This window comes from Poecilia formosa, unplaced genomic scaffold (genome assembly GCF_000485575.1).
Source record: "Poecilia formosa unplaced genomic scaffold, Poecilia_formosa-5.1.2 Scaffold355, whole genome shotgun sequence".
Lineage (NCBI taxonomy): Eukaryota > Metazoa > Chordata > Actinopteri > Cyprinodontiformes > Poeciliidae > Poecilia > Poecilia formosa.
The window spans coordinates 1-103,165 of record NW_006800294.1 but is presented as its reverse complement, the minus strand read 5'-3'; the positions used below and the strand labels follow the sequence as shown (position 1 = coordinate 103,165).

The window sequence follows — 103,165 nt, the reverse complement described above, 5'->3', positions numbered from 1 at the left end:
TAAAGGGCGGAGCTGCTCTTATTTTCACAAATAAACATTTTAAATGGAAAAACTGTTTTCTGGAAATGTTAACCCAAGATAGACGTTATAAAAAAATGCTTCAATTGTTTTAAAAGGAAATTTACAAAAACGCTTCCAGAGAACCACAGAAGAAAAAAAACAAACAGAAGAGCAGGGTTGCCAGATTGGGAAAATTTATCCTGCTTCTAAAAACATCTGATGGATTTTTAGAAAGTATTCAATCCAAAAACACCAAATTTCACCAAGTGTTGTTGGTCTAGTTACTACTGCAAATATCTTCATTTTATCTTATTTAAGTTATAAGTAACTTTTCAGGAGATAATAGGATCTTGATTAAAGTAAATAATTCCTTAAAATTGATTTAAAAAGTTCTAGTTCTGGCAGATTATTTGCTTTATAACATGGTAAATTGTCTTGCTATAGTGGAATTAGGATTGTTTTAAATCAACATTAAGGATTTAATATTAAACTTTATTTTTATGGGTTTTTATGAGTTAAAGTTTGCAGTAAAAAGTGGAAGAAGTGAAGGTGAATCTTTGCGCTGCAGTTAGGAATGATTTTAAGTAAAAGCTGACATATGAGGTCAGTTTGACCCATCAGGACCACCGTAGCTGCTGCTCTGTTGTTCCAGAGGCTGGATGTGTTGACAGAAACAGGTTGGGGGGGGGGAGGTCTTCGCTCAGTCAAAGGCCGCCTTTCAGCCTCCATGAAGCATTTATGAACCGGCATCTCCCTCCTCTGCTCTTTATTCTGTTCACAACCTCTTCCTCCCCCATCCCTCTTCTTCTGTGGTGCACACCCTCTGCCCTTCTTCCTCTTGTCCTCTCAGCTCGTCTTCCTGTTGTTCTCTCTCTCTCACACACACACACACACACACACACACACGCAGCAGCCTGTAATAGATTTACCCTCTCCTGGAGTTTGTGCGCTCGTCTCTGGTGTGTATTTTTTGAGAGTCCCTCTTCAACAACTCAAGCAGAGCGGATCTCGGCGCTCTGAGCCCCTCTGCCTCAGAGTAAATGTTTGTGCTGCGAGAAAAGACTCACAAAAACCGCCGGAAGAAGCATTTATGCCAGTCGGCTGCACATTTTTAGCACTTTTAAAGTGTGTTTGTGTAAATGCGACGCGTTGCTGTAGACAGACTTCTCAGATAAGCGTGTCACTCTGTGGCTCACTGCAGGGTTTTTTTTCTGCGAGCGAGTGTGCTGACTGTTAAACAGGTGGAAGTGACACGCCCGGGTGTGTAAATGTGTGTGTGTGAGGTCCGCTCCTCTGCTCTTTGATCCCCGTCCTGACAGCCCACCACCTGGGACGATCCGCCACATGCTGCATGGCTCCGAGGCGCGGCGACGGCTCGGGAATCTCAACGCGCGGCGGCGGCGGCGCTCTCCATATAGCATGCAGGGGGCATGCTATATGCTGCCAGAATCGCTAATGCTAACACCAAAAGCTAACCCTCACATGTCCAGCTCTGCAGGAAACGCCACTGGAATCGTAATTTGTGGCTAGCACCTAACACTGTTTATTGGAATTGCAAATGGCCCATCGGGGGCCAAAAACGTGAACACCGGTGCAATTGGAATGATAATGGTAGTAATGCTGCGGGCCGAGGCTACGCTAACGGTTCCCTGCTGGATAACATCCACTTTGCACCGAGCTGGAGGAAAACCGCTAAAAGCTAATGTGGCTCCAAGGCTACAGTCTGATTAACTTTAAACCAAACACCTTGGTGAGCTTACAGTCCAGGCTTTGACTGGGCCAATATTTAACCTTCATTTCATAATTTTTTGAGCCATACAGACATAAACATGATGGAGCAGCTTTAGCCTGCTTCGTGTTGTCAGTCAGGTCCTGTTTTTATTGTTTTTAATGATTTATTTATTCCAGTTTGTCTGTGGAGGTGAACTCAGCCGTGTTATGAAGCTCGGTGGCCAAACCTTCAACTGCTGCTGTGTCGTTACTCAACAAGTTGTTGCTAGGGAACCAAAATTGGTGGAACTTACCCATCAGGTTGTTGCTAGGCAACCAAAATTGGTGGAACTTACCCATCAGGTTGTTGCTAGGGAACCAAAATTGGTGGAACTTACCCATCAGGTTGTTGCTAGGCAACCAAAGAGAGAGGAAGTTGGTTGATTCCACCAACCTAATGTCTCACTCTGGATCAGTCAGAGAATATTCTATCAGCTGTATTATCTATTGATCTCGTCTGTCGTGATATTTATTATTGATTTATTATCCAGCTTTATGTTAGATTGACTTATTTCCTTCTCCACACATCCAGTTCATGTCAGCTGTCCGTAAATGTCAACGACAGTTTGGAGAAAACACCAATCAGTTGGTTGTTCAACAATAATTGAACAATTTTCTGTTGAGTCTTTCTCATCCAATAGATGTAGACATAATCACAATACAGTACTTTAGCCTTAAAATTAACCAAAGTATGAACAAACCTAAAGAATATTAAAAATAATAAAAACACTCTAAAAACTAACTAAAGCTGACGAGTTGTGTTTTCTGTCTTATTTGAGCCTTGGTGATTATTAGAAAATATTTCTGCCTCTTGTGGTTTTTTGGTTTTTGCTTTGTTCTTATTGACTGATGGTTTTCAGCAACAGGTGGGGGAGGAGGAGCTTGTTGTGTGTGATGCTTTTTATACATTTCTAAGTCTCCATCTTGCTGATTGTCCCATTAGAAGGCGACAGGAAGTGACACGCGGTGGACTGTGTGTTAGTGGAGGTGAAGCAGACACTAAGCCCGGTGTTATCCGTGCAGTGCAGCGGCGGGCGCAGCGCGGCGCAGCACAACGCGGTGCAGCGGCATCCAGCTCAAGTCGGCGGTGCCAGGCGATGGGCCAGCTCGTCCCGCAGGACGCTGCAGGAATCCAGATCCATTTCGCTCCCAGCCTCATCACTGGGACTCTGGGACGGCAGGCGAAACCCGCTCCAGATGCTCGCTGCTGGACCGCAGGCCAGGCGTCACCGGCCATCAGAACCAGCAGCGGCTCCGTCTCGGTCCGGCTGATTTGATTTGTGTCAGAGCACAACGGGAAAACAACAAAGCAGATGTAAACAAAAGCGCTTTCTGCTCACCGCTGGACAAATAAGCACAGAAATTAACAGATGGCAAAAACTGGAGCCTCCAGAATGACGATCCGGCACCGGCTCACCTGTGGCTGCTGCGTGATGATGGGATATTTACCTCTCTAATAAAGCCAGCTCGTGTTTGATGCAACACAATCTCAGACCCACAGTGTGTAATGTTTTCTGCGCCGCATCCTCAGTCTGGATTGAAAGGAACTCCTGAGATCTTTGTATTAATTGATTCAGACAGAAGGATCTTCAGATTTTCTGGCCCAGATCAACAGACAGCCGATGTTTGCAGAAGAGCCACGCCTCTTTGTCTGGCCTAAATGTTTTCTTCCTGGGTTTTTTTGCATGAATGTGCAGATTTCTGCAGCTCTGCTCTTCCTCTCTGCAGGGACTCAGAAACCTGCTGCACTTTGCATCTTTCTGTTGGCTTTACAGGCAGAAATGATATCTAATGTTTGGGATTAAATACAATCCATCAGGTGGAGTATGGAAGGCAAACAGAGCATAAAGTGAATTAATAAATGCCCTACAGATAATATTCTATAATTAAATGTTAGATTCTTCTCAGGACATTTGTAGGTAAAAAACGGAGTACATAATTTAATCTTCAAATAAAATATGGAATAATAATTCAAAAAAATTATATTGTTAATAAAATAACTAATTATTATTAGAAATGTTATTAAAACATTTTTATTATAAATAATTTATAGTAGTAGCTAAAGTCATTATAGACATACATATAAAATATATTTATAATAAGTAATTGATAATAATAATAATTGGAATATTGGTAATAATGGTAGTATTATATATTTTTTTCCATTAAGCCATTTTTACAGCTTTTTTTCCCAGAATTTTAAGTAATTTGACCGTTTTGTGAAATTTGTCCATTTTCTGTTTTTCTTTAATTTTTACAAACATTTTGAATCTCAGTTCACAAACTGTAATATAATTGGTCCATATTTAATGTCAGAAGATAAATGCAACAGATTTCAGCCTCCTGCAGAGCGAAATGATCATTTATTTTAAGATTTGAGGCACAAACAGGCCGTAGAATCTGGAGAAGCTCTTCCTGGCTTGACCTTCATGTCTGTAATTAAATCAGGTCAGCGAAAGCATCGCTTCCTTCTGCAGCGTTCCTCTGATTGCTGCAGGATTAATGAGCAGAAAGCCGCTGCTCCAGCGTTTCTGCCTTTTATTTTGTGTTTGTGTTCCTGCGTCTCCCCGTGTGCCACTTCCTCTCGACTCGACTCATCAGGCTTTGAAACCGATCCAGAAGCCTTCTCGTCATCTCAGGCTGGATGTTTGTGTTGTTAACATTCACTCAGCGTCTGCAGGTGTCGACAGGTGATGCCAAGCAGATGAATATAGAAGCTGCTCTTTGTTGCTGATCCCTCTGCTCTCTGTGTTTCCTCTGTCTCTCCAGGCTGCTGTTTTGTCACGTTTTACACAAGGAAAGCTGCCCTTGAAGCCCAGAATGCACTGCATAACATAAAGACCTTAACAGGGGTGAGTATTTGTGTCTTGGCTTCTCCTCTTCCCACCTTTCGCTCTAATCACACACTCCCAGCAGCGCCCTGAGGCGCGATCGCCCCCGGCCTGCGTGTGTCGGGGAGATTACCTCCATGCTGCCATGCCGCATTTAGCAGCGGTGAGTGACCGGCCGCGCGCAGGTGAGCAGCCGCCTGTCGCAGGGAGTTTGTGTGAGAAGCCTGGCCGTTGATAAGCAGGGAAGCAGATGCTGAAGGCAGCCGCCGCTGGGAGTTTGTTGGAAACAAACACTCCTGTTTGGAAGCATTGTTCCTCCAGAGGAACACGCTGCGAATGGCGTGGAGCTGGGAGCCGAGCTGAAGGTGTCTCCCAGCTGGATAATAACATTAGAAAGAGCTGGATTTGTTTTGGTGGAGCTGCAGGAGTCAGAGATGTAATGTGGTCTCTTTACTGGGCCTGCAGAGATGCAAATTAAACTTTGTAGCCCCGTTTCAACATCCAGAGGTTCCTCCAGGACTGCTGGTCCTTCCTCTAAAATCTTCTCATTCTCTACTATAGAAAACCTGATTATTTGAAGTAGTTTCTTTTATTTACTCAGGTTTCTCCTGTTCAGATCACACAACAAGAGATCCGCAGGACATCTCTATAAAACAAGCTTACAGAGGCTGCATGCAGCAGGTCGTTATAATGAATGTGTGTCAGTTTGTCACTCAGTATGGAAAAACATTCCTGACAGATTACAGCATCTTAAAAAGTCATAAAGGGACTTCCTCTGTCTCCGTCCTCTCACTAAGCTGCTTCTAAACGACACGCATCCTGTTTTACTGTTACACTTTTCTCATTTAGGCAAAAAATAATTTGGGTTTTAATGAGATATAAAAGTCGTTAAACCAAGAAAAGACACACTGCTCTCGTACTTATTTCCCAGCTCTGGCAGTTAAGCTCTTCTGTCCAGAGTTACTGGACTCAGTGGGTAAGACGTGGGCAATACGACTCTCTGCTCAGGGCGTCTCTGTCTGGGGTAACCGCTACAAACATCTAGAGAAACAAAGAAAAGACAATAATGTGACATCATCAGAGATATATTTATGTCTTAGGGCTAATTCCCAAAGACATAAATATATGTCTATATGTTGGACTAGTCCAACTCCAGTCTGTTTGTCTTGAAAGTCCGGTTCGTTTGGTGAGTGTGAACGCTTAACCAAACTAAAACGGCAAACTCTGGTCCGTCTACAAACCTTCAACTTGCTCCATCGGATCGGCCTCCCGGGCGGTTCAGGAGGGAATCCCTCATATCCCTGTATGGAGCCAGAATCCTGCCCCTTTCTCTGCGCAGAGGAAGCGTGTTAATTGCGAGCGGAATAAGCGGGTTAAAGTCAGCCTGTTGATCCGTCCGGTGATCCGCAGCTGGAGGAGAGAAGCAGCCTGAGGACAGAGGCAGCAGCAGGTTTAGGATTACAGGACATGAAATCGCCTCGGTAACGCCGTCCTATCCGCTCCGGTCAGCCGTCCTCTGCAGGTAAACCTGCAGCCTGCTGAGGAAATGTTCATCCTGATGCAGCTAAACTGGACCTTCAGATCCTTTCTCTGCACTCGCGCCAACATGACAGGAATCCGTTTCTGTAACTGTGAACATTTAGATTACTGGACAGTTTTATTCATTTACTTTAAATTCAAATTTAAAGACAATTAGAATTTTCTTCAATATGTAAAGCATAATATTTCTCAGGTCACAAATATTTCTGCAGAAACACGTTATTGGCTGGTATAAATTTTCTTCTATCCTATTTCAACATCAAATCAGAAATAGGTAAGGGATTCGTATCAAACTCATGCCACGGGGGCCAAAACTAGCTCGCTTTAACATCTTATGTGGCCCTCATAAAGAGAACATTCAAGATAACCGCTAAAATATCATTTTATCATCAAATCAAAGCAGTTTTTATCTCTGCCAAGTCAGGGCTTGAACAGCAGCGCTAGCTCCTTTTAGCACAACCTGAACACAGTGATGGTCTTCTCCAGCGTCCAATCAGATCGCTTTTTAGAAGCAGAAGTTAACCTGTTGTTCACAGGTTGTCATTCACACGAGGACCCAAATTTGGGTCCTCGTGTGAATGACAGGTTAAAACTGGATGTCGTTTGTGCGTCAGATTTACAGGTGTACCAGAAACATGGAAATACAAAGGTTCCCGACCAAACAAAAATTTTATTAATTGCATTAAAATTTGTTTTATGTTGATATTTATGGAATTACATCATGAAAATCAATGCAACAGCAAAAACTGTAAATAACAGCAGGAGTGTAAACACTGATGGAGTTTGTTTCTGCTTGAAGGAAGGATCTGTGATGATGCCAATTTGTTCACCTGGGATGCAGCAGTTTCATACACGAGGTGCAAAATTAGTCTAGATTATAGGTCCATTAATCCTAATCTACAGAACCTGTAATCTGTATCTAATCCCCCTAATCTTCCATTTTATAACTGAGAATCAGCAGAGAAAAACTCAGGAATCGTTGATGTAATCCAGCTTATTTTCAACGGAACCTTTGTACTCAGAGGCTCTGCAGCTTTTACATGTTGGCTGCGAGGCGGTTTCACTTTAAAAGGCTAATGGAGCGGACAGAGAGTTTTATTGCATGGAAGACAAACTTCAGGGCAACACGACCCACACGCCTCTTCCTTCTGCTTGTAAAATTTTCCACAAAGCATCAAACACAGATATCAGCATTTAAACCAGGAATGAAAGGCTTTTAATCCCAGTTTGGAGGATTTTGGTCTCATTTTGCTCCGTGCCGCTGAACCTTGAGGGAGCCGTCCTCTGAGGACCAGATGACACTGATCAACAGCTCAATATGTCCGTAATTAAAGCTGCAGCGCATTCATCATGTCGGAGACGCACAGCAATGACTCGCGGATGTCAGATCGTCCCGTATTGACTGAGAGATATGCTTTTAAATTGAATAAACCGCAGCGCGAGGATCAGCAGCAGCTCTCCAACATGTACCTGCAGCAGACACAATCAATAGCAACATAATAACGCAGAATTGATGCGGTTTTGTTTCTGATTTCGTCTTTTCATAAAAGCTTCTGATTCGACGATGCTGAAAAGGTTATGGGCGGGGCTAAAAGCCAGCGCTTGATGAGGAGTCGGGATTAATTGCTCATGGAGACGTGAAAACAAAAGGAGAGCAGGCAGAGCGGGGCGAGAGGCGAGCCAGAGATTAGTGGAGCTGATGTACGGACGGACGGGGAAAAGGTGGAGTGGAGCGCTGCCGCTCGCCCGAGGCCAAAGCAATAAACGGGCCGCCGTTAAAAACCAATACCTGCTTATTAACTCCCCCACTCTGTGAGCTTGTAAAAGCCAGTGGAACAATGTTTGAGTTGGCACTCTTCCCTTCCCTCGCTCTATCGCTCTTTCCAACCCAAGACCTTAACAGGGAGAGATGCAGTCAGAGTGGAAAGCTGGACGGGGCCCAAACTGCAGAAAGGATTCTGGTGCCGCCAGCGGCAGCCATGTTGGTTTGGGGCAGGAACACGCTTCTTGTTACCAGTCGCTGCACTTAAATGTGTCCAGGTATGATTTTCATGTTTGCAGACCTGAGATATTAATTCATATTTAGTCACTTCTCCACTTCCTGAGTGAATTTACTACAACCTGCAGAATCTTTTCCTTTTTTTGTGCCTATTTTGATGGGTTTTTTTTTTTTTTTTTTTTTTAATTTAGACCAATAAAGTCTTATTGTTGCAGCTTTAGGACCAACTTGAAAAAAACCTTAAAATAAGGATCCAGCCTGCAGACATTTCTTCCATCATGAAATTATAATCACACATCATGATTTATTCAGTTTGTTCAGTGGATACTTTGTGAACCAGCTGCCATGCATGGTGGTGGTGGTGGCATCATGCTGTGGGCCTGCTCACAAATTTACATTTCTAAATTGGTCTTTACAAGCCTGCATCTTAAATGCTGTTTAAACTTTCTGGAATATCTTTAAAAATCAGTTTTTTCCCTGAAAACCAGTTTTAAATCATTTTACCAATTTAATTAAACAGATAATCAAATATTCAGTTAGAACGACGGCAGGAAATTATTAATGGCTGCAAAAAGCATGTTGAGGTAAAAAAAAAAAAGGAAAGGAAAAATTAAACTTTCCATTTCTACACCTTTTCTTATTCTTTGTCACCCTCCTCCTCCTCTTCTTCTGTGCTTTGATTCCACATCATGTCCCATGCTGCGTTCATGGGCCTGTGGATAAATAGAAATATCTGCAATCTCTCGATGAATACATGCACTGTTGTGATTACTTAATAGACTTCACAGGGTTTTTGGCAGGAATGTAACGCCATACTGGTCCAACATCAGTGTCTGACCTCACACATGCATTTCCTTAAAAATCCCAAAATATGAGGCAAGCATCAAACAAATGAATGCTTGAATCTTTTCTCTTCAGTTTGTTTTTGTGATGAGAAGGAGAAGAAAAGAAAAATGAACAAACTTTCCTTTTCTGTACCTTTATTTCTTCTTCGTCATCCTCCTCTTCTTCTGTTTTGTATCTTCATCACGTCCCACATGCTGTGTTCATGGCCCCACAAATAAACAGAAATGACCCAATCAGAGCTACTCAGTCAGGAATGGGACTCCTTACTTCCTCAACATTAGTGTCTGACTTCACATATGCATTTCTGGAAGAATGGTTAAAAAAAAAAATCCCAAAATATGAGGCAACCATTAAACAAATGAATAGTTAAATATTTTCTGTTTCTATTGAGTATTAATGTCTTTTTACAAGCCATTATTAGCAGATAATAAAGCCGTTTTCTAGTCATCTGTCTGCTTTGGGTTGGACTATCCTCTCTTCGTTAATGCGCCGTCATGATGCAGCGCGGTACAAAAAATAAAAAAATAAAACGCAGAACAATAATGAGTGTTTCTGTGAAGACAAACAGAGCCGACTGTTTTCCAGCTTTCCCTGAACTTCTCCTAATGACCCGCTAATGAAGGTCGAGGGGGGTGGAGACAGAGTGTTGCCTGGAGAGCCATGTGTTCATCCCCACACACACACACACACACACACACACACGCTACCCCTTCCATAACCCATCTATCGTTGGGAAACATGCGCCGCCCCCCGGAGCGATTTAAAGCCATAAGACCCGACCCCTGCTGCACGGCCTGCCTGCCTCTAACACTCACATCCTCGCTTTCATCTGCAGAGAAAATATGCCTCAGCAGTTACTTTCACCTTTTTATTAATTTATTTTTCTAATTTCCCCCTCCTGATCCACTCCAACACACACACACACACACACACACACACACACTCACACTCACGGCAAGTTAAAAGCTGTCAGCCTGCCCGTCAGACAAGGTTGTTTTAGATTTTCCACTAAATTGAACTCTTTCATTAGCGGCTGACAGATGTCTAAATGCCCCGTGTCCCCTGATAACCACCCACCCGGCTCCAGACGCCCATAGAGAGGGCCCCGGGGCCGCTTGTTCCCCATCTGAAGCGGGGTCGGAGGGAACACGGAGGGCCGGATGGGAGGGGGAGCTAATCTAGGAAGTGTCCTCTGGAGCGCCCTCCAGCTTGGAGCGTTTCAGCCTTTTATCCTTGTTTTCTTCTCCATCTTCTTGGATCTCTGCCTCCATCTTTTTGTCCTCGGCACAAAAAAAGAGAGAATCTTTTCAAGGATGTAAAATCCTGACGGAAAGCCGGGGAGGCTTGGTCACGTGTCGGGACGGGATCACGCCGATCCCGTCCTTGACGTGGGCGGATCAGAGCGTGGGCTCATTAAAAGCCGCCGTGGCGCTGAGACCACACACGCTGGTCCCCGCTCGCCTTACCTTTCTGCTGCTGAGATAATTAGCCACTCTTCGGCGGCACGACGCAGGCCTCAAGGTTGTGTGTGTTCCTCCAACCAAAGGCACATCAAAGCCTCCCTTCAAAGCCAGCTGGATCTCAAGCAGGGTTAAGGTTTAAAAGCAGCAATTTACAGTCCAAAGACATAAGTCATTTAATCAGTCGGTTATTATTTCAAGTCAGCGGACGGCGCTGCAAACAGACTGTAAGTGATAATGTGCATTATCGGTTTCAGTGATGTGAGAAATCCTGTCCTTTCATGAGGAGGGCCCGTGGTCGCAGGACCCCCGCTGCGCCGGGCTTTGAAGCCGATGCGAACACTTGCTTTGGAGGCTCTGGCTGCGTTCACGCTGCAGGTCTGAGTGCTTATTAGATCCGTCAGAGGAGATGAAGGCCAAACAAAGTTAGAATGACACATCATTTGTCCAAATGAACAGCTCCTACTGTCACAAACGCCACGCTGACACCAGAGAACTTCAGCAATCAAAGCAAAACTTTTTAAACAGTCTTAATTAAACAGGACAAATAATAAAAGATTCACTTCTCCCGTGTTTGATTGTAGATAAATGGATGGTGAAATTGTGGAAAGCTCAGCTCACGCTGTGGGATTTTAGATATCATACATCATGCCAAACTGTGGAAACAGTTTACAGAGTGAGCCAAGTCACGCTGGAGGATGTGAGATATTGTAGACACTGGAGAAAACGATCAAGCAGGCGCTGATGGAAATGCTCTGATTATTGAAATCAGACCCTGGAGACATTTTTATCAGCTGTTGCCAGAGGATATTTATTTATTTTTCTTTTTAACTCATAATTTTTAAGTCGGTTCCTTGAAATAAATCGTCTAAGTGACACAAAAACTCAAACTGGCTCCTAAGGACAAAAACATATCATAGAAAGCAGTGAAAAACACATTTAATCCAACAAAAACGGACACATTTATTAACCTTAAGGTCTAATTTAGGATGATCCACAATTAAATTCTTTTTTATTACATATTAAAATTTCACACCCTCTACTGATAAGCTAATGCTGAAAGGTAGCATAAGCTAACTGCGCTGCATGAATAAAACCAGCACGAGAGTCAAACCGGACATTTGGAACGAAGGAGAATTATCCAATCAAAGCGGTTTAAAGTTGGCCCCGCCCTGTTCTGCCCCCTGCAGCTGGGAGCAATTAAGTACATCCTGAAAAAACATGCAACGACAAGGCTAACAGAGCAGCCAGAAGTAATTTGACTATGAGGCTGACGGAAAAAGACAGGAGGGCGGCTAAATGCTAGCTGCGCTAAAGGCAAAAGGTAAGATTAACGATACTGATAAACACGCTTCATTCTAAATACGAAATGCTTCGTTCTAAGTACGCAACGCTTCGTTCTAAATACGCAACGCTTCGTTCTAAATACGCAACGCTTCGTTCTAAATACGAAACGCTTCGTTCTAAATACGAAACGCTTCGTTCTAAATACGCAACGCTTCGTTCTAAATACGCAACGTTTCGTTCTAAATACGCAACGCTTCGTTCTAAATACGCAACGCTTCGTTCTAAATACGCAACGCTTCGTTCTAATACGCAACGTTTCGTTCTAAATACGCAACGCTTCGTTCTAAATACGCAACGTTTCGTTCTAAATACGCAATGCTTCGTTCTAAATACGCAATGCTTCGTTCTAAATACGCAACGTTTCGTTCTAAATACGCAATGCTTCTTTCTAAATACGCAACGCTTCGTTCTAAATACGAAACGCTTCGTTCTAACTTCGCGATGCGTTTCTGAAACGTTCACTTCATTTTACTCAGAATGTTTCAGTATAAACACACAACCTTCATTAATGAAGCCATTTAAAGTTTAAATATTTCCATATTGTAGCTAATAGCGTTTGCTCTTGGAGAATATTATTGAGTATGTTTCCTAATATTGGCATGAAGTTGAACGTTTTAGTTTAAACCCTGAATAATCTGACCTACTTTTATTTATGAGCTGTACTATTTTTGCATTGTAAATGTAATATAAAAAGTTGTTTTGTTTTTTTGTTGTTTTTTTTTTGACAAAGATATTAGTTGGGTTTGTATGAAATTGGAATACAAAAGAGAGAAATCTAGAAAACACTGTTGATTTGATGAAATATTGTAAAATGGACAGAAATAGATATTATCTTACAAATTTGAGTCCAGCTTGCGTTTTTTATTCTTCCTATATAAGCTGCACATGTTTTTAAAACTGGATAATAATGAATGTTGTGTTCACGAAACCATCAGCTCTTCCAGATTATATTTTTCTAATTGAAAACAAGAAAAGGAAATGTATATAAACTATATAAACTGTTTCCATTCTGATCTCTCACTCCAGAAAACGACTCAGGACTTAGAAAAGCTTTGGTTATTCTGTATTTTGTCATTTTCATTTCCTTCTATTAATAGTCCTGCACCAACGTTTTTTTATTTATTTATATTTTTGTCGGTCGTTTTCACGCTTCAGCAACTCCAGCTTTTTGGCAATTCTGTTACTAATCTAAAAAGTATCTCTAAATTATTCATGAAGCATTTAAATAAACACTTTTATTTTGATATATTTCTCAAGGTTCTTGTTTTAAAGTGTTTAAAGAACCGTTTTTGTTGGTTAGGAGCCCATTTCATCTCTCGCTTCATGGGATAGATGTGCTGTCTTAGAGGAGAGAATCCCAAGTGGTCAGTCATGCAGACAAGCTGTAAACAAGCCCCCTGTTTTACCAAACACATTTGAAAGGCAAATAAATTTAATGCCCAATCTGCCTGCTTTAAATATTTATTGGTCCCACTCGCTCTCCACTTTCCCCAGCCGGCTTTTCCATCTGATGACTTTCCGAAGGAGAGATTTAAATGAGGGAAATAGAGCAGGATGCAGCTTCAGACTCCCAGAAACCTGCATCTGTATCTAAAGGGAAGACAAAGCGGTGGAGCCACCGGCTGAGTCTGAAATTTTTAGTGTTTTTCTTTCACCTTCATCTCGTCTCTGAATTGCCTCGAGGTGCAGACTTGTGCAATCATCCTGTTGCTGTTTCGGGTTCGCCACAACTGAAACCCGTCGAAGAAAATTAAAGACGAAGGTGAAAGCAAAGATATTTCCATTACGCTGAGTCTTCATATGAATACACCGCGCAGGGTTTTCATGTAAAGTGTAACATTGTGTGACCCAATAGGAGTGTGGTGGTGTAAACAGCTCTGTTCCTTTAACGCTCATCCTGTTTGTGTCTGAGGTCCCAGGTTTCAAAAAGCTTCACACAGTAAAGACCAAACTTTAGCCGTCCTGCAGCAGAGATGCTTTCAGGCGCAGTGGGAAACTGAAGGGCTTTAAATTTACAGGCAACTGAGCGATAAATAAAACATTTCTGTTGAAATTTTGACAAAATCCTTGTAAGAGGTTTTTAAATGATTTGTCTGATATTAAACTTAGTTTGATCTGAATGATTTGGACCAATTAAAAACAGAATCGACTTTTTGCCGAGATGACTGGTTTCCATCAGCTGTCGTTGGTTGGAATTGGATTTACTGTCGGAGAAGCTAACGGTTGTAGTCAGAGGGAGCCGGAGAGCCGTTGGCTGTTTGTTCGGACACTTGGAGTCCGATGCAGAGCGTAAGCGGCGAGTTGGTGGTTGGTCCACAACGATGAAACCACAGCAGCAAAGGATATTAAATGCACCGTGTAGAGAGCTGTACGCCATCAAACATTCATGTGTTATAGCCTGGAGGATATTATGCAACAGGCTGAAGGGCTTGGAGCTCGGACAAATGGTTTCTAGGAAGGCTGACCGGTCGGCAGCGAGCGTGTGTGTGTGTGTGTGTGTGTGTGTGTGTGTGTGTGTGTCCTCATCTGTAAATGCTGTCCGCCTCTTTACAAATCATTTAGGTCCATAAAAAAACAGCAGCGGCTCATTCATCACACACACACATTCCCACAGCGGTGTCATTACAGAGGCTCATTATCGAAATCAATTCAATTAAAGGCTGTAATTGGCGTAGTAAAACCCAAACGCTACGGCAAACAGAGCCGAAGGAAGGCAAACCTCCGCCACGTCACGCGCGTCCGCTCCTCTTTAACTACAGAAATATTAATAGTCTTCTTTAAATTAACTTCCCATCCTCGTGTTGGTGGCGCCGTTTAAGGGTATTGATTAGCAGGAGGAAGAGGACGGAGGAGACTGTAACTGGAGGCTAACTGTGTTCAACACTTAGCGGATCAGGGTGGAGGAGCCGCGTCAAAGCTAATACCAGATCCTTCAATCAGGCCCTCACAGTCATGTTGGGTTAATTGTTTACTGAGCTAAATGAAGTGGGGATAATTAAGAGTAACTGTGCTGCTGCGGAGAGGCCGATCGTTCAGAACGCCTCCATTCGGTTTGCTGAAAACGCTCTTCATCTGGGACTGGTTCTGGTCCAGCTCCTCCACCTTTACTGGCCTGCTGGAAAAACTCTGTGAGCATGTTCCTCTTCTAGTGCAGCTACACTATCCCACTGTGAGTTTAGAAAGTTTTAGAAAGCTCCAGCCTCTGGGACAGCAGGCGAATGCGACCCTGCAGTCTAAACGGGCCGATTCTGATGTTTTCACCCAGAAAGATCAGATCTGAGTCCATGTGTGGGATTAACCTGATGGCTTTCACAATGTCTGCAGTCTGAAAATCACCCCGCGTTTATCCAACATTTACGCCATCGTCATAATTTTGCACCAGAATAGTCCAGCCGTGGTAAATCTGGATGTAAATACCCAGTTTGCTGGTGGATTGTGGGTAATGGTTGTCATGGAGACGCGGTGACCCACCAGTCGCCTCTTTTTCGGCTCTTTAAAAGAGATTTAAACGGAAGATGAACTATTTAAATATGTTTCTGACTGCAGATGTGGGGAGTTTAGGTCAGGAGATGTTTTCTGGTCTTTCCTGTTTTGAGTAGTGAAACAAATCAGCTTCATATTTCAGCTCCAACGAAGCAGGAAGTTCTTTCCACTGAGTATTTTTACTCTTTTTTAACTTATCAATCAATTAGGATCAACAACATTTCACTTTTATGACATAAACAATTACCAAGAAAAACCTTTAATATGAAAGTGAAAATAATGACCATTAAATAAAAATATTTAATAAAAGGTTTCATGAATATTTAGTATTTCCACATGGATTTGTCTCAATCATCCTGCAGTTTTCCTCCATTCATCCTGATAAACTCTGTCAGGTTGGTGTAGATCAGCTGTGAACAGGTCTGGGCTTTGACTAGGCCAATCCAATCTCCACCTTGTTTTTTTTTTTTTCTAATCATTTCTTTGTTGCTTTAGCTCACTGCTTCGGGTCGCCGCCCTGCTGGAAAATAAATACTTTTTATTGGCACCGTAAGGAATTTAAAAAAAAGTCGTTTTAATTGTATTCCCAGTTGAGAATAAATGAACTGAAATCAGATAAAATATTGTATAATTTCCAGTGAAGTCATCGAGCGTTAAACCAGTTTCTCTCTCTACGTTTAGGACTTTCTGTCATGTCTGACTCTGTATCGTAAGAAGCTGAAAGCATTCGGTTTAAAAGCGTCAGGAAGAGTAAAAAAGGGCTGAAGGTGTTGAGAGCAAGTGGAAGCAGCAGGATTTGTTTTAACTTCCAGATCCATAATCTCCAAAGCAAACTGCGCCGGCAGCCAGCAGGCCACTGGAACGCCGAGCAGACCTGAGTCGATCCAACAGGATTCGCTCTGACATCAACATCTGGGTCTCTTTGAAGCTTTGATCAGCTCACATGACAGGCGCACACTTTAATCCGAGCAGACACACGTTCGCTGGATATTTTTAATCTAATTTGCAATTCCTGTGAATCAGAAAGCGCTGATTCCTCCTCATGGAGCAGCAGCCGGGTGAAGCTCACGTGTCCAGAGAGGAACATGCAGAACAACAAGCAGAAAAGATGGATTACAAACGAGCGACACAAAACATCTCATCATTTCTGGGCTGAGAATCCGTCCACCGGTTCCTCCAACCTGTAAACTGACAGTTTATTTTCTGAGTTAAGATAATAAAACATTCCTGTCATCTGCTGCTCTCCAAGTTGGAAAAATGTATCTGAAAATCCAACATAGCCGCTCCCCCCGTTACTTTAGATTAAGACTGCAGTGAATCAGCAGATCGGATGTGAACATTTTAATTGAATTTGGATCTAATGGGTTTACCATCATTATTTACTCCTGTTCCATAAGCTGGAGGTGAAGAGATGAAGGGAATGGGGAAGGCGGTCCAGGTACCACCAGGACCGTTTGTGAATACAGGTCAGAATAAAACTACTCTATTAAATAATTGTCAGAAAGTGAATATTTGTATAAGGAGCAAATCTTTGCAGATATTATTTCCAGTTCAGTGTTGAATCTCCTCCTGCTGGAGATGCTTCTGTTTGGCGAGGTGAACAGGTGCAGCGTGGTGGACGTGTTTGTCCTGAAGGAGACGTGATGAAGCAGTGAGAGTTTCTGAAGCGTCTTGAGCGGTGATGACTGTCTGGAGGTCATTCGTGTGGTTTTCCACGCCTTGCTGGGTGTTTTCCCCTTCCAGCTCCAGCTCCGTGTGCGAGCTCGGACGCTCTCCGCCATCGATGCCGAGCCCCGACTGCGAGGGCCATCTGTCTGACTTTGACCCAGCGGCGCTCCGTCACACCTCCACCGCAGATGGACGACAACGTGTGTGTGTGTGTGTGTGTGTGTGTGTGTGTGTGTGTGTGTGCGCCCTCTGCGCTGGGTGGCGGTGTGTGTTGGAGGAAGTCTGCGTTCATATTCGGTTGCTGCCAGCGGCCGGCGCCCGGCGCACAGATGCTGCAGCTCCTTCAGCTCCTGGACCAAATGACCTTTGACCTTTCCAAGCACCGGCATCGAGCAGGAAGACGTGTGTGAGCATTAGCCCAGAAGCAACGGCTAACATTTAGGAAGTGAGGCGCTTCCAGAACTGCTTAACGGAGACGTTCATCAGCCGGTCCAACAGAAGCAGAACCAGGTTCGTCTGATGCTGAACTGCTTCAGAAGAGCTGGAAACATTTTACTGCCTCACAATTCAATTTTAGGTCCACCATTTGATTCAAAATCGATTTGATCAAAACAATTAATCAGAATAATTTCTGCTGAAAACAAGGATGACAAAAAAGCTGAAAGTGGTGAAATGCAATAATTTTTATGAATAAACCAGAAACGTTTCCTGAAGAATCCCAGATTTCTCACCAGTGCAGATTTTGCTCTTTCAAAGGAAATGTTGAGTCCAAGCAGCACAAATCCAGATAAATGAAGCTATTTATAGCAGCCATTATTCTCAGCCATGTAGTTTTAACCAGTAACAACACGGCGGCTCAGCAGCTCATTATTACCAGTGTGAGCTGGGACCAGGCTGCACATTAATATGGAAATTAAATCCTAATCGATTTTTCCAAGGTATGCATTTAGCGTGTTTTCCTGCAGCGCTGGCCGCCGCGCATGCTGCAGCCTGCAAGGAGATGATTGAAAACAAACGGAGACACTTCAGCTGAAGAGCAGCACAGATGCATGACGAGCCGATAATCAGCTCCTTGAAGCTCACAGAAACTTTAACTTCATTATAATCAAACTTCAGGAAATTACTGCACAGCTGCCGCCCCTTCGCTCCACACTTTCAAATAAATTATGTAAAATTATCTTGCCCTGGCTTTGAACGTATTAGAGCCACTATAGATTAAAAAAAAATAGGAAGAGAAAAATTGTACATTTACTAAAAAAAAAGATTAATCTCAAATTTTTATTTTAAAAAATTTCTGAGATTAATCTCATTTTTTGTTTGTCTTTTGTTTGTTCTTCCAAGCAAATTTTTGATTTAGCAAACTCAGAAATTTCTATGTTCTTTCTAGAAAATTTCTGATTAATCGAAACATTTCTGAGTTTTCTCTTGCAAACTATCAAAGTTTTAGACTAAATCTGTTTTGGATTAAATCTAAAATTGTGTTGAGTTTTTGGCAGAAACTTTTTTATTTTTATCAACAATGATTCTCTGCTATTCAAAGCTGCTGCATTTTTCTAGAAATTTAAAATTTTTTCAAGCAATTTTTCTGCTTTTCAAACTCAGAACATTTTTTGTTTTATCTAGGAATGTTCTGAGCTTTTTGGTGTAAATTTACTTTTTTTCTGTCCATCATCAGTGGCCTTACTCCGCCACTGTAGCTCTGGGGGTTTATAATCATTTCTATTAAGGATTTGTCAGGAAGCCGGTTTGGGTTGCAGCTTTTCGTGGCAGCTGCAGGTAAACAGGAAGTGGATTTCCCCCCTGCCGTAGAGACTCGTCTGTATTTTTCCAGCAGAATGCCAGCGCAGCATCCGGTGCAGTTTGAGGCCCGGCGTTCGCCTGCGCGCAGCGAGAACTTTGGAGGTTCTGCCGCTTCCTGCTGAGCGCATAATGAATGGCAGGCTGCGGCTGCGGGCCTGCCAGGCAGGAAGAAACAGCACTGTGGAATTGTGGGATAGCGGAGGAGAGCCTTGCTTTGTTGGTCTCGGCGGGAGCTCACCGAGATCAAACATGTCGACGGCGGCGCCGCCCGCCGGGCATTCTGGGTAGACAGACCTGAGGAGGAGCCGCCTGAAAGCCAAGCGCCGTTCTCCTTGTTTGTACCTGAGCTGCAGGAGCGCGCCGCTTGCTTGCTTCGGTTCGCGTGGGCGGCGTGTGGCGCGCGGCGGCGCGGCGTTTTTCAGGAGTGAATGACGGCAGCGCCACGGAGCCTGTCATGCCTTTTGTTGTTCTGTTTTTTTGTTTTCTGCCTTCAGAGGACAGACTTTGAAATGGATTAACGAAAACTGACTGGATGCGACTTCCAGGTTCACTTTGACATGACTCTCCTCCGTTTGATGTGGCATCAACCCTCAGCTAGCACACAAAGCCCCATCCACATCCCCGCATCTGTCCTTATGCTACTCATACTGCAGAGCGCGCCGCCTCAGGGGCCGCGCCGCCGCTCTGTCTGTCCAGCTTTTACGACCCTTTGTCACTTTTTCTCTCTTTGATGCAGGAGCTCCATGTCTCTGCTGCTGATGTCTCATTTCTAGCATTCTGCAAAGTACGGAGCTCAGTGAGGGCCGAAAAACAGAGGTTGGAGAAAAAAATTATCAAAAACTTGAAGGCCAAGAAAATTATAAATAAATAAAGTGAAGTAGTTTTTGTAGGTCCAAAACTTAAGAAACATTTTTCACATTTGCATCAAATTTTTTTCTTTTGATTTTTGTCACTTTGCTTCATAACACTTTCTGTGTTTATCTTTGTTTAATAAATTAAATAAAATCTGATTCGGCTGCATCGAAGTCTGGACAGACGTAGTTCTACTTATTATAAACGTCCAGGTTGTAAAATACCTCATGTACCTAATAGTTACCATTGCAAGAAAATGCATCAACAAATTTATGTCATTCTTGAACTGCAGTTGGGGGCCATAAAAAACAGTCCGAAGGCCACAAGCGGCCCCCGGGCCGCACTTTGGACCCCCTCCCTAAACCTGATAACTGGATATTTACTCTGTTATCATTTGTTTATATCTGGAGTTTTTTGCTTTGCAGATTCATTTAAATTCAGAAACAAAGGAAGGTTTCCAGTATAACCATCCTGGTGATGCTGCATCTCAGTCAGACAGAAGCCAAGGTTTTGATTAGGTCATTCGGAGGTGGACTACCTGGAGTTGTTTTGATCATTTTTCTGCTGCAGAATTAAAGTGAGCTTCACTATGTGATGGTCAGACATTCTCCTTTATGCTTACAGCAAGAATCCAGATCCACCCAGATCACCACTCTGCCACCACTGTGTTCTGCTGTAGCAGCCATGTTGTTCTTGTTCTGTGCGATCAGATTTTCCCAGAAGTCCAGAGGATCGTTTTGTGGTAAATGTGAGACGGGTCTTTGTGTTCTTATTGTGTTCTTATTGTTGAATCTTGACCTCTGACCTTTGCTTTCTCCTGGACCTCCTGCATGAATCGATGATGAGCTCTTGCAGTAACTCTGGTGGGTCGGCCTCCTGGGAAGGTTCATATTTATATTTAGTGCATTGCAGTTTTAGATACTTTGGCCTACTTCGTGTCGTCATACAGATCCTATTAAAATAATTTCTTGTTTTATTTGTTGAAGTTTGGGCCTGGATGAAGCTCGTCTCTTCTTGATGGACTGAATGTGTTTGTGTTTTATATAGCTTCAGGACTTGAACACATTCATTTTAATAAAATAATTAGAATTTTTTTAAGCATTTATTCTTTTCTTCATACAAAAGTGTAAAGCTGGAACCTTTGTATTTGTGTGTTTCTGGTACAGCTGTGAAACTGGCGCACATGCTACATCAGCTAACAGTGATGGAGGACGAAGCTGGTTTTCTCATCACACTGGAGGTTCATTTCTGATTGGATACTGGAAACAAATAATGCTGTGAACAAGATGTGCTAAACGGAGTTAGCCTATCAGCCAGACTAATTAAGCCTAAAATAGCATCTCAATGCTAACCATGTTGCTAATGCTAATGTTAGCGTTCAAACAGCTCCATGAATGATCAGGACTTCCCGAATCGCTGATGGTTAAAGAACAGATTTAAAACTATATTATTTATATATAATGCCTTTATTGTTGATGTGTATTTATTCAATAAGTTAGCAGTTAAACATGTTTTTGAGTTGAAAATGTTGCTCATTTTTCTATATATGGTTTGATTAATCTGTGATTAATTAATTGCAGATGCTGTAATTAAGTTGATTTAAATTATCATGAAGTAATACCACTAATTCTAAATGTTGGATTGTTTTTATTGCTTCATGAAACTGCAGTCCACGTTTTTTTTAGTCAATTCATTTAGGTTGTAGCTTATTTTCCTCAAAAGATGCAAACGTTATTTGTCTGATTATTAAAGTTTTATTTGAAACACATTAAAAGGTAAAAACAGGAGAAATCTGTAGGTGGGCAAATACTTTTCCATCTTTGGATTTCTTTGTTCTTTGGTTCATTTGTTTCAGTCTAAATTTTCAGCTGACTGCCCCCTTGAGGCGGTGCGTGGAACTGATCAGTGGATCTAGTGTGTGTGTGTGTTGTGTGTGAAATAGGCCAGTGAGAAGGGGAAAAAAATGTCAGAGTGAGGATGATAAGGAAGAGAGCAAGACGAGGGAGAGTTGGGATAAAGGTGTGTGATAGAATTGGAAGATCAAAGCCCTCTGTCACACCGTGACTGAGCCCAGGGGCGTAATGGGTGAGACGGGGCACACACACACCGCCGCCGACACACACACCTGCACACACACTCCCTCACGGCTGGTATTTGACTCTGAGTGTGATTGATACCGGGCTAGATTTGGAGAATCACTGTCATTCGTCTCTCCGCAGATCAAACAGCCACATAATCTCCCATAAAGGAAAGAGAGATGGAGGGAATAAAAACGGGACATAAGAGGAGAGGGTTCAGCCGGGCGCGCGAGGTGACAAAGCCGTCTCATCGCTTAAAGTGTTTTCTTGTTTTTTCATAAAAGACGAGCCACGAGCTGAAAACACATCTATCATGCGGCTCTATTAAACTGCTCTTTGTGCGCGTCACAGAGATGAATGGGAGTATGGAAGTGTACATTAGACAGTATTTACGCTGCTTACAGAAACGTCTTTATCCTCATCACATCCGGCAGAAACCGCTTCGTTTGAAAGCATATTCACGCTGCTGCTCCGCTTTACCGAACGCTTCACATCTGACTGCAACTGCAGCAGCGCAGGCTTTAGTTATGGGTGTCCAAAGTGTGGCGCATGGGCCATTTGTGGCCCTGGAAATTATTCTGGATGGGCCAAGAATAGTCTAAATTTGTTTTAGATGATGCAGATCTACTTTTAAAAACAATGTTGGGGTCAAATTTTCACATATTTTTGCATTTAATTTAATTTATTAGTAACAGGAAACAGAAACATTCAGACGTTTTTAATACAGTGCAGTCTTAACCACGTCCATTTTATAAAGCAGGAGTGAGTCACTTCCTGTTCTTGTTGCTAAAGACACAAAAAAAATACAGGAAAAAAAAAATATATTTAGCATCCATATACATAGCTACATATATATGTATTTTTTTTTGTTGACAAATCTCCCAGATAAAAAAAAAACTGTTTTAAATCAACAGTAATTTACTCATTTACACGTCTGCAGAAAAATGTCTAAATATTGTGTGCTTAGTTTATTTATTTAGCAGGTAAACAAAAAAACTAAGTGCTTTTGCTGTTGTAATTAAGAAGAAAAATACTGAACATTTTGTGGCTACCAGAGCACTTTCAGCTTGATAAAAAATTTGAACACCGCTGATGTGGCTCACCACCCAGGGCATCATTCAACGAGGGCAGACAAAACTGAAAATAAGTTTGAGTCGCACCAGATAATCTGTCTTGCTTGTTCAGTCAGGAGAGACTTAGATGTTCCTACGATGCTGAGGGAGCGTTCACACCAGTCCTGTTCAGTCCGTTTAATCCAACTCCAGTCTGTTTGCATAGAAGGCCCGGTCTGGTTCGGTTGGTGAGGTGTGAATGCTAAGCTAACTCTGACCTCTGGTCTTCCAAATCTCCGTCTGGGTTCGGTTGAAGTGAACTCTGGTTCAGTTTGAATGTGAACGCCAAGCGGACCAGAGACCGCTCCAAAAGCAGGAAGTGGACTACAGAGCAGGGCATTCTGGGTAAATGTAATCAAAGCTAACGTGCTAGCCTAGCGCTAGCAGCAGAAATGGCTCCTGGTCTTTAGCCTAAAGAGAAATCCTCCAACCGCTAAAATCTGACGCCTCCATCTTGTTTCCATCTGGTGAAGAAGGAAGTTGCTCTCAGTGTCTTCAGAGGTTTTTGTGTCATTTCCTTCAGTGGTTCTTGGCGCAGCGCCCCCACAGGCCAGGAGGGGAACAGGTTGGTGTGACTCAGAGCCACAGCAGCTGGAGGTGGAGCAGATGATGGAGTTCTGATCTGCAGTCTAACAGAGTGTACCAAATTTAAACATTTTGTTCTTGTTCAGGTGAACTCTGTGTTCCTGGGAATAAAATATAAACAATTAACGTTGTATGGATTATTAGTTAAATTGAATAATTGCAGCACCAGCATATTGATGAACTCTGCTCTTTGTAATCACTGAATGAAGTGATTTTCACCTTTTTTATTCACGTTATTGTAACTCTGAGCTTCTGCCTGTTTCCTGATTTTTCTTTTTCTTTTTGCTTCGTCTTTTCGCCCTTTTTCATCTTCTCTTCCTTGACCGTCTTTTTCTTCTTCTGTTTGCTTTTTAGCGTCTCTCTGCTGCTTTCATGACTCCGTTTGATTCCACGCCTCCTGCCCTCCGGACTGAAGTGTTTATGAGAAACCAAAGCGTTTGCTTTCGTTGACATTTGCCTCTGAATGATATTCAGATTTAATTTGCACATGAGGGAGCTGAAGCATTTTGCAGCTCTGTATTTATGCATGTGTCAAGGTGATATTTAATGTTTTTCTTCTGTCTGCCCCTCTTTTGTTTCCACAGATGCATCACCCTATTCAGATGAAACCTGCAGACAGTGAGAAATCTAATGGTGAGTGGCCACAAGGACACACACGCGCGCGCGCGCACACACACACACACACCAGGAGCTGTTTTTGAATTTGCCTGGTAATAGCTGCTTCACTTGACTTGCAGAGAAGACGGGAAGAGAAAAGATTGAAGCAGAGACGCTGAAAAGAGAGATAGAGGAGGAAATGCTGATGTTTCTGTGTCTATATCTTTTTCTCTTATACGTGTCATAAATTATTGAGGTGCTTTGGAGGGAGGTCAGCGCCAGTTGAATCGTTTTAGCCCGGTGATGAACTGGTGTCGCTCCCCGCGGCGGCTGCCTCTCGCCGGCGCTCGCTTCATCCTCACATCCAGACTCGACCCGTTTCTCTGTGCAGAACAAACCCACCTCCGTCAAACCAGACAGCATCCGTTTCCAGGTTGTCCCTCACATTCTCAGCTGTGTACTTTGACTAGGCCATTCTAACCCATTGATCTGCTTTGGTTGTCCAACTGGACAATCTTCAAATATCAATCAAACGTAACACAGAGGTTGGTTTATTTTTGAATATCTGCTAAATAAAACGTCCTGCATGAATCATAAGGTCTAAACTTTAGTTTTACATATTTAAGAGATAATTATAAACTTGTGAATAATCCCACAGACATAATCTTATATTTATTACATTTATAATCAGGTTTTTAAAAATAAAAACAAATAATCAGTAAGACTGAGAAGAAAATAATTACCTTACAAAACTGTTTTATTTGAAAATGACTCATTTTCAAACATTTCATATCTGTTACCGACTCAATCATTATCAGAAACTTGTAACAATCAATAAAATCTAAACCTGTATTTATTAGTTCACCCATCAATAAGCTGTCAATTTAATTTTAATTACCATGGATGAAGAATAAATTCTTTAAATTTCTCCTGAAAACAAACAAAAACACCAATAATAATCTCATATATCTTGCAATAATCAGATGTTTATATGATCATTTGAACAGTTTTATGTTTGGACATTTTCTAACTTCAATATTAAAATTATTCCAGTTTGTCTCAAATTACTGAAACATTTTTCCAGTAGTAAAATTTTAAACTGTGATTCCAACATAACTTGTAAATTGCTAATTAGTTTTGTGGTAATTGTTTATTTTTGGTTTTGTTAAGAATTGGAGCTTTCTGTAGTTTCACTACATCAACTAGCTTTAATGAGTTAGACTTTATAAAACGTTTTAAAGTGTTCTAATACCATATGGATTATTCTTATTGCTTATTTTTAATCCCTGAGGTTCAATTTGGTAATTATTGCCCCAGATTGGTGAACAGAACGTGACCGACTTGACGTTGTTAATTAGGGCGATTTTAATGTCAAGGAGATGATGGATGTGATGTCTGGACAGAATGATCCCCGTTTTATTATCATTTACAGAAAAAACAATACTGTTAATCTGAGATGTATTGTCATCAAACAGAGGCTGAGTTTAACGTTTGGTTTCTGATCTGGTGGATAAATCTGGACGTCGTCTGCATAGAAATGAACAAATCTGTGATGTCAGCGGGTCACTGTGTGAATTTGAGTGAAATAACTGCAGAAAATCTCAGAGAATTTCAGAAAGTTTGAAGAAACTTTTTGAAGGTGAAACAACTTGGAAGGAAGACAAAAAGTTTTCTTGGCATAGATTTAATTAAAAACCTTCAACAGAGGGAGATAAAGACAAACCCACATTTCTGATTATTTCATTTCTACATGTTTGAAATGTTAAGACAAAAAAGCTACAAGTTATAAATTTAGCTGTTTTTTTTTTTCTGAAAAGCCTGAAGGCGACTTTCTTATTTTTAGATTCTCTGAAAGAAGAAAATGTTTCATTTTCATGATTCAAAAGGTAAAAATAAGATTATTAATGACCAACTTCACAGGAAGAGACGGATGATTACTTTGATTGGAGAAACAGCAGACCTCAATTTGGACTTTTATGAACTTATTGGGCAAAAATAATAGATATCATTGGCAGAGATCGGAAATTTTAGCAAATTACAGCTAATGTATCTGCATGGCTGAGCTGAGTGAGCTCCTGTAATTTTGATGAAATGACCCTTAAATCTGAGTAATTGAGCAGAACATAATAGTGAAGCTATAAAACCAGAACCGGAAATAAAGAGGGGCTTTTTAATCGCACAGCAGGACCTTCTGACTTCGAATCTTCTGCAAGGTGACGACTTTTCTGCTCCTACTTTCTGATAAATGAGTGGAAAAATCAGCAGAAGTCCAAATGAAACCATAAAAACAATGTATATTTTTAATGTTTTTATATTTTCCAGCAGATTTGAATCCAGTTTTTCCAAACTTGAGCTAAAAATATGAGCCATCCTGTGGTATTCAGTGCAAAATAAACTATAATATCATCAGCGGAAAATTCAAAATGATCCCAGGAGTCAACTCTGTTTAGGCCAAATGAAGCTGGTTGCTCTAAATTTCTGTTGTTGCTCCTTTAAATGTCCAATAAACCAACATAATCACCATTTTTATGTTTTAACTCCACATTAAAACTTATGTCCCTCTTATTAGTCTGAAACTTGAGCTCCAGGTTTGTTGATGTAAAGTTTTTTTTCTTCTGGTTTGGGACAGAAGGAGCCTGGTCCGATTTTAATGCAGGTTAATTTATCAACACAATACAACAAAGAAACATAAGTTTCTGTTTATTATTCAGAAGCTGCAAACAGAAATGATTTAAAGAAACATTCAGCCAGAGACGCTCCTGTCGTCGCTCAGACTTTACAGAAAATCTGATTTTAATCCTTTAAAAGATTAAAAAAGGAAAAATAATAATTAATTTCACAAGAACAGATGTATGATTACTTTGGTTGGATAAACAGTGGACCTCAAATTAGACTTTTATTAACTTTTTAGGCAAAAATGATAAATATCAGTGACAGATAGAAATTTTGGCAAATTACATCTAATTTATCTGCCTGGCTAAGTGGAGTAAATGTGCGTTTCTGTAATTTTGATGAAATGACCCTTAAAGCTGAGCAATTGAGCAGAACGTGATAATGAAAGCTATAAAACCAGAGCTGGAAATAAAGGGCTTCGACTTGATGCCGCTGCTTTTTGGCGGCACATCAGGAGCCCAAAGTTCTGCCGGCACGACCCAAAAAAAAAGAAGAAGAAAGGAATCCTTAGAAAAGCCATCATCCGCTCCACTGAAATATGGCGAATTGTGACTTTATAAGACATAACTGTCGGGGCGAGGAGGGAGGAACTCAATAAAAAGCTGTGGCTCGCAGCTGGAAGGGTGAAATATGGAGCCTGACGAAGGATACGTATCCAACCGTTTAACAGAAACGACCTTTAATAAACCCGCTGTTAGATCTGCTTTAGCGCTGACGAACGGCGGCGGCGAGTTTTATCAGTTCAGTCAGCGGGAGAGGGGAAAATGGGGAAACCGTAAGGAAAACGGAGGAAGACGGCTCAGGTTTTTCCTCCCCTGAAGGGTCCGCAGGCGGTTCTTGAAGCTTTCTCCCACAATGCAACGCTGACTCCGTCTCCATGAGTGCTTATCGCCTCGCCGCCTGCCGGCGCGCCTCGAACGCCGAGCAGAAACAGTCAATTGTAACGATATCTGCTCTCCTTCCCCTCTATCGACGCAGAGTAAATTAATTACATTGCTGTTAGACTTGTGCTAATCATCCTCTGGAGTGATGCGCACACACACCGACACGCCGCCCGCAGAGCAGCCACGGCTTCTTAAAGCGCCTCTTATCTCGACAGCGAATCCCGTCGGTTTGTTGATTCTTCTTTTTTTTCCTTAAACACACAAACGAGTCAAACAGCAAAATAAACAAGTGTGCTATTGATTTCCCAGAGAGCGAGCGCTTATCTGCCTGGCCTGGTGGAAGGAGCTGACAGTTTCCTCATTAAAAATGAATCGGATTAACCTTACGCTGGATGTGGAGTGAAGGCGTCGCCGCCGTCGGCCCGCAGCATGCCGCCGCCGCTGCTCCTTCCACCAGGTTGAGTCTCGGGGTTGAAGTGATAATCAGACATCGATCACAGCATGATGAAACACACAAAGTCTCTTTTTTCTTTCTTTCTGTCATTTCTTTTAACTTTTCTTCTGTTTCAACCTTTTTCTTTGTTCTGAGTTTTTTAATTATTTACCGTCAGCTTCAGATTCGGTTTAACTTCAACAGATTCCCCAGGAGCGGCTAATTAAAGCGCTTCGTTAACGGATCAGCAGCTCTGAAAGGAGAGGTTATCGGGCCGTTTCTGAACTTCCTGAGGTCGGTCGCTCTGCAGAGAGGAAACGAGTTCTCCTTCCCACAAACGTAACGATTAACGGGACGATCTAAAGAAAACGCTAAAAATGTTCCTGCTGTGTTCAGAGCCATCTGGACGTCAGCAGAGATGGAAATCTTTCAGTTTCTAACGATTCGATTCCGGTTTTTAGTTGGTTTTATTCCACACATTCCCATCAGATATCCTAATTTTAACCTGATTTTAAAAATTGTTTTCAAACCTAAAACTGTTTCTGCTCTTAATCTCAGACAGGATTAAATCCCAAACAAGTTTAGGAACTCAGTTCAAGAGGGAGAACTGAAAATAGTTTCAGTTTGCATGTTGAATTTAAGTGGCCTAGTCAAAGTCCAGACATCAACTTGAAGAGGTGATGCTGTTGGACTTTCAGAGAGAAGAAACTTCAGGAAGAGTTGGACTCAAGCGGTTCTACAGAAACTGTTTCCATGACAGTTTATGTATGTTTGTGTGTTTTTGCTTTGATAATTGGATTGGGTCGTTAACGTTACCGTGTGTAGAACTGGGACAGGGTGTACTTATTTAACCCCAGCACTGATCTGGACCTTTTAAAGAGAAATGATCCAGTAAATGTTTCTTCCCCTGCAGCTGTTGAAGACAGGAAGCTGTTCATCGGCATGGTGTCGAAGAAGTGCAACGAGAACGACATCCGGGTCATGTTCTCCGCGTTCGGCCAGATCGAGGAGTGCCGGATCCTCCGGGGGCCCGACGGGCTCAGCAGAGGTACCCACCACTCTGACTCACCTCCATCCTGCAGCTCCTCATGCTGATGAATCAGCTGACGGGCCTCCAGCTGCTGCCGCTCGCCAAGATGGCCGCCCGCCTCAGAGAAGGAGAACTGCTTCTGGGACAAACTAAAGTTAAATAAGAAACAATAGATTCATATCTGAGGTGATAATCTGGACCAGACTCTGAGCTTTAGACACGTAAATAATCCGCCCACTTCTTTATGAAACTTTTTCACGCTTGCAGGTTAAAGACTAAATAAGGTCTGAAGGGATTTTTATGCTGAACATCATGATAACCACAAAGACGAGCAACCAGACTCATTTCCATTAAAGCATCTCTGAATAACGAAACTTTATTCCACCCATCTCTCTGTTTCCAGCGGTAACACGTTTTCCCAGAAGTTATCGCAATAAACGATAATATTTTTGTTTTCAAACCATTTTCAAGTGACATGATAATAATTAAGGCCTAATAATGCAAGAAAACGTTCTAAAAGATCAATAACTTAAAACTTTAAAGTTATTAATTATTGATGTAGAATCTTCAGCTAATCATGGTTTATCCAAAGTTTCCAAATGTTCAGAATTAAACTCCTCTGGTCATTAGATCTGCAGCCGAGTCGTGATAAGTTTTAGTCTCACCAACCGAGTCAAACTGAAAAGCTTGGAGTCGTTTTATTTTGAAACGTTAGAAATGTTGAGCTGAATGTGTTTCATCATCTGGAGAACGTTGAGTTTGGTTTCCTCTCCAGTAAATTCAGACTTTATGAACTGAGGAGAACATTTCAGCTGGTTTCCAAACCCACTCACCTTTACTGGCTGAGGCCAGGAAGCCGAGCAGACTGTTCACTCACAGCCATCAAATAAAGTTTGTGACAGATCAACAGAAATGTTGACTTTTTTCTTGCAACAAATATCTGAAAAGTGTGGCTTGCTTAGGCAGTAAATCCATTCTCATAATATCCTCTGAATAAAAATCCATGAATTTCATTTAGAAGTCCCATGATTCATCTAAAGCTCTTCTAACGTCCAGTTTTTATAGTTTAAACACTAATCATGCCTTAATACGCTTTAATAAACTCAGTGGAAACTGTTTTAGCGGGAGAAACTAATATTTACTTACTACTTATTTCTGCTGTTGGTGTTTCAACCAATCAGCACCAAGGAAACTGAATGCTGCCTCCGGATTGGCTGCTTTCCAAATGCCAGCCAATAGCAACTAGCTTCTCTCCCAGCTTCTCAATCTGCATTTTGTTTCTAATATTTTAGATATGCTTTATAAAAATAGACATTCTGAACCGTGATTATGTTGGAATCCACTGAAACCAGATTTATTTAAGAACATTAAACTGATTTCTGCAAAAATCAGCTTATTTACATTTCACTTATAAAAACTGTTTTTATCCTCCTCTGTTATCGCTGCTGCCTCCTACTGGTTAGACACAGTCATTGCAGTTTGTCAGAATTGCTCATTATTTTCTGCACATATTTCTAAAGCTGTGACACGGCGGCCATCTTGTCTCAGGTCTTTACCCTGCGGCGGCGGCTGGAGGTTCTTCTCCTCACTGTCAACACTTGCTGCTTCCTTTTCTGGCTGTATATCTCTTTTCCCCACCACTTTCTTTTTTTTCTCTCCTTGCTTTCTCGGCCTCGTCCCCCCCGCTCACCCCTCCCCCCTTCTCCTCCCACTTTCTCACCACCATCCCCATCCTTCCCCTTCCAGTTTAGCCCCACTGGAAACCAGTAGGAAGCTCTTCACTTCCGTCTTGAGACACTTTAAATGTTGCTGTCCAAATCATCCTTCAGTTTCTGATTTGTTTCATGAACATGTCACATAACTTTGTTGTTTATTCAAGGAAAACTGATATTTTTAGTAAAAAATAAAAATCAGAAATGACGTATTTTGGTCCAAATGTAATGTAGTTTTACATTTGAAATGAAAGAAAAACACAAAATTCAGTTGGAGTTTTTTTCCAAAGTTGGCATCCAGACTGTTCAGATCCCAGAAAAACACCCGAGTTACTCTGTTCCTTTAATTGGACCAAAGTGGATTTAAAACCCACCGAGCAGTCGGATCAGCCAGGATCTAAAATACAACAACAGGTTAAAAAAAGAGAATCTTGTGACCAAACTTGAATTTATTGTAGATTTTCTGTAATTCACAAATCTATAAGTAAACCTCCAGATGAAGAGAGAACCTTTTGGTTTGTTCCCAAACCTTTTTGGATCAAAGCTTGGAAAACAGTCCAAGTTTCTACCATGTGGTTCCTGATTGGAGGGAAAGTTGGGGAGACGGTCCAAATTTACCACCAGCAAACTCACACAAGGCCAACAAATGTGCTCTACTCTGCCCCCTAGAGGAGGATATGGGGTAGAAAGTGCTGTCTCTAATGTCTGCCATATTTTGTAGAAATCAGATAAGAAATTAGACAGATTCCTGGATGTGTTGGCAGCTGCAGGTCGCTAGCTTTAGCGGCTAATAGCGATAGCTGCTGCTAGCATCTTGGTGCCAGAGGCCACAGCTGTCCTTCAGCAGGTGGACTGTTGTTGATCTTAGACGGTTGAAACTGGACCAGTTCTGTAAAGTAAACTGGTCAAAGATCCAAAACGAACCGTGTTGATTGGTGAATCTGCTCCTCTGAAGCCAGTGGATTACAGAAAAACCACAACAAATTCAATGTTTCTGGATTGTTAGTTCAGTCTTAAAGAATAATGGTTCAAATCTGGAACAAAGAGTTTGAAATTAGTGACTTTATTGAGTTTTTTCTTTCTGTATCACGACTTCCTGGAGTTAAACATAAACTGATGAAGTTTGTTTGTTTTCCGTTTAATTGGTGCCACATGTGAAGGAAGATGAGTGCAGTATGTGAGCTGAAACCATGAGAAACCTCATGTGATTGGTTGATGGCTTCTCTCACAGTCCCACAGCATCATACCTCCTCCACCAGATCTGGTTTGGTACAAATGGTTTTCCATGGTCGCCCCAACATACTCTGCTGCTCAAACCTGAGATGCATCTTCCCGTCCTGTGGCTCCATTTAAAGGGAAACAACCCGTTTTATCAGCTCAGCTATGACGCCACCCCATCCCACCCTGACCTCTGACCCCTGACCTCAGCCATCCTCCCCTCTGTGGTTTCTGTGTGGTGAGATGGAAATCTCTTCCTGTTTCTCCTCTTCTCGTCCTATGAGCTGTCGCTGTTCCTGTATCTTCTTCTGTGCTCGTTAAACGTTGCGAATATTTTCTTTTATTTTTTCGTCTGAAAGTTGTTTGAGTCCAAACTAAACGGCTCCACCTTTAAATTCACCCCGGCTGTCCCAGATCCACTCCTCAGTCGATTTGTCCTCTTTTCGCTTCCTTCCCTCCCTTTCCTTGTTTCTGTCTTCCATCCCCTTTTCTGCTCCTCTCTTTTGTCCTCATGAATATTTCAAACCTGATGGCCAAATCCTGGTTTCTGTCGAGCCGATGTAAGCCACTTAGCGGCTGACACGAGTCAGAGACGGAGCGCTGGCGGCCCAACTTGGCCGGTCAATAAACACCTCTAATCAGGTTGGAAATAAATCGGTCTTTAAGGATTTCTGAGCTGGCAACTCTCAGCGGCCCGCGGTCCCACCTAGCAGAACTCGCTTTAAACTCACAGTATCAATCAGCCGCGCGCGCCGCTATTAATAAAATATGGATCACACCACCAGTGGATGGCTGGGCCTGGGGAGCTACCCTACTTTCATTAAAGGACTGCGCGGCGCTCCGCTGACGACAGAATGCGGCCCACGAGGTATTTTTAGCGATCCGGCTTCGTCCCCGTCTCTGCACTGTGGAGAAAACAAGACGCGCACCGAGCAGGCGGGAAGTTGCTTTTATTCAGAACCGGATTCAATATTCATGAACCCAGCGTCAGCAGGGGAGAAGTTCCCGTTGGAGAAAACCAGCTCAGATCGGCAGGATTTCAGAAAACAAGAGAAAAATCCAACCAAGCCAACACAGCTGCGTGAAAAATCATCAGAGATGCAGAAATGTTTAAATTCAGACTCTGGGTGGATTTCCTGCTGAGTTTTAGGCTGAAAGTTGAGCAGCAAATCATCCCCAGAGCACCATACTGCCACCACCATGTTTGACTGCTGCTATCGAATCAGTTTACCATGAAAATTTCCTCCATAATAAAGTGTTAACAGTTTCAAATGAAGAAAAACAACAAATTTAACAGCAAAGGTACACAAACAAATTATTTAGAATCTTTAATACAACATTTAACAGCATAGAACATTTCTAACATGAATAATGGAGGATTTGTGCAAAAATGAAAAACTGCAACTTTTAGACAGTTGGAGGCTGTGCCTTAGTTTCTCTGTGGCCTACTTCGTGTTGTCAGACGGGTCCTGTGAAAGTTATTTCTGTGGTTGAGGACTGATCATTTCACTTCGGTTGATTTTTATGGATTAAATCAGGTTTTATCTGACATAAAAATGTAGGACAAAGAAGCAAAAACAGAATAAATCTGCATTTTTTTCCTGTGCGTTTCTGAAAGTTGCAGCGTCTGACAAGTTTTTGACCAGTTTGAACCAGTTTGGACCAGTTTGGAGCCACATCTGCAGCAGTGATCTACTTCTGCAGCATTCTCCTGGAAAAGCAGCCGTTAAATGATGCTCGTCTAAAATAGGCAGGCCTCTGAATCATTTGATGGAGTGACCTGCTTTCAAACAACCTTTCAGCTCAGAAAAAGGACGGCGACTGTTTAGTGGGTCAGAGCTGCAGAATCCAGCGACCTTCAGCGCCTCGCTTGCTGCTTCTGCTGCAGCCCGACGTTTAACGGCTGAAATGTGATCAGCTCTGACAGAGGAAGGGCAGGAAGTGGAGAGAAACATTTCAGGATGCAGTGCGAGATGAAATCCAGAGGGGAAAATATCAGCTTGTTTAACAAAAACAGAGACAAAGGTCGACCGCTACTGACCTTCATTTCACAGACACAAAAACGTCTTTAAAGTCTTAAACCAAACGGTTCTGATCACTCCTTTGAATTATTTGTTTTCTTCTTCTGAGTTCTGACTAAATGTACAGGCCCGCCACACTTTTCAGATTTTTACAATTAAAACATGTTGAAAACCGTGAAATGTTTTCCTCCAGTTTCAGTCAGGCACATAAAATCCCCCAAAATACTTTTACCGTTGTGTGTGTGTGTGTTTGCGTGCGTGCGTGCGTGTGTGTGTTGCCCTCAGGCCTGGCTGCGCTAACTCGGCTCGCTGACTTAGCATACGGTTAGCCTAGCGTGTTGCTGCAGCTCTTCTCACATCGTCTCCGTTCGTCGCTCCCTGACCGGCTGCGCTTCCCGCCTCACCTGCAGAAAACGCGCCGCCATGAAACCGGCCGTGCTGATTGGCTGAAACCGGCGCCGATCACGGAGGAAGATGGCCACGCCTCCTCTTCCTCCTCTCTTCTGATTTAAAACGACCCCCTGTGGTTTTACGGCCGGCGCCCCGCGGCTCCTTCGTCTTTCTTCCCGTCGAACAAAAGAGAAAATTTTAGGCGTCCAGTGAAATAAATTCAAAAGGTTTAATGCAGATTTTCAGAGAGACGCTGAGAATTCAGGTTTGACTAATTCAGAGGTGAGGAAGAGGACGGAGGTGAGGAAGGCCTGCAGCTCTGATGTTTCATGTGGGGGGGGCAGGATGTGATGTCATGATGCTCGTTTTTCCAGCCACTGAAAACGATGTTGTCCACCTGTGACATGTTCTCTGTATCAATCTGTTTTTCTTTTTATAACGACGACGTGTCCAACCCTTTGTCTTGTTTTTGTTCTTTCTTGTCTTCCTCCTCCTCTTCCTCCCCCCTCTCCTCCCTTCCACTGTCCTTCCATCCTTCCCTCCCTCCTCCCTCCTTGCAGGTTGTGCGTTTGTCACGTTTTCCACCAGAGCCATGGCACAGAATGCAATCAAAGCCATGCACCAGTCTCAGACCATGGAGGTACGCCACTCTTCTTCAGCTTCTGTTTCTTCTCAACAACCTGCAGCCGCACGCAGCACGGCATCTCACAACACAGCAAAACGTTCAATAACTGCGTCTGAAATGCGACTCATGTAGAGACAGTTACCACGGCGTGTTACCGATATTTAGATAAAAGCAAGACGGAGGACATTTGTGTACAAAATGTCTGATTAGCCGTATTTTTCAGAATTCTCAAACTCAGTTTTTTCTTGAAAGTTCAGAAAAATAATTTTTTTTTAAACTTTTCAAACTCTGAATTTTTTTTTTGCACATTTTTTACTTTTAAAACCTGAGAATTTTCTAAGTTATTTTCTTGAAAGTTTCTGAGATTAAACTCAAAATTAAACATTTTTTCTAGCAAATTTTCAGAAAAAAATTATCAGTAGCAAATTTATCCGTTAGCAAAAGTCGCCTCCTCTGTTTTCTATTTCCTAGTTTTTTGTGCCAGAATCCCTGCAAACTGATGTTATTTATTCAGTTCATTGACATTGTTGTAAATAAGTCTGTCAGTGTGTCGCAGAGAGAATCTAACATGAAAATTTGGTTTGAAATCGTAGTTTTAAAATAAAATGCTCACAAAAATTATTCAGGGAATTGACTTTTCTGCCCATTTCCTTTCATGCAGCAAACATGAGAAATATTTCAGTTTTTCTCATCGAATCGTTTATTGAACTAATTCTGAACTGACAGGTTTGATGAGTCATTCTTTAAGTGTTTTTCTTATTTATCTTTTTCTCTTTATTACTGAACATTATTCATGTTATTTAAAGCCTGAATGTGAAATTCATGCTGTTAATTATTTATTTCACTTTAAAAAATTAGCTGGTTGTTGAAAAGTAATTAAAACTTGTTTATTAAACAAACTAGTTTCCTGCAGAATGAGAGTCAAAGAGTTTGATGATTCAAACTTAAAACAATAATTCTGCTTAAAAATGAATAAACCAATAATAAACACAGGAATGTCAGGAGAAGAAAAACTGAAGCAACGGTGATAAAAAAAAAAAAGCTCAGAGTGATTGTATTGACAGAAAGTTGAGTGGAAGGAAAAAGTGTGGTAACAGAAAGGGCAATTACAGGCATAACCAAAACAAGTTTAATTTAACTTGTAAAATCAGTTTCTGTTCTTAATTATTTACATTTAATTCATTTTCTGAACACTCGGACTTTAAATCAGATGATCTTTTTAGTATTTTTCCTGCTGGATTCATTTTCAGGCTCCATCAGGATCAAACATCGCCTCCATATTTCTTATTTTTTTCTGGCCAGAGTTTCTCCCCCAGACTCGCGTCACGCTGCGACAACGAGCCGCCGCCATTGTTGTAGCCCTCATCAGGCGACCCCGGCGGGCCGTAATGGCGGCGCTCCTTTGTGCTGTGCGGCGTGTCGGGGTGCCGCCACCGGGCTCGTCAGGTCGGTGACGGGGGCAGCGTGACGGGCGCTATCGGGAGAGAATTACACGTTACAAGACGGGTCTGCAGTGAGTCAGAGCGAAGGAACAAAAAGTGGTAATAACAGGCTGTGTTAAAGGAACAGGAGCGAGTGGCGCTCACCCTGAAGGCCCTCATTACAGCTGATCATGATAATCACGGCTGCTATTGAAGTGTTGTGACCCTGACACGGGGAAAACGCTCTCCGCCTGCGAGGAAAGGCGCCGTTCTCCCGTTTCGCTGTCACACCTCAGATATCAGCGAAGTGTTTGCAGCGGCGGCGCGTCCGTCTTCGTGACGCTGTCCTCCGACGGCGGCGTTAGCGTTAAGCCAGAATTATCCTCGCTCTGAGCAGTCGTCCGCAACAATTGGCCCGGTAAACACCGCCGCTTTTATCATGCACACGAGGGGAAGAGGGAAAAATAAAGCCTCAAACCATAACACGACAATATTGCAGTGGACAATAGCAAAATACCTTCATTTCCATTTGAAAACAAGCTGTCTGGCCTCAGGCGGAGCTAAATTGCCGCATCCGTTTGTTAATGTTCCCCAGTAATTACTTTGGGTCCGAATGAGGGAATGAGGTCTGGTAAATAGAGTTTGGTTATTGTCTTGGCGCTGCTGCAGCCTCGCAGCCCCGACATGGAGCCGCATCGTGATGTTTGCCGGCGAACACGTCCGCGCCGCGTGTCACGAGTCCTGCCGCCGTCGACGGCTCTGTCACGGCCGCATCCGTCCTCATTACCATGCGGCATTCAGGTTCGCCGCGGCGCACGCGCTAAATGTCAGGCGGTAATGAAAGCAGGTAATTCACTGAGGCACATCTAAAGGAACACCGACCCAGAAGAGTTTCTGTTGATCTGCATCGACAACTTCGGCTTTTAACGGTTTGTTGCATGTAAGTGTTTCACATCAAATCAAGCAGAGTCGGCAGAAAACTGAATCAGCTCTTATTAGACGCGTTTCCACTACAAATGTGCACAAAACTTTATCGATATTCACATTACATTGTTTACATTAGATAAGAAAATCACACGTGAATAAGAAATCATTGTCCTACTTCCTGTCGTCGTCTTCGTCATTTCCGTCAGTAGCAACATCTGGTTGTTGATCATGTGACTCGTGATGAAAAAAACAGTTTCCATTTCAGTTCTGTGAAACACTCTCATTTTGAAATCCGTCTCATCCCAACGCAAAAACGTTTTACCAGAAAACTTGAGTTTTCTTTCATTTCCATTAAGCAAATTTATTTAACAAATTTTACGGCCAGTGGAAATGCAGCTAATGAAATGAGTTACATTCAGTAGTAATGCGTTCGTGGGAAGAAATCATTAAAACTTTTCCTGCCAGACAGACAACATGAAGTAGGCGAAAACATCTCAAACATTTGGCTGACTTCCTGGAATTACTCCAAGAGAACGCTGGCCTCCATTTTTAGGCCGATTTTTGTTTCAATTTTTCCTCTTCTGACTATCTTAGCGATGCCCCAATTATCTGAATATTTGCTACATCGTGTTTAATCACCATGTTTGTTTCATCTGAATTCATGTTTGGTCGAGACACATTTTGCGAGATTTTCCGGTTTGAAATCTGCACCTGTTGTAGCTAAGAGTTTTATTCGCTGTGTGGTTTATTATTTTATCTATGTGAACCAGACGTAAATCTCTGCAAGCTTCACTGCAGAGGTCAGAGGTCATGACTCAACAATAAGAAACAGAAGCTGTTTCCCTTCATTTGTAATGCAAATTTTGTGCAAACTTTTAAAATGTCACAACAAAGAAAAGTGAATTAGTTGTGTTGGAGGTTGGATGTGATCTTTCTACCATGTTTCATATTTTCTGTTATTATTTCTATGATCATGAAGGCCACATGATCGCGCCCCATTTCCTTCCCACCGAAACGCAGAAATGTTCAAGTGCACTTAAAGAAGAGCTTAAGTGGAGCGTGAGAGGGAAGACGTTTAAACGGGACTGAGGGATGACAGCAGAGGGAGAACATGGGGTTAGATTAATCAGAGTACGGGAGGATTTCTAACCAATGGAGTCAGAGCCGAGGTAAAAAACACCGAAGGAGATTTACGTGTCACAAGCCAGAGCTGGTGGAAATTACTGCCAACTGACTGTATTTATTATCCGAGTTAAATTAGCAGCTGAGAGGAGCAAACGCACATCCAGACGAACTCTCCAATCATCCTCTGCCAGACTTTATGCTAACCTTTCACACGGCTGGACATTTATAAACTCAGGCTGTTATCTCAACACAAAGCCTTCAAAATGGAGAATTAACATGTTTGCAAATACAAAAGAGTTGTTGCAAGTCTTTAAAGAAAAATGAAATTCACTCACAAGCAGCTAAAGTACATGAACTCTACGACAGAAACGTCTTACCAAGCATTTTCTGTCGAGTTTCTACAGTTCAAATAAATTAGTACACTTGAAATAAGACAAAACTAACAAGTAACTTTTCAATAAATATGAGATTGTTTTAATTTCTTAATATTAATTAAGTTCTAGTGCTGTTAAATTAGTTCACTTATTACAGGACCTTTTACCGTGTTATTAGTGAAATAACTGAAAAGTTACTTGTGTGATGAGATATTTGCACTAGAATCTAGACTAAAAGTATTTGGTAAAGTTTTGTGACTTTGCAGCGTAAAAACACTGATAACCTCCTATTTTAGTGATTCAAACACCAAATATACCTTATTATGCGTTGATGTGGACAGTGGGAGCCGCTGCCACAGATGCTAACATCTCCCTTTTTTCCGCTCTTGGTGGCTCAGGGAATCGGCACAAAGGAAATAAACCAAAGGCTGATGATGCTTCTGTTCAGAAGTATTTGAAACCATGAATTATTTTCCTTCACTTGGCAGCTGTGTGCTGTTTGGTGTTAATCTGTCAGGTAAAAGAGAAGTAAAATGCAGTCGCCATGTTTGTATGTTGGGATCGGTGAGTTCATGTAAACGTCAGGCAGCAGCTGAGACGGTTTGACATTTAGAGGCCGTTTGAGTGGTAAATAAATGAGACGGAAAAAGTTCAGATATTTAATCTCTCGTGAATCGGACAGGAGATTAAACTTCACTGTAAACAGATCCTGACCCAAAACGGGACGTGAAAGACGGGATAATTACCTCCAGATCCACGTGGCGTTTAAATGTTTCATCTTCTGCAGGACAGAAAAGGTCTAAAAAATCATAAAAACTAACAGACACACCAGCATTTATCTAATTATGTATATTCCTAAAGATGCTGCTGTTTTTCCTTCTGCAGTGGAGTCTTGTGCAGCTCATGTTGACTTCATCACCTCCATTTGACCTCTTTCACCTCTCTATAAGAAACGTTTTAACGATCCACCTGCTGATGGGATTATAGTGACAGGACTTTCAGAATAAATTACTGCTTTACCTTTTTAAAGCTCATCTTTTCAGAAGAGTCCAGATAAATGGATCCACAGCTGAAATGCAGCGATTTTGTTTTTACATTTAAACCATTTTGTCCATTTAATGATTTTTCCTGCCATAAGTCATGATCAAGTCCCCAAATACTGAATTCATTGTAGAAGCAGGAAAATTTTAAATAACTTCCTCAAGTTAGCCAAAAAAAGCACTGGCCAGAGGCGGTTTTGGCTTTTCCAGAAAAAGAGTTTAAGTTTTGACGTAGTGACCTTTCACCTCACACCTGATCAGCTGTTTCCTCTGTTAGCATGCGTTAGATTGCGTTTCTTTGCCTGCGTCTCCAGACCACATTCCTGAAACCTCTGAGATTCGTTCCAGTTTGCTACCTTTACTTCCTGTTTACTGCAGCCATTCGTAGCGTCAACATTTGATTTTTTCAAAACCAGAAGAAGGAAATGAATCTAATTCTCTCAAAATTTGCACAACGTTTAGGTGGAAACATAGTTAGAGACTCACTGGTAATCAGATTCTGGTTCTAATACTCACCAACACTCGGAACAAAAAGAACAATATCATCTGCAAACAATGAGATCCTGAGGTTCAGCTCTAAACACTGGAAGTCCTTCAGCCTTTGGATGGATCTCTAGATATCCTTAAAAAGTGAAGGGCTTAGCTCCAGGCTAAAAACAAAGCGATTTAAAGTTTGTGACCTTGCAGAGGGTGTACATCACTGGATCCATGCAGGAGTAACATGAATCTAAATCTGGATGCCACAATCACCCAGGTGCTTATTTCAGTAGGATTTGAAACGACAGGCTGTCGCACCGTTCGCCCACCGCGCCCCGGCTGCCAGTCACCGCCGCGGCGTGCTATTAGCCCATCACACATGAAGCCTGTCAGCTTTCTGTGTTTCAGGGACTTTTAAAAGAAGCCAACACTTAACTTCTGAGATTATTAATACACTGAAAGTTTCCACATCTGCCGTCTGGATGTGCTTCTATTCACTAGAAACATTTCAGGGCGAAATGTTTCTGGAGAATAGAAACATTAGCCGCAGGTTGTTGCAAACTGCAGCTAAATGCGAACAGTGTCACAACTTACTGATGACTGAGAGCTAATAATTATTCTTTTTATCCAGATTATGAAACTATTTGAGAAAATTTGCAAACAAAGAATAAAATTTGAGGGAGTTTTTGTCCAAATTTTCATCCGAAATTCACTGAAGTTGACTTTCTGTGGTTTATAATTCAGAAACTTAATTTCAAATCGATATGGTTCCTTTATTCAGTGTTTAAACCCAGACAGGAAGTTTTCAAAGCTTTACTTGATGTTCTCCTGCTCATGAAAGTTTAATCCTAATATTTTCATGGCCGCCTCCATTACCAGGCAGCAAACCAGCAGCTGGTCCAGTTTTTCAAACAGCTAAAATATGGAACAACCTGCAGCCGTTTCCAGGTTAAACGTAACAATAATTCATGCTTCTTTGAACTTAAATGGGCAATTTACAGTCCTTCTGGCTCATCTAAGAAAAGAGATCAATAAGAACAAAAAATAAATAGAACAAAGCTATTCCTGTCCAAATGCAGCATAAATGCTGTAAGCTGAATGTTTTTAGTGAAAATTGCAGGATAATTTGAAATCAACTTCAGAGAAGTTTGCAAAACTGTTGAAGGGGGTTGAAAACGTTCAGTCATTGCAGCTAAGGAGGGTTAATAAAGCTAAACTGTGAGGTCACAGCGGTTTATGAGCTAAAATTAGCTAGAAAGCTAAAGCTACAGCATGTAGGCTATCACTACATAGCCTGCATGCTACACTAGTGACAGCATTCAAGAATAAAGTCAAGCTGCAAGGATGAATCGTATTTCGATAATAAAATCTTAATAATATGAGAATAAAGTGATAATATTTCAGGAATAGTCAAAATTACAAAAATAATCCTTCTGGATCATTGAAGATTAAAACTGAGAAATCAGATTTTTTTTAATTAGCAGTTTGTGTGAAAACAGTAAAATTAGGATTATTTTTCACACAAATAGTGAACTTTCCTACATTTAAATCAAATAATACAGTCCTTACAGGAGCCTTGATTCTTTCTTTGCGTTAGAAATCAAACCGTAACTTTAAATAAAACGGAATCCGATTGCAGCAGCTAAATGTTGCCAGGTTTCTCTCCAGCATCCTGCCATGTTAATTATCGGTTCCAATGTCGCCACGGGAAGAAAGGTGCCATTTTTTTGGCTGTGAGCGACGGCAGCCTGCAGTTTTGATGTCATGTTGGAAGGTGATGATAGCCAGTGCTGCTTTGTAATTACGCTGCTTTTTTCTTCTTCTTCTTCTTCCTGGTGAGTTTCATGAGCGACTCTTCGTCTGGGAAGACGAGCAATCTTCAGCTTCCACCTCATTAATTAGGACAAAACAGCAGCAACTTCCAGGAAGTCGCTTTAAATTTAGATTGGAGAACCTTTCTGTTTAAATATTTAAATTTTAATGAGCTAATGACAAAATGAAGTGAGAACGGCTCATTCAGAGGACGTTTTTAAGTTTATCACCAGTTTATAGTTCAACCTTTGTGTTGTAAATAATTTATTCACTACTCTATCATTCAGTTTTTATTTAATCTACACTTTTAGATTATTTAAAGTATATATTAAATATACTTAGATTTAGTTCTAGGAACCAACTTTTTTTTTTTACAGCAAAAAAATGTTGGAGAAATTGTGAGATATGTCTGTAAGAATATTTTACTAATATGACTTTATTCTTCAAATATTGTAACTATATTCTCTTGATTCCATTTTGTCATTTTTTATTTTTTATTTGTAAATCCCATGGGATCTCCATGAGTCATGAGCTGAGCTGAACCAAACTTTTTGCCAGCATTAAAATGTCTTCTTGCCTTTGAAGTGTGACCAACACGGCTTTGTTTATTTCCTCTGCTGCCAGTTACAAACTACAGGCAGAGCGTGTCAGGAAAACGGCGCAGAAAATCTGTTTGCTGATTGGCTTGACTGAAATCCACCTGGAGAAATCTAGCTCAATGGGAGAAATCCCAGACAGCGCTCTGACGGGAGATGAGAATTGAGGGAAAAGTCCAAATAACTTTTTAGAAACAGTTGCAAAACTGGAAGGTCGAGAACATTTTGACGGAATAAATACATTTCTGGAAGCTTTAATGAAATCTCAGGCTGACAGCTCTGGTTGTTGTGAGTATTTGCGGCTGCCCTCCTTCGGTCCCAGACACTCGGCGTTCTGCGCTGCTATCTGCAAAGTAGCCGAATCCCTTCCCTCCTTCGCCGAGCGCGGATCCCCGCCTCAAACTAAATGTTTCAATCAAAAGGTTTCCATCCTCCTGTGGCAGATTGCCTTTGTTTTCCGACGGATTTGCCCCTAGTTAGGCTTTGATTGCACTGCGCGAGGAATGGTGTGTTGCAACAGATTATCACTTTGAGCTTTACTGTAACTTTCATCAGAGAACGCGGCGCGTTTCCGTCTCATGTCCGACGCGTCGGTCCCTTTGTGAGCCTGGCTTTGTCTCTGCAACCCGGCAGCAGCAGAAATCCAGACAATTACTCCTGATTGTCCACGTTTCTGAATCTCCCTCTTGCCCTGTCGCCCTCTCCTGATGGTTATCCCAATCACTCTCTCTCTCACACACACACACACACACACATTCGCACATCAAGTCTCTCTTCATAAAAGATGATGAAATAGTTGGAGAAGTCGGGAAATCAGTGTCTGGTGAAACCGTTTTGGACTCAGAGATAACTGAGCCCTTGTGGGGGGAAAGAAGAAGAAAGCCCCGCTGGCTTTAGAGGAGAGTTTCCTGAGCGACTGCGTGCGTGTCCTGTGTCGCTAACACGCTCCTGCTCATCTCAGCCTTTATTAAAGGGGACACATTGTGGAAAATTCACATTTTGTGCATTTCTGTTTGGGTTTTCAAAAACAAAAATAACTCCCAGACAGTTTTTTCAGAGTTTGTGTTTTATGGAAAATGAGCCGTTTCAAAAACCTCCAGAATGTAACATCACCAGTCAGGAGGCACTACCCGTTGCCTAGCAACCCCGGCATAACCCAGCCCCGTTGCCTAGCAACCAGATTGGAGCTGATTTGGTCAGCTTATTTTCCTGCTGTATAGTGGCTGCTGGAAAAGACCAGAGTTTTGCTGGCGACTTACCAACCAGAAGCCACTTGCTGTGTTCCTGTTGGCTGTGCAGGAGGCTCCACTTTTGCTTTTCAGAGATGTACGGCTGTATAATTGTGAATCTGTTTGGAGCCATTTTAGTGTGTAAATGTTAACCTGGGGACATGGCCAGCAGCAGCTTGTTTGGATTTAAAGTGACAGAGGCCCAAAAGCTGAATGGAAAATATCATCATCTCAGAACGACGTGCAAAAAATGTACTGAACATGTTTTGTGTAGGCCGCAGACCTGTCCTCACCTAAAACGTCACCTTTCTTGTTATGCTTTTGTCTGTAATCGTTTTGCAGCAGTAACAGTCTTCCTGTTCTTGCCTCTCTCCTCCTCAGGGCTGCTCGTCTCCCATCGTGGTGAAGTTTGCCGACACGCAGAAGGACAAGGAGCAGCGGCGTCTGCAGCAGCAGCTGGCACAGCAGATGCAGCAGCTCAACAGCGCGACCACCTGGGGGAGCCTGACGGGCCTGGGCGGCCTCACCCCGCAGTACCTGGCTGTAAGAGTCGCCGCCGCGTCGCCTGCCTCCATCATCACCTCCTCCTCCTCCGTCTCACCCTGCAGCCCCGTGGCCAGCGCAGCCACAGTCAGTGCCCCGACCAGAAAGACTCCCGAAATACTCCCTGCCTCCTTTTGTCCTCTGCTTTCCTCTTCCTCCCTGCAGCTGACCCTCACCTTCATCACTCTTCCTCTTTGAATCTGAGCTAAAGCTAAAGCTAACCAGTTAGCCCTGCTGAGGCGAGTTTAAAGGAGAAGCAGGAAAAATGAATCTATAATCAGAAATGAATGTAGAAGTGATGCAACAACCAAAACATTTAGCTTTGATTGATTTAGCTTTAATTCTAGACTAAAATGATTTAATATTTTCACACTTTGTACAGCATGACATCTTTTGGCATTAAATCAGACTAAAATATTTCCTGCTTTAGCTCAGTCAGGTTTATAAACTATATTTTTAGTTGCTAAACACCAGAATATATTTGTTAGTATTTAATAGAAATGATTTGAACTGTTTTAGTTTCCTGGAGCTCAGAAGTGGTTTGTTAGCTTCCTTGGATGGTGGCGTCTTCGTCTCTGCGCCGCTCTTCAGGCCTCGACTCGTCAGCAGATCCTTCAGAACAGCTTTAACTTTTGCTTCTGGGTCGATTTAAACGTTTTCCACCAAACCTCCTTCATCTTTGGGACAGGATGATATCTAGATATTCCTGTTTCTATGCAAACTTTGACGTCTAACATCGTTTTCCTGATTCCTTTAGATTTTTAAATGACTTCATTGAAGAGCTTGAGCTGACCCCTTAAAATGCCACATCTTCATCCTTACCAGCCCAGTTAATTTAAGTAAATAATAATAATAATAATAATAATGTGATTTAAGGTTGAAGCAGATCTACTGCTCAAATCTCAGCATTTGTTGTAAAAGTAAAGCAGTAATGTTAGATTTAAACTCTGGAAACCTCCTCATGTTGAAACATGGATGTCTAAAAAACTGAGCTGAGTGTAAAATCTGCTCCATGTTGCTGTTTGAAGGACCTGGAGACTTCAGATGGTTCCGGTCCGACTCATTATTGGAATTTAACAGATTTATGCATAAAAATATCAAAACCTAAATTTCAGAAAGAAAAATCCCCAAATGCTTAACCTGATCTAATCCAACCGAACCAAATCTTTCAAATGAGAGGATGAGGAGGCAGATGCAGATCTTCATGTGAGTTTAGCTTTTATCCGCTGACAGCTTGTTGCAGGTCGTTCTGAAGCAGAGGGAATGTTTAGGGAGGATTTTACGCTTAAAAACAGTCAAATGTGAGCTGAAAACATGTTTTCTGATCTTGGCTTTAAAGTTTTGAATCCCTTTAGTGGAGCAGATTCATTAGAAAGACATTTCCTCTACAAGGACAAAAACAAACCAAGCCTTGAAGTCGGACGTTTCGTCACCTGCAGCATTTAAAACAAAGTTTTTATCTTTTCCTGCTGCTTTTTCTCACTGAAATGTCTGATGATCAAACGAACATCTGAGGAAAAGGAAGAAGCAGTTTGTGTACAATGTCACTGTGGAGGACTTTCACAGTTGGATCTTTGTCAGATTCAAGCCAGACTTTGACTAGGCCACTACAAACTCATTTAGAGGTTTGTTGAAATCCTCATTTGAAAGCTGCTTTTTATCTGTTGGCTCTGAAAGAGTTAATCTAAAAAAGAGCGATGACTTTTTAAGGATTTTTCTCAAATCAGTTCAGGAAAACGGATCTCAAACGGTTTGAGTCCCTGGAGGTTCGTCTGATTGGGACATTTCTTCTTCTCCCGCAGCTCCTTCTCTTCATCTTTCTCTACTTTTCCCCCCATTTTAGTGAGGCTTGTTTCGATTCTGCTTCAGTTTTTAAATTAACCACAGCCAGTCTCTGGATTAGCTGGGGGGAGTACAGGCGCTCCTTTACTGGATATTGATTTATTTGAGAGATTTTTCTGCTTTGAATCCTCTCTCTCCGCCGTTGTTGAAAAGAAATTCCCACAATAGAAACAAGATGTTAATTTGCTGTTAATTTGAGTCTTCGAAGGCTGAGTTTCTGACGCCGTCAGTATTCCTGATTTGTTTTGGAATCTAATTAGTCAGCCAGATTAACGCTTTCAAGCACAAGTTGTCTGGAGAACTGCAGGAATGCAAACGGCGCTCGCTTTGAGGAGAGATCAGACTATATTAGCAGCTCGTTTGCTCATCGAGCGCTGAGCTGGGAAGCGTAGCCGCTTCCCGGCGTTTCGTTGCTGCGTCCACCCGGCTCACTCTGCGTCTGTCTCCCCTTCAGCTGCTGCAGCAGGCCGCCTCCTCCGGCAACCTGGGAGCCTTCAGCGGGATCCAGCAGATGGCCGGTGAGTCGTCCGTCAACACGCTCACAATCTACCACAGCTCTGCTCTCTTTGTTGTAATATATTTATTTCCACAGACTTCTAAAAGAGGACCAAAGAGCATAATGGATGAACTCGCGTGGCGGAGTAAAGAGAGCTCGTTGCCCTGAAGATTTATTAACCGTTGCTAAGATTTGTCTTGATCTTTTAATGAGGCCAGGCAAAGAGTTGTGCCCAGGGCGTGTAGCGGCAGCGGCGAGGCTTTGTCAGGGATAGATGAATCACAAGAAAGGAGGAAAGAAACGGAGAAAGGGAGCGCAGAAGAATGGTTAAAGGTGGTGTGAGTGCAGCGCTGCAGGCTGGCGCCATCTACTGGAGGACCAGAGCCACTTTCTGCAGGTTCAAAGCAGAGATGAAGGCGTTCGCTGCTGTTTAGGAGGAAATGATTGGCAATTCAAAGCAACAAAGTGTTTTGCAGAGAGAAAGTGGTAAAAGCTGAGGATGGAAAAGTGCACATTGTGATAATCCTCAAGCTTTCCAGAAAGATCAGATCAGAACGATTGAGAAATCAAGTTTTTTAAGCTTTAAGTTGCTTAAGACTTTGAGACGATGGTGGAGACTCGCGCTCTTCATCTCCTCTTTGCTCTTTAGCTTCAAAGCCTCTTTATGTAGATTTTCTGCCGTCTTTCCAGGATTCCTTCGCAGTCGGGATAAGTGGGAGAATATGGATTTGATTTTTCAAGAAAATTATGGAGAAACATTTATGTGTCCAGACTTTACTCCGTTTCCTTCCTTCCTTCTTCTCTCTCTCTCCTCAGTCCTTTCTCTCTTCCTTTTCATTTCTTGTTCTTCATAGATTCCCATCTTTTCCCCAAACTTAACTCTTTCCTTTTCTTCTTATTATTGTATTTTCTATTCCTTCCTTTCTTACAGTTTTTTTCTCCTGCCGTATATAAAAACCTGCCTCTGTAAGCGTGTTTGTATTAAATGAGCTTCTGTCTCTGGAAAGTGGACGTTCTGTGACGTTAGGCTGAATTTCTCCGTCGTCCCGGTGAGGTCTGACCTTCTCTTGGTCGTTTTGAATCCGAAGTTTGATTTGAACCTCCAGTTTTCTGCCTTGCTCTCACAAAGCCGCTCCGCCTCCCAGTTTCCCCGTCTCTCCGTCTCGTATTCCTTAAAATCTCGCTGACAAATCGGCTCTGTGAGGATTTGGAACGAGCGTGGAGAGAAAAGCGTCGGTGCTCCATCTGCGCTGGTGAGGAAGAGCATTAGTGATTGGCAGGAGATGTGAGACAGCTGAATGACATCTGGTCCCAGTCTTTAACACGAGGAGCTGAAGAGCTGAGAGGCTTCAATTACACCAATGAGCTTTCAATTAGACGCAGCCAACGGCGGGCTGGAGCGGCGACGAGCGCTCGCATCCTTCCACACATATGTGCTCACACACAATGGAGCCGCTCACGCACCATCTGCACAGCCCAGATCCTCCGACTCCGATCCGTTTGTCTCCGAGTCGCCTCTCCATTCCTCCCCAACCGGGAGATTTTATTCTCTTCTCCTCATGACTGTCTGGAAAATGTATGTTCAGCGAAGGAGATAGCCTTTGACAAATGCAAGTAAGAGGCGCTGTGGAGAAACAGGGTGAGAAAAGGTTGCATGAAGGGAGAGAAAGATAGAAAGAGAAGAAGAGCTGCTTTGTAGTCGCTGCTGTCATGAATCAAACCGGAGAAAAGGAGAAAACAGTCTGGGAGGGAAAATAAAGATAAAGAGAGGACGAAAATAAACGGTGCAGTAGTCAACAACATACTGCACAATTAAAAGTGGAATTTAAATAAAATGGCTTCACCTTAGAAATCTCAGTTTGAACAACAACAAGCACTTCCAGAAAACCTGCTAAGCTTTTGTGTTAAAAAATGTTAAAAGTTACAAAAATGCAAGTTGGTGCCTCCAGTTCAATTATAAACCTGAGGCCCCGTTTACACGAAAACGATTTCGGGTGAAAACGGAAGAGTTTTGTTGCGTTTGTAGTGCGCATTTACACGAAACCACCGAATGTTTTCTCTGATAACGGCACAGATTGAAAACGGTTCCAGAGTGCGACGTTTCTGAAACGTACCGATGTCCGTTTGTCGTGTAAACAGAGAAAACGGATCTTTTCTTCCAGAGAATCCCCAGCTCATGCATGGTATGACGCAAAACATAGCTGCTTCCTACGTAGATGAACATAGACAACATCAGTAGCCTACAGGCTACCTGTTAACAAGCTTAAGGTTCTGTATTGATATTAGCTAGTCATCTTTTAGCTAACATTACCTTCATCCAGCAGCTTTACTCAACTCAGTCGGTTAGTTTGGGGAAAAAACTGTGCAGTTATTTACATTTTGCTGGTTTGCTGCCGTGATTCTAACACACACCTGCGCAGCAGCAGCAGGTCTCCTTCCCTGCTGCACAGGTGTAAACCCAGCGCGAGCGTCTCAGCGTTAATGTGGCGTTTAAAGGCGGCTCGGAAAAACAGGTTACAGCATGTTAGCAACGGATTAAACTGTTTTAACTGCTGGAAAAGGTGACAGAGGACACGGATATGGGAAGGGCGGGAGCTCCTATTTTATCAAATTTATATAGGAATAACAGACTGTTGGCCATTCCCAGGTAGAAACAATAAACAGCTTCCAGTCCGGGGCCCGCTACGCTACTGACACCGTGAAAGCTCAAACAAGGTGTTTCAGCAAAGTTATCCCACATAGTGTGTTTTCTCCCGGTACCTGATGGGGAAACGCGACTCGTGCCTTCAAGTAGAACTTTTTTTTAACACATGCGCACTTAGTTTCAAAGAACCTAGCGCCTACTAGTGGCGTGGCGAGAGCATTACACGTTTTCGATGTGTGCCGTTACTGTGTAAACACAGATCGTAATTAGAACGTTTTCATGTAAATGATCCAACAAAAACGGAACGAAAATTCAGTTTTTGTTGGATCATTGTCGTGTAAACGCCCCCTTAATTAATCCATCTGCACTGTCACTGGTGAATAAAAAAAATATTTAAAAATAAACAAAACTGTGCTGAGAAAGGCCACTAAATGGGAGGATTTACTGGTATTTGCTGGTATCTGATTGGTAACAGACTGAACTCCCTGCAATCAAAACAACTTTCAGATCTTAATTCAGTCCATTCCTGTTGATCTAGTTTATTATTCAATAACAAGACAATCTGTGGCTCAGCAGGAATCCCTCATCCAGAGCAAGATGTGGCGACAGTGGAGAGGAAAAACTTCCCTTAAACGAGAAGAAACCTCCAGCAGAACCAGAACCGGAAAATATGTTCTGTATTTAAAAAAGTAATGTGGATTAAAAGGGAGTTTGACTGAAAACTGATATTTTCTTAGATCAAACTAATCCAACTGAACATATCCTGACTTTTGGTGTGGAAGGGGTCAGATGGACGAACCGAGCCTGGGATTATAACTTCAGTCTTTGACTTTTTTTGGTAGAAATACAATAAAATCTCATATTTTCAACACATTTTTGTGCTTAACAAGGACAAAAACCAGACTTTGAATCAAAAAGATTTCCAAGGACGATGACTAGAGGGAAAGGACACCAAGATAAATCAAGATATTAGATTTGGGCTGTCGGAGCTAAAAGCAGAAACACTGGACGGACTTTGTGACAATCATTTAAGAAAGTGAGTGAAATAAACTCGTAATTAAAAGTGGAGACCAATAAAAACCATGAAGAAAGGAAAAGGCCATTAGCTAAACGGAAAGGTCAAAGAGAGGAAAACGGCCCAGAAGGTCAATGAAAGAGGAAGGTTGAGGATGGATAAATTAGAGCAAAGACCAGAAGAGAGGGGAAGAAAGAAAGAACCAGATTGGAAAATAAAAGGTTGCAGCAATAAATACAAAGAAAAGAACCTTTAATACTCGTGTTGCATTTTACAAACAAATCAGGTACATGCGCCCGTTCCAAAGCCTGATCGATACCATTCGCTCCGTAAAGTTGCACATCTTCTTGCTCATTTGCTCCATTGTCTGGCTCATACATGTAAGACACGGCCAGAATTAGCACGGCTGTGAACGCGTGTTTTTGTTAGACTTTGATAGAATGAGTGACGGCTGTTTTTATTCCTGCCTCGCCTGAAAATAGAAATCCATTTCAGCTTTGGGTGTATGACAGAAAATTGGAGAAAATCGCCCTGAAAACACAATTGGTTTTGGCTGCGGCGGTGTTCCCGAGCAGCAGAGACGAGTGGAGGAGTCGCACACATCGTTTGTGCAAACACGTCGCATTAGCCGCCCTGAAACTCGGAGCTCTCGCACTCGGCTGCAGCGACTTGGAGTCTGAAAACAAGACGAGGACTCTAAAAGCTGCCAGCCTCTTCCTCTCTTCCTTTCTGTCTCTTTTTAATCCTTTTAATTTACCAATCAGAAGTGTGAATCCAAGTGATGAATCCAGCCATCTGTTGTCATCGTTCAGTTTGGTTGTCTGGGTGAAGGATATCTCTGTCTAACAAGATGTATTTTCCTCGTTGCGTCTCGTTTGTGTGTCTCTCTACATGTGCGTACTCCCATAGGAGTGTATATACACCCAGGCTGTATATACAACACATACACCTCATATGTGCCACCCTTAACTTTAACAAGCTCATGTGTTGGAGACATCCTGTCTGTGGAAAGTTCTGCTTGTCAGAGATGAAGATGTTCACCGAGAGCGGGATGCTGACGTTTTATCGCCCCTTCGGCATCAATCAGCTGTTGGCATGGAGTCGTTAATTATGCTGAGAGAGAGTAGAGCTGTTCCTGCTTTCATTTACACTACGATAAAAGGTTGAAGCAACTTTGTTGTGGTCGAATTTGGAGAACATTTGGTCTCAGTAACGGAGCTGGCACATCCACAATGTGTTTCCAGGTAGTTCCAGAAACATCGGACAGTAAAGGGAACAGCTGTAGATCCACTGGACAGTTTCTTGGATGTTCGGCTTTGTAATGCTGATGAGATAAAATCCCAACGTTCAAGCCAGAGGCAGGTAGACGAAGGGGGCGTCTACTGGGCAGAGCCACACCTGATTGGACCAACAAAATGAAGCACAAAACTACTGGACAACCAAGAGTCTGATTGGTCCAAAATCAGAAGTAGTCGTTTGGACGATTCATGTCATCGCAGGCGTTTCTCAGCAGCCTCACCTGATTGGACATGTGTCAATGTTTTCTTTTTATATATTTGTCTAGCTGATTTATCTGACTCATTGTTACAACTTATTAAGCACTGAGATAAAATAACAACCGGCAAATTCTGCGACGTTGGCGGCTTCAAAAACATTTCAAAATAAGAGCACCAACATAAATCACCGTTTTAATAGAGATTTTTCAGAGATGATTATAATTAGGGAGAACTAAATATTGATATTTATTACATCACTAAACAAAGTTAAGATTGGTTACTGAAATTATGTAAAACTGATAAACAGTTAAAAACAATTAAATAAATAAAAAATAACATTATTTACAAAATGATGTTGCTTAAATGACTTTGGGGCAAAGATGTGCCAGCTCCATTATCTACATCCACACCTGTACAGAGTATGCTTTAGGAACGTTTCCTGATTTTCGCTTAACCTCCTTAAAACAAGATCCAAAACTAAAACTGGCCAAGAAGAAGTTATTTTGCAATAACATATTTTTAAGTATTAGACTTTTTAATGCCTTACTGACTGTCATTTATAATTATAAATCAGATCTATTATTTCTTTAGACTTTAAAGAAGCTTCAGTACCACCTAGTGGCTGATTTGTAGATTGCAACAAAAAGCACCAGCACCATCTGGGCTACCGTAGAACAACATAAACATTAAACTAAAACCTTACAGTCCTCTTTACTAGCTCACCTTAAATTATGTTCATCATCTCGAAAACATTGTAAAACAGATTACTTGGATAAAAATAAAAAAAAAACTAAGGAAGCTGAAATGTTTGTAGCACCATCTAGTGGTGGAATTGAAAATTGCATCCCCAACGAAAGAACCAGTAAATAACTTTTAGATATTTAGGGAATTGAGCCCTCATGAATTTCAAGCAATCTAGATGTAAATAGTTTTTATTAAAAGTTGGTGTAAATAATCAAGTGCTGGCCAGAAATGTTGATGGTTGTGAACGTTACTCAGACGACTGCAACTATGAAGAGTAAATGTTAAAATTATCTCAAAAATCTGATTAATCTGCCTGGAGCTTGATGTGTTTCCGTGTGCCGTGTATTTTAATTGGTTTTAGCTGCAAATATTGGAGCAAAATGACCTCCAGGAGTTGAATTTTTAAAGTGATATAATAGACTACAGAGCTGCAGAACTGTTTTAGAAAAGGTTAGTTTCCTCTCTGAGTTTCTGAGGCCCCTCCGCAGGGTTTTAATCGAGTGCTGTTGAAAGAGATAAACATAAGTTGAACTAAATCACTCTGATTATTTCTGCCTCCAGAGCAGCTCTGCCTGGGAGAAACACACCAGGACTAAACACTACAGCAGCTGCTTTTACTGATTCAGGCCCATTTGGGACTTATTAGTGAATTCAGCTGCTGCAGTGTTTACCTTCACACTCTGAAGCAAAGATTTTGTAGTTTGTTTGAAGAGGAAGCAGAAAGCAGCTTGTTTCCAGGTGTATTTGTAGAGGGAATACGCGCTCTCCGGTGGTCACCTCTGTCCCGGTCCGGCCCAGCGGTCCCCCAGCTTTGACACCACCCTCTCTGGCTCCTCTCTCCAGGTATGAGTGCTCTGCAGTTGCAGAACCTGGCCACTTTAGCAGCAGCGGCGGCGGCGGCCCAAAACTCAGCCAGCCCCTCCACCGCAAACCCCCTGTCCTCCAGCGCCGCCTCCCTGGGAGCGTTGGCCAGCCCAGGTAACGCCGCAGCCGCTCGGCTCGGGCGGGCCGCCCAACGCCGGCCTCCGCTTTCCGCTGTTACCATTTGTCACTTCACGACCCTGGCACGCCGGCCAAACCATCAGCTCCACCCATCGCCATCGCTCCGGTCTTCATCCGTGGTGTGTGTCCACTTCACCCTGACACGGGCGCCGTGTTGATGTCATTGGCCTCCTTGCGTCCTGTCTTCCAGCATCCTGTGGCGTGTCGTCACCCCATCATACAGGCGTTGCAGATGTGTGTGCATGAGCGTTTGCCTAAATGTCTGTCAGGTTCAGGTGTTTCCACCTCCATGTTGTGTTTCCAGGTGTCTCAGGCTGTTGTTCCCCGACAGACGGGGTGCGTGTTGATAACGTCCGCCTCGTAGATGTGGGTTTGAACGCACCAGGTTGTCTCGGGTTAAACACCACCATCTTCAGATTTTCTTCCTCCTCCGTCTCTCCTTGTTGCCCTCATCTTCTGCTCCTGCCCTCTTTTTGACAAGCTCCCTGTTTCTGCTCCATCACCCCACCCTCTCATGTCGGCTCGGCCTCGCTCCAGCAGCACCCTCTCAGCAGAGCATGAATATGAAAAACCAGCCTCCTCCTCCTCCTCTTCCTCCCTCAGCCGCCACTCTTCCTCCTCCTCAACACTCACGCTGCTCCAAATGCCCGTTCTTGTCTCGTCTCTCCTCCTCCTCGTCTCGCTCCTTCTCTCCATACTTTTCGCCTCTTTCTCTCTCTGGTGCCAAATGTCACTCCAACCTTGAATATTACACACTCAGGTTGAGGTACTTGCTGTGAATGAGTGCTGCTATACTGCATGTGTCAATGAAACTGAAACGTCACTCTAGTTTGATAAATATAGACCGTTCTGCATGGAGACAGGCCAGCGTCTTTGTTTTGCAACGTGTGCTGACATAATGCTCCCTCTGCCACACCATCTCCTAATACATTCAGCGGCAATCCTGCTTTGTTGGCAACGCTTTGATGAGATGAAGGGTAAATGAATAGATTCAATCTCTGTTTTGTTTTGTCTGGAAAGGAAGGAGGTCGCGAGCTTTGTGCACCACGTTTCCCTCCATCTCACCCTCCACCGTTGACATATCAGTGTCTCCTCATGTCTTTCTCCTGTGTTGACTTCATTTGTCTTGGTGATTCTTTTTCTTTTCGGATTTTCCAACTTATTTGAATCCAGATATGTGTGAGGAAACATCATGTAAATTATTAAGGAACGAAACGATGAAAAGTGTCTTTGTGGACCCTGTGTTCCTGCCAGTTTGCAGATTCAATAGCAGGAAAATGAAAGTACACCCCTGCTTTCTACAAGGTCAAAAATTATTTGAATCTAATCGCAACTAAGTAAATCCCAATTAATTCACGCCACGCCAGGAAGGAAAGACATCAACAACAGTTGCAGCCCTTCAATATAGAAACTCCAACGATCTCCAGAGAGGAAAGTTATTTGTACTCATTGTCATTCGTCAACCAGGAATTGGGTCGCAGGTTCAGAGGTTTCTGACACCCAAACGTACCCCTTCTCAGTCACCACATCCAACTCCAGTCCAGCCAAAAGACTTGGTCCCTCCTGGACTTCTGCCTGCAGGAACATGCCTGAAATTCATCAGGGGCATCAGGACAAAATGCCACCTCATCTGACTCCTTTCGATAAGGAGAAGCAGCGACTCTTCTCCAAACTCCTCACCCAATCGGCGTCCTGTGGAGGACATTCATTTCGGACTCTTGTATCCAGGATCTCGTTCTTTTGGTCATGACCCAAATTTCGTGACCATATTTGAGGATAGGAATGTAGTCCAACCAATAAATTGGATCTTGCATTACTCCTGATCTCCTGAATGTTGGACTCCGGCAGACCTGTCCTTTATCTCGGGTCCTGTTCACAACTTGGATGGACAGGATTTCTAGACGCAGCCAGAGGAAGTCTGGTTTGGGGATCAGCGGATTTTGTCTCTGCTTTATGTGGATGATATGGTTCTACTGACTTCCTTTGGCCAAGATGAACAGCTTGCACTGGGGGCAGTTCGCAGCTGAGATGGAGATCAGCTACTCAAAGACCGGGACAGAACAGGGTGGCCTACCCTTTCTAGGTTGGAGGGAAGTTCCTCCTTCAAGTGGTGAAGATCAAATTTCTTAGGAAGATTATTCCTGAAATGCCAGTCATCCAAAGCATTGATGGCCCAGCAGATTCAACCCAAAGTCAGAGAAATGATCGCCATGACGATGAACCAGTACGGCTGTTTCAAAGAATTGAAGGACAAAGCTTCTTCTATCTAAAAACAAGATGGCAGCAGGTTAGCAAAGCTGCGTCTGGATGAAGAACAAGATGAGGCCAAAGAGATGTTGGCAAAAACAAGAACTATGAAGCATGGTGGTGGAGGCATGATGGTTTGGGCTCATCCAGTTATTGGATGAACCATGAACCTCTCTACAAAACAAAGTATTTCAGAGTCAAATGTGAGTCCATCTGTCTGGGTTCTGAACAGAACAACAATCCTGAACACATCAGGAGATCGTCTGCGTAAAACGTTACAACAGGAAAGGGGTGTACTTTCTTTTTACAATGGTTGTATGTCTGCTTTATAGAAAGGAGCTTTTATCTTTGTCTAATTCTTCAAATTAGGTTCAAAAGTTGCAGTTAATTCTAAAAAAATGTTACAAAAGGTGTTACTTGTAGCATTTTGTCCATGTTAACTGATCTGCATTATTAGATTGTTTTTAGAACCATGTCAGAACCTAGAGCCTTGGTTCCTGAATGATTCTGCTTCCGATCCACAAGGTAACAACCGCAGCGACTTGTTCAGACGATGCTAATAGTCCAGCAAAACACTTTAACTATTGCCTCATCTCTCAAATTTAAGACCTTTTAAGACCAGTACCATGACAACATTTAAAGAAAGCTGCATGTTTTCTGACGCTCTCTACAGTACCAGGCGTTTTGCACAGAATGCTCCTGGCTTCATTTGGGTTTGCAACAGAAGTGAATCAATGGCGAAGATGAACGTCATTCCATCAACTGCCGATAAATTTCCACTTACCCATGACTGAGCCAAAAAGCAGCTAGCTAGCTAGCTAGCTAGCTATATTAGCCTCTAGTTACCGTTAGCCTCAGCCGAGTCACAGAATGCAATGATGATGTCTGCATGTGACTCAGAAAAATCCTGCAAGAACAAAACCACATAGAAATATAAGACTTTATAACCTTAATTTTAGATACACTCATTTAAGACTTTTTAAGGATTTGTGGACGATTGATTCTGTTTCTGCGGCTTTTTTCCAACATCTGAAGATGAAATGAATAGGAACACATTTTTGCATGGATGCGCCATGATGGCTTTGAAGCATCTCAAAACTTCCAGTTGAATGAACGCGTCACATGGGATGAAAAAGTGCACATTTATACGATAAATCATTATTTTCACATGGTGTAGCATCAGTAGTGCATCACCTAATGTGAGTCTGACGTCAGTAACCCTTCCAATGCTACACGTAGCACCTTAAAACCACCTATCTGTGTTTGTTGAGAGCTGCTGAATGTTGGATATAACACATCCACCTCTCTGTCTCCTGTTCTCCTCTTCCTCTCGCTCTCTCTCCTTCCTGTTGGTCTCCCAGCAGCAGGCACAACGGCCAGCTCCAACGCCGGTGCCATGAACTCTCTGACCTCTCTGGGTACCCTGCAGGGCCTGGCAGGCGCGACTGTTGGCCTGAACAACATTAATGCACTAGCAGGTAGCATCAACAGTGAGTATTCACCCTGCCATCAGCCACTCCACCCCAACCTTCAGCCATCCACACCGACGGCAACGCCACCGCTGAGCAGAGAGACGGGGTTTGACTCATACCTCTACTTAACGAATATCTTATAAACATGACAAATCTGGTTATATTTATGTACAAAATATGCTCAAGAGTTTGAGCTAGCATCATATTCGAACCAAGTAGTTCTTGCATGTGTCCCGCTCTGGTTCTTCCTGCTGTCTCTCTGTGTCTCTGGTTTATTAAAACCTTTTTCCAGCCAAAGCTTCCTCCTTTTAGCCACAGACATCCCACCCATTATCCCATCCACCCATTCCTCCATCGCTCCATCTGCTTCCTGGTTGTGACCCGGGTTGTGCTTGCTGTAAGCGTGCTGAACCAGCTGCTGCTGAGTGGGACAGTCTGCCACAAGGTGGCGCTGTGTCGTTTTGCTGTTGTGTTTGCTGTTATTTCTGGGTTTTAAACAGATTTGCTAATCAGAGCTGCTAATTTTAGCTGTTTTCAGGCTGTAAAAAAAGATTGTTTTTTATGATAAATTTGCATACTTATAATTTTTTTGTGCAGAATATCTAAAAAAGATATTTTTCACGTGTTAATGCATTTCATGGTACATTTGATGTCTGAAATATTAAGATAGGCCGTAATAAGCGTGTCTAGATCGAGCTTCTGGTACTCGTAGTCACTGCATGTCAGTAGTCAGATCTGTTAGCGATTTCACGTCAAAAACCACAAAATAAACTGTAATTCAAAGCATCATGCCAAACTGTTGAAGTAAATATTTTTTCCATTTACCATTCATTCTTCAGTGCGATTTAAAAATGAGTAAATTACCTCAAAAAAAAATCAGCTATTTTGATATTAGTATCAGAAATTTTCTACAAAAACATGGAAATTTCTGAGCTCAAAGTCAAAAATTTGCCAGAAAAAAATCATAAATTTTGAGACTAATTCATAGTTGGAGTATCGTGGCGCAGCATTGACTGCCTGTTTTCTAATGACTCATCATGTGAGCAAAGTTAACCACACATGATTTTAATTTCATTTCTTATTTAATGGAGACACTGCCACCGCAAAGTGGTGGGTTTTTTGACATTTGTGACAAAGTTTTACAAACCTGCAGTGTTGCCTTGATTCTTTCATGCATGCTGTGCAAAACACCTGGGTGGACCTAGCTCCGCCTCCGCCACCCAGCTCCTTCAGACTAGCCAGCAGCAATTAGCAAGCAGCTGGTGAAACTGCTGAGCTCGTTATAGGAGCTCCAGCTCAGAGCAACCCTGGTAAAAACGTAGTTAAAGGGTTAATAGAGGAGCCATGTTGGATGAGCTTCAGAAAGAGCAGGAGTTCTCTTAAAGAGATAGAGGCCCAATTTTAAGGCGTTGAATCAGGAAAATGGCCCCTTTAACAAACCAGGAGTCAGAATGTGAGCCTAAAGTTGTAATGAAGGAAACATCAGAGTAGTGTTTTGCTTTTTGGGTGTTTTCGGGACATCAGATGCAGTTAAATCTGGAGAAGGTAGATGTTTCCCTGCAGGAGTCCGGCGGTGTGTATCGAGCTCTTCGCGGCTCTTCGTGTCTCCTGCCTTCGACCTCTGAGCAGACGCGGCGTCTGGATCTTAATCAGAGCTGTTATGACAGCAGAGATCCCGTACTGCCGGCCTCTTCCACCACATTATTCTCCTCTGACCTTTCCCGCTCCTCGGCTGGAGTAGCTGTATCCGCTCTGTAAATCATACTGCAGCACACACACACACACACGCCTGTCCTTTTAACCGAATGGGTCGCTTCCATTTTGCTTCCCATTTTGTCCCCGCTAACCCAGTCTCTCCTTTCGGTGCCCCTTTCCTCTTCCATCCACCCACCGCCACCAACTGCCCTCATTTAAACACATCTAGACCTTAATTGAATTGCAAAGGTCACCGGTGCAATTATTCCTGAATAAATGAGTGACCTATAATCCGGAGCGCTGCGGCGATAATTTATTTCACTGTGTCTGACGGCGAGGCGACAGGATGCCGGGCCGGTGTCAGACCTCCTCAGACAAGTTGCCCTCCGCCGTGATATTAAGCCGTTACAAGCAGCTAATGAGTGTTACCGCTGCGTTCGCTCACTTTTAAACTCGCGCCGCACTCCCTTCAACCCGCAAGTGAGACGTCACAGGCTGGGAAAGCAGATAATCGTCCCTTCAGCCCCCAGTTTCCTGAGCATCAGCAAACATGGCTGCCGAACAGATGGGGACAGTCTGGCTGTTTGACTTTTAATCAATGTTCAGGACATTTTTTTATTTATAAAGAAAAATAAAAGTATTTAGAAATACAGGATTGCTATGAGTGAACTTTAGTCTTTTTATGGGCATACAATAATTATGAAATGATGACATGGACCTTCTTCCGTACTTTTGGACAGTTTAAAAATAAAGAAATTACATGCAAAAAAAAAACATTTATTTTGAGTAACATTGAAAGCTATTTCAGAGTCAAAGATATTTCTTGGAAAAATTGTTAATTAAATAAGTAAGCCTTAATCTTCTTATGGATGTTTAATGATTAATAAATTACATGATTTCTGTACTTCTGGCCAACATAAAACAAAATTACATGAAAAAATATTTATGTTGAATATTGTTGAACAATATTTTATGTTGTATTAAGTCCACAACATTTATACTAAGATTAAATAGTAAACTTTAGTCTTTTTATGGATACATAATAACACTTAAATGATGACATGAATGTTCTTCTGTACTTTTGGACAGTTTAAAACAAAATTATAAGTAAAAAGCACTGAAAGCTGTTTCAATGTACAGTAAATATTGTAGTATTAGTGATTAGTAATTTAAATTAGATTTTATTCAAAGGTCATTTTATATTTTTAGAAAGAAAAATAAAACTCCCCCTAAAGAATAATCGTTTCAAGCTACAATAAAAAAAAATTAAGTAACAATTTATCATTTAAAAATAAAAATATTTATGTGTTCATTTGTTTATGAATGTTTGTCTTATATGGATGTGTAGAATTAGTTAAGTGTTAGATATTGATATGACCTGTTTCAGATTCTGTAGTTCTGTCAGACATTTTCATCAACGTTTGGTTTTGTGCCGTAGTTTTTTGTGGCGCTGATGTCGCGCCGTGGTTTGCTGCATGCTGCAGCTCTGGCCGTCATCAGCTGCTCTCATCCTTATTCTGCTGTTTGAAACTTAAACTCTGTGCGTCTCGTCTTCGGTGTGTTTGGTATCGATGTGTCTTCACTGTGTGTGTTTTACGGTACCGTTTGTGACTGTCGGTGTGTGTTTGTGTGTGTATGTGTGGATAAAACACAACCTTCAGTGGGAGCGCTAATGAGTAAGTGCATTCTCCTTTCTTTATTGTTGGGTTTTATGTAAAGTTGCTCAAATGCTCTCAGGTATGGCGGCTCTAAACGGAGGCCTGGGCGGCGCAGGGCTCACCAACGGCACAGCAGGCACCATGGACGCGCTGACGCAGGCCTACTCAGGGATCCAGCAGTACGCCGCCGCAGCGCTGCCCACCCTCTACAGCCAGTCCCTGCTGCAGCAGCAGGGGGCCGCCGGCAGCCAGAAGGAGGGTCAGTAGTCTGGGTTTTCCACACTGGAACACAACTTCAGTCTGGGATCCCTGAGAAGTAGATTAAGAATCTTTAATTTGCTTTCTCTGAGTTTAAGATGCTGAATCTAGCCTCTGCTGCAGTATTCTGCCCCTAGTGGTCAGCAAGGTGAACTACCACATGTAAATGATCGTTTATTTGCCTTGACTTGAGCTCAGAGTGCCAGCGTAGCTTACCAAAGGATTGCTTTAAGAGGCTTATATGGAAAGAGAACTACTCATGGGCCCCTTCCATGTTGTTAATATCTGGAAAGTTTGTGCCCAAAGCTGGAGGCCAGAAGACGATTCTCTTCCAGCCGCGGCAGAAACCATGTTGGGATTATTCATTTAGTGCAGCAAATGGAAAATAACACAGAAAAACTGTTGAAGAACAAAAACCCATTTTTTCACTGTGTCGGCTACGCTACACGCAAACCCGTTGCCATAGCAACTGTTGCCATCGATCAGAAAAGCTCCTTTCTGTGTCAGGAGTAAAAACACAAATAAAAACAATAAAAATAGAAAACATTGAGTTTTCTGTGGTAAAAGTAGCTTTAAGCAAAGTACTGATAAACAACCTTCATTCATTTGGTTCATACACTGAAGAAGATAAACAAGATTATTAAATTAATAATGCTACGATCAAGAAAACAATTTATTTTCTGTTTACAACAACAAATGGACACATTTTCATCTAAATCTGGTATCTATCTGTTTTTGAGGATTTTCTTCTGTTTTTGTGTCAGAAAAGTTTGTTTTAAAATTACCGGTGGTTTAAAAATGAAGGAAATGCTGTTTGTGGTTTATTCAGGTTTCATTTGCTCCGATGTGCTAAACTTTGCTTGAGGCTATTTGGATTTAAATTTATTTGACAAAGTTTTAGCTCCTTTCCAAGCAAAAGTAACAAGCTAAGAAAAATCTTACTTTGACAATTATTATTACAGTGACAGTTTTTGGTTCAAAACATATCAAATGTGATTTTCTGCCAAGATTTCATGACTAGATTTCTGGATAAAACATATTTTCATTGCAACCAGTTAATATCTTTTCCAGTTGCTTCAAATTGCCATTTTGTGGTATAAATTTTTAATTACATCTTTAAAGTTGGAGAAGAAAACATCTCAAATTGTGCTTCTACGATGTGCCACCTGTAAATACAACCTGGCAGCTGGAATTACATTTACCCAAAAGCCTTTGACAACAGACCTGAATACGAATCAGATGATGAAATGTCTCGTAAAAACAAACACCAGCCTGGATGCCGTTTGTTGTGCCCCGCTCTTCTTTCAGCATGAGAACTGTAAAGAAGCTGTCTGTATTTACCTGGAGTTCAAAACCCTTCAGGGAAACAAAGACATGGCGCCTTCATTTAGCCGTGGAGAGCGAACGAAATGCTTCTGAGAGATCTGACCTACTACAATTATTAGGCTGGCATCGATAAGAGGCTTGGGGAACCCCTGACCCCTCTTAAGAGAGACAACATGCAGCTGAAAGAATGAATTAAAAGCCCCATGCTTTGTTTGGAGCAAGCCAAAATACAATTATTAAAAAATGAAAAGCTTTCAACATTTCTGGGTTTTGTTTGGAAGCAGCGGTAAACCCAAGGCCAGCACACATTGTGCCAAGCGTTGAGCTACGTTCCTACAACAACAGCAGGTTTCCACTGAGCTCGATGTGAACAGCATGACCCCATCCTGACCTTTGCTGTCGCGCCTTCCTTCCCTCCAGGGCCTGAAGGTGCCAACCTCTTCATCTACCACCTGCCCCAGGAGTTCGGAGACCAGGACTTACTGCAGATGTTCATGCCTTTCGGAAACGTGGTCTCCGCCAAAGTCTTCATCGACAAACAGACAAACCTTAGCAAGTGCTTTGGTACATTTACTTGTTCTTCTGTTGTCTTTATAGGCTGGCAGCTAATCGTACTGATCAGAGATTATAGTAGAAAAATATTTAAACAAAATAAGGAAAATTTAAATGTTAATTAACCCTAAACAATGCTTCACACGGAAAAAACACGTTTTATTAGATAAGGAGTGTTGAATGTTGACTTTTAGTAGCATTGGCTATGGCTAGCCAAATAAATCAATTACTGAGGAACAAAAACAACTATTATTAAAAATCAATGTTTTGTTTACGCTTTCTGCAACAGAAATGCTAGACATAAGATAGCATGTCTTGAAATGCTAGTGTACATTTCTAGAAGCTAACTGTGTGCTAACTGTTAGCTAGCACACAGTCTCAGCAGTGTATCATTGTATATTGACAAAATAAGCAACATTTAAATGCTAATACCAAATAATGCGGCACACAGAAACACGTTTGTAATCATAATAAATGTGATTTAATTGCAGCAGTAGTCAACAGACATGTCATTTTTGTTTAACCTTTCTAAAGTGTAACAGAAATGCTAGCTAGCTAAGCTACCAGTTAGCTATCACACAGTGTAGACTTAGCTATCCAAGCTAGCAATGCTAGCAAGTCAGTCTAACTCATTTCAGAGTTTAACAATCCCGCTTTGTGCTTTTTGTTTTTAAGGGACTACATAGTGTAGCGTAGATTTTGATTTGGAAAGTCAAAAGTTTCTCACTATTTTCTGAAATAGTGAAAAGAGTACGTAACGGCTAGCGATAGCTGAAGTGAAAAACTGTTTTATCAATTTATTCAGTCATAAATTAAACTTTTGTTTCAATAATGTTGACCAAAACTGCTAATAGTAGTTAGCTAACAAAACAACTAGCGAATTCATTTTGAACATTTCAAAGTAAGCCGTTACCTTTGTGCAGATTTATTTAAAAGCTTTATATTTAATCATATCTATGTTTTTAAAGAACTCAGATGAAGAGGAATGTTTGTACAATAGCAGATTATTTCCAGTATAAAATACAATTAGCTTCTATAGAAAACCGTTTTAGTATCAAAACCTTGAATTCTTAGGGATTCTGCACAAATAAAATAAACATAAAACTTTAAAGATCTTCTTTCAGAGTTTCATTGATCATTTTGTTCTTGCAACACAGCAGAAAGAAGTAGAGCATGTAACAAAACGTTCAGTTCTCTGCTTGCCTCAACGCGCCGTCGATCAAATGTCGCCGTTTTTTCCCGCAGGCTTCGTCAGCTACGACAATCCGGTGTCGGCACAGGCAGCCATTCAGGCCATGAACGGCTTCCAGATCGGCATGAAGCGGCTGAAGGTGCAGCTGAAGCGCTCCAAGAACGACAGCAAACCTTACTGATCTTAGCACTAGGTCTGTCCGCTCCCCCAGTTAGCACTGCTAGGGTAAGTCTCCCTCCCCCCATTTAAAAAAGAGCAAAAGTGATGGTTAAAAAAGTTTATTGAAAATAAAGCGAGCCATGGCCTCTTGGGGCTGGGGGGGTCGGGGTGAACAGAGGGATTGTGGGAGGTAGGGGGAGATGACCTACAACCACCTGAGGGAGACGCACTTTTCTTTCTTGGTTATTTTTGAAGATTTCTATGTAAGCCTTCAACTATTATTATTTATTACAGCTTTTGACACACATGAACACTTCCATTTCTGCCATTACTTTGTGCAATCTATTTTTCTTTCTCTATACAATGGAAGAAAGTTGTTTTTTTTAAGAATAGTTTCTTTAAACTTTAATTTTATTCTTTTGCATTGATTATTTATACACTTTTAGAGACTAGTTTGAGTGGAAAGTCCAGACAAAGGAGCCATGGTACCATTATTTTCTTCTTTAGTTTTCTGTTTCGAACTCGAAGGCTGTGATGGGTTCGTTTTTCAAAATTTTCTCTTTTTTTAACCCGCTCGCCAATATGCACATTCGCCCTTTGACCTCCACGGTGTTGGTTGCAGGCCGCCGCTGCTTCTCAGAAAAACCCCTTGATGCCTGCTGGCAACCCGGGAGCAAAGGCTGCAAAACATTCGTGGCCTCTTAACTGTAAAGTTACACTCTACCACCACAAGAAGACAAAAAAACACAAAATCCAGCTAAACATTATCATTTATGTACAAATACAGTTTTTCTTATTTCACAGAAGTTTAAAAAAAATTGTTCTTACTTTTCTGGGTCGGATCACATTGGTCTTTTATGTGAAAAGATTATAACAGCATGTAGATTTGAAAAAATAAAATAAACTAAATCCAGAATTTGTGGAAGGAAATAATAGTACTACAAAAATAAGTTTATGGGTTAAAGGGGCGGGTATCTGAAAATACTTGAGGTTTGTTGACAGATTAAAAAAAATAATTCAAAGTACAGTAAAGCCACAGGCCTGTAAATTTTATTTGTAAAAAAGCAGTTCTATTTTTATACAACATTTTTACTGCCTCAGATGAAGAAAAAATGATTTTATTTATTGCCTATCGTTAAGTTATTGGACTCCGATAAAGTAAACAGCATCGCTCAACTCGAACCTGTGGAGAAACCTGCTGGAGTTCCCCGGTGTTTTTCCTTTTTTAAATCCTTTCACGCCAGTGTTTGTTTTTGTTTTTGTTAATTTTTTGTGCAGAAACATGGTGACAGAATCCATCAGCCCTCCCAACCCGCCTGTCTCTGTGACCGTCATCCATCTTTACGTTTCACAGCGCGTTCTTCTCCATTTGTCCTCTTCGGTTTCGTTAGGGTTGTTTTAAACGTTTAATTTTTACGTGTTTTTGTCCGTCTGTCTGTCTGTCCCCCCTCCCGTCTGTAAAATTTAAAATAGATTTTTAAACCAGAAGGAAATTGATAAAAAATAAAATCTCGCTCCCCAAACAACACCATCCATCTGGGACGTGATGGATACGGCTTTGGGTGTGAATGTGCGTCGTTGCTCGTAAATATAGATCTATAACATTAATGTCAGTTTTCTCGTATGTAAAGAAATGTAAAATTAATGCTAAACCTGCTTATGAAACCAGTGTGTTGTGTTGCTGTTTACCGGTTTGTTTGTTGTTTGTTGTTTTCATTTGGTTTTTTGGAAGATGATGCTGTTGTGGTGTGCTGCTCTGGCTCTCTGTGTGTAACTCTCTCCTCTCCCGTTTTTTCTTTCCCCCTTTTAGAACAACCCATCTCCATGCCTGTTAGTTCATCGTTTGCCTAGCATGTCTTCGTGGCGTCCAAAAAAAACAAACAAAAAAAACTTTAAACAAAAAAACAAACAAAAAAAGTGTCCTCTTCCTCCTCCCCGTCATTGTTTCTCTGATGTCTTTTCCGAGCTCACCTGATCATAACCTGGTTCTCCTCCACCGCTGCCTACTGATCTTTTCAGCTTTTAGCTTTTTGGACTTTTAAATATCAGTTTTATGTTTTGGTTTTGTGTTTCTTTTTCTTTTCTTTTGTTTTGCATGTGACCTCATTTGTATTTTAGGGAGGCGTGGGTAAGAAAATAAATTAATGTGAAAAAGATACAGCTGCATTCATATGAAATTTAACTAAAAAGACTGAGATTTTTATTGAACCAATTTTCTTTTTGAGGTAAAAAATGACAACCTGTGGTTAAAAAAAGTGATTTCCATTCTTTATGTGATTTTTTTCTTTCCTTCTTTCATTTTAACGTAAACTTGAAAGTTCACTACAGGAATTGGCTCTTCATCTTGCTTCTGGTCGCAGACGGAAAACACAAAAACACGAAGCGGCACCAGAAGCAGTTGGTGCCAGTTTCTCTGAGAAATAAGACTACTTCCACACAGTTTTAATAAAAACTGTCTGATCAATATTAGACTCTCTCAGAGCTCTCTAATGGTTTTTACATTTTTCAGGCAGTGTAAAGTTTTTTGATAAGGCCATTTTAAGTGGCTCTGTTTCTCATTCAAAGTCTATATATAGAACCACTTTTTCTAGAGTAGTTTAAAGGTAAAAAAATAAAAAAGGACATTTGCCCTGTTTGGGGGGGAGAAATGCTACCTACTTGTGTCACCTTTTGCTGAACTGACTCACAGATAGACAATCCGTGGTTTTAAATGCACATGATGAAATTACCTATATTTTCTACTGTTTAAATGTATAGAGGAAAAAACTACGATACCTGTAACCCACGTTAACGTCGGTGCTTCTTGTGAGTTTAGTTGTGGTTTCATCACAAGTCTAACGGTCTTAAATGTCTCATGTTTTCTCAAGAGAAGACAAAAAAAATCAGTTTACTTGAACAATAGACAAAGCCTTTCATATTACTATAATAGTTAATTTGTTTTTTTATTTTATTTTTAAGGAGTCCCTATTTGCTAAATCTCTTGTTGGTTAATTAGCTATATAAAATTCCTAAAAATATATATAAATATAAATATATCTATAAATATATATATAAAATGTCAGCTCGTGAAGCATCAATGTCATTATTATTTTATTTCTCTCGTGGGAAACAATATTTAGATGTGTTTTGTTGTTCAGCAAAATGTCTTATAAGGAAAAAAAGACAAGATCAGTGGAGTTTAGTGCCAAATCCTGGAGGTACTTCCTGCCTAGCGCGTCAGTGTATTTCTTGTGAAATAATTTGATAACATGGGTATTTTATTATAAGTGTTTTGTATGGATCCCTCATATTTAAAGTATAGATTTAAAAAAAGAGTTTGTTAACTTGCTATTCTGTGGTCTTGTTGCCTGACAATGTCATGTTTGCTTTTTTCTTTGTAAAGATGTAAAAAGTGCCCATGTGTCATATAAATATATATATAAATATATCTATACACACATATGCACACATGGACACACAGACACTCTCGTGCAGACCTCACAGTTTACTTTTTAAATGTGCATGAGAGCCCCTGAGCGTGAAATCCTCTTCAGCAACCGCTGCTACCCAACACACACACACACACACACACACACACACACACTCATCACTTTAATATTTTTAGCCACTGTACCGCTGTTTGAGTCATGAAAGCCTTACCACGAATCTTTGCACTCCTGTTCTCTCTGTTTTTATTAGCGTCTCTCGCGCTCAGACGCAAACGTCAGGCTTCGCCGTTCTTTCTCTCCTGACTCCATCCCAGCTGAAAGTATTAAAGCGAGAGTCATACGCGAAGCCTTATTTCTCTAAATCCCCGTCTTATCTCTTATTTTTAAGTTCAAAAACCTTTCAGAGTTGTTTGTATCTGATGGCGAGAATCGTTACTGTTTATCACCTCCGAGGAGCGAACGCTTTCATGATGTAAGCACAGGGCAAGACTCATTCATTCAGCCTCAATGTGTTTAGGAAAAAGCACACGTCGCCGTCCGTCCGGCGGGAGGAGGCGGGACGCTCCGGATCTGCTGCTGAACTCTTATTTATTTTTTGTCTCGTCGTGTAATGGGCCAAAATCATGTATAGATGCCAAAGTGTGTTATTGACATTCACATAGTCGAGCCGTTTACATGGCACAGTGTTGTCAGTCTATTCAACTGCCCCTCCCTGAAAGCCTCGTTTACGGTCTGCAAAAAAGACAAAAAAAAGGCAGCATTATTTTCTACAGAAGCTCACCAGTCGCCTTAACCAGGGAGAGTCGCACCAGTGTTATAAAGGTAGAGGATGTTGTGCCAAGTCCAGGTTCAGTTCTGTGTGCCGTTAACGCCCCATCTGTTGGGTTTCCTCCATTTCTTCCGCCAAGACGGGAAGGGACGCCGCGCGCTCTTCTCCGGATTGTTGTCTCCCAGGCTAAGCGAGGTTATTAGAAACAGGAGGAGCATCTTATTGGAACGGCGACGGGGGAAATAAAGAGCTTGTTGGCTTAAGAGGAAGAGGTCACGTCTGCAGGTCCACACAGGGAAAAACAGCCGAGATGAAGGCAGCGCCGCTTTCATTAGATGCTCAACACCAAACCGAAGTGTTATTTCTCTGATTGTGGAACTTTAATGCTGCATAAGTCAAAGTGGAGAAAGAAACAGCCATAACTACACGTTTCACAGCCGGAAAATTAAAGAACCTACAGAGGAACATTTGTGTGCAGTGGACCTAAAAAGTTTACACACCCGTTAAAACGCATCTTTCTCACGATTATTTATCGGATTAGACGCATCGGACCTTTAGGCCTAGAACACAGGTCGTCCGATATCTGGGAAAAACTAATACAGTTTTATGTTTGGCCTTTAATCCACCTAAAAATTATTATTTATGGAAACTCCAACCAAAGTGTAAGAAAACAGTTTGTCGTCTTAAATCTAAAACTGGGTTTTAGATTTCCCCAATTTATCCACACACTTTCTTTGACACGATTCCCAATCAACGTCGTCTTTATATTCTACTTTAGTCATTCAATCTGTCCATACAAGTGAACTTCCTGCCGCCATATTTAATCTGTAACAGGAAGTCGTCTTTGTTTCGAAGGATTCTGATTGGCTGACATAGGTTCTAGCTTTGCGCTACACTGCCCCCTATGGGTTTGGTATGTTTAAAACATTCATGAGAACGATATTTTTTAAAACAAAGTGGTGGATATATTTGTTTATGGTACATCTGGCAGCAATCTCCTGCATCATTTATTTATTTATGGTACGAAAAGTCAAGATAAGCTTTGACACATTTAGCAACAAGGCCTTGGAGGCTCCAAAACAAATGCAAAATTATTTGGTTTGGTTTGAAAAAAATCATAAGTTGAACTGAAAAACGGCGTCATGGTTTCAAGTTGGGGGTTTTCAGCTCATGGTGGATGGCCAAGGAATCATGACCCGACCCAAATCAGTATCAAACCTTCAGCATTGTTGGAGACAAACAACTTTAGCTTTTAGCAGGACGACACTTTCCAGGCGTCCAAATCAACAAAATAATGAGGAAACGACATACCAGCTAAAGATTAGCAGCTAAAGATTAGCTTGTATCACATCAATAGTCGTCGATCCGAACAACAATATCCCTCAGTGCTGAGGCATCTTCTCCTGCTTTGGCTGAGCAAAGAAGGAGGGACGACCGCTCCAAGATGGCCGCCGTATTTCCTGCGCCGGAGCAGCCAATGTGGCGTCTACTCTTATATTATGCTATGCTGAGAGCAACTTCCTTCTTCACCAGATGGAAACAGAATTATGTCAGAATTATAATTTCGACTTCCTGCTCATTCGAACTCGAGTTTGAACAAAAGAAAAGTGGGCTAATATTTCCGGGTCACGAGTTTTACGTTGCACGTTAATCAGAAAAACCTTCCATTTAACGTGGTGTGTAAACTTTTTATATCCTCTGTACAACTCCATATTTCACACTCTCACTTCTCTCTTGCACAGTATTTTTTAATTTAAACACAGATGCTAGATGTTAAAGACCTGTAAAAGTCCAAAAACGATATTTTTTGCGCTGCCAAATTGCACCAACTTGCACACAGCCCGCCCGACGCGGCGCAGCGTTAGCTTGAAGCATCTCGCCTTTGGAAGCACAAGAAGCCGAGTTTCTGTGGAGCGGCTCACCTCAGGGGCTGTCATCGCCAACGCTCGTTGTAATCTTTCTATCTCGTCACTGTTCACTTCTCTGTTCTCCTTCTTTCTTAATTATCTTAAGTGCTATTTATCAAATACTGAAATCTGAAAGGACAAAAAAAATCTAACTTGTTGTTTCTTTGCATTATGGCTTATGTCAAGTTTTTTGAGGAGAAAAATGTTTTGTGTGTTCTCTTTCCGTGGCGTAAAAACAGAGCTTGTTGTCTGTAAAGAAAAAAAACTACAAAAATTCACCAAAAAAAATCTGATTTTTGTTGTTGCTGTTGTTGCTTTTGTTAATTTTGACTCAAAATGGTTTTCAGTAGTTTCAGAGTTATTGTCTTGAGAGAAGCCAAAGTCAATGCATTCAGTGGATCCTGTAAGCGTGATGTATGTTTGTTTGACAACACTTGGAAATCTGTCACTGGATGGGATTTAAAAAGTACAAAAAATGCAGGCTTTCCTATTTCTACAACTGATTGTACTTATGCATTTTGTACCAGTGGAATTTTTTATACTGGAGATTAAAGGATACAACAAAAAAATCTTAGAAAAACGCTGTCTGGCCTGGTGATGTGGCCTGACCCGACTGGTCCCCGAGTATGATTTCTAGCTGGCATCAAGAACGTTGGCTTTTGATATAAGATTTTCTAAAAGATCTTTGGCTTTATTTCTTTCACTTCTTTTTCCTCACTTTAATGTTTTTTTCTTTTCCAAAAAAGGAGGGTAGGTGAGTGTCAGACTTTTCATTTTACTTAGTAGTTCTAGCAAGTTTGTCTATACAACAGCGGTAAGTTTCATTTGACTTCTGTATTGTGTCGTCTACACGATAAGACAATTATAGAAAAAGAAAGAATAGAAGTATTTAGTCACCTTCAGTGGATTAATGTATTAGTTTAATAAAGAGATCAACTAATTAGAAACTTTTTGCTTTTAGCTGTTTAGAGTTTTTCCGGTTTCTCTGTCCTTCTCTGTGAACTAACTGTGTAGCTGAAGCAGTCAGAATTATTTTTGTAAACGTATGTTCTTGTGTGATGCAGTTTTTTGCTTCTGTCTCCTATATTAAACCATTTTTCCTAATACTTGTCTCTCTCTGTGTTGTTATGTTCCAGTGGCCGTCTGATGTTGTACCGTTTCATCCTCCGTTTCTTTCTCTCTCTTCCTTCCTCTCGCTCATTCTGTCGTTCCTCCCACCTGTTTTCTGTGTTTTCTGTTTGGACCACATAGTAAAGTTGACTCCATCCTCACTGACAACTCACTATGCTGTTCTCACTAAACATAGTAAATATACATCGACCCGTTTGCATGTATATTACTGTGTAGCCCAAGCTGCTGCGTGACAGTCAGAAGAAACATTTCCTCATGTCCTTATTGTATCGGTAATCTAGATGGAACAAAACTTAGGATGGGCGTAGAAAGCGACTCATTTTCTCAGCATTTTGGGAAATACACTTTAAATCATGATCAACTTTAGTATATTTCCTATCATTAAAACCTGTTAAAACTCTGAAACGCACACAGTAAGTGGAAGAACTGTTGATTTTGAACTGAACTGCTAACTGCTGTTAGCACCAGACATGCTAGCATTAGCTGAAACATTTTAGTGGGAGTCCGTCTTACACTGAGATGATTAAAACCAGTACAACCAGTAATGTCTGTGGTTTCAAAAACATTGTCATATTGCTCTGCATTTGACAAAAAACTTTATTCATTTTTTTATTTATCCAAGTAGCTAGCACACTAACTATGTAGCTAAAGTAGCTACACCAATTTTAAAAAATGAAAAGATTAGTAGCTAATTGATTCAAGTTCTTTGCTAAATTTCTGCAAGTGAAATTAAGTACGTCTTGGTTTTTATTTGTGATATTTATTTATTTATTTTTTGTATTTTACTGCCTATTCTATTCTAGTTTATTTTATCATTTGTCTGCCTGTGATGTAATTACTGTGAAGCTCTTTGGTCAGATGAGGTTGTTGAAAATGTGCTACATAAAGAAACTTTGACTTGACTAGCATGCTAATGTTAGCCATCAGTACGTTAGAATCACAAATTACGTCACAAGTTTAGAAAGAGCAGTTTCAAAGTTTGATTTGAATCCAAGCTTTCTTATTAGTAAATATATTCCAGTAAAGCAGCTAACATGATGACTGCTAAAATGTTAGCTAGCAGGGGCTAGTTCCAACTCCCAGCTGAGGTTTGCTTATAATTACAGAAATTCACTGTTTTAAAGCCACAAATTCTGCATTTGACGGAAAAAACAATATTCTGTTTACCTTTAAAAAGATTTTCAAGATGCTAACAATAGCTAGCATGCTAACATTAGCTGAAGCTTCTGCATAAACCACAACGATGTAACAACCAGCAATTTATCCACTGTAGTCAGAATATCTTAAAGCCTAATTTTACAAAAACTTTAAAACATGTATTTATATGGTTAAATCCACCATTTTACACACAGTCAGATTTTTTTGTGGATTAGAAAAGATTTAATGTGAATGTTTAAGCTAAACAGACTGACTTGTTTTTTGTTTCTTAGTTTAGTTTTATTTTGAGTTTTGAAACAAGAAGTTCAGTGATCCAGTTTGTCTGAATACATATATTTTCACTTGAAATAACTAGTATAAGAAATCTAATAAAATATGGTTCAAGAAAATTTAAGCAAGACTTGGATAAATGAATAAAAAATATAATCTTGTAAATAATAGACGTAGTTTCCATATTCGTCCCTCTCTACGGTGCTGCAGCTCTGCAGCCAGATAAACAATAGAAAAAGATCATTTTCCCCATTATTTTTATTTGTTTAAAACCTATGGGAAGTGAAATTAATAAATCAATTTGCTTTGTACATCTTTAAATAAACATTTATTATTAGATTTCTGCCTGTTATGTTTTAGATAAACTAGTGTATTTCCCAAAGTTTTGAAATATACCTTAAAATAGTGAGTTTTAATCTTCCTGCGTCCATCACATCGATCTGCTCTGCATCGGATCATTGGTTATCGATAAAAGGAGAGGGTGTAAATACTTCTGTCCTCTTTCCTGTGCTGTCCGCTGTCCTGGGCGAGACCTGTCCACTGTCTGTCCAATCTGTGTCCAACCCACTCCGTGCTGTCTCACCGTCACAACTGCATCCCCAGTAGAGAAGGAAGAGGAAAGAGAAGTCAAAGGTCAAGGGTTTTCACCTTTCACTCGCAGAAACTGAACAGCTGTTTGCCGAAACAAAACGTCTTCCAACCTGAGAAGACCCGTCTGCTTTAGAAACAAAACCAAAGTTTAGAGCGGTTTTAGATTCTGTCTTCATAACAGACACGCATACAGGCAGAGTAGTTTCTCATCACTGCACCATCCGCCTGCTGTGTTATTAAATATTGATTCTGCATTTCATTTTTAGCTGTGGATCCAACCTTTGGGCAGATGCAGGCCTTTAATACGAGACAATATCTGCAGACAAAAATGTCCAATTTTTCTTCTTTATTCAAGTCGAACTTTAAAATGAGTCTAGATGGGAATGTTTTACATCGCTGGGCGTCAGGATGCCGAGTTTCTGCTGCTTTCAGGATCCATGAGGCTTCAGGTAGGTTCAACACCACCATCACAAATATCAGCCATAATATAAATGCATTTAAATCCTAATAACATCAGTTTTACTTATTTGAATAAAAAAAAGTATTTTAAAATACAGGCAGTATATTTTAGAGCGTTTGTGTCAAACTCGTTTTCATTAAGATCCTGAATGCTCTTAAAGGGCCGGTAGCACTCTTTAACAAACTGTTAAAATATTAAAAAGTAGCCATCTCTGCATTCAATAAGTTCTTATTAATATTAAACTATATTGAACATTTGTTCACATCCATCCAGGATTTTACGATTACTTTGATTTTATTTTTATTTTTTATTTTTGCAATCAAAATCACAGAGTGGAGCTAATTTAGAAATATTTGAAAGAAATGTAATTTTTACACTTATGTCTGATTATTAAATTTGACTTTTTGACGATAACTTAAAAAGAAATACTGCCACCTACAGGTGGGAGTTGGTATCGCTTAATCTAATGTTTTTCACATTTTCTGCAGAAAATTTGTAACAAATCCTCAAAATTTATTGAATTGATTATGTGTGATGTAATTTTTATCGTCTGTAGCCCAAAGGACCATATAAAAAGCTACGGCGGGCCAGATGTTTTCCACAAATCTCGAGTTTGTGGAAAACATCTTAGAGGGATTTTTTTTATGACAGACCAACAAACTTAAAACAAATTAAATTTTAAAAATTAGTGTTTCAAAGAAAAACAGATAAAACTCAGACATTTCTCTTCATTTTACTTTTCTTTATGTTGGTCATTTTACTTTTCTTTATGTTGGTCATTTTACTTTTCTTTATGTTGGTCTGTCACCTAAAAAACTAAAAGTTTGTTGTAATTTAATAAAACATGAATTAAATTAAAGGTTTGTGGATATATTCGCAGCTTTTGCGCATCAAATCAAAGTTTTGTGACTGAATGTTTTCGGCGGTCGCCACCTTCCCTCCCTCTGAAGCCGCCATCATAAAGCCTCACGCCGCCTTCACTGAATAATTCTCACAATGAACGCACAAATATTTACAGAGCTGATGCTCCAAACAAAAAGAAACTGTTTGCAAATGAAAACAGTTCAGCCGGGTCGATTTTCTGCAGGTGAATGGAAATGGAATAATGCAAATTCATCAAAGGAGGAAATAATTCACCAACTGGAAGAGGAAAATAATTTAAAAAAGTGTTGGGTTGTGAGCTAATGGAGGTTAAGAGCAGCAGAGGAAACCAGCAGCAGGTCCAATTATTTCCACACAAAAACGGTTCTGAAGCAACATCTGAGCCCAAATCTGTTCATTCAGAAAGAAAATGTGCAAATTAATGTAAACATGAAATAAAATACTGAAACAGAGGACAAAAACATTTAGGTGGAAGTTTATAGCTACAAAACGAAACAAGAAAATAATGGAGTTTGTTTGAATCATGTTAACAGTTACAGAATGACTCAGGCACAATAATATGTAGCAGCAATTCAGAATAAATATCATCTTAAACTGCTTTATAAAACAAATACGTCTGATTTCTGCACAGAAATAGATCAGATGCGTCTGAAAATATCAAGACTATAATTACTATCCAGATATTCATAAAAATAGCATCAATTTCTATCAGGTAATCAGTAAAACTTGATTTCACCTAATAAATTACTAAATCTAAATCGTTTTGGTGCTTAGAAAATATTGATCAGTTTTTGCTATAAATTGATTTGTATTAATAGTTTTGAAATTATTACTAAATCCAAAAATATTTCTACCAATGATTTCACTGCTTTTTATTTAATATATTAATAGTTATTTAACTTTACTGAGTCAAATAGTCTTACAATTTTCTCAATTATATTAATTCTCACTTTGTTGTGTTTTTGTTTTCTGATAAAAATAACTAATTATCTGCAAGAAGTGATTCCAGAAATTCAATATTCTTCTGGTGAAACAATTATTTTAATTTTTATAGATGATTGAAATTAATTAGATTTTAACGTAAACCTCAACATCTGTAAGGTTTTCTAACTTTAGCACTTTATTTACAGTTTAACAATTAAATGTTCAAACTGAACCAAAAAGTGATTCAGAAACTTTTTATTCAAGGATTTGTATTGAAAAAAGTTTGAAATTTTGAATTTCATAGGAACCTTTCATGAATTTAAGCAACTACAGGCACTAAAAAAAGCTTCATTTATTTTAATAAATCAGTTTATGTTTTAATATTCTTTGTGGTTTGATTGAATAGATTACAATCTGCTAAATGTCATCCAGACATGCATTTTTGTATTTAGAAAATAAACAAGTTCTTCCTGTCAAAACTAAATAAAAACATGAATGTTTAATAAATAAAATCTTTACTCTTAGTCTGTATTAGAGGAATTTGATTGTGTTCAGAGTTTTGTTGTTTTCTATCTGCTATGACGTCATCATTTACATCCTGTTTTTTCTCGCAGAAGCAGCAAAGAACATTTTAAAAAAGCTGTTCTTTGAATCCATCTGAAAATAAGAAAAAATCCAAATAAAGCAGGTAATTAAATTATAGTGGTGATCAAAGGAAGACCGTTTATTCTCGGTTTTTTTCCCTCCATATTTCCGTTTCTGTTTGCTCTGAAGAGCTGAAGTGACTCACCGGCTTTGTCCGGTGAAATATTGTTGATTTTTCTGCTTGTGTAATAACTCAGCTCGCTGGCAGCAGGCAGGAAAAACAGAAAGAAGAAGAGTTCAGAGCATGTGATGCAATGCTGCCATCTAGCGGCGGCGCGGCGGCACTGAAGGGAGCTCAGATCAGCTGTGCTGACTTCCTGCTACTCAGAACTTCCGGTCGCTGTTTAGGTTTAGGCGGAAGTGGGGGAAAGAAACGGGTTCATGCTCTGATGTGGAGAGAGACTGGAATTATAAACAGATTAGATTATTAATCATATTACTGATCAGATTATTGTGATCCAGCAAATATTAAAGGTTCATGATTCAGTGGAAGAACTGATCGATGGCAAACACAGAGAACATTCATCTTTTTATCCATCCAGTTTTCCAGGCTCTATATTTAAATCCTGACCTCAGTAGAAACACCTGTCATAAAATAATGTTAAACTTTATTAACTAGTTAAACGTTGACTGGGCTCATGTTTTCAACCATTAAAATGTCCTCCCTGGATACAATAAACCATTATATTTTAAATAATAGTTTATTCTCCTGAGATTCAGCTTCTGGCTCCCTGGCAGCTGATGGACGTGTTCAATAAGTGAGAAGCTGTGAAGTGAACAAACGGATCAATCCAATCAGATTAAATCAGATCGATGGTCTGCCTGAGAACAGACTGTTTATTCTGATAATCCCTTTAATTTGATTTCATCCAGTTTGTTAAATTACACAGCTAAATATACCCAGAATGCGGTTCAGTTCAGTATGTCAGTATTTGTGAATCATGTGAGCTGAGGTGACGAGACAAAAATCAATGATTGTTGAGGATGTTGGAAATGCGGTTCCAGCTTTTCACCAGCAGATGGCGGTGCAACTCTGCCAACAGACGGAAGAAGAAGAACTGAATCAGTTAACAGGTGTTCTGAGTCCATCATGGTGAGTTTGACGGATTTTAACACGTTAAAGCGACTAAATTGATTCTGTTTTATCACTCGGTTGAAATAATTTGAGCTGAACTCCAGAATTCAATAAACGTAATGAAAAATATAATTAATTCCAGCTTAAAGTTTGATATTTCACGATTAATCTGACAATCTGGAACTCATTAATTTATTTGTTAATATTATGCGTTTCTTAAACGCCAGTTTAAGTATAAAATATTAACAAATATTCATATTTCAGTTTTTCTAACACTTTGAAGGCTACCGTTTCCAAATTAATAACAAAAGAAAAAACACAATTATTTCTAATGGATTATTGTGTCAGAGTGGAATGAAATGTAAGCGCTTTCAGCTTTCCAGAAATGTTTTTTCCACTTTAGAGCTGAACAAAAAATAACATGAACACATATTTTGTTTTGTTGACAGTCGTCCTTATGACTTCATGGCTTTTTATGTCCAGTTCTTGATGGGACGTATTTTGAAAACTAACATAAATGGGAAAATTGTACTAAAGGCAGCTTTATATTCAATTAAACTTTATGAAGGAAACAGTACTGTGGTCCATTTTAGAGAAAAAAAAATAGTAATATATTTATATTAGAAACATTTACATGCATGATTTATATTCAAAATTATGAATATAAAATCATATTTTTGATGGGATATCAATATTTCAACAAGCTGGAGAACATAGAACAGCTTTACTGTCTGAAAGATTTTTAATCTATTTTCAGTTTGAGAAACGAACCAAAAGTGTTTCCAGTCATTCTGTGTTTCTGGTTTTCAGTTTGCTGCCTTTCCACTCAGGGAAGCTAATTTAGAGATTACCTGTGAGGAGAAAATAAGAGAATATAACAAAACGTTTCAGATTGCATCGTTTTCTGATTATATGAAATAAAATCTGAACTATGACAAAACCATCATGTTTCATATTGAATTGTACTAAATTCAATATGAGAAACAATGTCTGCATGCAGGATATCTGCTTTGAATTATCTACTGAAAACCAACTGACATTTATAGGCTAGGCTAGGCGAGGCTAACTGCTGTTTTTACAAGTTTTCAGGCTTTCAAGTCAGAAACCTCAGATTATTTAGTTGAATCTTGTGAGAGAGATACCATGAAGTGGAATAAAGTGATCCAGATTTCTTTGAGTTTATATGACAAAAATCTGAAAAGTGTGGCGTGCTTGTATCTCCAGTATGAACCCATACCTGATTGAAGCTCCTTTACCTGTGAGTCTGTAAAACATCTTAAACTCTGACCAACATGATAAAAAGAATCTTTGAACTTTGACTAGGCCTTTAGGATCCTTTATCTGAACAGTCCTTATTCAGCTCATTAAAATTCTTTTAGAGGCACAAATGTTTCATTATGTTATTTTTTTTTTATTTATATGTTTTGTTTCTTTTGTTGCTTTAAATTAAGAAAACTTAAAGCTTTTGGGAAGACGGGAAGGATACAAAAAAGTAAATAGTAAAAGTAAAAAAGTTTCCAACTTGATGACATAAAAAGATATTTCTAAAATATATGTAAATGGAACCTTAGGTACTTAAACATAATTTAGTTATATCTATTTAAAAATAAAAGTTTTTTTTTATTTTTCATGTTTTTAAAGGTTCAGTCATCTGCGCCTTTACTAATTAAGTGAGTTTTAAGCAAACTGTTTGCTATGGACTGTGTTTATTTATGAGATTAAATTAGATTGTAATTGGTTTATCACAAATTATGCTGAAAACATTGTTTATCTTTCACTTCACCTAAAATCACAATAAAATATTTTGAGATTTTACAGTTTTTCTACCTAGTGATCAATTTGAAACTAATTCCTTTAAATATTCCTGCCGTTCTTGTTACCTTCTACACATTTAAAAGCAGTTTTTCTCTAAACAAACCAGACTGCAGAGCTTGTAGGTGACACTGGAGATCAGATGTAGCAGATGTTGATATGTAAACAGCAGCGTGGCGACCGGGACGCAGCGGTTCCTGAAACACAGAACCGACTCGGCTGCTCAGAGATGCTGAGATAAGAAAGTTTAAGCCGCTGATGGGAGAAATTCACCTGGAGGCTAAAATCACAGCTTCCCTTTGAAATCTCTAGTTCAGCTGCAGGAGTTTCTACCTGCATCCCTTCTGGACGGAGAAGCGATGCAGGCAGAAGGTTTATTTCTAAATAACTATAATCTGCAGGGAGATAAAATTTAAAGTACAAGATTCCTCCAATCATTACTAGACACCAAATCAATGCAGAAGTTCCTTCTTAGCTCCACATTTGTCTGAATTGACTCACAGATTTGTCTGATTCTGCATAATTTACAGTTTTTCTTTCTGCTATGTACTTTAAGAAATACAATAACTACAATAACTCTTTGAGAAATGTTGAATTGATAGCAGTTACAACATTTAATTTCCCTTTGGGATTAATAAAGCATTTTTGAATTGAATTGTTTAATAGAACACAATACTTAATTTAAAAAAATAATTACTTTTTATTTTTAAAAATAGTATTATTGATTGTTTAATGGCTAAAAATGTAAAAAATAAATGAATAGAAAAAGACTTAATTTTTACTTTTTAAAATAAATTACTTCAATAATGTTTAAAATGTAAAAAAACAAATCTAAAAATAAAAATCTGATTTAAATTCTTTATTTTTTTGAATAAAGACAATTTTTAATGTTTTATTTATAATAAAAATAAATTAATACAAAAAAGGTATGTAGCTAATAAAATAATCATATTTAATAAAAAAAAATACTCATGCAAATTATTTTTTTATTAATTTACAAATAGCATTTAATTAAAATATAGTTGCTTTATTTTTCAACAAAAGACACATTTTTACTATGTTTTATATGTTAAAAAAATTCAAAAACTTGTGATGTAGAATGAAAAGGAATGCAAACTGAAGACTTGAGTGTTTTATTTGGAGTGATGAGAATGTTTCCAGGCAGGTGAGCTGGATGTGTTTCAGCAGGTGGGACTGCAGCAGGCTCCAGCCGCTGGGATCAGACCAGCCCGGCGGGCGGCGCTTTCTGCTACCTGGCTGGGATCCTGGATCCTTCCCCCCCACACACCGACTTTCAGAAGTGCTCCGGACTTCCTGGTACGGGACCATGGATACTCACCGCTAACACTCCAGGAACGAGAGGGGATTTTACCGGCAGGCGATGTGAAGCAAGCGGAGCCTTCGAGTTGGAAGCAAGGTGAGCGGGTTCGGAGGTTGAGGCGGAGTCGGAGCGGAAACTTGTCCGGATCCCCGACACTAAACGCGGCTGTCAGTCATCGGGGAAACGGTGGTGCTTCTGCGGGGCGGGATGAAGGCGGCGCCGGGGCTTTTCAGCTCTCCACCTGGGATCTGAATGAATTTATTCATCTTGGTCAAATATAGTGTAGAAAATGTTGTTCATGTTTTATTATTTAAACTTTGTACTTATTTGTATTCACCGAGGCCTACCTAGCCAACCCCCCACTGCTACCGTGGAGCTAACGCAGTTACGCTAACACACTTCCGGTTGCAACCCACAAAATAAAAGTACTCTCAGATAATATCTTACCAACTTGGTTAATTAGCTGCTAATTGGGCTTAAACGAAGAATAAATTTTAATTAAATTATACAAGAAAAGCTTAAATTAATATCACACAAATTATTTCTGAAATCAACACTACATCTTAATCAGTGACTAGTTCAGTTTCAGTCTTAACCAGAACATAAATCTCTCTTCAATTTCTTGAAGAGAGATTTATGTTCTTTAATTATTAACTCCTGCAATACTGATGCAGACATTTAATTCCCTGTTAGATTTATGAGAGAGGTACAAAAACTGTCCAAAACATTTAGAGCAAAGTTCAAGAATATGAAAGAATATTAATAGTCCTTAATTTTCCTGCAGATACAGTTAGGATCTTATTTTAAAATGTTAAAGGAAAAGTAGCTATGCCACAAATTTAGCTAGCAGCAATAGTTGCCAACTAAAGTGATGGCTGAAGCGCACAAATCCAGGAATCTGAATGAACTTGGCACCTTTGGGCAGAAAAACATGGTTTCAAAGTACGTGATTTATTGAAATAAAAAAAGAAACATACATATAATGTTTAAATAACTACTATAACAGGCATATAACTGAATGTTCTACAAAAACATCCATGTAAAATTATCTGTTTTGACACAATAGATTTTACGGAAGTTGATTTGGTTTATTTTCTTTTTAAGAATTTAGTGATTTATTCAAATGTAAAGACAAAAAACAAACAAACCCAAATGTTACCATTTGACAGTAATTATTGACAATTATTATTTTTTCTTAAATTACAGTAGGGGTCAACAGCAGGCAGTTGTGACTTTGAATATCAAATAACAGTAACTCTACTTCCGGTCCTGACTGGGCTAATTTTTGTAGTTTTATTCGCTGTCCTGCAGTGGACTCCATACAAAGTGCTCAACCAATCAGCGCCTCCACTCGGATCCCTTCTGGCTTCTGATTGGCTGCGCTGGCCTGCCAGTCCGAGTGATGAGGTCCGAGCTGCTTCTGCTTTTCAGCGTTTTTTTAATGAAACAAGGACTGCAGTTGTTTTTGTTTTAAAGCCAGAATTCATACGGATATAACCCGCGGTTATCCGATGCGGCTTTTAACGGGACTTGGCTGTATAAAGTTGGTCATTATGGGATGTTTTCTGCTTCACGAAACGGGATAGTTACCTTTCGCAGCAAGGTATGTGAAGTTTACGGAAATGCTAGCCGGTAGCCATTGGTGTTCTTTCGAAATAAAACGTAGGTCGTGTGGGAAGTAAGGTTTATTTTGGGTAAGCTATATTTGTTTTGCTAGCTATGCATAGAAAATACTTAATACAATTAATTTGGTGATTGTAAGATATAATTCACAGCGGTTGTGTGTTTTGTTTTGTGGATTTAATCTTTATTTTGAAAACCGCGGTAACAAAAATAACCTCATCGCTGCCAGCTTGACTCTGTCCTATACTGCTTCAGGATAATGCGGCTTAAGGCAGATTTACAATTTGAAAACACAAGGTGTGTGTTGCAGGTTGGCTCAAACAGCTTTAAAGTGGTAGCTTTCAGTTTGCCGAGCAGTTAAAAGGTAAACAATCTCCCGGAAACACCTGGAAGAAGGTTTCATTGCCCTCTGTGATTGTTTTCTTTTCCAGGATGTCTGAAATCAGCACACCACATGTATGGATGTGTCAGGGTCAGGCTTTCTGCTTCATCAGCTTTCATTTTCTAGCTTTGAATCATCGCAGGGATCAACTTCTTCCCTGTTCTGATTTAAAACTTTGATAAAATGCCAGAGAATCAAATCAACATTCCAGGTAAAGTCAAGTCAGGTTGTGTGAAAACAGCAGGAGGAATAGATTTACCATTATTAAAGAGAGTTTCTAAAACATTTCTGCCTGAATGCTTCCTAAACTGCCTTCAGTGTTTATTTGAAACACTTTAAAAGTGAGCTAAATTATCATATTTTCCAGTAATTGTCTCAGATTCTTAGGAAAAGGCTTTCTGAAGACAGTTTGATGGGGTTAAACATGTCAGGCTTCTGTTGTAAACAGACAGCGATGAAGATAAGATGAACAGATAGACTCCAGCCCTTCAACTCTTCATTCTCTGTTTTCAGCTCTGACGAGAACAACGCTGCGTGTTTTCAACAATCTGACCTTTCCAAAAAAGAAATCCTGCTGCTTTTTGTACGACGTGGCATTCTAGAGTCCCATACACACAGCACCCTGCAAAAATATTCAACTCAACTTTTTCATGTTTAGCTGCAGATAAAAACCAAAATAAAGCAAACAGCAAGTCATTTCAAACTATCAGCGTCAAAGTCTAAGCGGTCATGCATAAAATGTTATTGTAATGATAGAAATTAGGATATATCTGCTGGCTGCAGATGGCATCTGAAATTGTTTTCACCAAAGAGAATCTGTTATCAATTTCTGCATTCCTGCTGCTTATCACTGAAAACGCAACATACTCCTCTTAGCTCGGTAATGACCTCATTTTCTGGAGATAAGAATTAGTTTAAAGTGATTTTTTTAAACACAAAACAGTCGACTTGTAACAGCAGGAAGGAAAATGAAGAAATGTGGATGAATTATTGTTTTGTTCAGCCAGAAAATGGCAAAAAAGAGGTTTTTTGAAACCAGCTTAAACCTGTGTGAAACTTGTAAAATCATGAAATAATTTTGGTTTACAACATTTTTAAATTTAGCCAAAGCCAGACCAGATAACGGAGAAATCAGTCAAATCAGGAAATCGATTTAATGGTACCAGTCTGACAACATGAAGTAGGCTAAAAGGTGTCAGAGAGAAACAAATCAGCCTCAGACGGAAAGAAATATTGAAGAAAAGCAGCAACAAATCAACATCTGAATTGATCAATTAAGACAACACCTGCATTATTTATCATTTTTCAGTTTCTGTTAAAAACTGGGTGATAAAAGTCGTCAGTCTGGTGTTTTGGTCTTAACTAAACCTTTTTTAAGGATTATTTTGTTTTCACAGACTTAATAATTAATTTATTTGTTGTTTTGTTTATTTGGATATTTAAAATGTTAAATTATGTCATTTTATTATGTCATTACTGGTATATTACCTAAAAATGGTCTTAAAACAACAATGTTATCATTTATCACAATAAACTCTGGGACAACTTATCATCCAGAAAATGTAGTTATTGTGACAGGGCTAGGCCTAGTCAAAGTCTGGGGGTAAATACGGGACGTGTGTGTGTGTTTTGGTTTGGATACGTTTTTGTCATTGTTTCAGTCAATCATCAGGTTTTAAACGCAGCAGTTTCATCTTACTCTTGAATAAGTAATCAACCCCTGACGCCCCTCGTCCTCTTGTCGCCCTGTGGCCGGAGCCGATCTGAGGCTCCGTGACGGACAGGAAATGGAAAAAGCTGGCAGTCGTCGGGGTCAGCCGCCACAGATTAGTTCATCTCCTCCTCGAGTTGCTTTTCAATCTGTGCTGCAGGGTCTGCAGAGCTGCTGCAGACAATTGAGTCAACCCGACCGTGTGTGTGCGTGTGTGTGTGTGTGCGTGTGTGTGTGTGTGTGTGCGTGTGTGTGTGTTTTCCTGTTGAAAGGGCAGCGGATTTGCCCGCTCGTCACATGGCTTCCCAGACTCTCAGGGTCCGTTTCGTAGCAACAGAACCGTCCATCTAGAACTTGTCAAAGTTTTCGTCTGATTTTTACTTTTTCTCTTCAAATTGTTTCTTTTTCTTGGTTTTGTGTTTTGCAGACAGAAACTTCATCCATGATTCTTTGTTGTCCTTCCTGTTGAGTCGACGTGGAGGAAGGTTGATTTGGTGTCAGTGTTGATGTGACCGGATGGTTCGGGTCTTTATTCTGGTGAAAACGCAGAAAAAAACGACCCAATTCAACCTGAATCACAGATCTTTCACTGAGCTTTAAAGTTTGTTTTTTAATCCAAGAGCCATTTGGAGTCTAATCTAGAGAAAAATGCTGTTTTCAAAGAATATGTTTGTGATGGATGATACATTTTTGGTTTTTGAAGATTTAATTTGTTGAAAATCTGAATTTGTTTTCACCAGCCTGCTCATTTTGAATTTGAGCTTTCAGGTCAGCTCTACGATTAAATATTCAGGCCAAACTATATTTTTTAATTACAAGAACAATGTCATCATATTACAAGAATACAACAGAGTTGAAATAATATGAGAATAAAGTAGTAATTTTATGAAAACCCCAAATGAGAAATAAAAAATGGAAATCAGTAATATCAAGCATCTTGTGAGGTGAAAGTTTTACAGATAATAGTTAATAGAAATAATGAATCTTTTAACGCATTAGCATGAAATTGTTACTGAAATAATTAACTAAGTGACATCAGATCCTGACGCGGATCGTTCTTCCCACTTGTGTGTCTCAGGAAGAGATCAGATCGGATATCCAGTAAGCCCGGGTCACAGTAAACCAAAAACCTCTGATCTGTGATGTTCAGACTGTCATGAAAAGATCAGATACTGATACTGATTTATTCGCATTTTGGAAAAACAAATAAATCAGACTTGGCTCACTTCAGGCTGCAGTGTGAACGCAGCCTTAGTTATTCTGGATTAAGTCTGAAGTTTGTAATCATCACTTCAGACCAAATCCTGCAGAGAAGCTGCAGAATCTCAGTTTTCCTGGGCAGGTGGACTGAGGACTGAGGACGGTTCAGTGACTTCATCCACAAACCGTCTGCGCTCTGCGGTGGCGCTCCGGCCGTGGCGCTCAGGCCGTGGCGTTGGGCTTTTTTGGCTGCTGATCCTCTGACTCGCTGCGGCTCCAGATGCTGACTGGAGCCGCCCTGCTGGACTCTGGAGGAGATGCAGCCAGTTTGTGTTTGTGCTGCTCTGTTTCTGATCCGATGCGTCTATTGGGCCGGTTTCTGGTTGGTAGCGGCTAACCCGCACGGTGAGAGCAGAGGCTCCACTTCTCTTACTGAACCAAACCGGTTCTGTTTCTGCTGGACTGGGCGACCTTCACCTCTCACAGGAAACCGTATAAAAGCCATTTCCTTCCTTTAATGAAAGCAGCAGCCAGTGGAGCCTGTAGAAGATTTCATTGTGATGTTTTATAGCAGCTTGAGGAAGTTTGAAGAGCCAGAAGTTCAGTTCATAAAACCTGAAGCTGTTCTGACTCGAAGCGGGGAAATGTCGCCATTCTGGATGTGAATTCGCTTCACTAAAATATTTCTCATTTCTGTGTCGACTGAAATCATGAAACTGGTTCTGTTGGGGATTTCTGGCAGGTTTGGTTCTTCTGCAGACGCTTTGCACTGATTGGTTGATGAGGTGACTTTTATAAAGTTACACAGTTTACATCATGTTGTTCAAAACTATTTAGTTTTAAATATTTAAGTTGGAGGTAATATGGTTAGAGCTAACTAAATATTTAGCTAGCTACTTGTATATTAATCTACAAACAACATTTTTAGCAAACTTCTTAGTTTGCTAGCCAGTTTAAACATTTAGCTCTAAAGCAAACATTTAGTTTGAACCTAATTTTTCATAGTTAGTTCAGATCAGAGAGGCTTTAAACGAGTTGCTGTTTGTCATTTGGAAAAAAGAAGTGAGATCTGACATTTGGAGAAAAGACCAAACTGGCAGGAAGTGTGGAAAGTAAAGTTTGCTATGGGCACACGCCTCTGCTGGGTTGAAATAGTCCATCAGTGCAGCTCAAGTTCTCCAAAAAATCAGTTTTCTTTCACAGTCTTCTGAAACTTTTCCTTCCGCTTAACTTTCCATTATTATGCATGAATTCAGCCTCCTGTTAGTCTTTCCCATTAAGGTTTAGGCCAGAAGAAATAAAAATAAAACGGCTTAACTAGAACTGAATATTCATTATCATTTATATCATAAATAAAATCATATTATTTTAGCCAAAATAGAGATTTATTCATTATTTTCTTCAGTCCTTCACATCTGCTTTGTTTCTCCGTCACCTGCATCCTTTCCCTGCAGCGATCAAATTACCCCCATCACCACACGCCGTCATCAGATTACTGTAATCTGGTCCGGCCGTATCGGCGCACCGCTAACGGCTCACACACGCAGCTGGTAATTTACCCGCCAACATTTCTGTCCCCGAGAAGGCGGTCATTACCAGAGACTCGTCTTCAGTCAGCCGAGGGAAGCCATGTTTGTTTTCATAACGCTGTCCAGACACAACATCTGAATAAAAAATTCAGATTGAAACTTCGTTCCACAGCAGATTAAAGATGTTTTATGTCTTTAGGAATCAAAGTTTTGGTGATTTTGCTGTCAGAATGACTCTGGTTCTGGTTCTGGTTCCTCTGCAGGTCATGAGTTCCCCTCAGAAGGACCCAGCGGAGATCAGCCTCACCTGCCCCACCCAGGCCTCCTCCTGCTCCCCACCCCTGCGCTCCCACCATGAGTAAGTGAGACCAGTTTGGTGCTCTGACCGGTGCCGGTCCAAAAATCTGGAAATCCGAGAACATTTTTCAGTTCAGGTTTTATTCTGTTCTGAGTTTTTACTTCAGCAGTGGAGTCTTACGCAGTGAAAGTTAATAGAAGCCGCCTTAGAGTCTTTATCACCGTTTTGATGGAAAAAACTCTGTTATTCCTTGTGGAGAACTTCTATTCTATTCTATTGTGTTCTTTTCTATGCTATTCTAAGAACTCACTTTGGTTGAGACTCACTTTGCAGTTTTTCTTGCTGAATATCTGAACAGTTCTCAGGTTTAAATCTGGCTCTGAAGCTGTTTCAGTGATCCAGTTGTTGATGGTTCTGGTTCTGGTAATGATCAGTTTTCTGAGTGAAAAGGTTTTGGAAAACGAAACTTGATAATGAAAAGACTTGCTTGTTCTCTGGGAGAGAAATAGCATTCATTCATTCATTCATTCATTCATTCATTCATTCATTCTATAGGAATTTCTGTCATAGATTGATATTAAAACTAATTTCTGTTTTAATAGTTTCTCTAATACGAACCAACAACTCTTGAAATTTGAGTTGAAAAGTTTCATTTTAATGTCAGTCCAGAACTCGTCACATCCGGTTCTGATCCGGATCGTCAGGTCTCAACCCGGCGCTGCGTGGGAAACCCTCCACATGTCGTTCCAACACTTTTTTTATTACTGTGTAACCACTGAAAAACTAAAAACGGCAAACGAATCCTTTTTTCTGTTTCTGGTTGGTTTTACGTGTTTCGGTCCAGTTGTTCAGTGTTTCCCTCCAGGGCTGCAGCTCTGGGAGGCTCTGCTGCCTCTGGCATCATCCTGCTGCTGCTGCTGCTCATTCAGCCTCCGACGGTGGGAATATGCTAAAACCGTCTGTAAAGTGCTGCAGCCCTCATCGCCTCTTCCCTCATAAATCACGCTGCAAAGCATGATGGGAATGCGACGGTAGCGGGCTGAACTAAATCTGGAAGTCTTGGTCTTCCCCAGTAAAGGGACAGTTTTGTGTGTTTTCCAGACACATGGGAGCCATTTTATAGCAGGATCAAGTAATTATGTTACCTTCAGTTGTTATAAAAATGCTTCATATTTCAAAGAAATTTAGCGCCTGTCTCTTTAAGAACTCCTGCTGTGTCTGAAGCTCCGCCTTCAGGAAGTCATCCCAACATGGCGACTCTATTAACCCTTAATATCCACACCATGTGTTGCTAAGTCTCATAAAGTCCACTGATATCACTGAAATGTAAAGAGTAACGGCGAGCGGCCATCTTGTTTTCTATAAACGTCGACTGAAACTAGAAGCGTTGATGAATAAACTGTTTAGATTCTTTTTGTTGCTTTAATGTGAGCTGAAGGCGCTCAGCAAGCAGCCGCAGATCTGAGGAAAGGTCTTTCATGTCCTCCATTATTCATCCCAACCTTTGATGGACTCGCCTGGAGACGATTGACGATGTTGATACCCTGAGCTAATTACCTTAATTACCCCCCAGCAGCACAGAGAGGGGGAGCGCTGGCTCACTCTGCCGCTAACGAGACTCTTAACGAGGTCGGATCCGATTGGTCGGGGCTTCTACGTTTTTATGAGGATCAGCAGAAGATTAGATGTTCATCTTGAAGCCGGTTCTGATTCTTCTGCACTGCAGGAATAGAAACCTGCAGTTTTAATTCAGGATTTATGATCATGTTTGGTTCTGGTTCTGGAAACGCCACCAAACCAACTAACTGTTCCTGAACAGGTCCGGTTGGTTCATATCTGACCCAAAACCGTTCCTCAGCTTCCAAAGCCTGTAAATAGTATTGATGTTTCATCCTTTTGTTGCTTTTATGAATCAATCATGAGCAAAAAAAATACTTTTCTGTCAAAGAAAACTAAGTGAAAACTGATTTCTGTAAAATAAAAACAATTAAATAAAAGTATGTGACATAAAATGTCACATACATAAATATTCAGTATTTATTGTTTACACCTGGATTGGTTTCAGTTAGGCTGCAGTTTTCCTCCATTTTTCCTGCTAAGCTGTAAACAGGTCTGGGCTTTGACTAGGCCACTGCAGAACGCCCTCCTTGTTTTCGTCAAACCTTTCTGCTCAGCTGTAGCTAAATGCTTCGGGTCGTTGTCCTGATGGGAAATAAATGTTCTCTGTCTGACATGATGCTGCCACCACCGTGCTTTACACTGTTTGTCTGATGAACCCAAAGCTCCATTTTGGTCCCATCAAACCAGAACTTTGTCGTTTTTCAAAAGAACAGCCTGAGAGATGACGAAGAGACGCTTCGTATCGTTTTGTTGGTGTTCTGTAGGGAGTAAAGTCAGTTCATATCAGTTTTACTCTTTAAATGCTTTTAAAATACATCAGAGACAAGAAGTGTATTGAATCTGTTTAGGTTTTACTTTAAAAGTGCATGATTGTACTTTAATATCACTAAATGAATTCAGTAGAAAGTTAGTGACGGCTCTGTTGGTTATTCTGTCCAGAAAACAACCAAACTAAAACAGGATTCCTTTCTGTTGATGAAAAATGTCAGAATGAAGTTAGAAGTTGATCTCCTGCATGTTGTAAATCATCTCATGTGACATTTTGAGGAGTTTCCCTCAGTAGGAGGACGGTTTGTAGGTCAGACCCACCGATCTGTCCTTCACCTAACTCACACCTTCCTCCCTGCCTGTCGGAGGGAGACGGATGTCAGCCGGTGCGTCTGGCTGCAGAGGGCTGTAATTATCTGCTGCTCTGCCTCATCTGGCCTCCATCTGCTCGACTCGGCCGCGTTCGCTACGCTGCAGCGCGCAGACCAAACAGGTCGTTACGCCGTTCCACAAAAACCCGCAGCGCTGATTAAAAGCTAGAAAACACAGGAGTATCAGATACGGTAAAAGTCTCAAAAAATATCACAGAACCACTAATCCTGCAGGAAACCTGGGTAATACTTACAAAACTACGCTACAAGTATTACAATGCTAAATAAAAGAGCAATAATAATAATATTTATAAAAACACCATTTATAAAATCTAAATGATTCAAGTTCATTCACATAGTGAAACGACAGACAGCCCTAGTTCCTTATGCAGCCAAAAATAAACAATTACCAGAAAACATTCAACAATTAGTGAATCAGAGTTTAAAATATGCAAATCTAAAACTGTTAGAATAAAATTTGAGTCAAACTGTGAAATAATTTGAATATTGAACAAAGTTGACAACAAAACAGTTGTCTTTTCCAGCGGCCATTGTACCAGCTGACCAAACTCTGGTTGCTAGGTAACGGCTCATTTTCCAGACACCAGAAATCATGAACTTATTGCCCAAAAACAGCTGTTTTCTTAAGAGTTTGCGTTGCTTTTAGAAGCAGTGGAGACCCGACTGGAAGAATAAAAACGTTCAGAATGTGAATTTAGTGTAATGGGTCCCTTTAGGGCCCCAGATGGTTTGTTTTTAGTGGGGGTGTGCTGCTCTCAGCTGAGCCTTTTGTGTTTGTTGTGTTGGGTAGATGTCAGCTGAAGGGCCCAACATGTCTCTGCAGCTCCTGTCATTCAGCATCCTACTCACTGCAGCTCCAAATAACTCCTCCACAGTTCCTCTCTAATAGTGCCGCTGCTAATGCGTTTATGCAGCAGTGGTTGTTATGGCTGCCTCTTCATTTCCAAATTGCTCCCTGGTGTTTCCAGATATTTTTGCTTTGTTTTTGTTTGCACGGCTGCACTCGGAGGCCTCCTCTGACACGTCTCAGCCCAGAGTGACTCAAGTCTGCTTGCTAGAAAGGCTGGAGACTGTTGGGAAACGTCTGAGGAAAGACGCGGCTGCACCGGTCGGGCGGGTTCCTCCTGGACTCCACCAGGATTTATCCCCTCCAGCATTCCCTGCTGCCAATTTGAACTTGAATGAGGATTAGTGGGTTAAAGGTCAGAGCAGATTTCCAACCAGATGACACATTGAAGCGCACAGTAGCAGCATTAGATGGTTTCATAACTGTTTTCCCAGCAGCAGCAGTAAACCTGTTTTTTTGTGGTGGGTCTTTCCTGAAACCTCCTTGTTTTGCCGTTTTATAAGCGTGGCACAGATTCCTCTGAAGCAGAAGCTGTGGAGATGTAATTCACTTACCGCAGAGCATAAACCTTCAGATTGATTATCTCTCCTCGGAGAGTTTCCTCCCATTCTTCTTTAAAGCCACACGACTCGGCAGCAATCTGAGAGGAATCTGTCCTCTGAAGGCTGAGCTTCTGCACAGCGGAAACCGCTAGCTGGTGATAGCAAAGCGGAACGAAGGTTAGGGGGTAAATACTTTCCACACAACGCCAGTTTGGTGTGGATAGATTATTTAACCCTTAATAAATGAAGTCACATTTTAGAAAACATCTTGTATTTCCTCAGGTTATCGTTGTTCAATATTAAAATGTGTTTAATCTGAAACTTTCAAGTGAAAAATGGAAAAAAAAATGTTTATTATTATAATTACTCAAATGTGGGTGCTAGTTTCGTTAAGGAGCTACAGTGACATAGTACTTAGCAGAGACTAATGCTAACGCGCCAGCTTAAATCATGTTGATCCCATTTTGTCTCAGGAACAAATGCTACAGCGTAGTGTATCGCCCCCTACAGGGGCAGACTTGTCATTACACGCCTACATATACGTTTTTTTGGTATAGATGTTTCACTCATAGTTTCAGTTTCATATTTGTTGAGTTTTGGTAAGTAATTGACAGTCGGGCTTCAGAAAAGAGAGAACAGGAAGACAGGAAAGAGAACAGCAGCATCACCACCTTCAAAATAAGAGCATGAATAGGATGACAAACTTTATTCAACTGTTTATACAACAGCTAATTGAATTAGTGCTTTAAAATTTAACCAGAAAAAATAATTTAGGGGAAGCTAAGCGCGCTAAACGTTTCTAAAACTAGCTTAGCTATTAGCGGCTTAGCGGAAGCGTACTTGTAATTGGTATTTCAGTTTTCTGGAGGGAGTTACAGAGCATTCCTTTTCTTTGTGACGTTTGAAGACTGGAAGCTGCAGGTTCTGACCCGGTGTCTGAAGTGATGCCAGCTGAGTGGAAAAATGCCGTTTTTCCATCTTCACTCTGCCTTGGTTGTCATACGGTGTGCTAAAGGTGTGACAGGAAGGACGCTCTGCTGGAGTTATCAGGGCAGCAGAAGGAAGCTGGTCCAGTGACCCCAAACCTGTCCCACCATGAGCAAACCGAGGCTCCAAACCTAAACGACTAAAATCACATAAAGTCAGAAATGTTCCAGAGTTCAGTGGAAGGGACCTAAAAACCAGAAGAGTCGGATCTCCTTGGTACAGAAACTCCCTGAAACATTTTGTTTCCTTCGGTTCTGGCATACAGCTCAAAGTTCAGTTTCCTTTACAGAAGCAGGTTTTGCAGCGGGTGTAACTCTAGTTGATGTTTCACTTTGTTTCCATTTAGTTTTCTGGCTGTGGTCTGTTTTCCTCCATCTGTTACAGAAATTAGTTCAGTTTAGAGCTAATGATTATTGTAGGAATCAGTTATTCTCACGATTAATCAAGTAATCAGATAAAAAAAACATATTCTGCAGATTTATTTTAATTTAACCACCTAGGTTTATTTTATATATTAGACAAAGAAGCAATTCAATCCTTTTTTTTCAATAAGAAAAGAAACATTTGATATATTGATCACTTTTTAATTTAAGTAATTTAATTTAAATAATAATTTAATAATAATTTAATAATTTAATTTAAATATTTATATTATAACATAAATATTTAAAACGTTTATTGTTTATATTTTAATTTCTATTCTCCACTTGTTGATCCATCATCCTAACTTTGGGAATTTAGAAGCTTTTAAACTGGAAACGTTTGGATTCAGGATTATTTCCGTCAGAATCTGTTGAGTGTTTGAATTTTCTCTACATCTGATGCAGTTTTTAAAGAAAGGAAGAGTGAAAGAAGCCTCCAAACGCTGAATGTTTGGAGGCTTTCTGTGGCCTGAATTTGCTAAATCTCCAGCAGACCTTCAGTGTTGGTCTCGGTTTCTGTGGACTGATGGGAACAAAGGTGTTATCAGGCCATAAAAGGATCAAGTTGAGCTTTTATTACAGCTGATAAAAGCTGCAGATTCAGGGACTCTAAACTGAAGGTAATTTAGCTGCAGATGTTTGAATAAAAGATGAAACTTTGCTACAAATAATAAAAACACCTCAGACTGGAGCTGCAGCTTGTTTCCTTCACACAAACAGAGACGCGTTTCCTCGCCTCAAGCCGTTCATGGTCGCTCTGTATTTGGTTGCCATGGTGAGCCAAGCGCCTCGGCCGTGTTTTTATCTGCTGTCCTCAGAAAGTTTGATCCATCCGTCCTCAGTGTGGACACGTTGGACAAGCTGCGGCTTGTAGACCTGAAGCTGGTGTTGTAATTATTAGAGTCGGAGCGAGTTGGTCCTGAGAAACACAGCAGAGCAGGAAGTCACTCCGATGTGCCTGCAGAGATACAAGCACGATAATTACAAACTACTGACAGGACCGAGCGCACAGCCCTGAGGAACGCCACAGCAGGACATCTAGGAAGTCATTACTATTATATAAAAAAATATTTTAATTCAGAAATTATTCATAATAAAATGGAATTGTGTTGAAATTTATTTAGCAACTTGATGAAGTGAATTGTTATAATTCTCAGAAAAAGGATCTTTTTTCCTCTTATGTTCATTAAGACAATATTTTTGTTTCTTTTAAAGCTTCTACATTTATATATGCTATACTTTTCTCTTCGTTTTGTTTTCACCGTTCTAGATTTATCATTCATGTACTGAATGAATGTGGCGACTTTTCAATGCTCAATTATAGAAAAACGTGAAATAAAAAAGCTGCTTGCTTTGAGCAGGAAGTGACACGGGGCAGGCAGACAGGAAGTGTGCCAGGCAGAACGGCGCAGCGGGACAGGAAGCGGGAAAGTCGGAGTGAGGAGGGAAACGCCGACTCAGCGCTTCGGATAGCATTTAGCTTCCCTTCAACATTTAATGGATGTTATGAATGATGGCTGCCGAGCAGATCGGTTCGAAAATAAAGGTGAAGGAAGTGAAACGTGATTATCATGAAAGCTTCCATTTCTCCTCAGGAGGCTTTTATTTTGAAATCTTCAGCAGATTGTTGCGTATCGATTCTGTCTGGTTGAGGCTTGAAAAGGGAGGACAGAAATAACTGCAGCTAAAACACCCAGACTGTCTATAAGTAAAACCAGTGGAATGGTTTAAATTAATAAGACATTTTCTGAATTTAATCTTTTAGATTAAAAATTTTAAAGAATATTTATGGGGGTAAAAATACGCAAAAATATCAGTTCTGTCAGACATAAACAGATATTTACTGATTTTAGCAATCAAAAAGTAAAAATACAGACAATAATTAGATGATTTTCAGCCTGTTTCTGAATTGGCCTGCAGCCAGTAGAGAACTGACTGCTGCTGGTTTCCAGTCGTACCTGAAAGAGGTTTCAGTTCTGGCTGAATGCAACGCGGATCTGGATTCTTCTTGGTACCGCTGATGTTCATGTCATCGTCTGAGGAGACACAATTAAGCAATAATAACAAATATTACATCAGCCCAATTAAAATATATATATTTAATTCAGAAATGCTCCATAATGGTCACATAGAGTGCTGTATACATATTCATGGAAAGTTTGGTGGAAGGAAGATATGTACCTGTAGGAACCTTGCCATCCACACTTTTGAACACTGGGATTATTTACAATCAAAAATCCCAGATTTTGTGGCGCTACTTTAGGAATATTAGTAATATTTTTCCCCCATTAATCCAAAAATCTACATGTTGAAGAAAAACATGAGCAGACACATTAAATCTTTAAAGAACATAAATAGCTCCATTTTGGTACTCGCCACATTGATAACGGACGAAAACTTGACAGGATGGCTGAGGCAGCAGTGTGGTAGAAATAAGAAACACTGCCACCTGCAGGTGGGAGTCAGCATCACTCAAACCAAATGTTTTTTATTTTTGCGAAACATTTGCGAGGAGAGGAAGAATCCAGAGGAGAGCAGGAAGAAACATTCCATCCATCCATCCATCCATCCATCCTGATGTGTTGAGTAAAATAAATGACTTGCTGACAGATAAATTATGAGACAAAATAAATGTAATATTTCATGTTTTATGTTTTTAACAAAGTAAAAAATCCAGTAAAACCAGTAAACTAGTTTAGATCTGAAGAGTCCTGGATGGTTTTTATAACTAATTACCTGTGTGTTCATAACGTCGCTCCGGCTCTAATTTGATCTGTTTTCACTTGCCTCCGTCATCCTGACCTCCAGCTGTAGATTAAAACACACCGACGGATTCTCTCCTCTTCCAATCTGCTGAGGGAAATCTGATGAGAACTTATTGATCTGCTGATTGCTGGTCGGCTCCTTCGGCTCCGTCCTGCTTCCAGTCGAACCCGGATCCATTTCGCCTCAGGAGGCCCGCTGCTCGCTCCGCTCTCATCCAGGCTGGTCCTCTGGAGATGCAGATCAATTGATTCTGTCTTGTTGAGGCTTGAAAGAGGCGGATAAAAATAGGTGTAGCTCGATGGTTCCCTCACATCCATCTTTTTTCCTACTTCGTGTTGACAGAAGGGCTCTGTTTAATTTTCTTGAGACAGTTTGCACTAAATAAATCAATAAATCCTGATGTAACGAGGAGGATGATGACCTTTTCATGGTTGGTTGAAAACTTTGAGATATTCACGTTGAGTTGGAGATTTTTTTTAGTATCGGTGGGAATATTTTACCATCTCACGATTTTATCCAAGATCAGTTTTTAATCCAATTGAGTATTAAAATTGATTTCTGCATTAATCTTTTTAACAGCTTAGCCGGTTAAATCTCTTTCATTTTGCAGTTTTGCGTTTCTGTACCGTCTCCATGACGACTACACGATGTAGTTCCAAAATAGATGCCGACAGACTGCCGATTGGTTTTATTTATTTTTTAAAATCAACTTTGGGACATTTATATATATATCGATTCTGAATCGTATTAAATGAGAGTCCTGATTCTTACGCGAGTCGACTTCAGCCACTAGAGGGCAGTAGAAGGCAGTTTAGCCTTTTCACAATCACAAATTTGGCTGGACGATAAATTGTCCCAGAAATTATTGCGATAAACGATAATATTGTCATTATGAGACCATTTTAAACTAATTTAACGCTACATTATTAAAAATTTTTATTTTCTACAGAACATTTCACACTGGAACTGGAAAACGATTGAAAAATCCAAAATAAACAAACGTGAATTATAAAATATAAAATTGCATTTAAAGAATAATAATCATGGCAGGTAGCTTCTTCATGCTGGTGGTTAAATGTTTGCAGCGTTTATCAAAATGACGGCTTTTCATCTATTAAAGGGAAGGATAACATTATTAAATTATTTTAATGTATCGTCTGTGATTAATTGATTTATTGCTTAGTCTTGTTAAAATCTTCGTTCCTATTGGACCACCAGTAGAAAAATGGATTTATACCAGAAGGTTGTTGATAACTTCACCAAGAGTTTGCTCAGATGTTTGGGGAATTTATCGTGAATGTTTCTGAAAATATGCGATTAATTCAAACTTGTCCTCCAGATTCCTGTTTTTTCTTTTGGAAGTAAAACGAAACATTTTCTGGTCAGTTATGTGATGCTTTCCCAAATGACTCTAAAAGCTTCTCGCTTTCTTGTTTGTAAAAATCTTCACCTCGCTGAGTGGGGTCACAGCCTGGCAACGCCGGGTCGTAACCATAGCAACAGCAGCTGCAGAGAGTCCAGCCATGCAGTAATTGGGCTTTCTGTTGCACAGCCGGAGGAGACAAATATACTGACACTCTATCACAGAGCGCTTCGCGCGCGCGTGTGTGTGGTCGCACTGAAAATGAGCCTGTTTTTCATGTTTGGATCATTTGAATGTTTTATGGTGGCTGTTGGAACCAGAAACGCTTTCTGCTGGTTCTCCATCCACACATGAAGCTCTACTTTCTCCTTTTTTAAAAATATAAATACATTTTAGTGCAGTTTGAATATCAGCAAAAATAAGGAACATTTTCAATTCAAAAAACATTTTTGCTGTGAAAATTATTGAATTAATTAGACATATGAAGTTCACACCAAATACATTTATAGTTTTTAATCTGTTCTTTAACCACAATACAAAATCTTTCTTATTTCTAATGTGCTTCTTTCGGACACCAGTCAGATAAAGAAATGTGATTTGAACCACTAATCTGATCAGTTAATTCCCATTAATCATAATTTCCCCTTTTTGGTATTTATCGATATTTTTTATTGATCAAACAGTGGAGAAAATAGAAAAACCGACATTCCAGACAGTTTGGGGGATTTTAAACAAAATTCATTGGAATTTATCATGAAAACAATAAATCCAAATCTTATCACAATAAATGATAAATGATACAAAAAAATCTTATTTGAATATGATCTTCTAATTCATCTGTAGCAAGACTCGTTTCTGCAAGAAGAACCAGATATATTCAGGATTATTGATTTTTACTGAAACTTTTCATTGAAAACAGCAAAAGTAACAATCCCGACATTACTGACAGTTTTAAACATTATTTGGAATAAATGATAAACGATACAATAAATAGCAATGAGAAAAAATAATTTCTACATATTAAATATGATCTAATTGATCTCAGACTAATTTTTCCAATAATATTTAAGAATAATGGGATAAGAATTATATATTATCATAATCCTGACATTACAGACAGATTTGGGGAATTTTAAACATCATTAATTTATCTTCACGATAAATCATTCTTATCTCGATAAATGATAAACATCATTTCATGTTAAATATGATTTCAGCTGAATGAAAACCAAATATGATCCTTTAATTCATCTGCATTGACTCATTTCTGCAATAATGATGAAATGAAAGCTCTGATTTCTGCAGAAACTCTGATGATCAGATGGAGAACTGGCAGCTTTTCTGAGGCTCATTCCAGCAAAACCAGCAAATTTAACGGCTTTAATTTCATGGCTGTTGGATGAAAATGATCAGAGCAGCAGAAGAAGGAGGCAGGATGGAGCGAGAAGGCGTTACCTGGGTGGTACAAATCATCTGTGCTCGCTCAGCCGTCTGCATTCTGCTCATGTTTCCGCTCCACAGCAGAACGCGATGAGAGGAGAGGAGGGAAGAGCTGGAGGCTCGTTAATTAGGATCTGCAGGATGTGAAGAGCGGATCAAGGAGCCAGCTGCAGTGGGAAGTTCCACCACTCAGGACCTTTTGATCTGCAGCATCCAGCCGGGGACGGAAACAAGCCGGCGGAGGACGGCTCCGCTCCGGATCGCACACGGCATGACGAGGGCGCTGCGCCGTGGCGGCCGGCAGCGGAGAGGGCATCGCCGCGCTGCTGCTTCCTGTCGCCCCGAGGCGCCGCTCAACGCAGGTGAAGCAGCATGACAGCCGGTTAGTGGAGGAAATACTGAAGACGCCCAACAAGCAGGAAGCAGGAGCAGAATCTTGATTTCACTGGAAACCAGCGTCCTGGAGGAGTCATGCTGCGGGCCAGCTGATGAGCGATGAGGCTGAGGGGAGCCTCATGGCTCCTCCCACTGGATAAGCATGCAGGTTCTGCAGATTGTCAAGGAGCTGGTGTCTCCATCCAGGCACCGGGCAGCCGCGCGATTTGGAGGTGTGTGCGCTGGTTTTAATCACCAAACGGCTACAGTTTCCATTCGAGGTGCACAAATAAAAAGATTTGTGAATCGATTCAGCAGATTTTAAATGCAGTAAAGTTGTACGTCTATTTGCGGTTATCCTGCATCGCATTGCGCCTCGGCTCGGCCACCGTTTGCATATTTTATTTACCTTTTTCAATCAAACTAAATTAATTTCTTTTTGGGATCAAAATTATTTACATTTCCTAATTTTTTTTTTAGATTTCTTATTTTTTTGTAACTTTCTTTTTTATATTTAAGTATTTAATTTGTGGTCGATTAAAACGGCGAAATTCTAAATAATTTCCACAATTTCACAAAATTGTTTTGCGCTCTCTCTCTCTCTCTCTCTCTCTCTCTCTCTCTCTCTCTCTCTTTTTGGATTTACTGAAAACAAATTAATGTGTTAAAAGGAAATGGAAACACATTTCTCATCCACCGGTTACTCTCTGCCTTACCAGAGGCACCAAACTCCATTGTTTTTATGTGATCTGTGCTAGTTTGCATTTTCTGCTTCCTGTTTATTAACATGTTATTGGTGAAATTTGCTCTGTTATCTGTTGATTCGTTTCAAACCAGCAGATGAAAACGCGACTCGTTTCTCTTTGCGACATTTAAAAGTGACGATTGGATGGAAACATGGCGGCTGTTTGTTTTGGAGCCACTTTAAGGTGGACTTGCTGGTTATCGAGTTTCCTCATCATTTCTAAACGGCGTTTTGTTTTTCTCTGAAGAAATCTCTAAATTAAATTAGTTTTTTTAAAACAAAAGGTTGCTGCTAAAATTGTCCGTGTCTTCTGGGGTCCATCTGCTGCTTCACCCAGAGGCTCTTCAGCTTTAATGGAGCTGGACAGAAACCCGTCCGTCTTGTTTTGTGTCTGTGGGAACAGACAGCTGTTAGCTGTTGTCAGTGAAAGGAAAAACTAAGTTAATCTTTCCATAACGTCTGTGTCAGATCTCACTATCAGTGTTTTATTAAATTTAGAGGAATCCGATCAGATTTAACAGTGAAGTTAATCATTTTGTGCTGCAGTGGTTGACGCTCTGTCGTTTGAATGAAGTGGACATGTCCCCCGGAGACGGCCGTGTTGCTGCAGGACGCGTCTCTGTCTGGGTTGTAGGTGGTTTTGTGTCGCGCTGCTGCGATTCTCTGGTGTCCGATAAATAATGAAGCTGCTGCTGACCAAACCAGATGATTCCAATTCAACTTTTACAGCTTATTTATCCTAAATGTCATTTATTGAGGTTGATTGTTGAAAAATACAAATTATGAGATTAATTTCACACAGAGGGATGTTTTTAAAGCCGTTAGTTCTGCTAACAATGATAATTTAACCATTAAAAACTCAAATCAACTTCTCCAGCAATTTTAAATTTTATTTTTTCTCTTTGTTGTTACAAATAAACATGTGAGGCATGAATCTATCAATACTTGGCAGACATTTGTCTTCTTGCCACTTGTAAGCCTGTTGCAGTAATCAATAAATCAGTTAACAGAAACGGCTCGATAATGTCCATTTCTGTAATTGTTTTTTTATCTTTCTACCAAAAACTAGATGAACAATTTTGTTTAGAGACTTTATTTTATATTTTGTTTATTTTGGATATTTAAAATGTCTTCCAAGCTTCAGTTTGTCTGAACTGAAAGTTTATTGATCTTCATTATTATCCCATTATTATCACTTAAAAGTGGTCTCAAAACGATAATGTTATCGTTTATCACAGTAATTTTTGGCACAACTTATCATCAGCCATCATTTTTTATCATGACAGGATATACAGTTTGGATATCTGGAGCTCTGACCTCTGCAGCTCCTCCAGAGCCACTGTGATGGGACTGGTCAGATCTGGGAAGTTGTTTTGTATGAAGTGGAGAAACGAGGCTGCGGGAGCACGCCTCGTTTCTAAACAATCCCTGCTGGAGGCTTACTGCTGCTTAGAGGAGCTCAGCCCTCATTAACTCCACCTGGACTTAGGATCAGGAGATCCAGCAGAGGATCAAGCTGCAGCTCAAACTCAGTTGTTTGTTAGAAAGCAGATGGATTTTAAACGTCATTTCAGGACATTTAACGTCCTCAGTCAGAGAAGGAGTCAGAGTTGTTAACTTCACAAGCAACACCTGATAGTTGGGTAGATTTGGTTTGATTTTGGACCAAAGTTTCAACATTTCCTCCATTTCCAGCTGCTGTGGTTCTCTCCCTCTCTGCTCTGAGTCAGACCTGTTCCCCTCCTGGCCTGTGGGGGCGCTGCACCAAGAACCACTGAAGGAAATGACACTAAAACCTCCAGAACTTTGTTCTTCTTCAAATGGAAATAAAAATGGAGACATCAGATTTTAGTGGTAGCAGAATTTCGAAAGATCATGAGCCATGATGAAAGTCAGTTTGGTCTGGTTTTATTTACCCAGAATGCCCTGCGCTGTAGTCCACTTCCTATGTTATGCTATGTTCTTCAACTTATTTCAGCTTGTTGTGTCATCTGTTTTACCCAATAAGAGCAAAAAGGTTTAACATTCACCATAAAAATCATTTTTCTTAATATTTATTTTATTTGTACAGAAGTCTGTAATTTAAAATCAAAACAACAATTACAGATAAAACCGTATTGTTCAAGTATCTGCAGATAATTTGATAAATTAAGTCTGAAATGTGGTGGTGAATAATCAATTGCTTTGAACGTCTTATAGTTTAATCAGAAGTGTTTCAGCTGCTTTTTTTATACCCCAGCTTCTCTGTTACATCAGCAGAACAGGCTGAATGATACAAATAAACAGGAAGATGCAGCAGCCAGTACAGTCTCTCTTTTACTGTGAAAATCATAGTAATAGATGGAAAGCCTAAATTGATTAGATCAATAATAATGCCTGATTTTTTACGTTTTCCATCAAAAACAGATAGTTCTGTTTTAATTTGGGACAGAAATGTTTTGATCTGCATTTCAGACTGAAATATCGCAATGTGGATATGAATACCTTATAAAAAGATAAACGGTTTAAGAAACAGGAAGTTTGATGTTGTCTTCAATAAAGTGTTGGACAAAGAGCTGGAGCTGAAAGCATGTCGTTCATTTCTGATAAATAACCTCACTGCAGCATTTTTTTGGGTTTTGATGCCAAATAAACAGGAAATGACTTTAAATGACCCAAAACTCCCAAACTGCTGAGATGTTGACTCAAGAGATAAACCCATCGCTTCGTTTCCGGGGGTCTGAACTCCTCCTCATTGAACATTTTGATAGTTTTTGGACGTTTCACCACTGTTTTATGTGTGAAATTTGGATTATTCTGGTCTCTGCAGATCATCTTGTTTTCTGTATTTTTCCGCAGCAGTCGGACAGAACCGAGCTTGGAGTATTTATTGACTGCAGCAGCGTTTTTCATGGTGCGTTGTGCTCCATCTCTGGGCGCTAAGCGAGTTAGCAGGCGTGTGTGAATGAAATATGGATGCTGGTCAGGAACAGTGGAAACCCTGCAGGTGTTGTGGCGAAGCCGCCTGCTGACATCTCTGCTCAGCTTGTCTGTTGTTCCTTAAGGCCAGAGCTGCTGTTTATTCTCCAAGGACTGCTTTTATATTTATATTGATCCCGGTTTACTCCTGACTTATTAAATTATGCATCAGATGCCTGCAGATCATGAAACATCACACAAAGCCTCCGTCAATATTTTGCTTCTCAGCTTAATGCAAACATGGGGGGCCATTTGCAAAGTTTCGGTTGAAAATTTTGCCTGTTGTGAGAAAAAAATGGGGGTTAATTTTTCAAAGTTATTTCATCATGTTATTAATTTATAAACATACCAAAGTTAGCAACCTAACTATTTAGCGCCAAACTAGATATTTAGCTCTGAGCTACATAAGTAGAGCTAATTATTTAATTTTGGCGCCAAATGTTTAGCTATCTTACTAAATATTTATGAAGCTACATATTTAGCTTCCTAACTAAATACATTACTCTGAGCTAGCTAAATCTTTAGCTTA

At 40.5% G+C, this 103,165-nt stretch overlaps 1 protein-coding gene and 1 long non-coding RNA gene across 4 annotated transcripts; one reads left to right on the top strand and one right to left on the bottom strand.

Moving 5' to 3' along the window:
• Positions 1 to 4,543: 4,543 nt before the first annotated feature.
• Positions 4,544 to 66,897, top strand: celf2 (cugbp, Elav-like family member 2). Of its 2 annotated transcripts, XM_016662041.1 has the most exons (12): positions 4,544 to 4,622; positions 23,955 to 24,003; positions 28,871 to 29,005; positions 34,889 to 34,968; positions 44,336 to 44,584; positions 46,794 to 46,857; positions 53,578 to 53,712; positions 57,345 to 57,473; positions 60,888 to 61,067; positions 62,813 to 62,956; positions 64,190 to 64,361; positions 66,106 to 66,897. In XM_016662041.1, exons 2-11 carry the CDS (start codon positions 23,955 to 23,957, stop codon positions 64,315 to 64,317), a joined length of 1,293 nt encoding a protein of 430 aa, XP_016517527.1. In that variant the 5' UTR covers positions 4,544 to 4,622; the 3' UTR covers positions 64,318 to 64,361; positions 66,106 to 66,897. The 2 variants fall into 2 exon arrangements, with proteins under 2 accessions (XP_016517527.1, XP_016517528.1); XM_016662042.1 differs by lacking the exon at positions 4,544 to 4,622 and adding an exon at positions 11,683 to 11,769 and having other exon boundaries at positions 64,190 to 66,897.
• A 26,364-nt stretch (positions 66,898 to 93,261) lies between these two features.
• LOC103153563 (uncharacterized) lies at positions 93,262 to 99,280 on the bottom strand. Of its 2 annotated transcripts, none has more exons than XR_477805.2 (3): positions 98,574 to 99,280; positions 94,948 to 95,025; positions 93,262 to 93,908 (listed from the first exon to the last, which is right to left on the bottom strand). It is a non-coding gene; the product is annotated as an uncharacterized LOC103153563 (long non-coding RNA). The 2 variants fall into 2 exon arrangements; XR_001658990.1 differs by lacking the exon at positions 98,574 to 99,280 and adding an exon at positions 95,726 to 96,300.
• Between the last annotated feature and the right edge of the window lie 3,885 nt (positions 99,281 to 103,165).

Excerpts from the sequence above, each read along its gene's own strand:
- celf2 (XM_016662041.1), top strand. The coding sequence starts at position 23,955 with ATGCATCACCCTATTCAGATGAAACCTGCAGACAGTGAGAAATCTAAT. Across the intron at positions 44,585-46,793 it reads CCGTGGCCAGCGCAGCCACA|CTGCTGCAGCAGGCCGCCTC; the intron begins GTCAGTGCCCCG and ends TCTCCCCTTCAG. Across the intron at positions 61,068-62,812 it reads CGCCGGCAGCCAGAAGGAGG|GGCCTGAAGGTGCCAACCTC; the intron begins GTCAGTAGTCTG and ends CCTTCCCTCCAG.